The 126,619-nt window shown below is 37.9% G+C and overlaps 2 protein-coding genes across 2 annotated transcripts; one reads left to right on the forward strand and one right to left on the reverse strand.

Annotated features, from left to right (window-relative positions):
* Positions 1-51,230: 51,230 nt before the first annotated feature.
* Pgls (6-phosphogluconolactonase) lies at positions 51,231-57,156 on the forward strand. The gene is made up of 4 exons (XM_071588450.1): positions 51,231-51,475; positions 51,710-51,910; positions 52,321-52,604; positions 55,407-57,156. The coding sequence occupies exons 1-4, from the start codon at positions 51,349-51,351 to the stop codon at positions 55,509-55,511; spliced, it is 717 nt and encodes a 238-aa protein (XP_071444551.1). The 5' UTR covers positions 51,231-51,348; the 3' UTR covers positions 55,512-57,156.
* Positions 57,157-57,892: 736 nt separating this feature from the next.
* Positions 57,893-98,699, reverse strand: LOC139690397 (retinaldehyde-binding protein 1-like). Its single transcript, XM_071587832.1, has 8 exons — positions 98,537-98,699; positions 66,777-67,019; positions 64,601-64,760; positions 60,997-61,058; positions 60,273-60,466; positions 60,051-60,167; positions 59,604-59,697; positions 57,893-58,762 (listed from the first exon to the last, which is right to left on the reverse strand). The coding sequence occupies exons 2-8, from the start codon at positions 67,006-67,008 to the stop codon at positions 58,596-58,598; spliced, it is 1,026 nt and encodes a 341-aa protein (XP_071443933.1). The 5' UTR covers positions 67,009-67,019; positions 98,537-98,699; the 3' UTR covers positions 57,893-58,595.
* Positions 98,700-126,619: the final 27,920 nt, after the last annotated feature.

The raw sequence follows: 126,619 nt of genomic DNA on the forward strand, positions 1-126,619 counted from the left end.
CAGAAGACCACACTACTGCCTGATCTTTAAAAGAACTAAGAATATTTGAAGCACCTCGCCGCGAAAATGTCTTTGTCCGTGCAGTAAATCATTTTGCAGATCCGTATAATTCCGACCTCATTTCATGTCGTATGTCTTTTGGTACCTTAATAAACCTTTGGGTTACAATAATTTGCCCGTAGCATGGAAAATTCAAATATAGATCCCCGTATGCTATCCGTCAAACTTTCCCTGAACCGTAGTCGAGTTTATACCTTCACTTCGTCATCACTTTACTTATGAATTGTATGGAGACATATGGTGGAACGTATACAAATTTCATTCATAAAATCGCGACGACCTTATTGTGAAATAACTATTCATGTCATGACGGCAAAAGAAATTCCAAAGTTTCCCTTTCTTTTCTCCGTTTTCCGAACGTTTTTTTAGTTTCTATTATAGTACTTATTCTAAGGGGATATACTACCTTGATCAAAAAGTTCCCGGAATAACCACCGTGTGGCGCTCCCATCGTTCCGATTTGAGTTCTGTTTTTTTTGTTAAATTGGTACATCTGTTGTTGATATTCCCTTTAAATCTTAGTGTCATAACTTGACATTTGCAAAAGTTACGTAGCCAAGAGTACATCTATCTCTGTGTGTGTTGGCGATTTTTTACAATTTTAGAAATGGATTTAAATTTGCAACAACGAACTTGTATTAAATTTTGCGTAAAAAACGGATTTAGTGGCGCACGGACGTTGGAAATGTTGGAAAAGTGTTTCGGCAACGATTCTCTAAAAAAAACGGTCGTTTACCAGTGGCACGAGCGGTTCAGAAGTGGTCGTGAGTCAATCGAAGATGATGAACGCAGTGGCAGACCATCGACATCGAAAGTCGGTGAAAAAATTGATAAAGTAAAAGAAATGTTGGTCAATAACCGCAAATTAACCATCAGAGAAATAGCGGAGGACTTGAACATTGTCTATGGATCCGCCCAAGACATTGTGGTTAATGATTTGGGTTTCCGTCGTGTAGCAGCAAAGTTGTGCCAAAAGACCTCAATTTCATGCAAAAAAGAGACCGTGTTGACGTCGCAAAAGACATGATTTGCGAGGCTGAATCCGATCCCACATTCATCAAAAGGATCATTACTGGAGACGAGACGTGGGTTTATGAGTACGACACGCAATCCAGACATCAGGCAAGTGAATGGCGTTCACCAAATGAGCCGAGACCAAAAAAACCACGTCGTTTTCAGTCAAAAAAGAAGGCAATGCTGACGGTTTTCATGGATTACAACGGTGTAGTGCATCATGAATTTTTGCCAGAAGGCCAGACAGTAAACAAAGAGTATTATTTGGGCGTTATGAGACGTTTGCGTGAAGCAATTCGCCGAAAGAGACCAGAAATGTGGGCAGAAAACTCGTGGATTTTGCACCATGATAACGCACCGTCGCACAGTGCTATCATTATTCGTAATTTTTTGACGAAAAATGCAACAAATACCATCCAACAGCCACCGAATTCACCTGATTTGGCTCCCTGTGACTTCTTTCTGTTCAATCGAGTTAAAAAACCATTACGGGGAACGCGTTTTAGCAGCCGAGAGGAAGTAATGGAAAAATCGCAGGAAGCACTGATGGACATACCGAAAACCGAATATAAAAAATGTTTCGAGGATTGGATCAAGCGCTGGCATAAGTGTGTTGCAGTCGATGGGGATTACTTTGAAGGGGACAATATAGATTTAGATGAATAAACTTGTATTTTTAATTTTCTGAATAAATTCCGGGAAATTTTTGATCAAGGTAGTACATCGAAATAAAGTGTATATAGATATTTGGTGGATTTTTTGCCTCTTCAATAACTCTTCGACTCTCTCATCAGAAGTTCAAAACGATCTTCCCGCATAAATTTTGCTCAACTACGTAGGTGTGCCTGTCGTCCACGAGAGCCCTCCGGGCGAGTGCTCGATCGTTAAAACTCAAGAGCGACTTCCTTGATCCTTCGAATCGGCGCAATGATTCCATTCGCAGTGGTGGAATTTCCTCCGTCGTAAATGCCACGGGCGAAGAAACCTCCAGGAACCCTTAATCATGCCCCGGCGTAAATATCCGTCTCTGTCCCATATTCACGCAAACGGCCTCGCCCAAAAACCATTGAGAGCTCGCAGAATCACGATATCGGGAAAGGAGCATTTATTTCTCTCGCTCCAAAGTAAACACAAATATTTTTTAGTCATAACGATCAATCTCATAAATTATTGTTTATATTTTACAATATTTACAGACGTAAGAAAATGCAACAACGAAATGCTCTTTTTTTCCCTTTCCAGTTCCCTTGGTGTTCTTTGCGAAGATTTTCTGCCTCTTGGTATTCCGATAAACTTTTGACTTATCAGCCGGTGTCCCACGGACAGTATCATCAGAGTTGACAATGCATTCATCCCCGAGGAGTGACTTGAAATTAATTCGGCCTTTAATAATTATTCAACATAAGTCTTAGGAATTGAGTGTGCCACAGCCACGGGAGACACACGAGAGATGGAGATATTCGTGACCAAAATGATATGATTACAAGAACTCAGAAGTTTTACCCTCTATACCTCTGACAATTTATCTGTCGGGTGATCGACGGTGTTGATCTGTCACTCCAATCAGCTCTCGATGTTAGATCAGGCAATGTTAATGTGTTACTTTTTATGGAGCGTTTAATGTGATCAACTATGAACCCGCACATAGCGTAATTACCAAATATCAAATCATTAATTAATATCAATCGAGGAATAAAAAGGTGCATTACTCTCTTGATCTTTTTAAGAGCATCCGCTTCAACTATCCCATACAGCAATAGTGTGCATTTTTGTTGTATTATCGTTTAGGCGTCCTTATCGCTGTGAAAAATAATTGTTAAAATTTACATGTATATTTCCTCTAATTCATAGGGATTTCGCAGGTTTTTCAAGCCCCCTTCTCTTCGTGAGTGTTTTTCTGCGTGGGTTTTAACTAGATGAGCAATGCCACGCTCTCCCTAGCTTTTCCTACAAACATTCTTTGCTTAAACTGCCCCAATTTTATTGTTCTATTTCTTCACTGTCATTTAATGTGAGTATGTGGTTATTTTCAGGTGTATACTCAATGTATATATGCATATGTATGTATGCATATATTTTTTTCGATGCACAAATCTGGGCATAATATATGTCTGTCTGTCTATATGTATATATGCATATAATTACAAATTTTATGCCTAACATAGAATGTTTACGACGATGGTTTAAATGGAAGAAGGGACCATTTGGTCTCAATTCCGCCCAAATGAAGACCTCTATCTATCTCTCAGTGTAATTTAAATATATTCCCATGAGAAGAGAGGAGAGTCTTACCAGCCCACACGTAATTTTCAGCCGTCATAGCCTCTACCTGCCACAAAGTGTCTCTGGTGCTTTCTATACACCAAAAAGCTTTTTGAGAGAGCTAATTAGAGAATTAAAGGGACAGGTTTCACGCGCGCATGTGTGTCTATACACGTTTTTTAATACATATTGGCCAATTCCACTCAGAATAGCCCTTACTGCGTCTTTCCTTTTAGATCTTTACAGGTTTCCACGGACTTCTTGCAATAGTTTTATATGTTCATCCGCTTCCCAAATACTCAATCCATAAATCATTAAGTGACAAAAGAGAGGCATTTTGAAGTAATAGGATCATATATGCGTGCTTGCATGGTATTAAGGTGTAACCGTGCAAATTTAGAGCAAAATTATTTCACTGCAATAAATCTCTTTACGTTTTCAAAATTAATATTTACTTGATAATTTTTTACCGTGCTCAAAGATGTAACATTAAGGATATATAAATGAGGATTTGTAATCGATTTACTCTAGGCCAATAGACTTTTCCCTGCCTTAAACCTTCCTGACTGATTACCATGTACTGATCATAACAATATTTTTCACATCCATTGTTTCACAAATAAACGAATGTGAAAATGTGCCGGATTTTAAACATGATCCCATTACTTCTTATTCAAAAGACATGTACGAGCTAAATATTTCAGGAACTCAGTTTATCACAAGTTATGGTCTATGATAGACTGCAGGTGTCCCGTAAGGTGTGAACACCGTAGAGATTGTTCCCAAGTTCCTTGGGAAAGTCTTAGAGACCGCAATTTCACAAATATGAATCTTTGAATGCTTACGCATTCTTCAAAGTTGGGTCGAAACAAATAGACAAGGCGGAGGTACGCAGCTTGCTCATTCGATGGTTCGAATTTGAAGCTCAAATCGCTTCCAAATAGGTATTTTAAAATATAATTTGCCGCAAAAAATTAAAAATAAAAACATGAAGCCAACTAAATATATAGTTTTTCGCCATAAGTGTTGAACCTATGTAACTAACATATTAACTTTGAGCTTGCTATATCAGTAAAAGGCAAGGAGTAAAAGGAATTGGAAAATTTCCTTGAAAAAGTTTGCGTTTAATTTGATTTAATATAAGTAGAGAGTTAATGGTTTCAAAAAAATATCACACTATAAATAAACAAATTTTTACATGCATCATATTTGCGTCGTAATATTTACATGTAATAAATACTTTCCATTCTAAATTTGGTGTGATTTTTTTCAGCCCAAGTTCTTTCCCCCAAGAGGTTGTGAGATCACTTTCGACTAGATTGCAATGCTACGCAATTTCCATCGGAAAACCAACCAAACATATACACTGCATAATGGATTGATGTAGGGTAAAAAATAACTTCCTCCAATAAAATAATAAAGTCAGATTAACCGCATTATTTTATTCATAAAAAGACTTCGGGTAACAAATGAACAAATTAAGTGCATGTAAAGAAACATTACTTTTTATTCAACAGTGATGAATCTCATGCTACGAAGGCCCGAAAACCCGAGTTTTCTAATGTGCATGTATATAAACTTTTATTCCATGGTTCGGGCAGATTAACATTGCCGTATTTGGATTCAGAACATGTTGAGAATCTTAAAAGTTCAGGCTTTAGTTTAACATCATTGACGATGTTTTCCGTATGTCAAAGGAATAACTACTGCTCGTCACAGAGGTCGGATTCTTATCGCTCTCTCCAAACGAAACAGACTGGTGCCCTGCAGAGAAGCACAGGTGTACCGAAAATCAAAGGCCCCAGAAAAAGTCACGAATCTATATTGCGTCGTTCAAATTATAGACGTACGACTCTTTTGTTCTGCTTCGCCAAAGAGCACTGAAGTTGGTTCGGTTTTTATTATTTTCTCAATTGATTTTGATAGCTTTCGGAATTCATGTTGAGATACCGGCTCGTAGAAATGAAATTTGGTCACTTAATTGGCCGCAGAAAGAAAATAAAAGAAACAATTTCAGAGTGTAAAAATTATTCGCCTTGACCGGGATCTCTCTTGAAATTCTGTAATTGTTGCATTGGATTGCATATTAGCGGATGACTCCGTTAAAAGCTACTGTAGCGACATCTCCGGCAGTTTCTTAGAATTCCAAAATAAAAGCAATTCATTCCAGCAAAAAATACTAGAATTGAAGGCATAGTCAGTCATCGCTATCAGTAATTCATTCAAAAACTGTTCCACGGGAATAATAAAATTATAGTTTCCATTTTTATTGACATAAATTCCCACTGGCACCGCGAAATTTCAACAACTTAAAGACATTTCATCACTTTAGGTCATTTTAGCAAACATGCAAACGCAGTTTTTCAAGCAAGTCATCAAATCTTTAAAAGAATGCCGGGGATCACCATTGTGTTTCGCTCTTTTGGCAAAAGCTCCGACGACCTGTACTTTGTCGCTTTATAACAAATACCTTACAACAATTAGAAGTAATTTGTAATATTTTATTAAATAAATAAGATAATACATAGCTACAACAATACATAGAATACTTAGTCAACCGACATTATTTAGGTAAGCAGTGGTTCAATTTTAGTCATCTATGATTTATTATTCTTAATTACTGCCTACATTATTTAGTTACTACCTACACCATTTAGTTACAAGTTGGTGCATGACAATGTATGTCAAATTTTGCACTACACCTTTGGGATAAATTCAAAAATATTCGATTTAATGTTTTATACAGGAAAGATATCATGGGGAAAATAGTCCTTAAAAAATTATTTAATGAACTGAGCATTCACGAAAGGCCTTATCTGTGCCCTTAAAATCAAAGAAAGGATGTCTAAGATAGTAGAGTTCATCTAAGTGACACCTCGAAATGGCAATGAACCGCTTTCACGCAATCACTCATGAGAGCTAAAAAGCATATCCTCGCCATAAGAATACACCTTGGGTGTGACGTCCGTTTCCCTAATTTCGGGTGAAATATGCATGTGCTTTCTCGTGTGGAGAGGAGAATCCTCGTCCACATGCCAACGCCCAGTGCTGCTCATGTATGCTCCTGCAACCTCTGGTTTTTGCCGGGGAGATATTACTAGAAATTTATTTAGAAAATTAATACGAAATTCGAAATTAGCACATGACATGAATGAGTGTTACCCCCCGGGCAAGAAGGAACAATGAGAAGGGTTTTCGCGCCGGGGAAATAGAGAGGAACTGAGGGGATGAAAGCGAGAGATTTCAAAGCCGACGGTGGGAAGATAACCCATCCCCTCCTCACGTACAAGAGTGCGGGTGCGATGTAATAACAAGAGGAAAAGGGTGAAGTTAGCCAAAGGTATGAGACCTCGAAGGACGCGACCGCAAGCAACGAGCTTATTCAACTTTCAGCAGAGAGGACGGTCGAATGAAACTTATAGGCCACTCTCAGCTATAGCATGGGAGCGAATCGTTTGTTCGTCAAATTCTTGTCTGTTCACGCAGCTGAAGTCATTTCAGTATTCGCTCAATGGTCCATTGAATATGTATATTAAAAATAAAAGTTGAGTCGTAAAACGTAGTTTTTCGTTCCATGAGTCGTTCACACACAAAATTTTCATAAAAAGATATTTTTTGATTTCATTTTCAAATTTTCTATTTCAAAATGAAGTTAAATGTTACGCATGTTTTACATCATTAACATTTTCAAACATTAATGCCCAAAAATTAGTGTACAAACAGTTATATGTATAGTTTTTTCTACTCGGCGAACAAGCGTACGATAAATACGACAGATGATACATAATTTATTGCTATAAAATATGAACAACTAGCGGAAATAATTGTTGAAATGTGACTGGTGAAAAGAAACTCAGTTGATGGTCATGAATAGGTATTTTAAATGGTATAAAACTTTTTAATATTTATAAAAAAAATTATAAACATTTGCTGGCGTAATTCACTTCCTACTTGGCATATGCAAACAGAAATAGTGACTTTATTATATAATTATTCAACGTATTCTTCCCACCTTCACTTTACACCTATTTGATCCGTTAAACCATTCCAGAAGAATAATTTAACGGATCTTGAAACTCTATCAGTTGGTTCCAAATACCTAATACAACGTCGTAAAATCATCGCTACGCTCCAAATTTGCCCAACAGCAGAGCTGGGGCATTAAATTGTTATAACGTTACTTATCATTAATGACTACCTTTAAACCAATAACGCTTTTATTTCACCATCTTAGTGTAACTTAGAAGAAAAATAGAGGTGACAGTAAAACTTTCTGAGTTGTGTGTATTATCCTCATTATGATGATGTTTATTTCGAGGGCCAAGAATTTGCAGATTGAGTTGAGCTCTGATCTTTCCTTAATCACATGACTTGACACTATCTGTTCTTTCGTGCACACATCTCACCTCGCCTTTGCGGGTAGTTCTCGTGTCCGTCGGGATCTCTCTCTCTCTCTCTCTTCCCCGTTCTCCTCTTTTCTTCACGGGTAAACCTTCAGCCGATTCAACCCCTTCTCTCTCATCACTAAGGTGCTATTCGTTTGAGAGAAATGATATATAAATCTCTCGTAACAAAAAAGGATAAGAATTTAAAAGATACCGTAATGCAATTCTGACGAATTTTTCTGCATGGTAAGAGAAAACTATAGGTTTTTATATAATATAATTATTTTTCGAAAATATCATTTAAAGCACTTGCTTTAATGGTTTACTATGAATTCAATCAAAAAATATAAGATTGTTTTATAGCATGTCTTATTTTAGTGGCAAGTGGTAGCCCAGGTGAAGAGCGTTGGGCTATTAACTGGGGGGCTACTGACATGATGAGGTGACATGGTTACTCTCAGTTTCACACGAGCTGGGTGATTTTTTGGGCACCAGGTGAAACTTGAAAAACATAACTGGCACAAGGAAAGGATCCGCCCCCCCCCCTACTCTGATGTTTGAATTTCACATGCCGTATAGGGCTTCGTATTTGGATGAACTCCACCATCACCTACCTAATCGACCCTCGGGGAGATCACTGATTTTTGTAATGATCTTATGTAACGGCTTCTCCGAAATAGTTTTAAAAATAAATGTATACAAAAATAAAAATTTAATTATAGATAATTTTTTCAGTTCATACATTCCAGTAAACTATTTGTAGCCGACTTTTTGTTTCTTATTGGTCTCGCTTCACTAAATAGAAGCAAAAGAAATCATTGCTCTCATGGTAATGGCCGGGGATATACCTTGATAAACGAATACCAAAGAGATCGAGATGGTGTGGGGGCTGACGTACTGGCTTCCCACCCTGAGGGCTCGGGTTCAAATCCCGGCGATGTTGAATATTTTTAGAGGTATCTCGATCCCTACTTGAGGTGCTTTGTGGAGGGCACTTAGAGTGAGTACGCCGCCCGTCGGATGCGATGTTAAGCTGCGGACCCCTTGGCGCCTTTCGCTAAGAGTAGGCTAATGCCGACGCCGGGTTTCTCTCCACCCTTTATCCTTTCCTGTCCATCCCCTATGGCGCAAATGACCTCATCTGTCGGTCACCTACCCTAAATACTACGAATACAAAGATAATGCTCTGTTTTTTGAATTGACAGAATGGATGTTTTAAATGGTTTTCTAGATATTAATAATGGTAGAATCAGAATATCCCTAGGTGTGAATAATTTAATTCTTTATTTCTACGAAAATATAAAACCGTTTTCTTTGTTCCCAATTAACAAAAATGTGAGAAAAACTAAAAATATTCCTTATATTTATATTAAGATAATAGTAGTAGCATTCTTCTGTCTTTTTCAATCAATCAATAACATTGACAACAAATCAAGGAATTGAAAAAACCAACATTAGCCTCAATTACGATCTTCCCAACAAGAACAACCCCGGAGATACTACAATGAATCGATATCCTGGAACAAAAACACGTATTATCGATGGCCAGTCCTTCCTGTGCTTTCCTTCTCTTGGCAATCCCTAAATCTACAGGGGACGTACGGATAATACAAGATTTGTCTTCTTGGACAAGGTTTTTTCATAAACCTACTTCCTCCTTAAAAGACGTGGCCAAGGCTTTGGAAATCGATTCCTCCTCATTCCCTTCTATAGATAGACTTAAGGGATGCGTTTTGGCAGATCCCCATCCATATGACCGAAAGGCATTTTTATGGCATATATGTTAATGGTTTATATTATTGTTGGAACCGACAGGGCCATGGGTCACGCGCTGACCCCGGCTATTATGCAGCGCTGGGCACGCGCAGTCGACAAGCAAGAGGTCTACAGCCGCTTTAACGTCCAGATGATAACGTCATGATGTTCCATCTTGAAAATTTGTATCAAATCTTTAGTTTTTTCCCATGTCTATGAACCATAATACTTAGAAGAAATATTGACTTACATTTAAGTGAGGATTACATCCTTTTCAGGAATATACCATACCATTGAAAAATCTTTTCTCAGAACTCCCCTACGCTACTAAAGGGACCTTCCCTCCCAATTTTAAATTTCTTTTACCGGGGGAGTTTCATTTACATATATATATTTATTAGCTATGTGATTTTTCGGGTGACAGATCTTTCTGGAAAACCATAACCGGCACAGGGAAAGGAACTGCCCCCCCAACCCTGATGTGTGAATTTCACACGCCGTCGGGCTTAGTACTGGGTGACCTCTGCCATCACCTACCAAACCGAATTACGGGTTGATTATTGTGTTTATGGTTTTATGTATATATATATATTGTATTTGATGGTCAATAATGGCATTTATATTTTACATTATTGTAATGTATTTCATCAAAAAATGTTACTGGAGCACTTAAAAACGAAAGTAAAGATCATTTCAGGGATAAAGGAAATAAGTTTCATGTGAACAGTTGCTTTTCAAAAATTGTAACACATGAACTTTAAATTGAATCTGAACTTTTTCTTTTTCAAATGAAATGCTCTCCACCACATCTACACAGCCACATACAAGGTAATATTATATGCTGCTCAATGCGATAAGGATTATGAAACCTTATCTGGAAGATATCCACTTCAAATCTACCATGCTAACAACTTTAAGTTACTGGATCAAATGAGCAGCAACACATACCTGTAGGATAAGTTTTCCGTATTATTCACTGAATAAAGCTTTTTTGCACGCCCCTCGTCCAAACGCCGGGAATGTGTATACATACTCGTATATTAAGAATTTCGTGGGCTTTTTCATGAAACATCCTAATTGGCAAGAGTCTACTAGAGAATATATGTATGACGCATTTATATTTTGTGAAACATTTTCCTTGCGTATAATATAAGTTATAAATAACTCATGAAATCCATCCGCAGTCGTTTTGTTGCTTCCAAAGGCTACGGAATCGATCTCTAAACCGCTGATAAAGGTTTTGAAAGCAACTGAGAAAAGTTTGATTAGCTCTCTATCCCCTCCTGTATTATAAAAAGTTACTCTCTGTAAAAAAATTGAAGGGCAGTCACTATATTAGGTAACTGGTTTCTTAATATCTGGAAATAACCCCAGCCCCTTCCGAAATCTTTCTTGTTCACACTTTTGTCTTGGGACCGGTTATTTAGCGACGGTTTTTCAGACTTGCAATTTTATTTTTTTCAAGTTCATAAGATTCAATTCTAATCACCAAAACCACTCGTGAAAGCTTGTAGTTGGTTATTATGGAAGGTGACATCGGAGAACAACATTTTCCCCCTCGCAAATGCCCATTACCGCGGATTCACAACTAAAGTTCTTTCAACTCAACTGCAATTTAGCTGCACACCTTTTCATCGAATATTTTTCTAGTGATTTTTAACTCCACCAAAACCTCTCGCCCTTCGATGTGAATCTTATTTAGATCATTTTTTTCTAGTTTAACTTAGATTACATAAACTTCCTCCTGAATGACTTCCTCTAATCTTTTTGGAATAAAAGCGTGATAGACCTACAGTATTTCGTTCCAGAATTTTTTTTAATTTTGCCATGCAAATAATTTGTAAGTAATAATTTGTTCCCCATAGCTGCTACAAAGGTAATTAATATTATACACAGAAGCAATTGAAAAGAAAAACAAAAAGGAATCGTTATTTCTTGTTAGCGCTTTGTTCCAAGGCACCAGTGGCTACCAAATCGTCCTGAAACTTGGCTTTCACCCAGTTTCCTCTGATTCCCCTATTAGCATGTGCCAACGAAACTCCTTTCCTCTCTCCTCCTCTTTTATCTGTGCGTTAAGTGTAAATTTTCACCATAATTTATATTTCAATCCCACCCATTCTCAATGTCACCGTTAAAAGTAATTTTCTCCCATTTAGACCCATCCAAACATTTATTAAAACAATGTTTTTACTCCTTGCCTAATCTTTAAATACATGTGTCGGATGCATTCGAATATATGATTTGTAAATATCATTTTTACTAGTTGCATTTTTTGTAAATCATATATTGGAGCAATATTTAAGGTATACGAGTATGCCTTAAATATGGCTCAAATTGCTCAACTCGTATTTGCGTTTAAATTGCCCCGCAGGCAGAATTATAGTTGATATTTCCAGACTTCCTAATTGAGTTTTACTTTCATTTCCCTTCCCCCCGTCCCCTAAGTTCAATTTGTAAATTCTTCACCCACCATTAATAACTAACTAACTAACTACCATTTGTCATGCTAGTTAGTTATTTATACTATATGCCACACTATAATACGTTACGACACTTCATTTTCTGATTTTATCATCATCATGTATCATGTACCCGAATATTGATTTGTATAATCTTTCCAAAGTATTCTGTTCACTATCAATCTCTATCTTCCCTCGCTGCTTCTCGCACGGGCGTTTTATGTTGATTGCTTCTCATGGCTTATCCTTGGTCATGTTCTTTGATTCTTCTCCTCCTGCGTCTCATTCAATTATGGTCTTCAGTAAGCTATCATGCCTCAGGATGTGTCCATTTAGTATGCTTTATCTTCTTGTGAGTGCCATCCATAAGCTTCTCTCTTCTCCCACTCTTCGAAACATTTCTTCTTATGTCACTCTTATCTGTTCATTTTATCATCATCATTTCTAAAAGGTGATAATATTTTCTGAATTTTTCGTTTGGCTAAGCGATCTCTCTCGCCTGTATCATTCGACCATTTGTGCCGAGCAGGGTGGATCCGAAATTTCCGACTGGGTTGCGTGTGATTGAATTGCATTTTAATGCATCTGCGTTTACATTTCCTTCTAGCTAACTATCAATTTTATACACTCTAGCAAGATGGGTGTATATGCTTAATACACAATTATCACGGCTATTTACGGCGTTATATTCATGGTACGTTAAGCTTGTTAAAGAATTGTCACTAAATTGTAAATGGATTTTTTTCATAAATGTGAACACAACAGCTATGCATTTTAAACAAATTATTTTTGGAATTTTTTATTTTAAACCTTAAAATGAAAGGCATACCTTGATGCGAAACATCAAAGGGTAAAATGTAATGCAATTTCAAATGTGAAACTCGAAATTTCAATTGCTGATGAGCGCAAAATCGTCAGCAACGAGAAGTTGAGCAGTGACCGGGCGGACAGTGAATATTGGGCATGTTCCAAATCATTTTTTTCCAGCCACCAAGAAAAGATCGGGTGTGGTTTAAGATTTCACAGACATAGCAGTTCGGTCAAAATAAATTGAATATTTTCTGACTTAACTGAAGATCAATCCTCCTTTTTTTCTGTCTCTACACTGTATTCAGGTGGGTTTATGGTGGAACAGGGAATTAATTAACAACAGAGGGAGATATATGGTGGAGGTGGGATCGTACGTCACTGTCTCGGCTAAAGGCGACGGGGGGTTACGTGGCGCAATATCCAATCCATTAGGCAAGGCATTGTGCATAAAGAGTCCACAGTGCAAACCGGAAACGACATATCACTGCTTGCAGCCACGGAGAATCCAGCGTGAGTAATCGAAGTGATTGGGGGTGGGGACAGATTGGGCGGCAACGCCTAATGCGGAATGAATCAATAATGATAGTCCCTTCGGCTTTCTTTTTTCAGCTTCCCATGGCTCCATACGGTTGCAAATTATATCTTATAATAATCATAACGCAATAATCGGAATCTGAAAATTATAAGTTGATCCTGAAGAGTTTAAAGTCTTAGAAGACCTGGATCAACAACTCTATGCTCAGATATTCGGAATCTAAGCACCGCACTAGGATTACTCTCCTATTCAACAAGTAGACGAGCATCCTTGATGAAAAGATTTTCCCGAGCGAACATCACTCCAGGGATGTTTCCGAATATCCGACGGGTATTAAAGGACTCCAAGAAAACCTTTTGACAAAATGTTTTGAAAATGTTTCGCTCTTTTCGACATGCTGTTTTCGGAGTGTGAAGACGAGACCCAATGCGGAAAGTGGGAAAACCCCCCACTTTGACAACTGTGTTTTGCACTGAGTTTTCCAAAGCATGAGTTGGGCCTAGAGTGAAACGCAGAGGGGCATAAGACCAGTCCGAGCGATGACGACCTAACATTTGTATGGATCCCTGTCACGGCACACACGACGCTACCGAACCGCTATGCTGTCGTCCCTCCTGTCCTATTTACTCTCTCCACAGGTCCGCTCGCAATTCCAGCGGCTCGTGTCTCTCACCAACACTAAACTCACAAACCCCCAAACCCCCTAATGAGCAGGGAACGAGCATCAAATAAACACGGCCATGACTACCAAAGACTAGGTACACGGCGAAAAACTCGTTTTTTGCATTTTGTGTCAAAAAAAGTTTTTCGAAGAACTATGTGACCTCGGGGTAAAGGTCACCCTGCATCCCCATAAAATGAACGATACTTTTATTTTTGTAATTTTCCACCAGCGCCCATCACAAGGCGTTTTGAGTGAAGATAGATGGGGAGGAATAACCGATGGACGTGGACGAACTAGAAAGGGACGGAATAGGTAGGGATGAAGGGAGATAAGAAGAACGGAAGGGACTTTTCAAAAGATCCAGCTTCAATTTCGTGACCAATACCCTTTTCTTCCTTCCTCCGTGGAAATGGGCAATAGGGAGTAATAGGTTCATGCAAATGGTTCAGAATGATTGGCAAAAGTTTGCGAGGAAGGCTGGTTGGCGACGGAGTGTATATTACTTGAGACCACGCCTCCACGGTGTTTACTCTCAAGCCTACACACACGAGCGAGCAGAAGCAATAAAAACGTATAGTCATCTACTACGCTAGATGCAGGCGAAGGTGGATACAGGCTCGACAGTCGGGTCATTCTGGCCGCAATATTGACCGGAGAGGGGAGAAAATATTAAGTTGGTGAGGAGAGTAATGTAGCTTTTTTAATTGAAATATATATACGATGTTATGACGCTCGTTGGCTGGAAAATAAAATTAAAAATCTACTAAAATAAATGTATCATATATGGCGTCACAAAGTGACTTTTATCGTACCGTTCCTTCCCCAACGGGTCCTCCAACTGTGGGCAAGAAGTCATTATCAAGTAATTATGTAATATTTCACCAAATCAAAGTGCCAGTTCCATCAAAATAGTGAACCAATGGTCAAATATTATATTTTACATAATATTTATTATATTTCACATAGTGGTAATAACTTGTATCGATACGGCAGTAGTTGGCCTGATAATGACCGTTTTTAGTTTGCTGCAATTTTTATTTACCCCCATCTAAAGCCAATTGATTCAACATGACAGTGCATTTTACGACTACATATCCTATACTCATCCTTTCTACGTCACTTTTACATTAAAATTAATCATGCTTTAATTTCCACAATGTGTTAGATGATTTTGTTTTCCTTTTAAGTTATTCCTTTTTAGTGTAGTATTTAATTGAATGAATTCCCTTTTTAGGAATCGACTTTTTTCTGGTGAACTGGCATGTACCATCATGAACGATCACATAAACACTGGCTCAATTCAAAGTATCAGGCTCAACCTTGTGAGATTTTATCATGAAGAATCAGAAAAAAATGTAGATACCACCAAACTTCAGTGGCGTATAGCCGTTTTCATTATAGTTGTGACGCATTCACGAGCAATCCAGATCTCCACATTCACCCACTCACCTGACCATTCCTACGAAACAAATTCCAACGCCGAACGTCTGCTTCCATCAACTATCTCTCCAATCATATGCATATGTATATGCATTAGCGTGTATGTATATATATATATATATATATATATATATATATGTAATTATGCAGAAATATATATATATATATATATACACACACACACACACACACACACATATATATATATATATATATATATATATATATATATATATATATATATATATATATATATATATATATATATATATAAAAGTAACGTAAATGTGATGAAAACTGGCGCATTACATTTCATATTGGTAAAATCTACAATTTTTGTTGTAATTCCTCAACGCTGCTTCATTTTATCAGGTACTGACATCAAGCAAATTAGCTGTTTATATTTCATCCACAACATCAAATCATTTTTAGACACGAAATTTTTCCTTAAAAAAGCCAAAGAGGTCACAAATCTCCTATTTATGAAAAATTAAAGTTCATTAGATGAAAAAACGAAGCGTGTCACGTACTTCCCTCGCTTCTTACTCCATGCAATCCAGTTCAGTTTCCAGAGGCTGAAGGATAATTTAACAGCAATGGGATCGCGTGAGAAATACTTTATGGGAAGTCAATTGGCGTGTCACTAAGTGTGACCCAACGTTCGTTTCGATATTATCCTCAACCTAATGTTGCAGTTCTTCAAAAATTTTATCTGTCTGAAATCATTTATCTGCCTATAAAACTGTCGTCAAAATAAGTTCGGTTACCACAATTACTGCCATCATTTGGTAAGCATTTATTGTCTCCATCACGGACGGATACAGTGAGTAATATTGGGAAGAAAGCCATTTTTATTTTTTATCTTCTTTATACGTATGTTTTTATATTCCCTTTTTTACATAAAAAATAAATAATTTCCACAATTGAAATAACGAGTCAACGAGCGTCAGCAATAATAGGTAAGCAGGAAACGGAGAATAAATTATGTATTTTAAAACGGAGATAATAGGCCACATATTATTTAGAAAGTGAAATCTCTAATATTTATTGAAACAGTGCGAAATCGAAATTTTAAATAATTTCGACGACTTGTTCGATGATCCCTCGGGGAGAAAAATACCCCCCCCTGGACTCCCCAGTGGACAGGAAATGACCATCGAGGGAAGTTCATTATTTCAGAGCGACACTCAATACTTACGCCCAGGAGTAGTTGGTGAAAGGGAGGAGCATAGGGGGAAAGAGGGTGAGAAGGAAGGATACTACTGACCCATTCGAGAGGGAGCGAAGAGAGAGAGAGAGAGACAGGCGGGATGTGGTGTGAGGAAGAGGAGGAGAAATCGCTGAAATATTAATCGATCTGGTCAGCCACTTGGGTTGAAGGGTCGCCATGGCTGCGTCGCGGGGAGATGGGGGGGGGCCATGGCACGAGCGGAACAAAAGGGTGGAGCAGACGGCGTGGTCGATGGTGGGAGAGTCCGGGAGGGGACAAGGGCGGGGTGAGACGCATGGGAGGTGGGCGTCGACGAAAAATCCTATCTCACGGACAAAAAAGGGCAGATGCCGTGGGGAAGAAAAAAGAAAATTCTTTGCGTTCCGTGTTTTACCACCGCCACCGTGGTGACCGCGATGGGGAAGAGACCAACTACACGCATTCCGGGCTTCAGCCCTTCAACCCACCCCATTTCCTTCGGTGTCCACGTCGGACAGAGTGTATTCTGTAATGTATGTATATACATACAAACACACTCTTAACCACATACGGAGACGCATTATCATGGTAAAAACTTTCCCATTTCTGACACATACCTTAAATGATAGAGAGATAGATAAAGGATAAAAATAAAAGAATGAGGACGCTTCGGGTCCTGATTACGGTCACTTTGTCAGTGTAAGAACGCGTGCCCAATGTCGAATGCTTTAAGGAAAAAGTATAAAGTATGGAATATTGCCAAGAGTTGAAGGGGAAATATTGGTGCGAAGGGAAGCAGGTGAGGGTGGCAGATTGAATTTAGGGGAGGGAGAGTAATATTTATTTGTGCTATGCTGTCCGATAAATTGTGCTTCCATTTCAGAGCAGTCAGTTTTCAGTATTTTCCATGAATAAATATGATAGAAACATAATTAACAAATACAACAGTAAATCATGCATGGGATATCACACATCCAAATGCATTGTTAAGTTTTCTATCTTAAACTATATATTTAATGCACTTTTGTAGGAATTCCGTCAATATCAATGATGAACTGCTTATTTTCCGTATTTTCTGTATTTTTACTTTGAAAAATGAATAAAATTGGGTCAGTATATACAAGTATGAGTCTAGGCAATGCTCGCATCATGATCAATAACTAATAGCATTAAAGATTTCTAAGTTCGTACAACACATTAAAATACGAATTAATGACACCGTAATAAAATAAACTGTTTGTGGTGATAGGGCTAAATAGGGAATAATTAGTATTTCGCTTAAAAAACACGTTTCGGGGCACTTTATTGCCATTTCTATCATAAAAGAAGAAAAATACGCATTTGAACTTTCTGCAATAATTTTAAATTAGGTATCAGAGTCCTGCGTCAATTTTATCTTATTTATAAATAAATGAAAGGACTAACCATATTATTGCTTCTCCGTTGATTTAAGTGTCATTATAATGAATAAAAAATATTTTTGTGTTCGAATTTGAATTGCCTATTGTGTATGCACAGTATTTTTCGGGTGGTTGCACCGAAGCCTTTTATGAGGGCTGCTCCATAAAAAGTAGACCATATATATATAGATATATATATATATATATATATATATATATATATATATTTATTTATTTATTTATTTATTTATTTATTTATTTATATATATATGTATATATATATATATGTATATATATGCTTTCGTAGACGTAACACGGAAGTGCAGAATAGTACATTACACAGTAACAAACAATATAGAAACACAAAAAAAGGAACAATCACACGTTATTTCTTAATATTTTCGACGGAATTCTACTCCGTCTTCATCGGAAGATAGAGAAGTAATGGATTACTTCACATTACTTCTCTATCTTCCGATGAAGACGGAGTAGAATTCTGTCGAAAGTATCAAGAAATAACGTGTAAGTGTTCCTTTTTTTGTGTTTCTATATTGTTTGTTACTGTGTAATGTACTATCTATATATAAAATACACAAAATACACGCTACAACGGAATCATAATGGCTTACGCAACCGATATATGGATGCTGTAACGAATCAGTTGTAACGAATCAAATTTCAATATTAAGTTTGATATTTTATGGAAAACATACAGTTATCAAATGAATTCTCACGTCAAAACAGAATTTGTAGGAAATTATGCCTAGTATTTTGCTATTTTACTTAAAGGTTATCGAGAAAAATACGATTTCATACATATTTCATAAAAAAATTGTAACAGTGATCCTCACTCTTCCCCAAAATAATTTGAAAATATTTGCTCCAGCATAAATAGTCAAATCTTTCTAAAGCGATTTTAACGACAACCCAGAGAAAAAAAAACAATTTTTTTGCTCTCCATAGATCTATGTTGCGATTCCGATGAGTCACTCTCGGCTCAGCATATAATTTCCCGAAGACCAAACCACTAGAGTTTTTACACAACATCCACCTCTGATTGGGGAATCGAATCGAACCGGTGACTAACTAATAACCTACGCTACGTCAGTACGTTACCAACCTAACTATATATATGATATATGGAAAACACGTAAAATAAACTCATAAGATTGTTTGATCTTTCGGCCTTCTCTTAGGCCTCCGTTAGGTATATTAGGATATATATCTATATGTGTGTGTGTGTGTGTATAAAAAATATTCGTGTATTTTATTTGGAAAAATATTATTTTATTTTATTAACTCCATAAATGATGCAAATTGGTGCAAGTTTCATTGATCTTACTCAAGTATTACGTCAGTGGCAGTCGTAACATGTTCAGTTCGCCGACGGAATAGATGGAGGTAACATGTGAAGAGGAAATGGCTGCATCATATATTTGCTCTCAACAGAATAAATCTTCATCCGGCGTCCATGTAATGCTACAGAATCCTTATGCAGACTCTGTTTTCCCTTAGCCAGGCTAAAATTTGATTCAAAATATTTAAAGAGAGTAAAAAGAGAGACAACAAATTTCAAATGAATTCCAAATGTGACACCGAGATAGGGTCACTACATATACGGAAATAAAAGTTTTTGCTGAACATCTCGCAAAAATAAATGTGAAGCGTTCGCCTCATCTTTTATATAGCTCCTATTTAGTCCCTTGTGACTTTTACATGAGTCCCGATGTTAAGAAACGTGGTCACGGAAAGTAGTTTTCATAAATATAGTACAAAGTTAATGTTTGCGAAATAAATTACGTGCATAAAAAATTTATGATTACTCTTAATTTATAACATATCGCATTTCTCGTACCGAATTTCGCACTTGCTAGCCGCTTGGGAGTCCTCAAGCCATTGCGCACATCGGTGAATAATGGTTGTTGCGTCAGGTGTAGCTATAGATAAATCTATACAAAATGACGCTGATCTTCCAATGGGAGAGAATTTGCTTCCCTCAAGAGTTCTCTCACGGGTGAATACCCACGAGTTCTTTCGAGTACCCATGCAAATAAATATTCATGTTCAAGCCCCGACGTCTTTGAGCGGAGAATGGTACTTCACAGAGAGAGCGTGGAAATAATAAAACGGGTTGGATTGTATATTTACACAGGTATTCAAAGCACTCGCAGGTATTCAGGCGTGAAAAATTCTAGGAAATGTTCTCAGAGTTGAAATTTCCCTAAACTTTGGAAAAATGCCGAGTGAGTTACCGAAATTTCGCATACTTACGGACGCTTACTCGTAGTCCTCTTCTTAGCAAAAATAGTGATGCACCAAAAAAAAACACATTGAAACTTTTATGAATTCCCGAGTAATAAGAAGTTCTGTGTCAATGTAAATGAAAATATATTAGCACGACGGACGCAGCCTTATTTCTTTCTTCTCGATCAGTCGTATTACATAGTAACAGCAATACCAAATTTTTCATTTTTCCAGCAAAATTCTCAATTGTGCCATCAGTACCACCACTATCATTAATAAAATATCATTTCCACCATGTACTAAAGTTATTTAAATAACAATTTTATTACAAGTTTAAGAAATTTACAGTCAAACTGGGGAGAGGGTAGTCAAGTGGGTAGAGCGCGGGGCTATTTACCGGAGGTCTTCGGTTTGATCACGGGTGACGCCTCTGAGCACCTTCAGCTTTACCCATGCTGTGCCATTTTTGGGCTACTAGAATTTTCTGAGAAGCCATAGACGGCAGAGGGAAAGGAACTGCCCCCGCTAACCTGTTGTGTGAATTTCAGACATCATTGGGCTTAATATTAAATGCTCCTTTCTCTCTCCTATCAAACCAACCTTCGAGTTGAATAATGTGGATTGCTGGTAAGGTTAAACTGATCCAAGTGACATTATTTCCGACTGTCAAAGGCGCAGGCCAGTGCGACACTTCGATACATCCAGTGGGCTTCGATGTTAGCTTTGATGTCGACCTGTCGACACTGGCTTAGAATGTCATCGAAGTATGGCGTGCGATATTGATGTCGACGGCGATATTGATGTTGATGGCGATATTGATGTTGAGGGCGTTATAAGTGTCGACGTTGGTAATGACATCGAGGTTGATGTAGGCATCGATGTAGGGATGGGCAGATCTGTGACGAAACCATTCATCAATGCGGGAATGAAACAAACGGCTCGGTATATTTTCGGGATATACGGCACATTTGAAACGCATTCATCCATTACGCCAAGGGTTCGAGGGATTCCACAAGCGTCAATAATGAGTCTTTATAACTAACAACCATCGTAAAGGACATCTGACAGAAACAATAGTATTTCATAGGTCTTAAAGAGTACTCTTCCCATAGCCAATTAATTTACCCAATACGAATAATTTTTGGGTAAGGTATATGATATTCGAAGTTGTTCAAAGTTAATTTTTCAAAGTTCAAAAGTTACCCCGCCGGCCTCGGTGGCGTAACGAGGAAGTTACCCCGCCACCGAGGCCGGCGGGGTAACTTCCTCGTCTGCCAATTCAAGGGTAGCGGGTTCGATTCCCGCACGGGTGGCCTTTCCTCCTCCTAGGGATAAGGTGTTTGTAATTGTCTCCAGAAGGAGTCGATTCGTGGAAAAACCGCTGGCAAAAGTGTGTCTAGACTCAAAGGACGTTCTTTGAAGAAATTTTATCTACATGCAAATAATACCTCGTAAGCCGCCGCAAGGGCATGTGGTGGGGGGTGTTAGGTCACCACCCGAAAAATAGAACAAAACCACGTACAATATCAACAATTTATGCAAAACTACGCCCATAGTGGCGTATAAATTTAACTATTTAACTTACACACATCCAAATATATATACAATCAACTAACCCACACATGCACCCTAGAATGAAGTAAAATTTATCCAATAATATGCAAACTAGAATTGGAAAGTAAAAAGGCGGAATTCCACTTCCACATGGACATGCAACATACAATGGTCTCCGCCCCCAAGGACGCAAGAAGTGAATTTTTTACAACGCTGCAGGCAGGGGAAAGATCCCCCCCCCACATAAAGAGAAACGAGGGATGGAAGGAGAAGCTTAAAAACAAACAATGCAGAGCAAGCAATACTGTAGCGAGCGATACATTCTTTAATGGCAGTCCCTTTCGGTTTCCGGGAATGGTGTTGACAACAAAACACACGATATTAGTGAAATTGAGGCATTATAGCAATATCTTAAATTAATCTATTTTTTCCGAAACCTCTCCCGATACTTTTTCTGCAAACAATGTATATTTAGGAAGAGGTTCAAGAGCCTACGTCAGGATTTTGAAAGCTTCTGTTTGAAGCTCTTACTTTATCTTCAATCGAATTAATATATAATTCCAACAAAATCTGAACATGTAAACAGAAACGATCGTATCAATTCCCCCCAGTAAATGTTTCTATTGCACTTATAACTTTATGCAGGACTATTTTATCGTCAAAATCAAGTATCAACAGTATTTGAGCGTTTGCAATTTCCATTGACTTTACCTGAGCAAATATCAATATTAATTACCAAAAACAGAGACGTTTTAGCTATTCAATTGAGGTAGCTATTTTTTATGGAAATTTTCAGCAGGGATACTCATAAAAAAACAAATCATTCGCTCTCATTGAAAATTAGTGAAAATGGTTCCATCTCCGAGTTTCCTTAAATTCCGACATCATTAGCAATAAGGTTATAACAGTCCAACATTCGAGAAGTTGAATTTAATTTTTATTTCTATGGAATGATCACTTTACGATCCCTCAATTCCTCATCGAAATAAACAAAATGGAATGATCATTCAGCCTAAATCGTCTCATAACCAACCATACTCGAAAAGACTTACGGATATATTCTTCAAGGACTTCTCGGGGTGGTTCCAAGCTCTTTTGTGTAACTTATTCTAAACTTCACTCGATTTTCCCTTCATTCAAAAAAACACAAAATGTATCATTTTTCAAGCTGATGCTCTTTTCAACCGTATCATTAAAACTTCCAGGTTTTAATCTCTTCAATGTTTCTCCTTTTCATTTAATTTTTGAAGTATCCGGGAGCTCCTGATCCAACGGAAATGACCCACCATTTTTAATAGAAATTAATTAATTAATTAAATTTTAAAAACTAATCAATTAATTTATCCGAGTTTGCTCATTTGCCGTAGTTTGACAATTTCTCTCACTCTTGTAAGAACATATGCTTTGGAGCTGGAACTGCGCCAAACTCATAATCTCTGCTGTGTTAAACACCTACAGACTTATTCTTGAGTTCTCTATGGCTGAATTCCTTAGAAGCATGAATAGGGCCGGAGCTTCAGTTAACATCCATAGGATTTTAAGGATTTACATTTCCTACCTGGAGGACAGTAATTTGGCAAAATAACTCGCAAACTATGAAGTATTTAATTCTAAAAGTCAAGAAGTCAAAGACCCCCACAAGTTTTACATGAATGGGCTTACTCCATACATAAATAATAGTTAAAAGTCATAATAGTTTTTCATGTTCCTTGGTTTATGAAACTGAAATAAAAGAAAAATTAAAGGGAATGGTGTTTATTAGTGGTAATTTCATTTCAGTTTAAACACGTGCATTCATCTATCAATCAGACATTTTTAAGTACCTAAGTTACAGAAAAAAATTATTTGAAGAGTTATAAGGGCAATCTGTCAGATGAAGCGTAAGTCTGATGGTAAATAGAAATGAAAGATAACATATTGCGAAAAATAGTGCCTGATCATAAATAGATATATGGTCCAAATCCAAGTTCTCCCACCTGAATATTCACGCTACGTATATAATGCACGCCTCCAGCACAGGGTGACGAAGATTCCAATTATTTCCTGGTCTAATTTCATAGCGTTCCATGTCTCTGATCCATCAAATTTCACAAATTCCTGTTATCCGTTCGTAATAAATACGCGCCACATCTCCATCTAGAGACTAACTAATCATTCTCTCATTCTCCCACGCTCAGGGTTCCGCAATATTGACTTCACAAATGCTATATTAGTGAGAGAGCATTAAAAATAGAGCATAACATGTCCTTTATATGTGTTCATATTGCTGATATGATGTGCATTATTTAAACTAAATAAATTTTGCAAGGTAATTATAACACACGTGATCTACAACATAGAAGAACCATGAAACTCTTGTGTGCAAGAAAGCGGCGTTACTGACGAGTACATATTCATGAAACGTGTTCCCCCTGTTCTTCATGCTGGAGAAACACATTTAGGCCCAAACTGAAATCCTTTTTAATTGCTAATTTTTCCACTACAATATAATTCTCTCACAAATAATTTTTCCGGGTCCAAATTTTTTCCCAATTTCACAATAGAATTTTTCACCCCGACCTGAATAAGGGTCGTGAACAATACTTTTTAACCAAGGGTTCAAAATACGAGACAGATAGATCCGGCTTGACCAAAAATGGGAATTATCCTTTGAATAAAAATGGTTTAATAAGACGTCACCTTCAAATCACTGCTTGAGAACATTCACCTTCCGCGTCACGATCAATCACATCGGCCGTCATCGTACGCAATGGATATCACTTCCGCGTATATCCATTCTCTATTGCGTGATTGCGTTCAAAATTGATGCCTTGACGTGCCTATCCCATTCACCGTTTTGATTCAATTCCGATCTACCCATGCATATGGGTAGCTTCCTGCGAACGTCCGTCATACTGCTATATTAAAAAAAATCGTTTCTGCCTCGATACCCACTTCAGAAATAGTTTGCTCAGATGCCATTTTTCATCCAAGGCATTTTCAAATCTGAGAGGGTAACAATTATTCATCCATTGATGTTCCAATTTGAAGATCGGATGGCCACAACCCTCCATATAGCAAAGACTCATGCCCCATGCGTACCATTTCTTTCTAATATTCCTCAAAATTTAGCCTTTCTCATTTGCTACCTTGTCCTTTTCGTCAGACGTTTACATCTATTAAGGAGATTGTATTGAGACTGCACGAGTTAACGGTTCACCTTCATTGCTAGTAATGAAAAGTTATGCAAAACACATTCATGCGTAGTTCGTAAACAGATATCATGCGAAGATGCTTTTTAAATCTCATCGAGAGTATTATTAATTTTTTAAACGTGCTGTAAAAACTTATTTTGGACTAGCTCTGAAGTTTCAAATTTTGAAAATATGCGAATTTGACAGTTTTTTTCCAAAACTCAATTGATACCATTTAAACAAAAGTGGTTAAATGCTGCTCTGTTAGAATCGTTGCAACTCAAATAATTTCGAACATTATATCAGTTTTTTGTAACTACTATATGTTTCAGCGCCTAGTCCTCCACTGCTTTAAGAGTATGGATAAAATCTTGGAATTTCAGTATAATGTTTCATAAAAATTAACACAAGAAAATTATGTATTATCATCGTTAATTTTATGTAGTGAATATGAGACTATATTTTCAAAAATGTTAACAAAGTGGTATGTAAAACATGTGCATGTTAATGGCCTGTAAATATGATATGATATCGTGATTAAACCGCCTTATGTCCCTAATAAATCCTACGTGTCTCCAAGATTGTCCGATCCATTTGGTTTTTCGTTACCGTTTAGTGCTTTACCGAGTATTTTCCAAATCTACGTGTACTTTTACGCATATTTTCTCTTGACCTTCCTTCTTATGCCTCCTGCAAACGCCACCAGCACAGGGTGAACACGTTTCCAATTATGTCCAAATCTGATTTTACGATAACGATCGTATTTCGTATAATGATCTTTGTATATCCGTGATCCACCGAATGCCACATTAAATATTCACACGTGTATTGATTCCTTGTTTTTAAAGGTATACTTTTACAGAAACATAGTTGTGTTTGATTTTTTTGTTTTGATTTCCGTCCAATTCAATTCCCTCTATGTTTGGTTACGTGCCGAGATAAGAAAAATACTTCACTTGCTTCTACACATTTCTATCCTCCTTAAGCAGAATCTTCCTTCTGTTTGATCCAAACTCACCCTATATTTTAAGTCGTCTTGCTATCGATTTTCATGCTTTTACCTCTTTAGCTACTGCACACTTTGTGCTCCAATACACCATTTAATCTCGATTATCTTCCACTTTGGCAGTGATGTTATCCGAAAAAGGGTGTATGTTAATTTCTATCTCCATTCAAATTAATTCCCTAGAAGCCCTTTCCTTGTGATAATCTCTTTCAGCTATGGACTAAACAGCGTTGGGGAAAACAATACCCTCGTCAAGCATCCCTTAATCCATTTGATATTCTATTTCCCTTTTGTCTTGCATACTATATGTACTCATTGTAGCTACTTGGTTCTTGAAGTGCTGAGACATTATTCTTGTGTTTGCAATTAATTCCAAAGTTTTCCAGTAAAAAGAACATTTTGCACCACTCGGTGATTTCAATATAAAAACCGTTTCTCATTTACGAACATTACATGACATTAACAATGGCTCACCGGAATCGTATCTCTTTTTCTTCACGCTGATAGGTTACAGCTATTAAAAATGAGCGCATGAGTAAATTTCAACATACTCTACGTGTCTGCTATGGTTGTGAAGGCATTTTTAGAATTATTAGATAATTTCATCCCTCCTCTTCATGACTAAAAAACTCGAGTAACACTGGGAGTTTTATGAATCAATCGCGATGCAAATGAATCTGAAAGTCATCAAAACTCAAATGAATTCCGCGGGAATGAAAGAAATTATATGGAATTTCCTTCGAAAACAATGTTACGTTCTTTTAAATATTCTAATTTTTTTCATAGATATGAGCTTCTAAAGTCGACAAATGTTATGATTAATTTACTGTTTCGTAATTCATAGGATAATTCGCTTAAAAGCATAATTGGTGAAATGTAAAACACCATAATAAATAAATTTACTTATCAAGCAGCATGACGGGAAGCCAACGGGATGTGTGTTCATAGTGGTACTTTGTTTTTTAATAATATAGCATTCCAATTAATATCCTTAACAGTACAAATAACTTCTCTAATTACTGAAGAAAAAAATTGTGACACATGGGCATCAGGTACGTAGCTGAAGGGTTAAAATAGTCCCAAAGTCCGGTAAAATGTAAATTTTAAAGGTTGAAACATCTTTAGTATCATTTATTTTTTTAAATTCCTTTTTATTTTAGCTTTAAAATATATTTTGAAATTGTACAGAAATTGAGCTTATTTGAAGACTACGTTCCTCGATTTTCATCCACGGGCAATTCCACTTGTCGCACGAGGAAACATAACATAAACATCAAGTATTGCCCCGCAGAAATAATTGTAGACTCGCAGTTTCGAGTAGAATTATCATGCATATTTTAGGCAAAAATATAGCATAATTAAAATTTTCGAAACCCGTATCACATATTTGGACATGATTATTCATCATTTTATTAAAGTGAACTCTTTGATTAAAGAATACTTTAACCACTAGAGCCTTTTTCAAGGACCTGACACTCAACTCCATACATCCCAATGCGCTTGAAGATAAATCAACCACAAAGGATAACAGTCGGTCCCAGTGGCAGTGGGGTAACGTCCCCGCCTGCCAGTCTAAAAGTCGCGGGTTCGATTCCCGCCTGAAGGGGTTTCCCTCCACCTAGGGCTTGGGTGTTGGTGATTGTGTCCGTTGTTGTACACTTATATGTCATTGTTAATAGTCCAATGTAAAGGCTAAAAAGTGCTCCTTTCGGAATTATGCTGAATAAGGGATAAGTAAGTGTCCGTCTTTGGCGTTCGTAGCAATGGTCGTTACTGTGGAGGGGATAAATGAGCTTTTGGCATCGCAAAAGGTTTGTAATAGTAGAGTGATTACTTTAGAGTGTTAAAATTTAAGGAGAAAAGGAGGTGCGGAAATAAACTCGTAGTGGGCATTATTAGGTAGTCTACCGTTTAAATCAGGTTTTGAATAGAAATCAACTTAACAAGAATGCCTCATTCATTGCCTCACCTAACAAAACACAACCTGACGCTCAAAATTAAAATAAACCCTTCTTCAATTTCATTCTATCGCATTCATTCTATCTACCTTTATTTCGTCGAATGTACTTATCCTTTTTCAATTCCCATCCCATCAGAGTGTTCAACAGTCTATCCCCTATTTCAGTGCTCTGCAACCCCCTCTCCTGCATCTTTTGGATTTCCCCCAGCATTCTTCTCTACTCCACCACCATGCCTAGCACTTCCTCGTTTATTTCCTTTCCCTCCATTTTATCTCTTCCTTCTTTCTCCACACATGCATTTCAAAAGCCTCTAATCGACGCTTATCGCCTTGTTTCAACGATCATGTTTCCGCGCCGTAAAATCAACCCTCTGCATTAGTGTTTTCACTCATCTTTTCTTAATATCCTTATTTAACGTGTCTGTCATGATTCTCATCCTCCCTGTGAAAGCTCCTTTTGTCTAGAACATTTCTTCTTCCCATATCCGTGCTACTTTAAATATATTGGTCAAAAACTCTTCATTAATAGGCCTAATACATTCGGCAAATATGTTAACACCTTGGCTGTCTGATTTTATGAATTACCCACCGACTTTCTCCAAGTATTCCAAGGCTTCTTTTACCATAGTCTCCACGTATACGTTGAAAAGCACAGGTTATAATGAGCGCCCCTGTCTTAATCCTCTTCCTAACACTGCCCACTCCAACTCTCCATCCTCCACACCCACCTGAGCCATATCTGAGATATGTAGGGGTAGTGACTAAGTCCCCTGTCTCTCTAATCTGTTCCTGTTTTCTTAAATGCATACATTGATTCTACCCCATTTCTTCTTTCGAACGCCCTCTCAAAAGCTACGAAAAAAAAACAAATAAAAACTTAGCTTTACTCTATACTCCTCTACATTAATGGTCTTATTACTACTTTGGCATCACGCGTGTCTATACCCTTCCTGAACCCAAGTTGATCGTCCCTTGAGAAATCATTTGACCTCCTCTCTATATTATCTTATTGATGATCCTGAGAACCCCTTAAGCTCCTTGCGAAATCAAACTTATTGTTCCGTATACCACATTAAAGCCTGACTTTCGCTCTTTTGAGATGGGAACTAACACTGAATGCTACGAATCAGCCCATAAAAACTCTTCCACTCACACTTTCCTAAACCCTTCGATAACACCGCGGGTATTTTATCTATCCCCATGGTCTTATTTTATGTCAATTCCCTAAACGCTCCTTCTTCTCGCAGTGTAAGGAGACGCCATCAATCATTTCTAAAGAATACAGCTTTGTAGTTAATGTAATTCCCGTCCACTTGTGAGGGCACTTACGAGTAGATATATTACCCATAGCAATTCTTCTTTAAATTCAAATTTTTTCCACTTTTGGGGAAGGAAAATCATGTATATATCTTTTTTGTAATGAAATACTTCACAACATAACCACTGCAATTGTTAACCGAAACACTGGTGGCATCGCAATGAACTTGATATATTCATATCACAGAATGAGTGCCAAGTAATAAATTTTTTTAATCAGGTGCCATCTATGTTTTTACGCACCTTATTTGAGATTGAAGAACATATAAGTTTCCACATTAATCTAATTGCAACTGAACACCAAGCGCCATTCTCTTTATCTTACATTCATTAAAATGTTACTCAATATCAGAGATATGGTCGGTTTGCAATTAAAGCTTTGTTTCAAAATTAATCCATGATTTCAGAGCGTATACCGGTAATGCATTTAAATTCTTTATCAATTCAGAAATAATGACCATGGAATAAAATGTTCAAATCTCTCAAAGGTCCTTTGACATGTGTAATAACTCCTCTGCCAATCACTCCTTTTTCCACAATCCCAGCAGTTTTCGCTTATCTTTGTTGGAGAGTTGGGTACGCATATGCCTTCCTTATATCCTTTCAAAAATCATGAAAACTCTCCAGGAAACCTAATCTATCAAATTTGACATTTGATGCCATTTCGAGACTCTGATAACAAATAATCAATAAATAAATAGAATAAGTATTTTAAACCAAAATAAATAAATTTTTTATTAGGTAAACTACGGTTAACGTAGATTTTGGATGGACAAAATTACCAAATAAATATTTTGTCTCTCTTAAGCCAACCCAGCATCCTACTCTACAACAAGTCCCACTTCATCTCTATGTACTTATTTCCTCCCTTCATCCCGTCCAACATCCCTATCATATTCCTACCACTTCCACGTTTGCCTAACATTCTCCCTTCTATTACAGTCGTCAACATCCCCCTGCCAATTAATACGCCCTTCAACCATTTTTCCTGCTTCCTTAGGATTTCTCCCAAAAAACCCCTCTCCTCACCCACCATACCTAGCACTTCCTCATTTGTTTATATTATATATATATAAATGTTATTGTTAAAAAAACGACTTAATTGCTCCTTTTTCATATAAGGAAATGGCTATTTTCAACATCCCATAACTCTGTATCCGCTAAAAGGACTTCAATTTTAATTACATTCGGCGCATCAGCGCGCAAGAAGATCCCCTCGCAAGTTTACTGTGAACACAAGTTGGGAGAAAACCATTAAAATCAAAGAAAATATCTTTTCCCAATAATAATTGGACCAATTCCTGCGGTATCGTCGAATTTCGAATTACCGTAGTGACGCAAATAACTCTTGTTTCCGTTCATTTTCTGCCAGTTGACTGTGATTGGCCGCCGCGGGAAACTCTCACACATGTTACTTATCACGAAATGAAATATCAATCGTTTTGAAAAGGATAATTATTCGAGTCATTTATTTTCTCCCTCATTGGCACTTGGTATTTTATCTTACTTCGTCACGTGATGCCGCACCACCAGAAAAGTTGCGGGATTGATTGGTTGGTTACTTCAATTTTATTTTTCCCAAAACTTAGAACGAATGAAATTGACGCACTATTGATTGACCTTTGCGGTGAACAACACGCAATCCTTTAAAGTTCCCCAAAAGGGAGAAGCACGAAATGCACGGCCACCGAATGGAAATGATACGGGCGACTGCTCGGAGACAAAAAGGTAACGTCGTGTGAATGAACGAATCTCTCGAAAAATATGTACGGGTTGTGATACGCAAAGTACATTTTCTAAACGGTTATCCGTTACGAAGGGAAGCGGGCTATGCCGCGGCTGGTTGTTGAGTGCATTAAAAGTTTACACTCACCGCGGTCCACAACTTGAGGTCATCACCGTAAAAAAGAAAACCTTTGTTAATTAATTAATATTTAGTGCGAAGCATTATATCTATCCGCGAGTTTTGCTTCAAATATCTCCAAGGAAGCTAAAACGTAACATAGTAAAGTCCTCATACCACAAAGAATAATCTCTAGAATTAAAATCATTCTCTATTGATGTGAACTCCTGGATCAAAAATGTACCCCTCTGCAGCTCATTTTCCTCTATTTTCCTCTTTTTTGTGTCCGGTTTTCAACGGTAGGGAACTTGCCGAGTGGCAAACACTCCGCTCGGTATGTTACTTACCTAGTCGTGAAACATCATTTGTAGGATCCATTAGCATTCCATAATTATGTTAGTCTTATCATTATCCCAATCAAAGTCCATTTCCTCTCATGCAGAAATCATTAGTGATATTACCGGCGAAATAACCATTCTATGCAATTCTAATGTTAAATCAACGCAATGACTAATTAGCATGTCAATATCGTCCTTTTTTATATGCTCTGTCCGAATTTGATTAACATAGCAGGTGAATTCGCTGTGGCAATGTAAAAATGAAGGTTTATGTCGGGTAAAGGGTAAAGTTTATGTCAGGTGATATTTTCTCACGCTCGTGACCCTCGATATTAGGCCGTTTGCGTCCATAGTAGTGCACACAAAGAGGACAATCTCTTGCAAGCGCTGGATTTTATGGGATTTAGACGAAGCGAGAGAGAGGGTGACGTCACATTGCGTTTCTTTACCGACGATGGTGTTCGATCCCAGCCTTGCGGGTAACGCATCGGTGAGCGGTAAACACGAGACCTCGACGCCCGGGAGTGGTTGGAGAATTTTTTCGTTTTTTTTCGGTGCCGCGGGGATGAAAAATTCAAGTGCATGTATTGGAGAGGGAAAGGTAGAACTGGAAAATTCACTCAGTTGAGTTGGGACCATTTCGGGCGGGCGGACCGCCCTCGCCCGCGACCAGCTTGACCATTCGCAGGCCGATCGGTCCGTATTTCTCTCGGCGTAATGCTGAACGCTCCAACGCAACGCCGCGAATTCTGGGCGCAGGAACGGGATGCGCGACTTGTGAATCTCCAACGGATATGCCTCAACTCCAAAGCGATGCAAATGAGACGAAGTTCCCTCCGTGAGACTTCGAGGTATGTGCCTTGCGGGGCGGGACCACACCTCATCACGACGCGGGTGCAAAGTCTTTTCCTCCTTCTGGGACCGGAGCTCGTGGGGATTCCATCTCGACCACTTTCGACTGAAGCACCGCCCGACAACGTCCTGTTTTTTTATCTATTCTATACATTCGCCCAACCGTTATGGGGCTTTGGAGAGATGGGATGAATGATTTGTGTTCATACAGGTATATTAACACAATTTTATCGAACTAACCGAATTAAGAAAGGTCTATACGAAAAGCACGTGTGATAAAGACTTACTAAAACTAAATGAAAGAAGTGTTGATTTTGCGAAATCAGACTAAAAGAAATGAAAGATTCAGTTTTGTCGTATAAGCCGATTTAGATACAAGATAATGAGACACTGCACCCCGCAGCAAATGGCGATTAACGTTAACGTTTTCATACGGCGTCGACGATAAATAATTTGAATGCCTACTGCCAATTGGGGCTTCGTGGGAAAAAACGTTCTCCCTTTAATAAGTCCGAAAATTTGCACCGCTTATGTGCTCTGCCCGCTCATTAGCCATTCCTAATTGAGAGGAGTATCCATTTTCCGTACGTCAGGTATCGATTTCAACGCCCTGGGGAACGGTTTATAAGGAGTTTTAATTGCTGCCAATTATGGACTGTGCTCCCCCACCCCTAATCGATTAAAATTTTTCGCGATCCATCAGCAAGTGATCCGAGGCCGAGCGTACGCTCGATTGCAAGGTCGGAGTCATGTATGGCAAGGGACGATGAGAGATATTGTCGAAGGATTCCCTGCGGCCGGGAATCCTCACGGCAAGGTAGTTGCATAACTGAATCAAGAGGGCAACAGTCGCGCTCACAGCAGAACGCCATGAATTCTCGAGTGCGTATTTATTTGGCCCAAGAAACGGGTATGGTGGACAGCATCGCTTGAATCTGTTACCGTTCCGTCTGCACATATTCATATTTTTCCTACCAAGATTCCTGAAAATATTGGGGTACAGGCGTAAGAAAAAGAGCAACGAAAATGGGATAGTGATTTTTTTCTCTTCCCCATACGCCTTCCCCCCTCTCTTATTTTTCATATGACTGTTTTTATGCCACCAAGGCGTCCCTAAAAAGAAAATATAATCAATCATAATTTTACATGCCCTCCAAAAATAACCTTCTTCCAATTAAATTATACGGACCAATTAACCTAACTGGTTAATTTTAATCAGGTCCACTGCTTCACATAGAAAAGATATTTTATTTTGCCTGGGAGTTAACTAAATATATTTTTCAAAACGATATTTAACTCCGGAAGCTCGGATGCCATTTTGAAGTTGTCCATACCATCAAATTATCATGGAACAATTAATAATAAATTCACTTGCTTAAAATTTAGCAGGTCAAAGTGGTAAATGGTACACAAATGGCCATTTTGATAATTCAGAAATCTCACGGTAATATAAATAGACGGAAATTTTGGTAGCACTAAGAACTCTTCTGAGGCATAAATAATTTATCCATTATTGAAATAGAAAGAAAGACTCGTATTTATCGAAAATAATTTAAATGTTTCTCATTTTAAACCTGGTAAAGATAACCCGAATGGTGAAAATTTTGATACAACTGAATCCTCGTAATATGTGTATCTCTTGAGACACGGTTACCTGTCACTTTCCCACCAAACTCCCCTGAATCTTTTCCTCGACAATCGAATGATAAAACGGAAAATCAAGAGACATTTGACATACTCTATTCTCAGTGAATCGACAGAGGGGGTGGTTCCTCTAAATCAAATGCTTCTTCCTCCTAAGAGGGAAAATCTTTACTTCCAAACAAACAACTTTAGTGCTTGCTCTTAATCTCATCATCCAAATCACTTGCAAGGATCAAAAATGAGCTGCGAAGAATCAAGATGGAATGAATTGAACTCCACACTGGCGCCTCCTCTCCTATGTGTATTTTATCGCCTCTCTTACACGTCGGCATACAATCACGTTCACGTGATCACACGCCAACCTAAATATTTTGCTACGCTACATTAATCCACCAAGCAATCGTAATCAACGTCTTTCTTTGTTTCGGCAATAAATTACGTCCCCGATGCAGAATTCTTTCCCGAAATAAACCGAGCATGGTCAGGGAGTTTTCACAGAATGGCCGCGAGCATTTAATCAATGAACACCCTGTTCTGTTACCCCTTTGTAATCAGCCCCCAGGTCCACTCAGTTTTAGACAATGAAAACTATGTAATGCCTCTCGCGCATTTACGGTCGAAAACTCTAATTTGTCTCAATAATCAAAACTCTTCACGTTTAAAGATATGCTACCCAAGTTTTCAAACGACACAATAAGAGAGAGAGAGCAAAGGAAAACCCAGGAATGGGCTCCGGAACAGTAGTTGGGGGAGGGAGGAGAGCAGGCAGGAGTAGCGAAAATAGCCGCTCTCAAAATTACGCAAAGTGCCAACAAACAAGTTCGGAATTGGGGGGTGGGGGTTGGGAGGGGGTTGATGGTTAATGACTACACTTCTGGTATGCACCTCTTTCCGCGAAATTTTCCGCATCCCGTATCCATTCGAGTGGCACATGACACACGGAGACGGGCACCTGAGGAATGCCTCTGAGCGGGTACATGCAAAGAGAGGGGGTGGTCCCACCCACTCGATTCGATCCCGGGCACCGGGAGGAAAAACCCTGGAGTCAACGGATGAATCGGGCCGCACTGAAGCCAAAATTCACGACCCTGCAAGTCCCTCGACCCTGCCCAGGAAGATACTGTCAGAGAAGCTTTAGGACGAGATTTCATTGTTTTCAGATGGAGCGATGCTATTTTAAACGGCACAAAAGGAAGGGTTGGTGTGCGTGCGTGCGTGCGTTTAATATTTTCACCATAAATAAATGTCCTTGGTGAAGGTGGCACCATAATTTTGGTGAGCCGCTGCAACGATACCTATGGAGTAAGCACTTGGACGGCAAGGCGCCACTGGGACTGGAAAGATGAGGGGGGAGGGGAGCAAAACGATGGTGAGAACAAAACGAAATTCACGTCCAAATCGGTCAGTAACTACCGCATCGATATGATTTACTATCCTTCCACGTCTCACGGGATACCGCGTACCATTTTTGAGGGTAGCAGGTTAGAAATGTGATGATGATGCGAAGTCATCGCGTGTGTCATTATGGTTTTTCTAGTTTTCTTTTTCCCTACCTTTCCCCGTCGTCGTTGAAGGCGTAGTCTCCCATGATGAGGTCCCGGAACCGGTATCTCGGTGGCAGCGGCGGCACCACCGAGTCCTTGTCGCGGGGGCCCGCCTCATCGGGGGCCGCCATGTCCCCGTGTGGGCCCCCGAAGATCTCCAGAGTCTCCGTCGCGGCCCCGTCAGTCTATGATACCCGAGGAGGCCATGCTCCTCACTGGTGGGGCGAAGGATAGTGTGGGGGAGAAAAGAGGGGGGGGGAGGTTTGTGCGACACCGGAGGGACGAAGAAACCCTGGCCCCTGACCCTACTGGGAGGTCAAACTCCTCGCCCACCCACCCGCGCTCCCGATGCAGTTGGAGGATGTCCAACAGAGGATCTGATTTGAACTCTCCAATGCCCTTTTCCGAATGGGTTCGTTTGTGACCCCTGGAACACCAACCGGTCGTGGGTGTCCTCCGCCCCCGCAAGTAGCTGCCCAAAAACCCACGCAACCTCCGTCCGATCCCTCCCCCACTCCGAAGTAACCGAAGGTTCTCCCCCCAGCCCCTTACCACCACGAGTCACGCACGTTTTCAAAAGTGGCGCAGATCTCTCCACTTATTTTTTTCTCTTTTCGAATCCCTCCCGCTCTAAAACTCCACCCAAGAGGAAACTCGCGCGTGGCGGAGAGCGTCGTCGTACCTCGGGGCTCGCCCGCGCTCCTTCGCTCCCTGCCTCATCAGCCAGCCCTCTGTGCCGCTCCCGCCTCGGAGTCGGCACGTTCCACGGCGGGCGACTCTTCTCTCGCCTCGGCCTTCCCCCCCTTTCCTCCCCCCCGCCTCCACACACTCCCCTTCACCCATCTAAGCAGCGCAGGTGGCGCCGCCCGCATGAAGGTGCGGCGGGAGGACGAACGAGGACGATGCGAAGGGTGGAAACACGGGGAGAAGGGTACTGTAAACTTTCGGATTAGCCTGTTGACGATTAGGGAAGTGCATTTGAGGTGGGTTGTGCTGTGTGTGGCAAAAGGCTCCGATTCGGTGACCTCGCCGACTAACCGAAATTATCAACATGGAGCGGACGCGAGTATTGGAAACTTCCGACGACCACTCCAGGTTCCTACTTCCCTCGTTCCAGGAAGGGCATCCGTCAGCCAAACTTCGAGGGAAAGGCGATTTAATTGTCCTTCAGGATAGAATCTCCTCGAGCAGTGTTAACATTAGCCAACGGGCGATGCACCCTGTTCACGTGACACGCAAGTTTAACGTGGCAGGGGAGAGCTAACGATCCGCTCGACCACTCGCATCTTCGTATATATGGCGTCATTGCGTTGCGATGTACTATACCGAAGAAATTGTGAAGCAGACAGTTATGAGAAAATAACTCCTCGCTCCACGCCAGATATAAATTTTTCCTGGTCAACGCGAAAGTAATTTACTAGGTTACGTAAAACAATAGAATAATTTATGAAATGCAATCAATGAAAATTGAAAATTTTCACACAGGATTTTCATTTTTTAACTACCGTTACAGAACTTTGTATGCGAGAGACTCTACCCAATTAAAATTAATGTCTAACCATTTTCAAGGCGATTCCAAGGCATATGAGTTTTTGCTTGATCCATGTGGAAAACTAGATACAAAGTTTCATACAAAATAACTTGATCATTCGATTACATACTTTTACATTTACATATCTTTTTGTACCTGGGGCCAAGTAAAAAGGAAATCCACCAGCATGTTGTGGACATGCTGGTAACATTTCACACTCAAAAAACCCTGACACTAAATTTCCTCAAATTTAATGCCCTAGGAGTCTCACAAAATGGAATTAGTGGAACCTACCAAGTCATCCTAAATATTGTGGACAAGCCTGCTTTTCACAAATGTGCTCTGTAAGTATGGGTTGCGTTTGTTTTTCGTGTCTTTATTTTTCCATATATCAACGTCCATGTGTTTTTTAACCAATAAACACAGATCCTTGTGTACAAGTGCGTGTTTATATATATATATATATATATATATATATATATATATATATATATATATATATATATATATATATATATATATATATATATATATATATATATATTTATATTTATATTTATATATATATATAATATTTATATATATATATAATTAATTATTTTATACTTATTTATATTATTATTCAGTAATCTACTAGTTAAGGTAGGTTTTGGATGGACACAACCACCAAACAACTATCACTTAATAAAACACAATATAGCATCCCACTCTACGACTAGACCCTCTTCATCTCTGAGTGCTTCCTTCCTCTCTTCATCCCGTCCAACATCCCTATTCTATTCCTGCCCTTACCTTGTTTGCCTTACATTTCCCCCTCTATTACAGTCTTCAACATCCCGCTGCCGACCAATACGCCCATCATCTATTTTTCCTGCTTGCATAGGATTTCTCTCAACAAACCCCTGTCTTCGTCCACCATACCTAGTACTTCCTAGTTTGAGTTCCTTTCGGTCCATTTCACCTTCTCCGTTCTCCCTTTTCGCCCAGCGCAATTCTTCTCCTTACGTCCCTGATACTTTGACCGTGTTGGTCCAAAACACTTCCGGGATACGTTAACTGTTCTACCTGCTCTAGTTTTTGCCCTCATATTTTAATGTTTAGCTTAGCCTTTATCTTTTTGGAAAATCGCTTAACCTTTGTTTATTTATATTGATTCTCATACCATATCTATCGCATTGAATTTCCAATTCACTCAGCAATGCTTGTGACCCCTTGGCTGACTGACAAACAGGAGTTTTCCATCGATTCCCCTCCGAATTTCATTCCTACCTCCAGTTCTTCCCATGCATCTTTAATCATTTCCTCCAAATGCAAGGTTTGTCCAATAAATACGCGAACTGAGGCCATTAAAACCTTAGTTTTGCAAAATTTCGTCTACATCGATTTTGTCCCCTTCCAAGTAGCACCCTCCATTCGTTGCTATGCACTTATTCCACCTGCTTTTTCACAGTTGAAAGCACCCATGGAAGACCTCGGCAGTTAGGCTTCTTAGTTATCTTTTCTTACTTCGCTTCTTGCTTCATTGTTTCCACATCTTCCCAGTGATGTCCCCTCATCAAATTGTTGCATTTTGGGAAGAGGAAAATGTCGCAGGGAGCGAGAACTGGCGAATAAGGAGGATGATCAAGGATTGTAATTGAATTTTTTGCGAGAACCTGGCGAACAATCAATCCTGAATGTGCAGATGTATTATCATGTTCCAAGATCCATCCATCGCCTTGAGTCAAATTTGGTCGCACACGTAGCACGCGATCTCTCAAACGCTTGAGAACTAAAAAGTAAAACTCAGCATTAACTGTTTGTCCTTCGGGAAGAAATTCATGATGAATAGCACCTTTGAAATCTAAGAAAACCAGGAGCATGACTTTCATTTTCGATCGGCTTTTTCTTCATTTATTAGTTTGATTTAATCCACTTGAAAACGGATGTTTTCTTCGGAGAAATATCACCGCAAACTGCTGTCAACATTTCAGTCATTTCTAGATAATTTTCACCACACTTCATCAAAAAACTTGATGTTGATTCGTCGCTCTATGATTTCGTCAATTTCAATTTTCGACAAACAGTAAAAACAAGGGCAACAGAAACTATAATAACTGGCACCATACGCACAGCTCGACGATCTGCCAAGCATAGACGCCACATTGGGTCTCAGGCAACTAGCGCCGCCAGTGGGCGGGGCTAAAGTCCGCGTCATGGCTGTCAGATTGCACCGATTCGCGTATTTATTGGGTAGACCTCGTATTCGTTGAACAGCACCGGTGATAATGGACAACCCTGCCTTACCCTTCGTCCTAACCCTGCCCAGTCGGACTTTCCGTCCCCCACTCGCATCTGAGCAGTCTGAGACATTTACACGTTGCGGATTAGCCTCCTGTCTCCCCAATCTATTCCTATTTTCTGCAATATATTACAGTTTTTCCCAATTCACTCTATCAAATGCCTTTTCGGATTCTACGAAACAAACAAATACGATAAAATAGGCAAGCAGAATATAATCTAACTGATACCTTTCTGAGTCACCTGGCATTTTCCATGTACAACTACGCCTTTGTGGCGTTTAAACCAAGCGTTGGTGATGACTAACCCCTTTCTCCTACATAACTAAATCGCTTTCTCCCCGCGGTCATTCCACGTACCTAAACCGTAGTCCCCTACCTCATCACCATCTCTTCCTTCGCTATCAAATGTTTCTTGATGTGAGGTGGTTTCCCGTTGCCTTCATCAATAGTGTTTTTAATTTAACACCATCACTCAATGGCCACCCCACTGAGATCTGACGCCTTTGGAGCCGCCTCACTGAGGAACAGACGCTGTGTGGGCCACCCTTCCACCACGTTAAGGTTGTAGTCCATAGGAGGGATATGTGTATATACATATATATACGTGTATATATATATATATATATATATATATATATATATATATATATAATATGTGCATATATATAATATTATATATGTGTATATATATTTATTTATTTATATATAAAGAAAGGGGATGGGAACACACAGGAAGCGGAACATAGGTATAGGCAAGTCGAAGATCCGTAGTTCAAGTCTCGGTCAAAAAATTTCTTTGCGCTTGTGATCTGCACGATTCCACCTTCCCCACCATTCCTATGTTTTGTGTTTTATGTATGTTCCTATTTCTTTTCCCTATATATTTATCCGTGTGAATGAATACAAGTTCACAATTTGGCGGGTTTGCATGTTTGAATACATAGAATGTAAACCGACTCATCATTATGTCACAGCTTTTGAATGAATGAAATGACAAAACTGAATCTTTGGAATTTTATAACATCAGCCTTGAAATACCTCATTACTATCGTGGAATATAATTAAAAAGCTCATCCATTTTTATGATACGATAACATGAGCTCTTATTGAGGATTTAACGCCCGTCTGACCAATTACAAGAGGCTTTTAATGGAAGGAGAAAGAATAAATGTAAAAATAATTCAATAAAATTTCAATAAAAATAACAGCTTGTTTCTCCGTGAGAAGTCAAAGGAGGTGGGTCCCCCTGAGCATCGATTTTTTCCTTGAATTAAGTAGGCCTCACCCCCAACTCGTACCGCTCAATAAATTTATATTCTCCCACTCTATCATCAACGAGGTCCCTCCGAAACGAGCTCCGTCTTAAAATCCTTCATATAAAGTAGGAGCTTCCTTCCCGAGCCAAAACCCGTTTTTACCCTTTAAAACCAGTTCAAAGATCCTCCTCTTATGTAGAATTATTTTCATTGCTTATTTTTATCATTTATCTTTTTTTAAGTTTTATCACTAATTCGTATTATGAATTGGAATTAAAGAAACCGGTTTTTTTAAGCGTCTCAAATCCAGTGAAATCTAAACTATCATAACGTCATTTAAATCACAAAGCCATTGATTCCTTCTTATCATTAATTGCGGATATTTTGGCCCTTATTGTTTCAATTAATCAACCCCTACGCATTGAATCTCTACCAAAATTATGATAAAAACGATTGATTCGCTGTTCGCCCCACCTAACAATTTCATCCTGCGTTATAATGGACAGTTGAGCAGTAATAATAAAATAATGCATTGTCATTTAACACAAAAATAAAGCTTATTTTGCGCCACAGTAAATCAATGCGAGGTGACAGGTAAGCTACCAAGCGTCTCGTATTTTCACACCCTTCCTCAAACATACGCGGAAACATCCAGAGAAGCGATAAAATACTGCGCTGAGGCTCATAAGAACAGGTAGATACTCTTTACCATCCGGTATTAAATAACACCGCTGGCGCGTATACTTTGATGCATGACCGCTTTCAAGGGAAGTCAAAGGAAGCATGCATATGAAGTCTTAAGAGTTTATGGCGAGTTGAGGCTATGTAGCTCCCCTAGTAATTTTAATGCGACGGCTTGGGAGCAATTCCTGTGCTTAAATGCATGCTACTTTCATAGTCAAGATAGTTTTTTTAGTTGATAAGTTCAGAGCTTCACCTTATTGCAATGAATATCGCGGAAGAAGAGTAACATTTTATTCTTATATGTTCTTATCATTGCTGGGCCATTGCAGCCTCGTGAATAGTTTCCTTAATTTGTTCCACCATTTTTCCGGATTTTTACTGTCATTTTTTTGGCAATTTCATTTTTTATTTTTGATAAACTTGATATTTTCAGACACCACCTTCTGCTAATTCGCTTGGCGTATGAAAACAAAATTATTGAAGAGTAGAAAAACTTTCATTTTCCGACAAAGGCTTCCATTAATTCAACGTTGAATTAGCTTTTACATGAGTCGAAATATTGTCGAAAACTATTGTTTTTTGTGGAATTTACAAAGTTTATTTCATTCGTAGTTATATTTGATGTGGTCTGTCTGTCTCTTGGTCATCCTGAGGAATCATCTCCGTTTTTAGATGTCCCATATAAATGTCTGCAACAAGTTACACCCAATTTAGCACTTGTGACTCATGAGAATAATTAGCGTCCCCCCTCTTCTCCTCATTCTGCCCCCTTTCCTGGTCTTCAGGCTACTCTCTTTACTTTGGTAACTCATCCAAACTTAACAGATCACTCTCACTTGTCAAATTGAACTTCATTATGCATATTGCAAAGGAAACACTTGGTTTTTCCACATAAAATATTTATTCACTTTATGTGGAAAAACCAAGTGTTTCCTTTGCAATATGTATCGTTTCCACAAAGTGACGCCTGAAGCTATCTCCTTCATTATGCATAATTTTTCTAAAATTATATCTTTTTACGATTATTTTATAATTACCAAGATAGTAAATACGCACGAAATCTATGGTTTAACGATCCTAGTTCGAATTTCCCTCAATCGTCAATCCTCCGTAGAATCTAAAAGATTTATCGTTAAACTGTTATCTGATTACATGAATATTAGTAAGTATTTCCATTACGCCACCAACAGTATAAGCCATAGGGAGTTCTCTTTAAAAGAATTAACTCCTTTTCTCATGTTGAACTTGGAAACTTAAGGGTATCCATTGGGCTGGAATCAACAATATCTTATGTTGACACTCTAATAATGAGCCTTTCCTTAAACATGATTTCTAGATTAAGGAAAGGCTAGTAGAGCCCAAAGTTCCCAGTGATCGGAAATCGGTTACTGCACAACGCCTATATTTAAAAACGGAGACAGGGAGGAACCTAACAATTACACACCTATTTTCCTCACATCCATGTCATGCAAGGTCATAAAAAGTAAAGTTCCAAGTTTGACCTTGAGACACCTCGATAATCAGGTGTTATTGATAAAAAATCAGCACGGTTTCTAAAGGGTTGATCCTGCGAGACACAACTTGCGCTTTTTATTCATGATATTCTTATTTCGGGGGAGATCAATTTTGCAGTGGACGAGGTTTTCCTAGATTTTTAAAAAGCTTTCGACCAAGTACCTCATAGTAAACTGCTGACAAAGCTAGAGGCTTATGGCATCGATAAAATATCTGGGGTTGGAATAAATACTTTTTGGTTGGGTACAAAGAGTAGTTGCAGATGACTTTAGCTCTAATGCGGAAGTAGTCACTTCAGTTGTACCACAGGGAAGTATTATCGGACCTCTTTGATTCCTTATTTACGTTAACGAAAGTAAGTCCATGTTCAGCACTGAGATACGTCTATTTGTTGACGATGCAGTAATTTATTGAGATATGGGTAGTTCTGAGGATAAAGTAGCTTTAACTGATGACCTCATTGCTATACAATGCTGGCGTGTCACTAGAAAATTAGAGATAAACTTAAAAAAGTGCGTAGTGGTGAATTAATGGAACAAGAGCACTTCCTTCCCTAACACCTGCTGCATCAGGAATAAGCATTACCCTCAATCGCGACCACTCCTTGATGGAACATATACCGGGAATATGTGGACAAACGAAAAAGCGTACGGAACATACCAGAACGTTAATGTGGCCGTGCTTCACGACTGTAGGTATGTTTTTTTTACGTTTACTTATGTGGACAAGCTAACAAAAATTAGGATTCATTAGAAATGTTTTGGGGAAATATGACGAAAAGGTTAAAGAGCAATGCTATATTTCGCTAGTTAAGCTTCATTTATAATATGCCTTTAAATTGGAAGAATATCCCTTTAGCGATTATTTTGACAATGTATTATTGACCCCATCGTACTCCGGTTGGATAGGTCACGTAAATAAAATTTGAGAGCTTAAGTGTAGTTCAGACAGGTGCTAGATGTCATTTTTCGCACGAGCGATAAGAGATCAGAATAACGTTGCCCGGCTAAGCCAAGGGGGAAAATTCTTTCGAAACAAATGTAGTCTGGTGTGTAATCACCCCCTGTCATACACGTACACCCTAGAGGTGGCTTCTAGGGTACTGTGTTAAGTAAAAAAATCGTATTGCACCCAATGAAGCCAATATAGAGTCCAAAGCTGATCAGCTTGCAACGTGATTGTTAGCTTAAAATCCTCTAAATTTCTTGCAGATAAACGCGTGTATTTCTGGAAGGCTTCCATCTCACCTTTAATAGTAAATAACAGGCATAATTCACTTGGTCTCTACGGTGCCCAAGGAGGCAGGAAGCGTCCCCGCTACTATGAGTGCTTAAAAACTTCCCAAAGGCAGATTTATAAAGCTCTTCCGTTCGCATTTTGTTGGCAGACAAACGTCTAGAAAATGTTTTTCAAGCTGAAGTGATGGCTAATGCACCATGGCCAAGGGCTTGACTTATCACGTGACTATAAATTATGGGAAAGTTCATTTTCATCCGAAAGTGCTATGTGGAGTATGAGTACGGAGGAGTATGCCTTGTCTTGTTTCATGCTGTAGATCTTAAATATTTAGATCCGCTGCGATTTCCTTCGTTAATCTGGTCATTTGAGTCTTCCTCGAAAATCCAGCGGAAGGAATTTATATTCCAGAAAACGAGCGCAGGAGGGAAAGAAAAGCAATAATCGTATATAGGCTAGGTGGACATTATGCAAAGGAGAGGGATAGCAGAGGGAAAGGTGAGCACTGCGCCGTTGTATGATACATTGTCTCAAATGGAGGGCATTTATGAGGAAGTTTCGCTGAACTTTCTCTCCCCTCCCCCATCCTCCCCTGCTGTCTGAGGGGTTTCATTAACTTAAAGCGATATTGGCCCCTTACAACCCAGGGTTTTTGCGCACATGTGTTGCCACTCACATTAGTAGCATACTTCCTCCAAATCCAATGCAGCTGAGCGTGCATGCGTCAGACGAAGTTTTGATGTCAACCGTGACACTCTTTCTCTTTAAAATGTTGCCATGACATAATTTATCTTAGAATAATGTGGCGAGTCTAGATGTTTTCAAAACAATTTTTTCATCCATCTTTCCCAGTTGTCCTTCGGCATCAATTTACGTTGAAGTATGGAGAAATATGGATTGAATCACATACTGAGGAAAAAGTATGTTATTAGAATAGTTTTGAATTCTCAAAGGAAAGTTAATTATTCATAATATTGCTCATGTGACATGTAAGTCAACCTAAGTGTACATTATTTTTTTCTAATTTTTCTTTTTTCTTTAAATTTACTCTTTCTTCGTTTACCTAGTGATTTATTTGTTGCATTTTTCTTGCTTCCTTCCCAATGACTAGGCTGACTTCTTCCTGGGGTACCAAGTCAGTAGCTGACATGCTTCCAATACCTTATCTTTTACTCTAATTTTCTATAAATTTCGAACCTGCTTCATTATTTAGCACCAATCAGGCATTGAAAAAACCGCTGAGTTGATCTTCGAACTCCATCTCCAACCACGCCTCATTTCGACCCTAAGGCCGCGTGCGATGTATCTTTCTCAGCTGCATGGCTAAGTTGTCAGATAAAAAATAATTTAGGTCCCCTTCGTAATATTTTGGACCATCCTGGGGCTCTCTGAAAGGGCAACTCCGAAAACAAGATTGTTAAATGATTCTCATTTACCATAGAAAAAACTTAAATTAACTGCATACAAGGTCGTAGGTATAATAAACGTGCTGAAAAAATAGGTGTGCTCCCTGGGTCTAGGCCGCCCTAACTCATGGCCCCCTGGAATGTGGAGCACTACCCCCACTGAATACTGATCTTCCTCCACTCATTGTTAGCACGATCAAAGAAACTCGATTCCTGGTATATTTTTGTGGAATTGTGGAAAAATTGGAGTTCCTTTCCTACCTTTTTTGGGTTAAGGGACCATTTGAACTCAATTTCGCCCAAATAAAAACCTTTATCAATGTATCTATCTTTTGATAAGTAGCATCGGTAGTCATTCCATGTGCTCATAATATGTTACCAATCCTTCTTCCGCAAGGCTAGATGCTGGTAGAGAGGCATACACTCTCATTTAACAAGAGAGCCTCCCTTAGAAATAGATCATCAGTATCTTGACTTAATATTGTGAAGGGGTCTTTACTCTTCTTAACCCCTTTCCTCAATATAATGAAAGTCTTTGCCCTGGTCATCTACTGACTCTCCAACCTTTGCAAAAGCTGACTCCAGGGATACCTAACCGTCTTACTTAGTCATCTAAATCTTTGTATTTTACAGCATTTCACTCACTCCTTAAGGCTCTCACGCTCCTCTCAAATAATAATCCCCCTTCCAGTAGTCCCCACCCTAAGATTTTATTGATTTATCGGAAGATTCTCTTGCCTTAGAAAAATATTATCGGGGAAAATGTTTTGAATACAAGGCTGCATCTTCTGAGGAAGTAATTTGGTGATTTTCTGTTTCCTTGCATGTCACATCAATGTAATGCGACCGATAGAGTGAACTTTGTCCTTCAGTGGCAGTAGATGCGGGACTGATCTTGTTTTGCTCTTCGGAGCCTTATCGTGAAGCCGTTACTTCTAGTTGGGGCAAATAGATGGGAAGGGACATTTCCTTCTTGTTTTCTTCGACGAACTCATTTCGGCATCAAAAATTATTTGGCATCACCGGGGACACACTTTCGTAGTCGGACTCACTACTCCCGGGTTGCCCTCGGTGACTAGGAGAGCCGCCGTATGGCTACTAAAACAAATATTAAACTCCAATAATATATCATTATGGGAAAGCCCAACTATTAACTAATCCTGTGTAAGTGAACGTATTTGTTTATGACGTGCTTGCATCGTTATAAAAGTTTCACGCTTTAATATTCTGCCCAAGATATTACAACATACGAATAGCCAAGAGAAACAACAGTATTGATAAGTTCAGGATCCAATTGCTTGCTGGGATCCTCCTATGAGGTTGTGTTAGTGAAGGGAAGTTCACATTTGAACAGTATCTGTAAACAGTTCCGTACCTCCACGCTTCTAACCGTTCATTATAATACATTAGTATTTCATTAGCCTACGAGCGAGGCGGAGTGGAATCAGTGACAGAATTCGATCTGCTTTACAGCGACCAGGACTCTGAGAAGTGAAGTAACTGAATCGGATACTGTAACATTGCTCCTCTTCTCCCTCCTGCTCTCACTCTCTCTGCACTCCCCCTCACAATCAATGCCTTTACACCAATTGGGTTAGTATCGCTTGTTATCAGAAAAGCTGAAGGGAAATCTTTCGTTGTCGTCATACTACCCTTGATGACGGAAGGGCCATGAGGTGTCCACGGTATTACTCCACGATCGACGGACGGCTCAGTGAGTTTGTGTCCTCCGCACTGCACTAAAAGACAACGGCCGGAAAACTAACGATCAATTCCGCCACCTTCGAAATTGCAACCGCGGGAATGGCTTATTTTAATCCAGCTTGCGGCCTGTCGACCGGAAGATCCCCGGTTCAAAACCGACCTCTGAACGCTCCCCAGCTATTCTATTACTAATAAAGCCTCGTAAGCCTCCGCTGACGTAGCAATCCATGCACGGAAACGGCCCTCTTTCCCTCCCCTAACCCCAACCCTGAATGCGTGATTTCACGCACCGCGGGCCTTAGCCCGAGGTGACCTTTAACCTCACCCATCAAGTCGATCTCATATTTGGGAACCACGGTTGGTCGAAAATAACGGAGTCCCACCCAAATGACTGCGGAATCAAACCTTGGCGTGGGAGTGGTTCATTATTTAAAAGAATAAAAATACGAGGCGATCCCTTGATCCCTTCCTGCGTTATACTGCCGAACTCTTAAAATCACGTCACTTCTATAATACGATCTTGACTGTATGAGACGAATATAAAGATTTTTTTACACATCAACTTTTATTTTTATCATCCAATTTCCACTCCAAATGGGAAATTTAAAAATGGTATTATTTTATTCCATCACGCCACGATCGTTTTACATCCATCCAGCAAAAGAGGGCATTTTTTTAAGACAAACGAGCAATCATTAGAGAAAATGAACTTTTGGAAAAAATTTCGTCTCGGGAATTGAGACCGTGATTACACGAGGTTCTTACCCTGGATCTTCGAGGTTAGGTCGACGGACCGCATTTTTTGATTTCCCATTTCAATTGGGTCGTGAGGTCAGGGAAGGCAATATTCCCCAGTCGACGTTGCGTCAAGTTGCAGCAACTAGGTGTGCAGTGGCAGGAACTTCTCGCTGTGAATCACATGAGTCGGTGGGGATGTCGCCTGAAGGATTTACAGAAAACGTAAGCAGAGAGTGATGACACAATCAGTATTTTCTCTGGTTTGAATCCCCATCGCAACGTATATCGTACCATCGTTCTTCTTCAGGTTTCCTTTCAAAGTGAAACGAAAGATAGTTCGGCAACTGAGACTCTCCGCGATCTCTTTTCAATCAGAGCTAAGCCGTGCTCTTTTAACAAACTCCTCCACATTTCTTTTAATCATGGTCACCGGAATTAAAACATCCATTCGGGCATGGTGTGAATCGCGATTCTGGCAAATAAAATTCCAGGATAAATCCATATGTTCTAAGGAAGCAAGGAATTCCTAATTCCGCAGTAGTGTATTTGCAAAAGTGCGGTTCATCGAGCGAGTTCAAGACCCAATAAGAATGCCAAAATTAAAATATAATTTCTCATTCGGAGATTGGATGAATGTGATGATTTAATTTCCTTTATGATGTAATAAATATTGTGGATTTTATGACTACTCTTGAAAATACGCGTGACAAAAATATTTCCTAATTCAGAAAGGGAGTCATTGTCAATTAGGGATCTAAATATTTCCAAATCGTTGATTGGTTGTTTGGATAGGTCATCAAAGTTTTGTATTCCCACACTAGAGGACCTTGAAGGATGAGCTTCGGTTCCGATTTTTATTGGTGGTCAAATATTAATTGGATTTTCTACGATTTCGGCAATAAAGGGATGGTATCCCGCTTAAATTTGAACCGTTAACAGTGCACAATTTTTCTTTGAGCAGTAAAAATACAGTGGATTTTCAATGAAAAATGCTGCCTCCCCCTTCCTCCATTACGCCATTAAACCCTGAAGCTCGGTGTTTATTTTTGTTATCTTACCAATGGCCAATGAAACGCTTTACCAATTGAAGTTCATGGAAGCAAGCGTTTCTGGTGGAGAGGGATCGTCATTCCCCTCTCTCACCAAACATTCCTTGAGAGAAAATATCCCCCAAAATATACCAAACATAGCTTATCCTATTGTTGAAGGGTGGCCCTACTCTCAAGGAACGGAGCAATCTTCCCGCGTCATAGAGAACTTGGTTGAAGCTCTACCTTCACCTACGAAAACCAACAATTTAACTAATTTGTTTGACACTTGATTTTATACTTGTGGTCACCCTGAGAATTTTAACACCAGGTGCCCCTGAAGTGCACCGTTTCCTACCTCTCGTCTGCCTTTTTCCCATCTACCTTCATCACTAATCATCTACTCATCTTTTGTGATCAAATGTTCATAAAACACTATATCATTTTAAACATATCTTTAGGCTGAGAAAAAAATGGAAAGTTCAATCGTAAATTAATTTATCTTCAAAGCATTTCCAATTTGGTGAGGATGATAGGAGCCAAATACCAAAATAATTGCTCGACTTTAGTTTTAAAATTTTTTATGGCAAACGACAATGCAAAACTTATTTGATTAAAACAATGGGATATGCCAACATTTTTTTGATGGATCATTTGTGAACATTAATGCACAGCGAACTTTATTGCATTGTTCACATGGTATGATGGAAATTCGAAGGTAATATTTCAAACATTAAAAATATATTATGATTGTAATTAATTGCCTGCACCCTGGTGTAATTCGTGAAATAAATCATATAAATAAGCGACAAACAGGGAAATTGAAAAACCAAAAACAATTGCGCTGATAAAAACCAATCCAGTAATGGGATACTGTGGCTTGAAATTTGATGCTTCAGCAGCTAGATCCCACCACATAAAACAAGATTGGGACAGAAAAATATAAAAGTAATATTAATAAATTATCCAGATGCTCCCTCTTAAAATGATCTGTATGAATTTCTCAAACTTCAACACCTCATATGACCCACAAGTTGGTCAATATTTTTTTCTTGAAACATAATGAGTGTATCAATTGTTGAAAATTGGTATCTTGCTACATCCCGGGTAAATTGGTTAAGACAATGAAAATTAAGGTCACAACGTTATCAGAATATGTTATTCTCAAAAAAAATATACATGTGGGTGGTTGGAAAATTTTCCGATCTAACATGGATACATTTTTTCTGGAATTTTCTGAAGTCGGAAACTTTTCAGTCCACCCTCGTGTACATAAACTTGGACAGCAACACCCAATATAAGAATACATAAAAAGAACACACGTAATTTCTTCATAATTTCGACGGAATTCAGCTCCGTCTTCCTCAGAAGAAATGGTATTACTTAGTTCAGGAAACAGTAAAGGAAGACGGAGCTAAATTCCGTCGAAATTATTAAGAAATAACGTGTGCTTGTTCTTAATATATATATATATATATATATATATATATATATATATATTTATATATATATACATTGGATTATATTTATAATATATGTTTTATATATGAAAAATATTTATATATATTATTTATATTTAATGTATATTATTTATAATTTATTTTTTATTTATATATATTTATATATGTATTTGTCGTGTAATAGCAATAGTAGCATCTGAAGGACCTGTAGCCTTCGTAAGATGAAATAAACTATTAAGTAAAATATTGTAAAATGCTATGGACTTAATACAGAAATCATGCTAGTAAAATTAGAGAGATAAAGTGTAGAACAAACAGATTTAAGATGTCATTTTTTCCACGAACGATATGAGATCATATTAAAATTGTTCGACCACGGTAGGCATGTTCAAGTACAATTATTCTGATGTGTATTTATTCCCTTTCAAACACCCTAGCAGTGGCTTTCAGGGTGTATAAATAAATAAATTAATTAGTCAGACTTTCACTGTATCCCATTGCTTTAATGGTGTATTTATCCGAGATCTGATCAATTATTAGCATCCAAGTTTTTCTTCATGGTTCCCTCCTTTGCTTCATGTTTCATATTTTACAGTTATTGCCGTTCAATCAAAAACTTTTCATTATTGTCTTCCGAAGGCCATCTTTCATAAAACTACGTTCGACGAATTTCCGTTAGATGATGCAATAAAAATGTGAATTGATCCTTTGGAAAGTTTATTTGTCATAATATTTGAAAATGTTTAAACATCAGCAAAAAATAAAAAAACTACAAACGGCATCAACTCCATACGTAACAATTTTGAAATCCCCGGGTATCCAACCTTACAAAACATGCCATTTTTTAGTGTAGTTCACAAAATAGTCACATTGACGCTAACATCACGTGTTATTCGATTACACGTCAATATATCGAAAACTCGAATTCTAGCAAATCTTACTTGCATGGATGATCTGTGACTTAGGGCAAAGGAGGAGTTCGCCGGTATTCTGAGACAAGTATTTCATAGAAAGCTCGTCTTTGCAATACCTGTAAGTTGGATTTGTGGTAAGAGCTGAAATGGCAACGAATGAGATAAAAATCGTTAAATCAGAGGCTGACGTTATTCTCGAGCTGTGTTCTGTCATTGAAAGTCTGTCCAAGATTGCAATAGATCGTGAGGATGTATTTAAAGTTGGATTATCAGGTAAATTTGTAATAATTTATACATTGTTCATTTTGGACTACTATGTGTGTGTATCTATCGTATACGATGTGTTTCTTGGTCTGATTGGAATAGCTTGGATGATTGATTCCGGTTTTTTCCGGTATCCTCCCGTAGTTTCTTCTTGGTTAAATCAATTAGTCAAACTTCTCCCCTACGTATACAGCTGTCATACTTTTCATTAGCTGTCATTAAGTTGTAACGTTATTTCTACAGGTGGATCCTTGGTTAAATTTCTGTCTGAAGGACTTACGAATATAGACACCGACTGGTCCAAATGGAGACTCTTTTTCTGTGACGAAAGAGTGGTTCCTACGGATAGTGCCGATTCGACTTATGGCGAATACAAAAATAAATTAATAGGAACAGTACCGTTGACGGAAGACCAATTCATTAAAATAGATCCTGATTTATCTGGTAAGCAATGGTCCAAGCTCTTAAATTTATTGTGCTCAACTAAGTTGAAACTCGACGTGTCTTGGCCTTGACTTGTCATGTCTCCTGCAGGAAATCTAGGGGCGTGTATGATAATTAATTCAAGTTATTATGGCATTTGACATTTTTTCGGAAAAGGTGCTATTACTTGTTTAATAGTGAAATTAAAAAGAATCAGTGCGCGAGTTGCCTGACTGAAAACGGATTATCGACTTTTGGTGTAATATTTTTTCTTATTTCAGAAGTATTTACTGCTCATTTATTTAATGTGAACTTGCAACTGCCTTCGGTATACAAAGCCTTTTACTTGGTTACTTCGAATATTTTAAAACATTTTTGTGTCAAATACGGTATGATTATCGGAAAAGCTGATGTGTGTCTGGTACTTACAGCTGAAGCAGCTGCGAAAGATTACATCCAGAAGATGGCAGTTTGGTTTCCACCTGACTCTCTACCGAGGTTCCACTTACTGCTCTTAGGCATGGGACCCGATGGTCATACGTGTTCCCTTTTTCCCAGTCATCGCCTTTTGGATGAAACATCCGTATGGGTTGCACCAGTCACTGATTCACCGAAGCCTCCACCAAGTCGTATCACATTAACTTTCCCTGTTGTTAATAATGCAGAATGCTGCGTATTTGCTGTAGCAGGTGCTGCTAAAGCAGACATGGTGAAGGTAAGGGCTTGATGCTAGTTTTGTCCTTGATCCATGCTTTCATTGAATATGTTTTTACTTTTCACAACTTGAGCCAAAATATGGAATTCTTAAGGTATTTACCATTTTTACATGGTGCATATGATTGTGACCTTCATGTGGTCATTTTTACACTGATAATACTGCGAATCATATACTTTAAGGTGTTTGTGTACAAGTAAAATTGTTTCAATTTGAATCACTCAAAGAACTTGATTCGATCACTGTACCTAAAATAACCCTAGGTTTTTCAGGAGTTTGAATTTAATTAGGGTAAGTGCTTTCAGTTGTTAACTTCCAATGTTTTATGTTCAGGTAGCAATTTGAAAGCATGCTGTTTCTTCTAATGAGGAAGTTTGGTGGAGTAATAGGAGCACAGTGCGAGAAAGTATTGCACTTCTCCTATTAGTGGTTTTGATATTTGTGAAAGTATGCACTGTGAAAATATTGAATGGCTGTTATATCATGCGTTTGAGGGGTGACTTAGATGATTTATTCTTGCAAAATGGTAAACATCATAACCCAAGAAGGCTAATTGTAATCAACATACTTACATTAATTTTTTTGTCAACGAAAATGTCAAAGTAACTTTCTCTTGCGCATTGTAACTTATAATAATGATCAATAGTAATCATTAATTGGATTGGTGTGAGGCTTAGCATAGCCACTCTCCCGTTCATTCCCTGTTCCTTATTTTTTACTTGTCTTTCTAGCTCTTCCCTTTCAATATCCAGAATAGTCTTCAATAGTGTCCAATGAGTTTCTTATTTTCAATTCTTACCTTAGACTTATCTTTTGGATAAATCTTTGGAAAACCCTTCATTAATAATTTCACGTGCATCTCCCATTGTTGGATTTATATTTTCATTTCTAGCTTTCCATGCATTAGCTGTTGTCATTTTCCACGTCTTGGGTAGATTAAAAATTACAAAATTAAATGATTTAGCTCTTGCATAAAAGTTCATCAAGATAGAGTTATTTTACCATGTTATCAGGCAAAGTGATTAATAAAATAAAATAGAAAATGTAATTTAAATAATTCATATATAAAATTATTGGTTGGTTAAATGAGTCATGAAAGTGGTTAAGGAGAGCACCCCTCATGGTATTCTGATATTACGCTACAGTTCTAAATGCTGTTGCATATTCAAGGGCTACTGACAAACTATACAATGCAAGTTTCTCTGGCTGAAAAGAAAAAGAAATTGAAAATTTGGGGCATGGTTGTTCACTGGTATCCATCATAAAATTTTGACATAATTTCCTAACGCATAATTCTTTCATGCATGTTTTCTACTATTTGTCTTATGGAATTTTCTGAAATACAAGGGTGGGATACTAGACTGACTTAGTCAAGTAGTTATGATAAACACAGAACATAAATAGCACAGTCCTCATGACCCATAGTTTAGCATTGTTCTTTTGAAGAATCCTTGTGTTGAATGAGAAAACTTAAGTGTTATTTTTTTAGATACTAGAATTCTTAATACTTCTCTGATTTTAGCTGAATAGAAGATGAAAGGCAATGGCAAATGCTTCATGTTGGCACTGGCAAAAGGCACTGCTGACTATTTGATCCTAGGATCATTCAGAAGATATTTGCACTTAGTAATAATCTGCCCTATGTATATTATCCAATTTTGCTTCATCTTAAGTAGTAAAACTTAATTAAGAGTGTTCATACCAAAAGTATTGTTCAGGTAAATATTGTGGTTAAGCAATGGAATTTTTTTCTTGCTTTTTAGGTCATCCTTGGAAAAAAAATATTTTGCACATGCATATTTGAGGGAACATATGAGGCGTTATAAAGCCAGCCATTTATACCGTGAATACATGTATTTAATCTATTAAATATGTAAGCGGGAACTAGTTGACTGTTTTAATAGCATTGTATTCATGTTTTATTACTAGCATTACTGGTGACGACTAGCTAACCATTAAGCATAAATGCTAATAATGAGAGAAGAATTGAGAACGTAATAATGCTATATAATTTCACAAAATTAAGAATGCTTGGATATTAAATTCTTTGAAATTAAATAGGATAATTTCTTACAACTTGAGCTCTTTACAAGTTTAGCTTTGCTTTTTGTGTAAAAAAAATTTGTTACTTGGGTGTCTATGGTTAATAAATATAAGGTTATAGTTAGATATGTAGTAGTTGTGTGCACGATAAACTCATAAAATTTGTTTCCTCTAATATGCTTTATTCAATCCTAGCCTTCTACTGAATTCATGTATTGAAATAAAATTATTGACTTTGTAATTCCATACACTTTGTGTGGAATCACAAAGTCAATAATTTCATTTCATATCAATATGTTTTGTAAATTCCATAAATTAATGCCAGAGACAACCAATTTTAAGTCAATTAGCTTGAATTTGGGGTTTGTTTTTGCGTGCCTTTAGGTTTACCGTGAGAGATTTACATTTTCTAAAGAATGAGATTAGTGGTTATCATTTGTAACTTACTATGGACAAAAATTGTTCAACTTTCCACGTCACTATTCCTTGCATGGTTATGTAACTATGATGAGTAAATTACAACAACACTGTGATTGTTCCTCTTGGCAACCACTCTTTCTTTTACACCTCAATGTTACCTTCAAGCAAGTGAATACTGACATTTTGAAAATTCTCTTTTTCATCCTATCTTCATAGTTTTCTAGAGTTATTTTATGCAATGGGAATTTGATCAGATATTCCTAATGGTCAGTCAAAGGCCTTGCATCAATTGGTGTCATAATTACCAAATTGGACTGATGCCAAGTTGTTGCATTCCAGAGGATTTTAAAGGACCGAGAAGATTCTCTCCCAGCCAGTCGTGTGCAGCCCTCAAATGGAAAGCTCATCTGGATTGTGGACAAGGCTGCTGCTTCAAAGATGTAGGACATGAGAGAGGACCTCGGACTGAATCTATGATATCCATCCGCTCATGCCATACGTAATTGATATCAGTTTTCTCACTGTTTTGGTGGTGACACTCAAAGAATAGCTTTTGACCCGGTGACAAGTGATTATTTGGAAGAGGTGAAAACAAGTTTTTGATCTCCAAACAAAGAAGACCTTTTTTTGTCTGAAAACACATCACTAACCATTTCACTTTTGGAGAGGTACTTAGATCCCAATGTAAATAAGAGAAACTCCACTTATGGCTCTGAGTCAATCAACTCTATTCTGTTCTTTACTGCCCAATTATACGGAAACTATGTCAAAAAAAAGTGCAAGGTATCCTCTCCTGGAATTGGAAGTTGTTCAGGTGCACAATTGATTCACCTTTGTTCTGTGATTTTTTTATTGCTGAGAATTGAAGATTTGTCGACCTTATTGGCATGTAAAAAAATGTTGTAAACTTATATATCATTGACATTGTGATTGTAATCTATATTTGATCCACTATAACGTGTGTGACCCACCTGATAATTGATGTTATAGTGATCAAATTATATTTGTGATTCATTATCAAAAAATTGGAGCCACGGCTTCAACATGCATACACTGTGATAGGGATTTTTGTGTATGCTATCATAAAGGGTGGGATAAATGAGGTGGATGGGTGGTTCCAAGATTTTATTGCGTGTTGCAGGTGCTATTGAGTTATGAAATGGCTGTTTCTGCACCACTATTACTAGAAGTTCAGCTATCAACGTTTGCATGCAGTTGGAATTGGGGGTGTGATCTGAATTGGTTTCTTTTTAAGTCATTTAAGGTGGTGATGCATTCCAATGGTTATTCTCAATTAGGAACAACTATTTTGCTATCTCTTTTGTCAACATTAAAGTTGATCACAAGACTGGAGTTTAATAGACAGTTAGATAATTTAAGGATATTGGATGAATCAAAAAATTCCTATTTGATGAATTTTGTTGCAGATGCTATTGTTTAAAGGCAAGGAAAGTGCTCATGAGGTTTTTTGCATTTGTAACTCCACATTTTTTTATTGGTTCATCATGGTTTTAGATTAAAAGGCCAGACAGGTGGAAATACCAGCCATGCCATTGAGCATGGTGCATTTCAGGTGACTGCAGTGGGTGATGTGTGATGTGAAAGTTCACTGCACTCCAAATAGCAAACCATCACAGCGCATAGTTAGCCAATTTTTTCTATTGCAGCCAATGGGGCTTTAAAGGTATTTTATGTTATGCTGATGTTTTTATTTTTGCCTGCTGTATAGCAAGTGAATAAGACAACAAATGTTCCTATCTTTATTATTGACTTAAAATATTTGTTTGTCTAAGGTTATTTAAAAGAATATCAATACCGTGGAATTCATTAAAAATATGGTGCACCATTTGATATTGACAATTTAAATTTGATCTGATCAAATAGTTGCTTGACCTTCTAGTTGCCTGAGCTATTATTAAACCACTTGCTTTAAAGAAATTACAAATAATACTTTGTGGAATGTAATGTGATTTTGTATGAATATTTTGAATGAAATACATTATATGTATAAATTCTGTGTGTGCTTTCAGGTGCTCAGAAGTTTTTATATGAAGTAATTAACATTCTTTTATAGCCCTTGATGATATATAATAGTAGTTGGTAAATGGTTTAATGGGCTTGTGGGAGAATTTTGAATTTAGGCTCTAATAACAATACAATTTTTTTAGTGATGATATGCTTTTATCCTCTTTCCCTTTCTGTCATGAATGATAATGGCATCTCACCCAGTCAATTGTCAGTTCTGTACACAAATCATAGTTTTTATTCAAGCACTCCATTTAAGGCAGATCAGGTCAAGTGAAGACATCTTAAATTAGGATTTTAATTGTAGCATGCTATCAGTTAACATGTACATCCACCTTTTTAAATGTAGAAATGATTAAATGAATTAATTTGAAAACTTTAGCTCCAAAATTTGTATCCTTATCAAAGCAGAAGTTATTATTAATGACCAGGGGGAGTTTAAAATGTTTTGAATGTCTTTTAAGAAATCTTCTGTGATGCTCTTCTTAAACATAGTTGTTACGTAATGTGGAAGTGCTGATTTATGCCGTACTAACTTATCAAGGTCTCAGTTCTAAAATTAACAGCTTTTTTGTTCTACATAATCTGAGTGCAATGCATCTCTGATGGACATAATAAATTAAGATTGGTTTAGCTCTTTATTTATTACCAGATTTTACTGAAAAGGCAGCAATGACCCTTAAGGTCTTAAATAAGCAAATTCGCATATCCAGTGCCTAAATAACTGAGAGCACTCAATCCATCAACTCACTCAAGGTTATGTATTTGTAAGTAGGTAGCAATAAAAGAAAATTCATGGATTAGTTGTAAGGAACATTTACTAAAATATAGATAACATCAATTGAAAGTACACAATTCCTAGAGAGAGAACCACAGTGAATCCAAAATCAGTCGTATTTGAGTAATAGCAAACATTACACAACAAAAAAATGGTAGTCATGTGTTTAACTCTCTGTGCAATTAAATATTTTCTGCACTTACAAGGGTAGTAATCGCAGAAGAATGCAGGGTCAACCAATACATGAAATGGCTCACTTTTTTTCCTTGGTCAACCACTATGAATTTATTTTTACTCTTTATGCTTCACTTCACAGGTGAAGGTGGGTGATGAACAGTCATTGATGTTGAAATGCATAAATATTTGTACATCCTGTGGTCAGAGTACAACAAATATAACCTTGTAGTTGCATGTGTGAACAGTAATAAAAGATATGCTACAATGATAGCAGTTCCAGGGCAGACTGAAATCGAGCACCAGCAAAAGATATAGTTGTGTTTTCATTTGGCTTGTGAGTAAATATGCAGTTCAGACATTGTGAGCACCTTTATGTAGGCTTCTCGATTGTCTGCTAGTCTCACTGCAGATCGCCATTTGACATAAGTACATAATTATGATATGTTGCAACCTTCTAAGAATCACAAATGTGCATAGTGATGGAAATTCAATGATTTGGTGGTATGGATGAGGTACTTGTTACCAATATGCAATAACCACAGTTTAAGTCAATCTACTTCAAGTCTTCTGAAGCTCCCTGGTAGGCTAGTAATGCCGTTGCTGGCTTTGGGTGTACTACTGCGTGGCTTGTACCCATGCATCACCTTATGTGGCTCCATGTTATCTAAAGACAGTAATGACTCTCTTTTCCTGGAAACCTCTTTCATCCATAAGTCTAAAAAAAAAGTTTAAGAAATGTATTAATCCATATGCAAACATTTCAAAGGGAATTAATGAGAAAATTGTAGGAATAGTCATCTTTTTCACATTATAAATCCTAGTACTATTTAAAACCATAAAGAACTCTTGTGACAAGTTTTCAATAAGGGAAAATTCAAACATTTCCGTGATTTAAGTTCATAAATGCTTAATGTAGGAAAGTGATTGTACTTCTATCCCAGAAAGACAGAACTTTGATGAATAGCAACTGCACTGTAATAGATGAAAGGATATTACTAATGGACTACTGCACATGGTGACATTTGTGCTTTTTAAAGAATTTTGAAAAACTTCATTCGCTTTCAAATCAGATATAGCCCTCATTTTCTTATGTTGGATTTCTTTGAGTCGGGTGGATTTCAGGAAATGTGAATTTTAGCCAAGGTATTAATTAAATGCTGATGTCACTGATATGGCACTGGATTGTTTTTACTTAAAATATTAACTTACATTAATGATAGCTTTTAAATATAAATAACCCTCTAGGGTTATGATAAGTAAACCTAGATAAATGGTAGTTCCAGGCATAACATGGTGGAAATCCAACACGATGAAAGAAGACGCTTTGCATTTCTAGGTACAATTTTTTTATCACGACCTAGGCTTTGTTACAGGGAAACATTTTCAGGTCACAGTGCTACAATTAATAATATATATATATAACATGTAATTAAAATATTGTACGTGGAAAACCAATGTTTCTTCTTCCATCATAAGTATACCTAGGTATTTATTATATGGACTATAGGTAGCATAAAGGATTATCTTTGTTTTGAGGCAAATTTGTTACCACCTACCAATCATTTCAGACATTGGAATGCTTCCTCCATATTCTTTGGGAAGGATCTTGGGATCAACAGTCTGATGCAAATCTTGTAGTGAAAAATGCATCTGTTGAAAGAAACATGATATATGAAAGGCAATTACACTGCATGAAGGTAGGTATGAAAATTTACTATAACTACTCCCATAGAGTTATTAATCTTTTTGCTAATAGATAACTATTCCCCACCGATTATAAATAGCTGCAACATAAATATTTTACATTAAAAATGGAAGCGAATATTTTTTAATATTCTTAAAAACTTTTCCAGTAACCCCAAAACCATGACACTTATCTCATTTTTCAATGTTTTTGTCCTAATGGTATATATTTATTCATTTATACATATGTAGTTTTTATGCATTTGTTATTGCAAGTGTCCAGCATGAGTAACTGATATTAAGTAGCTTAATGTACTCACATGAAACCTGTTCCTCATCTTTTCAGTAAACAGGGACTTGCAAAAGTCATACACCATTCTAAATGCTGATGGTACATGAAGGAAATGGATTTCTTTGTGGCGCATAGGTACAGCTTGCTGGATGAGAGAAAAATAATGGTTATCATTTTAATTGTACTATTTACAATAATTGCTTGAAGTTAACATCAAGAGCTCACTCTGAGAGTATATATAGATACAAACCTCCCCGAGTTTTATGATGGCACCTAGCTCTGAGGGTGACCAAAGAGTCATTTGTGCAGCTGAAACACCTTTAAGGTCAGCAACATGGGTGAATCCCAACACTTGATTCTCTTCATCTTCCAGTAATGTTTCATATGTAACCAAGTGTGCCTTTGTCATGTCTGAGTTGTTATACTTGTATGGATCTAGCTTGCCTGTGAAATTGAAACACACTTGATTGCACTGTCTTTTTGTGGATAATATGCTCTTCCAAATTTATGTTTGTTTTCATGATTTAGCATTGTGTTATGTAATGCCTCCTTCGTGTTTTGGTAGGTATCTCATAAACAAAAGCTATGATTCACATTATAACTTTGGGAGATTTTCTCTGAGAGAGAAGAGCTGATTGTACCTTTGGATGTATGCAAATAACACAAACTTGAAATATTTGCATATGGGTAATATTTCAGTTGTCACAAAATCTCATAAAATCTATAATTTGTATCCATCTTGCAGCCTAGTTCATTAGACTTCTTCAATCTAGTCAATAATAGGAATTATCTCAGAATCTGTTTTTAATTTTGTCTATATAGAGAGGATGAGTCTTTAAGCCAGGTGCAAGATCAGGGTAATAAATTCATGAATTGTACTCATTGTAAATTTTTAATGTAATTCACTATGGCAGTTTTCAAAATATTAATTAAGTAATCACTATTTTTAATTATAGCACAAAGACATAGCTCACCAGCATTTGCAAAAATCACCCGTCGACCAAGTTTATCCCTTTGAGGCAAGGCGAAAAGGTATCTGAAAAAAAAGTTTTCTTTATTAATTTTATTGTTTCCCAGTAAGTTATTTATGCTTGTTCAAAATTACTATTGTCCCGCATAATTATCATCATTACATCAGTCTGAATATCTGGTTTGCGGTAGCTCCCCAAGCTATCATCATGCATTATTACAACTCTCTCATACCAGATGATAAATGGAACTAAAAATTTGTTCACACTAGAATGGCTCTGGGATCATTTTATTACAATTTAGATTTATTTAATTAGACAGTGGGAATTTTCATGGTAATTTACCACAAAAAATTGTCATTTTAGTTTGTAATTAGCAAACTTATGTCCTGAAGAGCAAGAATTCTACAATTCACTCAAAATAATAAGGTGGATTCAAAATATTATGAACTGCAGGAGTTCCCATAGTGTTGGTTTCACTTTTACCTATTCAGCACTTATCATATGGAGACAATTTTCACAGGTGTAGATTGTTTGAATTTCATCAATTTCCTTAAATTAAGACATTCTCAAATGGGCCAAATATGCTTACTGCAAATTCTAGATGCAAAAAGTAGCCTATCTAACATGAATAACTATGTGCAGTACTCTTGCAATAACCCGGCTAATGACAACATGCAAGAGAGGAGAAAAGTCCAGGAAGGGGGGAAGTTAGAGGGATACATGTAAGCCAGATTTGATGCACTGCAACTTATTTTGCTTTGGGCAAGTCCCAAGTTTAGAATGCTACTCATCAGGGGGAGTGCATTTCATAGATATGCAAGCGAAGGTAAACAAGCATGCCTGCTCTAGTGGATAGATGTAACTTGGCTCCCTCCCTCACTGTCCCTTCCATTAAAACTTTTCTCCCTTGAAATTACAGCTCATTCATGTCTTTCCTCCAAATGTATTATATTACCTATTATTGGAGTTTAACCAGACCCAATAGTTTGGTGCATTACTGAGTGTCAGTAATCAAGAATAGGCTGAACATATACTGGTGTAGCAACAATTACTCAGGTTATGTCAAAAGTTCAATGGTAACTTCAGATGATTTAATTCAAATGTCACTGACTTTTTCAATATCTAGTCTAATTGTCCGATTAATAACTAATGATGATATGCATAGAGATGTGTGCTTATGAAATCTTACTGTCTTTTCACATGTAAATTATTATGTTCAGATTAAGTAGTCTTGCTAATATATTCCTTCTAAAATTTCTGAAACTACCAACATCCCTCTGACAAGGATGGTATATAAAGCTGTTTAATTCATTCAAAGGCATTCAATACTCTTTCCTGAAGTTCAACGTTTTCAAAAGATGAACTTCTGCGTTCATGCATGTTCATGCCTCATAGCTATTTTGGTCATCTTTTATAAAACATGAATGAGGAATCCTGTCTTTCATCCTATACTTTCATTCTACTTCTATTCATTTTCATATTACCTACCCTATTTTAATATTGTTCTATTCCTTCCAAAATATGGGGGAAATTCTCCTTGCTGTTTTCAGATTTACACGTAATTCAATTCATTTACTACATGTTTCAATTTGCTGCATCAACTTTTAAGTTTCAGATACATAAATATTTAATGTGTGGAAATCTAGAAATGAATTTCCTTTATCTTATTGTCTATGATCATCTACTACTCCACTTATGCTCTCTAAGCCACATGAGGGTGTATGGTGGAGGATGTTGGCACTAATTAGAGTGGATGGAAATGGGAAATGATTTTCAGGGATTGCATTAGTTAAGGACCTTGCAGTTATAATATATTTCTAAAGGAAAATGGAAGTTCCTTAATATATTTCTTTTCTAATAAAACTTAGACTAAAAACTGTACTCTTCAAACCTGAACATAGTGGGTCTTAATACTTTTAAGAAGATACAGATACCTGTAAATATAACATTAAATCTCTGATTACTCCGAACCAAGCTTCATCATATGCTTTTAGCATGTCTCACTAAGGTGATCAGGGCATTTGGGTTTAGGAAGAATTGTAGGCAGGCCATCACATAATATTAATGTTAACTTTAATTGACAAAGGTGCGTACTCAAAATATATCCTGGCAAGAATGAGACAGCAGCATCTAAAGGATATATTATCATGTAAGCTAGCTTTTATTTCCATAGGCTTGAGTATGTTCTGTCATTTTCCCTAGTTTTGAGAGATTGATGAAGCCAATGCTTTGTGTAATCCCATTATAACAATGAACAAGGAAGAATCAAATAACTTTGCATTTCCACAGGATGATGAGGGTAAAAGATAAGAGAAACTTTACACTTCCACACATTTTTAATGTTCTACGACCATGGTTTCGATGTTGTGCATCATCATCAGATGATGATGATGTGCAGCATTGAAATCAAAATCAAAAAGTGTGTGGTATTGTGAAGTTTCTCTTATTTTTTACCCTCATCATGAAGGAATTCCACAAAGTTATATATATATATATATGTATATGTATACATATTTATTTATTTATATATATTGTTTATTCGTTGGAAATGCGAAGTTATCTCATTTCTATCTTGTTCATCAAGCTTCCTGGTGTTAGTAGCCCTAATGTGTTGAGAGTTTGTTTTGTGAAATACAATAGTAAAGCCAAGATCTTTCCTAGGATCAAAATTATGTGTAAAAAATTTGACTATAATTTTTTATAGCATGCCTAATCAGAGAGGATTCCTTATTAGAGCTGTGCTGCACAGGATAAAGGGGGGTTAAGAAGGTATCTAAACTTATGATGGTTGATAAATCAAACAAGGAAATTCTCTCTCACTGAAAGCAAGACTTATCAAGATCAGTTGTTTTTATTTAAATGCACCTAATTGTTTATAAGTTGATTTTTTTTGTTTACCTCTGACATATTAAGTGAGCACAGCATACAATATGTTTTGAAAAGCATTTAGGAATTTAAAAAAACTATGTGATTTCCCAATCAATACTTCCTGTTGTGACTGGCAATCAATTTTAATGGCACCTGATGATTGTCATTCCTTTCTACTGGACTAATTTTTAAAACCTCAGAGTTCTATAGCAACTGGTAAAATTCATATTATACTTGTAGGTAATATTCATTCTATGGCATTGCAATCAATTTTCATTCTATTTGTCTAATTGAATTTTAGGCAGAAGTGTACATCTAGAACACTTTCTTGTTCATCTAATTTTTTCAACTGCTGGAAACCATGCAATGCAGTAGACCATCAGAGGAATTCATCTTCCCCGTGGAAGATGACTCCAGAAAGCAATTTTTGAATCGCAACTTGACTGCCATAGACCTTTCATGTCATAGTTTGATTAAGTATGCATATCCAATTCATTAGTTTTCCCATTTCACTAGTCCCTTGTGACTCCTGAGAAAACCTCATGAATGTATGCTGTAATTGTACTCATTCAAATTTAATTGTTCCTCATGACACCTCTCTCTCTCTCTCTCATGCATATATTCTCAAATGCTCCAAATGCCACATTGGCAGGCAAATCTAAATATATTTTGCTGATGACCAAAAGTTAATATTTGTTTTCCATTCCATCAACCAAACCTTAATGATAGTAATACATACCCACTTTTAAGGAGCTCATACACTGATGGTTCAAGGTAGTCCAATTGTCTACAGTAATGTGAGAATACATTTCTGAAATGAAGGTACTTAAGCATCGTCTGTTGAGCCAATGGGACACTAAACTTCTTGACTCTGAGGAACCTCAGGATAAAGGTGTCATCTGAAAGAGATTATTAAATGATTTAGAATCCATTTAAAATGAAATTAAGTGAACCAATATGTCAATTTGAGATTTTCAATGTGATGCATATTGCATTTCCAATGTTTATACTTAACACAACCAGGTACTATATCAGAGTTAACTTGAGATTATTTTGTTTTCATTTTCATACTAAAGAAAAAGGGAGTCACTGTTTTCAAGTGCCTTTATAACATCAGAAATATGTAGCATAGTTTAAACCTACCCTAAATGAACACAACAACTCAGTATGGTTACTGGCTTACATTTTTTCCATCCAATTTCAAGCTCAGTGAATTTTAATGATCATGATATGGCATTTAAGATATGTCATCTTTTGGTAATAATTGTGGAGTAAGTTTTTAATTTCATGTTCAGCATACATAAATTACCTCACTTGTCTTACTGATGGTATTTCCTCACATTGTAATAGAGTGGGTCATCCATTGTAGTTTTTTGAGGTAACTAATTGAAGGGAGACAATTGTTTATCTGAGGAATGACAAAGTAAATCTTTTTGGCATACACACTTGAGACACATATTTATGGCTTATATTAAAGCTTGAGATGAGAAGTGAAATTTAATTAAATGAATATGGTTTGAAAAAATTAGCAATCAGCATTTAAAATGACATCAGTCAAAAGTTCATTACATCAGCCAGTCAGTCTGTCCTGTATGCGAAGTTTCGTATGGATACTGAGACCCTCAAAATGAATTGAATTTACTCCTCACTGGAGGTGAGGAGTTTCTAAGATAACAGCATGTCACTTTATGAGATTGATAGAGAGTGTTTATGCATAATTGCATATAATTTCAAATTGGGTAAAGTGCTTGCCAAATTCTAAGTAACTATGAGAGATGCCGCAATAGTACATTTTAACAGAGTCCTGCACTAAATGTGAACAATAATGCAGCAATTTTGAATAGTTGCATTAGAAGTGTACATAATTAACTGCATCCCTTAATGTTATACTACAGTTCTTTATTTTGTACCTTCTTGGAAAATATTCTGCAGGCATGGGTGCATGCCATTTGGTAAGAATTTCATAATAGATAATAATTAAATAGTTAATAGAGCATATATAATATGGGTAATGTTTTAATGAAAGTGTTTTTCTGAAATCCTTATATGAAAACCCCGCAATATGGGCCTGAAAAAAATGCACTACTAAGAAACATGTAAAACAATTTTTCAGTTTTACTGTCATATGCTATGTAGATGCATGATATCTAATTCAGGAGCAATTGATTTTATTTATAGTTTAGGGTGTAGAACATAATGACTTGCCTTTTTTGGATTTTTTTTGTAAATCTAACTAAACCTTTTTGGGCACAATAGAATATTTGTACACCTGGTAATAATGCTTGACAGAGAAACTTGAAATAAAAGTGTTTTTGGGATTTGTGAGAAATACATAATAATAATGTTGCAAATGCATATAAATGTATGTATACATGTAAAATATTCACTATGCTAGGCAAAAATCCAAAGGTCTCTAGTCTTGGGCTGTTTTCATGACAAATAATATTTTTCCATGTTCAGAACCCAGCCAGAAAATATTGCATTCAGAGAAAAATAAAAATATTCCACGAGAGGTCTGTGAATCATGTGGCTTATATTGTAGGCCAAAGGTAGTTATGTCACCAACATGAATATTTTCAAGATTTTATTTTACCAATTTTTGTTCAATTTCTTATATTTCAGGTGTGCCACAGACCTTATTAACCCTTAGCTGGAGCTAATAAGTTTATTTAAAAGTATCCTGAGAATTTTTTAGAATCAATCCATTATGCAGCACTTAATTGAAATATTTGACGTTCAAGAATTCCAGCCATTGAGTTTGCTACATGTTTGGTGAAGGCATTCAAGTATAAAATATGTATGTGAATTTGGTTTTTCACAGTGTTGAAAGAATGCTATCACCTCATTGGCTGATTAAGAATGAAAAAAAGGTAGGCATCATCTCTCTAGAAGTAGTTCAGTTGTTCAATCTTTACCAAGCCTTCCATTTTTAATGTCTTGACTCTTCTGAAGCCATTCCTTCATCAGTTCCAGAGCTTGCTCTCTTGAAGCACGATCCTCCCTCAACTCCTTCTTAGCAACTGCATGGACTGCCTCTTTTAGGGAAGGGTAACCAGCAACCATCATGGTGCAGCCATCGCCACCACCTCCCTCTTGGCCATCACCAGCCACCCAAGGGCGGGCAGAGATCATGCCTCGCACTGCCATTGCGTGATCACCTGCGGGGGTAGGAAGGAAGGAAGGATTTATGAGGACTTCTCTTTTTAGTAATGTGTAGAAGAACTGAATTTCATCAGCACTGCTATTCATCTCAGGCATTCCTAGCAGAAGGGATCATATTTTCCAAGGTTCGTTGAACTCTTTGACCTCATATTTTATTCATTAAAAATTATTATTGACTGGTCCATATGGTATCTTGGATATTGTGGTATCTATGAAATCTTGGAAATCACAACATTAATGGTGTAAAGACATTTTAGTCATTCACTGCTGCACATACTCTGACCATATAATGTTACCAAGCCAATATTATAAAAGCCTAATATAATAAAAAATATTAAAAAGCAGTTAGGATACAGTACCATTTACATCATTAAAACCACATCCACTCTTTATGGGGTGAACCCTTCTGAGAAGTAGTTCCAAATCTTTGACTAGACATTTCATTTGGCTTTGAAGTCTTTTTAGAAATGAAATCATGAAATTACGTTAATATTTCAGATGAATTATCTCTCATGGTTTCCATTGTCATAGCTTATAAATTCCAATATTTTTTTACTAAGTAAAACCCCAACATTTATGCACATGGTTATAGTTCACAATATCTGTTGCTTAAGTTGTGTAAAATATGTCTAAGAATACCTTAGAATCTGCAACAGCCAAAAGTTTTTGGTATTAAAATTTCATGGCAGCACTTAGTGTTTGCAATCAATATTTGACTGAATAGTATTACATCTGACTCCAGGAAAGTAAAGTATATTTGAATTTTCAAATACCCAATCCAATTTATTTGACCATAAGATAGAAAAATGATAAAGTATAATTTATTGAGGACAACATAACTTATGCTAAATTGCAATTAAATTTTAAAATGCCTCCTTATTATGATTCAAACTGAAATATTATGCAGATTCTATTCGATACCTATTTGCCCTGTTGGTTTCCAACCAACTAATCAGTTCCCAAGTGATTGTAGGAGGCCTAGCTCAAGAATATATTAACTTCCCAAACGTGTAGTGATACATCAATGTAGCTGGCTGATGATACAGTGTGTTTCAGAAAGGAATGTTATAGGTGCCTCACAAACTATTATAGCTCAGCATATGAGCTTTTCCTATACTATACGGTTTTTCTGTTTTTGGGTGTATATTTACAGAATAAATCTAACGGTGAATGAGTGACGTTAGCGTGCGTATTTTTAATTAAATTTCCCTGCACGTTGGATTCATCCCAAATGACGAGAAATTTTAGGGTGATTTTGAAATGCTACGGAGATTGCCCTGTATTTCGCTTTAATTTCCCTTTTTATTTCCCATGAATAGTAAGCCTTGTCGTTAGGGGCAGAATCGTAAGGGCGAGAAGTCCGTCGACCCTCCCGGTTGAGCCTCCAGCAACCTTAGCTAGTGAATCTTTTTGCGCTTGCGCACGCTGATTTAACTCTAGAACCTATGGCCGCGTTAGTAATGCGCATGGATGTCTCAAACAAAAGGGTCGTAAGGAGTTTGACTAACTCGACATTCGGATGAGCAAACAATAAGAGCAGAGGAGGAAAGATAAATATACCCGGTGCGACGGAGTTTCCGCGAAAATTGTAAGCTTTGTAAGTGATGCAATGTCTCCGTTTCGCAAAAAGAGGAGGGAAAAAAAAGAAAGTGAGTTTGCGACGCATGAGGCGAGGTTTGCGGTGGGATGGCGTTTCGCTCCTCAAGTGGAGGGTACTTGGTTAATGTGGTCGAATGAAGTGGTGCGCATCGTTCGACGGAACTATCCCTGGATCATTCTCTTAGGTCCCTTTATCGAGTCGTCCGCTTGCAGTCGTTGAGCAATGTCGCGTGAAAGATGTAGCAAAATCGATTTAAGTGTGACTGTTTTGCACGTGAATGAAATATGGCACGAAATTCCGTTGGGAATTACCAGGGCCTTGGGAAAGAGCTTTTCTTACTCTGGAATCAACAAGATTGAGAGAGACATGCGATTTGTATCCCGAATCGATAAAATATTTCCCAACTTAGTCTTGATTGGGACACTTAATGTATGTTGGCTGACTTCTTCGTAAGTATGAGTAAACACGTCCCGCGCAGATTCAGATCATTTTTTTACGTCACTTCGCTTCGAAAAGCGAGTTTTGTTTTCTGTTTCCAATTGCAACCATTCCCAACGAGGCACCAGGGCTACAAATTCCTTTGCTGAAAAAAATTTACACGAAAGTAAGGCAGTGAAAACATGGCGTCCTTACGAATTGATATCATGTTTGCAGCTAGGTATCCTGCGGTGACAATAAATCGTATGAAATTAGTTTTTATAAACACGTACAAAAAACTCGTGGTTCCAGCGTTAAATATCTAGAAACATTCAATAGAGGCATAGATTAAGCCAAGTTTTTTGCAAATTGCATTTTATAAATTTCATTTCGTATATTAGTCGACCTAATTCAATTTCCTTAAAATATGGCCTCCGCAGCGAGTGTCATGGTATCCAGGTAATCAATTTTTTTAATTTACGAATTTGCACACTATTTTCTGGTGAGAATATCATCCGATAATAAAGCCGCATGTTTTCGATTTAGTTCACTCTCTCCCCAAAGTGGGTTTAGCGATACAGAAAACACCTACGCATATGAGTTCAGGAATGCAATTAACGGAAGTGAAATTGATTAAATATGCCGTTTAGTACAAACTGTACAAACACCTGTACAAACTGTATTTCTTGCAGAATGTAATGACTTACAGGTTGTGATTACTTGTCACCAAATGCATTCCTATTTATTATTAATGATGTATTAATCACAAAGAAACCAAAAGTTAGGGGGGACATTATGTTTTATTTACGACAGTACTTGGTGTAAAAAGATAAAAAGATCTCTCAACGTGGGGGAACGTAAATAACCATGGTTGTTATACGACCTGTAGCTAGCTTGGTAAAGGTTTTGCTGTCATTTTTGTTTAGGCATCTTTTTCGGATTTATGTTATTTTGTAAAAATAATGTCTCTTAAGTAGCAAATTAATTGACGTAATTAATGCTGTTGAAAATTGCGAATTTACTCCCCCAATTTTCTTTCAATTAAAATTATAGGTTAAATGTCACCTGGTGTATTAGAGAAATTTGTAGACTTGTATTTTGTAAAATATATATGCATTAATTTCCAGTGTTTATCACACCTTGAATCATTTAAAATATACCGCAACATGATCGATGCCTACCCTCGATAAGTAAAATAATTATATTTCCTCTGTCGTCATAGGATGCGGTGTGGTTTCATAACTCGGTAAAACCCTCAGAAGAGCCAATAGATTTATTTATGTAGTATATTAGAACTTCGTGCTTGATGCCCATTTCCTTTGAAGACGTCACCTCACAACTTGACGCACGCCCCGCGACGTGCTGGCGCGAAATGTGGTTAGGTTTCGCAAGGCAAACAGTGCCAATCACTTATCCTCTGAGAGAAGCAATTTTTTTCAAACAAGGCTCATGACCAAAGCATGCACTGGGTAGAGGCACTTGCTTCCGCGTGAGGTCGCCGAAGGTCGCGGTGCGGCCAAGGGTCTTGACTGCGACCTCTCGATGGGTGTGCCTTGCCTCTCTCTTCGACTCCAATCCCGTTGTCGAGGTTAGGGGGAGCGACATGCATGTTACAAATAGGATTTGCTTGCAGCGAAAATAGTTCATGCATCCTTGTAGATCCAGGGACGCGTTTTTCCAAGTGGTTAAATGTACAAGAGTCTTCCGCTGGGCAGGGAAATGGTGATCATTCCCGCGTGAAAGGGTGAGGATCGTTCGCCAAGGAGTGAATTTCATTTTAATTTCGAATCTAATCTGCTGAGAAGCACTTAAGTCTTCCCAGAGATGTCTCCCCGTAAACTGAGCGGGGAAAAGGATTCGGCGTGAGACTGAGGAATAAAAGTTCGCAAGAACACCTAAGTCATAAAATCTTTCGAGCGAGATCGCGTGTGTTCTTGTGTGGGAATTAATATTTTTTGGATGTAACGATGCCATGCATTAAAAAAATCCTCTGTGGGATCCATAGATGGTGCATTTTATTTCAACGTTTCAATTCTAAGTAAACATTAAACTCGAAGCATTCCGTGTTTAAACGCAGCAATTTTTTGTAAGAATATCTTCTCGGCGTCATGTTTTATTTCGCGAATGAAGAACTATGTATCTGAATCATTGATTTACACTTGATATGCGCGCAGGTACAAATACAATTTATTACCTCCCAAGCACCAATTCATCCTCTTCAAATAATTCATTTCGAAAATCCTATTTTCCGTGACAGCTACTCGCGCACGAACTCGACGTCGCATTTACGTCGCACGAATGCACGTCCAAAAATAAGATTGCCTGTGGATGATTATATACCAGAATATGTAGACCTGGTTATTTTACCGAGCCTGCTGCCTTTTAGGACCATAAACACTATTGGGCCATCGATAGTATATCTATGTAAATTGTTCCCTAGTAAATTTTAGCAGATAGGACATGGAAATAATGGAAAAACCAATACGACATTTACTTATTCATAAAGAACAACCCACCAGAGTTGTGACGTTACGAGTATTAAGAAAGTATCCTTCCTCATCAGAAGATTGTGACCAGTGTTGGACAAGAAAGCATGCGGGTCGACAAATGAAGTAGCGAGAGTGAGCGTGCAGGTTTACAGCACTTTTACTTTCAAGTCGAATGACAAAAAAGACTTGAGAGAAACCAATAGTACTTTTCAATTTTTCAAATCCTATGAAAGATCCTTTTTCAAATCCTCTTTGCACAATGTGAGGGAAGTTAGGCGTTTTTAATTGGTTCACCGCTTCTAGAATGTATTGGACTTCGTTCATAAAATCAGACTTTATGTTACTGCCTTACCTGAATTGTTTTCCATGAGAATTTTTTAGTTTTGGTAACTAGGTCAAAAATGCGTCATTTATTTAACGCCATTCGTTAAAAGTTTTGAAATAAAAACACCTGCACGCTATCTCTTTTTCAGATGCTCAGGAGAGAAATAAACATTCTCAAAGTACAAAACAAACGTTCGTGAAGCAGGTGATGGAATACTACCTATATTTTTGGGTTATGGTCAGTTTGAGTTTCTGGCAAGGGAATCACAAACATAGGCGAGATACAGGGGTGAACGCTCCAAGTTCGTCAATACCTCTCTTTCGAGGGCTAGCCACATAATCTTATGTTAGTTTCCAACTAGTCCATCCACCCATCTTAGTTTCACTTTCCTATGCCCTTTCCTATGCTTTGGCTGTTGTCGCTGATGTGCGTCGACATGAAATGATAAAGGAAATGCCAGCAGCGAGCCTACTTTTCTGAAAACATCGCGAAAACATTAACCCGTGAGTGGAAAACAGAAATTTGATATAAACAGGTGTCGGTATAAATAGTTTTCTCGGTCTCTTCTACATTACATGAAAAACATTTCGATATTTTAAAGGGCTAGAAGAGGGCTGTTTAATAGAGCACCGAACCAGAAAATGAGGGGACAAGAAGGGTGAAGTGCAAGTCATAATTTCAACGAATTAGCAATATTATTCAAAATTACACGTATTCTTTTTATTCCCATTTTCTAAATTTAGTTTCATAAAAGATCATTTTTGCGTAATGTTGAGATCTAGGAAGGTCCTATAAACTTCCCCTGTTCAAAGGATCTTAAACTTATACGAATATGCAATGTTTTATCATTAACAAAAAATGTCAAAACGGTAGTCTTTCCTTAACTATTTAAACACATATTTCACTGCATGTGGGCATTCACCGCATATTGTTTTAGACGTTGGTGGTCGGTTGATTGTTTACGGCAGGATGATTTATTCTTGCAGAGGTTGGTTGTACTAATGATGATACACGTGGTCAGTTTGATGTTAGCATTGCGGCTTGCTCAGAGTTAGTTTCAAATGGTACTCAAGCAGAGACGGAAGATGGCGATTATTTCCCTAATCGATGGATATGGTGAATCCACTTCGATGTTTACCAATAACGAAAACGCATTGCCAACTATCCCATTACAATTTCATATAAAACGAAAATTTATTAAGTTCATTCACACAAACATGTAATTCGCTCAATGCATTGCTAGTTCGTTGGCTGAGACTCGTCCCAATGCCGCACCCAGTTACGACCGTCCCCAGACCCATAGTATTGATTGATTAGGCTACTACTTTCAGTTCAATAGTTTCTACATTAGAGGTGAGTGTGGCCATTCCAAGACTCTTAATTTCGGTCATGTCTGCCGCCTATTTCCCCTTATATACCATTGTTATTTCCCTACGGACGCGTAGCGCGTGCAATGCTACGTACCGTAAAAAATAATTCCAAACGCAGCAATCCGAAATGGGTCACATGTGTGTCCACCTTTTACGTGTGTGCTGTGTAATTACGAAAGTATTCAGCGGTGCATTATGCAACTAGTGAGTGAAGAAAATGCTAAGGCGACGTAAAATACGGTGACGACCGAGGATTGCGAAGTCAATGAAACAAATAGAAACGGTCGACGGAAGACAGAGGAGCATTTGAAAACATTGGATGCCTGAAGATAGTGTAGACTTGTCGGTGTTTATATTGATTTTCAAGCCCAAGTTTTTTTTCTGAAATGCCCTGCGGAATGCACTCTTAGTTAAAATTAAACATTGGTGATGTAATTTCTTGGAGTCCTCTATCATGCGACAGTGACGGGTAGATGCCGTTGTTAGTGTCAGGTGATTGGGATAATTACGAATATCTTCCTAGTGGTTTCTCTTCAAGGAAAAATAGTGTTAACAGAATCAGCAAAACTACCACACGAAAAATAACACAGTTATTTTTCCACCATGTCACGCCAAGGAAAATAACTGTGTTATTTCTATTGGCAAGACATGGTGGAAATCCTTCATGATGAAAGAAGACACTTTACTTTTCGTCATTAAAATATCCACTAGCAAAGAAAAGCAGTGTCTTCTTTCATTTATCTGAAGAAAATTATCTTTGGCGAGGAAAGAGGCGGAGCCGGCGAAATTATTGACAGTTACAGTAGATTTTGTATCATGACAAGAAAAATATCCAGACAGTTCCACTTTTGTTTGATTTTAAAGCACTTTGTCAAATTATTGATAGAGAACTTAACGCCACCGTAACAGGAAAAAATACCGAAGGATACCTAACTCAATGATGACGCCATGCAGCATAACCGTGTATCCCCTTCCGTCAACGATTCCTGCTAAATGAGAGTAAGTGTGACGGGTATGTTGGAGAAAGTGTGAATCTCCTCGATTAGTAGAGTAGGCACGGCTTAAACTAAAAGTAGAGGGCACATTAATTCTCTGGTGGCACCGAGGCAATTATTATGACACTAAATTATACTGTTAGATTCAGCCACCGAGAGACAGACACCGTCACGGGCAGTTTCAAGCTATCCGTGTTGTTCCTGGTCTTCACATGCAAGATGCACAATCATTACAAAATCGAATCCAAGCACCTGAATGCATTTGCTTAAAGACAAGAATTTAAAGATTATATCGATAATTGCATGAAATATATGTGTGTATGTGTTTTCGTGTTTTGTTATTAGAGTGAATATATGTATATTCAACTGCATGTACTCGTATGAACCAAATTGGGAACACAGTATTGGTGATTAGGCACACCCATAGGCACACGTACTTTGTAGATGATGTAGGTTTGCATCCAACCACTCAATAAATCCCTCTGCTGTAGGAACACGAACATACAATTTTGACCATTGAAAAATATCAGTATTTCAAATGAAAAGATTCCACATGGTCTGGACTGTCTGTGTCAATCATTCATGAAACGTGCTGCCGAATTGGAAGGAGTGCTTCCTCAGTGACAAAAAACTGTATCTGCTTTTTTAGAGAGATCAAGGGCCAGAGAATTTTTTGATTCTTAATATTTCTCAGGAATGATGAAACTTTTTCAAGGACATCCTCACCAAGTTGCCAAAAGGTAGTTGTTATCTTAGCGCAATTTTTCAACGTGTCAGGTTTTAGATTTTTTGTTGATATTAGTTATAATATATGAGAAGATCTTGCGACTCGAAATAATTTTTATAAATCATATCATATAATTATATTGGCATCTACTATTAAACAGGATAGAAGGTTCAAGTTGCGTTGGGAATGCAGCTTTCGTAGAATAATGATTCTCACCGTTTCTCGTGCTGGCTGATGAGCACTCTGTTTTTTTCCTTCTTAATAAATATTTTTTTTGAATCACTTACATAATTTTTTCAATGCTTTTATTTGACCACTTATAATTAGAAACTCATATCCAGTTCTGTTCAGCTACCTACTTTGTAGTATCAAAATTGATCGAATATTGAAAGAGTTTCTCGATTTTGAGCTGTTTCTTACCAACCTAAGATCGTAGCGTGTACATTCATCGCAAGTAAAGTTATGACTGCAGCCGCAATGGCTCATCAGAAAAAAGATAAAAAAATTAATGCTGATCGAGCCTATCTTTTCAAAACACAAATTATTTTTACTCCACATCTGAGTCTGCGAAAATCCGATGTGTACGGTACAGGGCTACATTTTTAAAACTTGGCCAGAGCACGCACCCTTTAAAAATTTAATGCACACTCCTTCCCTTTCAGGCTGATGTGTTAATGGCCTCCAATGCGAACGAACACTCTACCTTGATAAAGACTTCTTGACGAGTTTATTACGCTGACCTTGAAAAGTTTCGAGTGTAAATGCGCTCGGTCATATTTAAATTGCCTCAGGAAGCATAAAGCATAAAGAAAGAGTCAAGGACGTTCACGAAATCCACTCGTGTCCTGACTTGCTGGGTAATTGTCTTTTCTGCTTGGTCACGAGAGAAAGCCTTGCCCCTGTAATTGATTGTACGTATACCACTACTTTCGGTATTTGAAGTTCAATGAATTTAAAAATACTGTCATGCTATCGCCTTCTTCCTCCTTTTAGCGTTAGAGAAATCGTTTCGAGAATGTGTCGAATAAGTAGGCATTTTTCTTAGTTTTCAAGAAACTCCAATGTCGTATGCTAGAAATATAAGCTAGAAGAAGAAATAGGCGCGTGAATAGAGGACAGTTATTTCTAATTACTGAAATAAAATATATAGTTGGATGGATATGTAAAGATCAGATGGTATAATTTAATCCGGATATGGGGGAGAGGGGGATCAAAGGAAAATCATAAATACGAGATGGATCCGAAAGATATCCGACCTGCGTCCATATCTCCGCATTGGTGCTATCCTTCGAAAAAGTCCCCATTTGAACCTTACGCTCCCAGCGGTGCTTCCAGATCTTAAAGCAGTCCTCAAACGCAGATTTTTGAATTGCCTTCAGCTCACGCGTCGCATTACTCGAACCGCTTTCCTTTGAGCGCCATTTTCAATTTTAGGAGCATCCAAAAGTCGCAGGGAGCTATTTCGGGGCTGTGCGGAGGCTGGCAAAGCTGTACAATCTTGTGTTTTGCCAAAAAATTGCTGCAAAAGGTTCGATTAATGCACTGGTGCGTTAACGAGGTGAAGAAGCCAGTCGCCGCTTGACCTGAGACGCGGTCATTTTCTCTCACGGCATCACGCAATCTTTTCAGAACTTCAACGTAATATTCTTTGTTGATCGCATGACCTCATGTGGCAAATTCATACAGCACAACACCCTTGCAATAAAAAAATAATAACGCAGGTCGGATACTTTTTGGACATACGCTTTTCGGAGAATATGGTGGTTGTGCAGTACATTTTTCCAAATAAAAATATTTGCATTGAATGGACATAAAATTGAATCAATACAATCACCCTCTTAAATTGTACATTTTTGGATTCGAACAATGAATAACGCGAAGTGAAACAGCGATAGAGCAAGAGCACATTATTTTAATTCAAATCGGACTTTCACTTCCGAAACCTTATATTGACTCTGTGGCAATGACTAGTCACTGTATCTGATTGGATATGGTGGCAATACGTAAATGGTAAAGCCCACGGTTAGAGTTGTCAGTGAACTCAGAAATGTAAAAAAAACCAGTTTTGTCGTCGCAATACGCTTGGCGGTGCTATATTAACCCAATAGATCCCGCTGCTCCAATAAACTTCCCTGGCAGTTTGGACTTGTACGGTCCTTCTGAGGAGTTGAGCTACTCTCATTAACCCTCTTGACGCTGCGATGGGAGAAAACAGTAAATGCGCTGCGGAAAAGGTAAGGAGTATCGTCTTTTTCATCTCGAGTGAGTCATAAATAGTTGATCTGATGACACATATTTCAGTGTCATCTAATCTAGTGACATTCGGGGGTTGGGAGGGGTTACAAAGAATCATCTGCGTTCTCGATACTTTTTTTCGTCTCCGCTGCAACATCTCTTTGCCTTCTCATTCAAATAATGCAATTCCGAGAGCTTGACAACGAGGAATAAAAAAGTTATTTCGCCGGCATCATCATTAGGTTTCAGTACGAATATACTTAACTACAATATTGCATTATTCCCTTATTCTTCTTTGATTGTTCTCTGTTTACAATTTGTTGCTGTCGATTTTTCCTTAAATTCTATGACGATTAACATAAACAAAGGAGAGCTGCGAAGCGTTGCATACATGTGCCATTTTAATTATAGTTTCCAGCGCCACGGACGCCATTTCTATCTCTGAGGGTCAGTACGTGTTATGACTTTCTGTTGGTGTCACTGTCAATTTTTAGCCACCAGATATGCATATAAAGTGTATGATGACTCTCTGTTAGTGCTTAAGGGACAGATAAGCACCCATAGCATATACTCGTAGTTTCACGGCGAATCCTTAGTTATGATGGGATTGGCAAGTTACTATTGTTTACCAATTGAAGCACCGTTTAAGTTCAATAATAATTCAGCTTCATAATCTTATCGGTTGAGGGAAGAATAATTTTGCTCTTTTCCGGACTGAATTCGTGTTCGAGTCAGGATTACTATAATGATTTTAAAACAATTCTTCAAATACGAATCAGCTTCACTTCCTGACACCCCCTGCCACGGGATCTTGCGTTTTTCATGGTGAATTGTATATATAGGTAAAATGAGCCCAAGTGTTGAGGATGTTGTCGTAAAATGTCAGTGTAGTGATAATATTAATGCTTCTACCGTGAAAAAAACTCCGATGTAGAGACACTCTAAATACTTCCTTTAGTTGAAAATAAACCAAATATGCAAGAAAATTACTGGGAGTTTAAACTGACATCACATCTGCAATTAAATTACAGAGAAATAGAATCTAAATTGATTTCCAGCATTCGCACTCCTTCGCGGCGTTTTTGTATACATAACGGCATCATTTTAATAAATTCCTTAGCCATTTACAGATCAGAGTGATTTATGAGTCTCGACGATTGAATCACCCTGATATAATCCTAGCTATCGAGCTGGTTTTTTCATCCCATTTTTAGCGCTTGAAAATTATTCCTTATTTCGACACGGCCGCAGCAGAATCGTTAAATACGACTGACGTCGTGGTAAACAAGCCACGCCATTCCTTTCTTCTTTATTTTAAATGGAGAATTGCTGAGGGGTTCACGTGGACAAAAAACGAGACATTCCCCGCCAACTAAATACGGGACGGCACATGGGGTAACAGCGGTGGGATACTTACACAGACTGATCTCTTTAAAACTCCTAAACGAACGGATAGCGAAGCGTAAGGGAAAGCGATCGCCGACATTTCGGATTCGTTGGGTATTTCCAATTCTGAATCTCAAGTCGTTAGTCGTTTCCGATCGTGAAAATACGAAAAATCCGGATCCAGGTCGAGACGGACGTGTGCGCTCAATTCGTCCAAACAGGAGAACTTCAGAAGTTTGTGGTGTGTAGCAGATAGTCTCATTAGTTCCATTTCAATCGTTGTCGCTTTTTTTCGCGGAACACTATTAAGAACATCTATTAGCAAAGTATGCTTCATTGGTCAATTGTTCACAAATTTCGGGTCGCAACATAATTAAAGAGACGAGGGGTTATTTGTTCTAATAAATCCAAGGTTCAAGATATAAATTTCCACGAGCAAGTCATCGAAGATAGGTCGAGCGTAAACTTACATCCATATCGGAGGTTACCATATCATTGGTTAGGCCTGCTACGTTTGAGTGTTCTGTGGCCAGTCGATTCAAGCTGTATTATGTTTGAAGCTTTGGCATTTTTATGTTTTACCTTCGGGTCAGGAAGTAATTTAAAGTTTGGAGATTGAAAATTGAAATGTTCGAGTAAAGCGAAAGTACAGGTGATGTATCCAATAACTTCAAGCAGTCGAATTCTCAACCAGCCCGATGGTGAGGGGGGAAACGTCCAGAAGTGCTTTATTTAGATATAGTATGTTAAAGATTTTTCGCCATGCCTCCGGTCAGTAATTCGGGGATCTATGAATTCATCCGAATAACTTTAACCTCGACGTGTGATTGGGCAAAATGCAAACAACGATTCCACCAATTAAGAAATATATATATATATATTTGTTGGTTTGTCGTTTAATGTAGGTTTTCGATGGACACAGCCTAAACCACGCTATATTTCTTAGCCTCATCTTACAAGAATCGACCTTACACCACACGCTACAATAAAGTGTTCTTCAATTCCGCATGAATTCTATCTCTTCACATTTCGTTCAATATTCCTGTCATTTGCCTACTCCTACATCGCTTCCTTCATGATATTCCCTCCATCACAGTCTTCAACGGTATATCCCCGATAAATGCCATGCACCCCTTGCTCTTGTGGATTTCCACTAACAGCCTTCTAAACTCCCACACCAGGCCTAGCGCGTTTTCGTTTGTTTTCCTTACGTCCATTTTCACCTCTTCCTTCTCCACGCCCATGTCTCAAAAGCCTCCGCTCTACGTCAATAACCCTTTTCAGCGTCCATATTTCTGCGCCTTATAAAACTATGCTCCATATAGAAAGATTCCCTAGTATTTTTATAGCTTTCTTACTCAGCATCCCAGTCATCAACTCCCTCCACCTTGCGAAAGCTTCTTTGCCTAAGGAAATTCTTCTAATTAAGATATATTATACGAAATGAAAATGATCAACTCTTTATTTCTTCTACTTTCTTGTTATTTGATGGCATAGCTTTCTTTATCACCAAAATATAATATTGTGAAATGCGTAATGACCAATTAAAAAAAAAATAACTCTCTTAAAAAGCTCTACTTAAAAAAATCCTCTCACTCGGGTCAAGGAACTCTGGCATCCGGAAAGGGAGCTCATGGTGCACCTACCTATTCAGGGGCATTGATCTTTCACGTATCCCAGTGGCACCAGTTGGCAAAGGATTGGGTGCGTTATGGAACTTGAGTAAATACTCAAAGACTCACGAAAAGGTTGAGAAGCACTATAAATATACATTAAGCACTTCGGTTACCATTCAGAACACTCTAAGCTCTTGTCGTCCTAACGCCTTAAAAATTACATATCATGTAATTTTTTGCTCTTCCACTGCGTCTTTCTTAAAATTGGTAATGGTGGAATTCCCATGCAACATATATCTTATGTGAAACTCAATACAACTGAAAATTGCAAGAATTGGTCATATGGATCTGCTATAGTAGTCATCCCGAAGGTTGGTTTGATAGGTGGAGGTCTTGCTCAAGTAGTGCAAAGCTAAACGGCGTGTGAAATTCACACATCAGAGCAGAGGGGGCAGTTCCTTTCCCTCTGTCGTCCGTGGTTTCCCAAGCTAATCTGGTACGTGGATTATTACACAACTTGGTGGATGCTGAGGATTCTCAGAGAAGCCATCTGGATTCGAACCCAGGCCGTACAGTGATTAGACCAGCGTTCTACCCACTGTACCACTATTCCCATTGCAAATGATAATTAATACATCCGTAAAAAAATGGTAGTTATCTTTCGCTAGCATAAGACTTTCATCCTTTGCCCATCTCGTCCGCCCTCATAGAGTGCGAAACTTCGATTTGAATTCCTGAGCTGCGGGCTCTGTTCTCATAGCTGTCGGGCTGAGTTGACCTTAATTCGGAATTTTGAACCGTAATGAGTGGTATTCTAACGTACGGTTACCACCGCAGGAAGGGAAAGTTGAAAAGAACGGAATTTCCAAGTGTCCATTTCTTTTCACTAATATCACTGCTTAGCCTGAGAGGGGCGAAGGAAGAAGGAATTTTAGAAACCCTGCATGTGGCTTTTACATGGCTCATATTTGACAAAATTAAATGGTTAAATTTATTATTCAGCACCCCATGGGAATTAGCTCCAAGGTTTGGTCAACATCCACGAAAAAATGTAGGTATAAGTCTGTAATTAGAGGATATTAGGATGGAATTTTAATTGGAGGGTATTAGGAAGTTCAAAATTTTAAACGCCCAATTAATTGATAGTTTAATATAATTTAATATTACCTTAATATAAACTATAAATTAAAATAATTATAGTAAGACCGAAATTGGCATACCAAGTGAAAACCTAATTAAACTTATAGAGAGCCATGAAAGAAAATGGGTGTCACACAGATAGTCATTAGAAAACTAGGAATTATCAGCCCCTTGAGGCTTGGAGACTCGGTGCTAGATTAAACATAAAAATGCATTAATCGTCGGATATTACTCACATTGTCGATATAATAATCTAACCCCCGCATTTAATAGACGATACGATATTTATACGATAAGAGAAAGATATTCATACAAGCGAAATGGTAGATGCCAATATACGTTTTCTCCCCTGCATAAATCACAAAAACGTAGAGAAAGAAACACTAACAAATTACTGCATATTGCAAAGTCCTTCTGTATTTCCATGGCTCATGGGTCACCCTCTGCCGCACATCGTGGAAGTGACTCGTGGGATATTGTGTAGTTGCAGATCCGAGATGACCGAATCAAGATTAGTCCGGACTAAGAGGAAAATAAGTGGAGAAACTTGGATATGACTATGCCTGATACAAACATTCGACGAAGTTAATTTCTAATTAAATATCTGAATGAAGGTGTATTTTTTACTCTTTTGGAGAATTGGAGGTTGGAATCGATACATTTTTTTAAATATGTTTAATATAACATTGCCGGGAAAGGTAAAGGCATGGTATAACTGTATACGATCCTCGCAAAATCTCGGTATGAATGAAGCAAGTGTTGATGTCGTTTTTCAGAATGCATCCGTGAAACTTTTTGTGAGCGGTGTTTGTGGTTTTTTTTGTGAACATTTAAACCCGTTTATCAACCCTACCTCATGGGTGTACTCTCTTCCGCTCCAAATTATAAGTAAGATACGAGATCTCCTGCATCCATTTAATTATTCTCAGCGTCGGCTGGATCAACATGACCCATTCTGAGAGCCGTGGAACACTAATCCATCGACATGCTTTGGTACATTGAAAATAATAAGAATGGTTATTCCCATCCGCCTACGTGATCGCGGTCAAGGGCTTTATCGACCAGTACGTCATTCACACGGCCCGATTTGCTCAAATTTTCGTCCCGAGGGAATCGAAGTCTAATGGCAAGAGATAAGCGAACATGACAGGGACAGGCGGGATTAGATTACTGTTTCACAGGAATGTTGCGACATTTGTTTCTCTTCTGCTTCACACGTTAATATCTCAGGTAAGGCTCCCAATGGCGGTCGGCTTTTTCATCTCGGTGTCGATTTCGCTGCTCGAATGTGTTCCAGGATCAATTCTACAAAGGAACCCGTCCGATTTGTGGTTGCCAACCCATCGCTCAAGCGGACTTAACGGTAGTGATCCGTATCTCGCCAGCAATTTACAAACAAGTGTGAAATAAAGGAAGGAAATAAATAATTAGGATCTAAAAGTATTGTGGCAGCGCAGCAGTTCTAGGCGATGTCGCCCAGAAGAAATAAAACTGGAAAAAATACAAGCAAATCATTCCACAGGAGTAACGCCCATGCGTCTTGAGGAGGAGCTGCCTATTCGTTACCCCTCTGGTTTATTTTCCTACCTCTTTTCGCGAAGAATATCTTATTTGAAGCGATACGCTACTATTTAGGAGTTAAAATATTCCTTAGAATGGCAGTGGTAATGAGTCATCCGCTTTTTTCCGAGGCTTCACGCAAAAAATATGCATTGAAGTTTTGATCTTTTATGACCGATCTTTCGGAAGGAACTGAGAGAACGATAATTTACGAGTCCATTTTACTTTAAGTAATATACCGAGTGGGCGTCTTTCAATATCTTAAATTGACAATATATTTCACTTCACGTAGAAGCCGAAGCGATCATTAAAAACGAGAGTTAATCACTATAGCATAAGGTATTGACGCACCTATAAAGCCGCAGTCATTCAATCCTCAAATGACACCGCCATGGCAATCTCTTTTGACGCCGGGTTTCATTCCATCTCCCATAACTGTCTTTCCTACTCCCAATGATTGAGCAATGCCTGATGCCCTAAGTGGTCCAGCTTTCGATCACCTCCCTTGACATCGAGAGTTTGATGAAATTAGGTATTTAGGCTGCGTCGACGGCTATGGTCGTTGGCACCACCCCTAATATCTAGGCGTTGCAAGACTAAGAGCACTTTGATGCTCCAGAATAACTTTCAAAAATCACCTCCTGCTAGAACGAACTAGTTAAATATAAAGGGAATTGTGTAGCTTCGAGATAATTTGATGATTACTCGAGTCTCCAGAAAATTGATAGCGTTGACAAACGTGCCCATCCAACAGGATCCTCCGAACATCTAATTAAGTCCTGTTTATCTAGCCCTCGCCTCAGGGTTTGAGGGAGATTAGCCAACGAGGGCACTTGACGAGATAAGGCTCGCGCCGGTGATTGTTTAACTACGTCATGGTGTCGGGGAATCGATCCTAGAAAACCGAAGCCAAATTATTTTGTTCTCGCAGATAACATACATATTAATTTATATAGACGAGACATGTGTGTATATATGTATATATATATATATATATATATATATATATAAATGTATATTTATATTAATTTCATATAAGATATATATATATATATATATATATATATATATATATATATGAATGCAGTTGGGAATGAATGAATCCGTATGGATCCACTTTTAAAGCTGGCGTGATCGTGGGCCGCGATTGAGGGAGAGTGGCTTCTCATCCGCGGAAATTGGCACTGTGCCTATCGTCCCACAAGTTTCGCGCTGATGTCCTTGACAAAGAAATTTGTGGTCTTTGAGAAAATATCACTTTTCTGCAGCAAAGTCTGCGACCGAATTAAAGGTATGTGTTTACTTTGCTTCCCTCGCAATATCCGGCGGCATTAGACATAAATGACAGTAAATAATCTTATTTCATCTCGTTTTTTATGCCTCAAAATTACTTTTTAAAATATATTTCTGACAGCTGGTACTCTGCCTTACATATAATCCCAATTAGAATAAAATCTGGACAAAATGCACATCTATTAACGTTAGTTACGTGCGTACTTACCTATCGGTTAGCTCAAATTTGGCCAGCGATTGCGCTGTACTTTGAAAACTCGAGTGGGCAGCAGCTACTGATAAATTTAATTGATTATGAAATAATTGCACTGTACTACTCAAGAACGTCATTGCAATTAGATATTAGCCTAAGATGAACTCACGCTATAATAAGGGATAAGTCTTGCACACCTTTGAGACAAAGTGTTTGACTCAAGACGCATTTAATGACATGACCAAGAAAGTCAACCTCATAAGTGGAACAAACTTTAACGCCCGGAAAACGGAGTAATTAAAGACAAAATTTGATGAGACCATTATCCCCTAATAATTATTTCATAGAGGTAAAATGGACTGATTTCGCTGATCCAGTCCATCGAATTGAAGTTTCCTTGTACAAAGTATACTCAAGGCTGAGGGAAAACATATTAAAGGGGTATTATTTTAGTCAGTGGAAACTTAAACGATTAAATGCCCTGATGAAACTTTCAACGTGTTTCAACTTCCGCTGGGAGCATTCAAATAGGCCAAATATAGAAGAAAGGACCTGAAGAGACCTTAAAAACTCTGATAAAAGACACTATTTTTATTTATTTATTTAGTAAAAATTGTGCACATACAGCAGGATTGCCAATTTATAGTGACACGTATAACAGCAACATATAAGGACACAAACATACAAACATCAACAAGACTATAGTATTGAGGGAGGTGTGAGAGATGTGTCAGAGAAAGGTTTATAAATGTGTTGGCTGGGAGTGAGAGGGGGTCAATACTTTCGGGAAGGGAATTCAGTAAAGCGGGGAGACGGAAGAAAAGGGACCGTTTGGTGAGGGACAATCTGGGAACGGGTTGGTGGAATAAAGAGTGATCGCGGGTAACTCGGGGGGGAACTCTGAAATTGATAAGGGAAATTAGTTCAGGACAGTCGTTAATGGAGTTAAGGGTGTTATGCATGAGTTTTAAACCGGATTTTAGACGTAGAGTGGAGAGATTACAAATCGAGAGCGAGGAAAGAAGTGATTCAGTGGGCGAGTCCCGAAGATGGGGGATTCTGTACTAGCTGGATCTTTAAATGATCAGGGAAGTTAACAAAGATTACGATTTTATTTTTTTATGTACAATTACGGAACCATATCCAAGAGTTAACTCCTTCATAAAAGAAATTCTATCATCCGAATTTGAGGAGGAATGGCCAAAGTAAACTCAAAGACAAGTTACGGACGGAATGAACTAAAAATATTTATATCTGGAAATTTGAAAAGAGAAAGAAATAATTCTGGTTATAATTTTCCTCTGAGGTCAAAATTATATCTTAGTTTTATATCCTAGTTTTGAGTACTAATGCTTACCGAGGAGTGTCAATTTTATCTCATTATCTTATCGAAAAATTAATTAAAAATGCACAGATGGTAAAATAATATGTCTCTATTCAGCTTTTTCGATAAAAAAACCGCACTCCTACGGGAAAAAATCAGTTATGCTGTTATAGTCGCAGTTGGGGAAGATCTCATCTGTGAAATTAGCATCGTATAACTGCCTAGCTTTGCGGATTCTCAGTTCTGTGAAGCCGGTATTTAAAGCAAATTTCACTGTCTGTTTACACTGTTTTCAAACTTGCAAACTCATGTGTCATAATGTATTATGCACTCATGAGAACGTTTGTTGTGCCGTCGTGTATGAGTTATGAAAGGCTCAGGTGTGGGGAGGAAGTTCCTTCATTTAATACTTTTATACTCCTCCAAAAGTTCCCTGCGAGTTAATTGTTAATTTATATTAAATTTATTATTTTTTTATTTTTCATCAAAATAATCTAATCCATTGCGGCTACATACGCAGTTTTGTCGCAATTGTAGGATAAGGAAATGCTTTAAAACAAGTGGACAATTCAAAAACTTCTCTGTTAGGTAATTCTGTTAATTACTTCTAAAGGTAATAAGAGAATGCAAAACCGTAAAGTGCGTAGTTTCAGGCGTGAACTTGTGAAATTGGAGCGTATAAATGACGAAATAATTGCACTTTTCCCCTAATTAACAAGTGTATTACCAACCAGATTTCGGTTTACAAAACCATCTTCACCAAGTGAGGATGAAGTTGATTTAATACATCGAACCTGGTCCTTAATAAATTTACCAAGCAGTAGAAAAAAGTTATTATTTGGTCATTAAAACCTAGACCAAGTAATGTGCTGCTTAATAAATTCTAAGGTATTGATCCGAAATATTGCTGACCATGCGATCAAGCACCAGCAGTTACTATCGTCAATCCAGCAAATTATTTCGTGCAAATAAGATCGCTTCTGGTTCGCAATAGATACTCAAAATGTGTTTATGCGAAAGTCCCATCGGCCTTCGCCGGTCTTTGTCTCGTCCCTGGCTTTTCATCTTCCACAGCGCCCAGATTTTCAATGAGTGACCTCCCCTCAACCTTCGAACAAACCCGTTCTGAAGTTGATTTCGATTTTTCCTTGATCTCACGGCTAGTGGCTGCTGGCGGTGACGCGATGCTATCGAAACCGGTCTAGTTGAACTCGATATTAAGTTCAAACCGTGGGATTTCTCTTTGATTTGCTCTTTTCAGAACACGAATGTTGCACCAGAAGGGGCCGTATTATCTTTTCCATTGTTTAGTAAAAAGTGAAGAGAGAAAGTTGTTATGAGATAATGCAGGATGTAGATACAAGAAACTCAGTGGTACCGAAATACGTTCGAAGCAGTCGTATCTTGTTTGGCAATGGATGTGTTTTTGTTGCAGTCTTATGATTATTCTTGGAAAGGTCAGGGCATTGTATTATTTCATAATGCGCGCATCCTGTAAAATAGCATATGTGGGACCATGGATCTAAGGGCAAAGGCCCGACGGCCTGCGACACAAGATTCCACGAAGTTAAGCACCACAAACTTACATTAGAAGCAGTCTTGCCCTACCTATTCTTTCGGAGTTTATTTGTTTGACGAGGAAATTTGAATTTAAGGAAAGGAAAGGTCCTGTTTGCTTAGACCATCACTATAACAGCAAACCTGATTCACTGAATTGCTTGTAAAAAATTGATTCATATGCAACGCTCTAATGAAAACACATTTTATTTAATTAATTGAATAAATGTGCAAAAGGGTATTATTCTTATTTTTCTAATATTTAATATGTTTACTAAGCATTGAGATCGGGGCCATTATGTTAAATTTGGGTGATAGAGAATGGATTACATGTTTTTAACAGTGATTGTACGTACGGTATATTGAAACCGATAAAAAACTGAAGCCGATTCAGCGAGTCGGTCATTCCGCTAAAGCTTACTGTTTGCGGAGAAAACTGAGATTCTGGCGTCTATCCGATTGGAACAAAGGTTTTGCATAAAGGAACGTGAATGGAATAGGTCGACTGGAACCCGTGTTATTCATCTAAGAAAAATAAATGGCTCTGTTGGATAATATAATATATATATAAATATATGTATATAAATATATATATATGTACATATATATACATATATATATATATATATATATATATATATATATATATATATATATATATGTACATGTATATATGTACATATATATACATATATATATATATATATATATATATATATATATATATATATATATGTACATGTATATATGTACATATATGTACGCGAGTATGCATATGAGTCTGACCTAACGAAGGCTTATGAGAAGGCCGAAAGATCAAACCATCTTATGAGTTAATTTTACGTGTTTTCCATACATCATATATATATATATATAGTTAGGTTGGTAGCGTATGAGCGTAGCGTAGGTTATTAGTTAGTCACCGGTTCGATTCGATTCCCCAATCAGGGGTGGATGTTGTGTAAAAACTCTGGTGGTTTGGTCTTCGGGAAATTATATGCTGAGCCGAGAGTGACTCATCGGAATCGCAGCATAGATCCATGGAGAGCAAAAAAATCGTTTTCTTTCTCTGGGTTGTCGGTAAAATCACATTTGAAAGATTTGACTCTTTATGCTGGAGCAAATATTTTTAAATCATTATGGAGAAGAGTGAGGATCACTGTTACAATTTTTTTATTGTATGAAATCATATTTTTCTCGATAAATTTTATGTAAAATAGCAAAATATTAGGCATAATTTCCTACAAATTCTGTTTTGACGTTAGAATTAATTTTATAACTGTATGTTTTCCATAAACTATCGAACTTAATATTGAAATTTGATTCGTTACAACTGTCGGCATCCATAGATCGGTTGCGTACGCCATTATGATTCCGTTGTAGCGTTTATTTTGTTCGGTTGAAAATTATAATTATAATAGTAACGTGATTCCTATCATTTTGTAGTCTCTATTGCTATTGGCACCAATACGCGAAGGACAGTTGACTGAAATACAAACAAAGCGTACGAACTAAGCATTACCGTCATTTATTCCTCCTAGTTATTTATGTAAACTTACTCAATGTAATCCCAACATATATTTTTCATAGGCTTAAATGTTTCGGCCAACGAAGAAATTGTGCTTAAAAGATATCTGAAATGTATAAGAGGGGAAAGTCCTTCCCTGCTGGAACCCAAGCCAATGTACCGAAATAGATCAAATAGATGACAGCTTTGGTTTCTTAAAGTTCATGACCGTAGACTGATTCACAAAAATAATACCAAAGCATTAACTCTTTTCTGGCACTGAAATTTACATTTTATGGCGAATTTCATGTAATATTTTAGTCATCCAAGCCGACATTGAAAGCCTCAGATGTTTAATATTTACGTCAGGTTACTCGAGAGGCATCCACGATGCCCCGTGAAGGCTGTAGCTATGAACATATACCTCTAACGTCTATCCTGATACAAAGTGTAATTTTTTCTCGCAGCGCACTCTTTTAGTAAAACAATGTTTTCAGTATCAAATCGAATGCATCGATTCTTCCTCGACATCGCGCGTTTCTGAGAACACCGGGTTTGCGGAACTGAAGCAAGGCGTCTTGTGCGCTTCGATTGAAACATCGCATAAGTATATGAGCTCGGGGCCCTACCAGATAAGAGATACGGAGACGGTTGATTCCCGCTCGTTTCCTTGGTCACCAGGTAAACACATTTCCAACTGACGAGGCCCATGCGGACGAGGATAGCTCGCACTGCGATATTTCGCGCGCTGCTTTCTCCCTCACTTTCACTGGGAACCGGCGGGGGTGAAGCCAGTTTCCGGATTCGACGGCTGTTGAGAGAGGTCGGGAGAGAGGCAATAGCGAGAATATCCCACACATTTATCTCACAGAATGATGTCGCAATCATTTAGTTGCAGTCAAAGTCCTTGCCCAATGCAACTTGCCGGATGCTATGGTAACGAAGCGGGGACTGATGGTATAAATATGAGTTTAAGGGCCGTCTACATATTATGTCACATCCATATGGGATAAGGAGTCCGGAAAAATTTTTAAAGCGTGAAATATAGATGTGGATCACAAATAGAGTGGCATCACCTAATTTTTCGCGAGCTAATGTGATATTTCCTCTTAAAACCCTTAATAAAACATCGACCCTTTGAATGGCGGATAGTTAGCCGTGCATTCGATATATATACTATATATATATATATATATATATATATATATATATATATATATATATATATATATATATATATAGACCCTTTGAATGGCGGATAGTTAGCCGTGCATTCGATACATTTTCAATAAATGAACGTTAAGGAGATGCTGTGACATTGTTATGGAACGTTGAAAGTTTGGGGAAGAGAGTGAGAGGGTATCAAAATTGAACTATAAAAATTTTGACATAGTGTTTGGCATATCTCAAAGTAATTATTTGACAATTTGAGGTTTTACAGCAACCGAGTTGTCAGCTCTGTTAAAACTCATTTCATTTATTCGCACATATTTATCTCAACCTGGCCAGTATCAAAAAATAATAATTCGATTGAACCTCCTTAGCTTCATTCAAGTCAGTTCAACCGTAACTTTTCAGCACTTAACACTGAAGGTTTTTAAAAAAGGCGTCCGCGTTCTTCAAGCCTTCTGTTGGTTCAGATCCTTATTATTTCATACTCCCGCATAATAATAGTTACCCACTTAATCAAGATAAACTACTGAAACAATAGCATATGTCTTAACATATTTAGATGTGTACTATCGAAACTTGAGCATAATCATGATTACCGATTAATCCCCAGACCCTTAATATGTTTCCCACACATTGAGAATTTTATCAGATCTCATTTGGATGTCATAAAAAATGAGTATAATTTGACCTATCAGAATTCAAGAGATCATAATTTTATGCTGAATTATTTCCATATTTGTTTTACTCGTTCTGGATTACTATTATTGGCTCGATTTTCGTTTTGAATTATGTCATACGAGGACGTGAATCAAATATACCTTGTTACACTTAAACATAAAAATATTGAAGTCTCGCAAATGTTAATTTTAAGATCATTGGTACATAGTATTTGTAGACAAAAGTCAACAAGATAAAAAGTTATTGCCAGTAATTGAATTTTCTCCTATCGTTCAATTCATGGGCAACGAAACTTGGCGGAGTTCTTTGAGGGTTTTTGGAGCACCCTTCAGATTTCAACCGTAGAAAGAATGATTTCTTCTAATCGTGTCCTACATTTAAATAGGAATCAAGGGATTCTTCCTAATCAAACATGGATGTAGATATGTAGTAATATAAAAAAATCATCTAATTCATATTGTTTGAACTGCTATTCCTGAAGGGTAATTTGCTAGACTAATGTTTTATGAAAATTATTCTTTCCCGACTATCGGGAAATTTAAGATAACATTAGTTTAAAAAATTAGCTTTCCTAAAGGAGTACCATAATTGCATCGCTGATTTATTATTTTGCTTCTGAGCGCAAGGAGATTGAATTACAGGTTCGGGACAACATAAACCATTTCCTATATCTATATCAGAGTTAGAAATATTTACACGCCTTTTCTGTCAGAAGAGCATTTATAAATTAAATAAAAATGCAAGTTTAAGAGGTCAAAAAACCGGGATCTTTGACGAATTAAATGGACATTAAATGATATCCGGGGATGTAGGTTTCAAAAGTATTTAGTACTTTCTAGAAACGTGACACAGAAAAATGAAAAAATTCTTCGCAAAGAATATATTTTCCTGTTTTTACTTCACGGCTTATTATTTTTAATTGCTGTGGGGTACGATGTAAACTAATTTCATGGAATATACGTATAAGTTCATCAATTTTATATGCTCGCTTGTCTATCGCCGGCTTCTCTTCGATTCATTATCCTTTGATGGAGTTTCTTGTCATCGGGTGACCACCATCGCTAAGGTTTAGCGTGACTTGTGGATCGTTTCATATTAGAAGTCGAGGGAGTTTTTTTAATGAAAAATCTCACCATGTTACCAAGCTCGCATAGTTTGGGTGCTCGGAGCCGTGAGACGTTGAAGAGTGGCGGTACATTTTTACCCTTTCGCTCATAGAAAGACGAAAGAAATAGGATGTTGTGGGGTAAGAGAGGTTCCGGCGCAGCTTTCGCCTAGCTCTTGTGACACGAGGCAACCCTCCACGGCTCTCGACGCACGCCGCCGCGGATGCCGACGGACGCCAACTCGAAAAGTGCGGGTAAAAACGTACGCGGCCTTTCGCGATGCATTACTGAACTTTCCCCAGAAATATGAGGCGGGTTGGACAGTAATCGGTTTTGTGTCGCGGTCACCTTTCATGCGGATGTGGAGTGAGAGATCCCACAAATACCCCAGTCGAAATCACCGCGGTATAACCCAGGAAAGGAAAGGATTTGTGCCGATCGGTCGAGAGAACATTTTTGGTTCAGGGTTGTCGGCCACCGTATCACGGATTCAAGTTGAAATCCACGAAACTGAAGTGAATCCAAATTGAGAGATCGGACAGTGAATCCATACGCGACTTTGAGAGTGAATTCATGTATCAGCCACTCCAACATCGTTTTTTAATGCGATTGCATCCGCGTGATTTATCCGAATGGCTCGCTCAAATCATGGAAAATCCGACCTCACTCCCTTCGAGTGAATATCTATTTTTTCCACTCCAAAATAAATGTAATTTGTATACACACACGTCTCGCAAACCCCTCTGAGTTCTTCCTCCAAACATACAAGCAGTGCCGCCGCGATTCAATCTCTCATGAATAATATCGATTTCAATCTGGGAATGCGACTCTCAATTCATTCGCAACGAGCGGATTTTACGAATAGGATATATTTCTAGCAGATCGATTCATCCGACGTCGTCCCAATCAGTACGTTCCTACTAATGACTACTCGATTCATTTCGTTGCAACGCTGCCGAGGAGTGGAGTCGAGACCACCTGTCCCACGTAAGTGCACGTAGAAATTCATCGGTTCTCGCGACCGGTGACTGCATGGTCTCTTGAGCATAAAGGTGATGATGCCTCGAATGTGTGTTGCAAGGACAATTTGCTTCACTCTCTGAGTGAATTATCATTCACTTCCTCCATCTCAAAAGTGTCCCGGGTGTTTTCCCAACATTTGCGTTCCTGATCCGTTTGAGGATTGAGATCATGAACTATGGAGCCAGGCTTTCAGCCGACGTGAGGAGTCAGAGGCGGAGGAAATGAGGAGTCAGAGTCAGGACGGAAAGTCGACCCCATAAATCTGCTAGTTTAGCGACATGCGGCTTCACATCAATCAGGGATAGATAAAATGCTTCCCAGTTTTGGCTAGAATATCCGGAAAAATTGCGCAAACTCTATTCTCTGTTGCAATGGGCAAGCAAATGCATTTATTGTTTGGTTCATTTAAGCAAGAGAAAAATATTCGAACATAAATGGCAGAGTAAGTTAACTTTTTAGAATTAAGGGATAGAGAATATTTTTAAAAAATGAGTTTTTCAGAAGAAGGCTATACTCCATGATTTTGACTCACTTGTTTCGGAGTAATACGTCATTCATCATAATGAAACATGTCAGTGAAGTTTAAATTTCATCCTTTGAGCAGCCATCATTTGGCTATTTTTTTCTTCATTATCTAAAATAATCATATCATACTTCATGCATCTTGGACATTCAACGCTCCAAAAACCATCCCTACTGCAAAGCGTTGTCACTGGGCGTGATTCCGTTTAGCCTTTTCCAAATAAGATAAACTAAATATCTAACTCTAGGTGGGATAAGTGTTAGTAGATTGTCATCGCGAGCCTTTATCATCCTTTTACATGTACAGTTTACCCGAAGGTCTTCAAAATTCACTTATCAGGGAAGGGGACAGTTTCTTTCCCTGTGCCGCCAACTGTCATCCATCAAGAGCTGGTATCTCCTGGAAAACTTACACAGCTTGAGTAAAGGCGGACTGTCTGGGAAGAGAACTCAAGGCATCCGGTAAGGAGACAAATGCTCTGTCTAATAGAGTACCACGCTAATTTTCCCTATCGACGGCCAAAATAAATGAAAAGTTATAGTTGTATTGTTATCACAGATTAAAACAAAAGTAATAATGAGAAAAATAAAGGGCTGCTATAGCCTTACTTTCCTTCTCGGCAAGCCAAACAATGAACTCCATAATGATGATAAACATATTTCAGTTTTCCACTTAATTATGATTAGTTTCGAGGCACATCTTGCATCATTTTCAGCCATTCAGCCCTTTTCAGACATGACTCCTTGTCAGAATGAAGCAATTGCACCACATCAGACCTGATACCGTGACGTGCACCCGATTCTATTTCATTTGCTCCTCCCACCCTATCACGCTGCAAACGCAACTCATCGATGAAGAAAATAATGGGAGCGCGAATGATCTGCACAATGGCTTACCCCAGAATTATATCCGATCGGAAGAGAGGAACGGCAGCCACGCAATCGACCGTTCTTATTTTCACCCCAACCCCCAACGCTCGTCGCAGCGAAACGAAAAAATAAAATAAAGGCAACCACTCCACCGAATGAAAAATCACTTACGTCAAGAACTGGAGTTACGGAAGAGACCCTCAAGAAAGGTGAAAGCAGCGCGCGCGTCCTCAGTCATGAAGACAAGTGCGGTGAGAGGAGTGAGGGAGGATTTAGTTGCGTAAGACTGGCAATCCACCGGACTACACCTAGTCGCACGGCGAAACAAAAACCAACGGTTCTTTGAGGGGGGGAACGTAACGCGAAGGCTTTCTGTAGCACTATTTTGAAATTAATCCGCGGTGGGAAAACTTCAAGAATGAGGAATCAGCTCCAGATGACGAGGAAATTGGGAGTGACTGCAGGGTAGCGAACGAGATGAAAGTATGCGTTAAAATCTCCAGTTTGGTGTGTAGCAAAGAGGACGTGTCAGTGTTAAACGCTCCGATGAATATTATCGGAAACTTTTTAATTAGTTGAAAAAAATATTATTTGACTCCGATAGAATGATTTTCACCAGTAATCTGTCGAAATACTGGGGGGATAACGCTTGAAAAGTACATTTTCTGACTTAAAAATTGAAAACCTAGTTCTGTTTTACTCAAAAAGCTCTCTCGACAAAATCGAGGCTGCCAAAAAATACGTCACCAGAACCTTTGATCACTTAATTTTGGTGAGTGAAAACTCATAACTCCCTTAATAATTTTAAAATTATTCTTTCTTTTTGGAGGGCTAACCGTGGGCGTTTATGGTTTTAAATACATTTTATATAATACTTGTCTCAATTTTGTTAAGTAGTGCGTTGAAGTTACCATTAAATTTGTAAATGTTTATATTTTATCGAAGATTAATAGTTAATAATGGTTAATTTATTTTGAGCGTATTCAAATATGAACTAAAAATTTTAATTTCCGTCGACCAGTTTAACTTATTTTACGGATTAAATAAACAAAATATGGTCACATAGATATGTAATTTTATTTCACGGGCGAAAGGCTTTATTTTGAACAGGAAGCCCTAACGTATTCTTGAGTTAGTAAGTAGTGAAGATAGAAGGAATACTGTATCAAAAAATTGAATGGTTTATCACGCTACAAAAAAAATCTTGTCATAATTCAAAATTAATTACTGAGTTGTTTTTATGAAGCTATATGAAATAATTTCTTCTCTAAATACAAAAATGTAATATATGTGGAATAACTGAAATATTCTTCAATATTGAATTTGGACGAATGAAAGGAATGAATTTTGGTGGAACAACACTGCTTATCCTATCTCACGAGATGTCATGTAAACAAACTTTTGGCGCAAGATCACAACATGTATGTTTCCTAAATGCTCTTGAAATTGTCATTTCCAAAGTAAAGAACTTCAGAATAATTTTCAGCCCTCGAAGCGTTTATTTATTTATGTATATACAGGGGTAAAACATACAAGAACGATAATTTTACAATCTTTCTTGTTTCTCAAATTACGGAATACTATACAAGGCTCTTTGAAGGCATGATAAAATTGACAATTGCGTTACGTTAGAGGAGAAGTGTTAGACAATATTTTCTCAACGTTCACCTCGTGTTATTATACGTTTAGATAATAGATCATTTAATGGTAGGGCATTTCACTTCTAAGGGCATAACTGGCGTTATTACGGAATTAATTGAGTACGATGAAAGTGCGGAGAAAGTAGACGTAGGGGCAGTGGGTTGGGTGATTTGCTAACAAGAGCGAATTAGGAACGGAGTGTCCCCGGGAAAGTAGGAAAGGTGAATACTTTTGCACGCAATGGCCGCAACCCGGGTAGTTTATGACAACGGCCAGTTCGCCGTCAACCTCTCTCCCTATTGGCTGTAGCGGGAAGTTGGGAGGAAGTTGGTGAAATGCGGAGAGTGTGCGAATGCGAAAGAGAATGAAATGATGCGTTGGAAATGAGAACAGAATCGAGTGCGTGGAAGGAAGTGCGCGCGCTTAGAGGAAGTGATTTCAACGCTCGAGTACGAAGGCACTATATACTAAAGGCGTTGAGGCCTGGGACCGATTGGCCAGCAACGCAGGACAACTTCAATGTCATAGATTTACGTGCAACAGGAAGTGACGAGATGTCGACTGGTGGAGAGCTACGTTGCATATACTAGGCAACATTTGTAATGTTATATCCCAGGCAAATAATGCTAAGGGATATTTGACGGATGTTACAATGCCAACCCAGGACAAAAAAACTTGATTGATTTTTTATCAAGTAATCATGTATTCTCGCGCGTTTTTAGAACTCCGAATGCTGTCAGTGACTTACGAAAATCGCTTGAAGGCAGGCAATCACTTGGTATCAAAAATCAAATCGTGATGTGGTATAGATTTGTGTTCCCCCACAGATTTTGTGATTATTAAGCTGCAAAAAGTAAGCGGTTTGCCAACGTAGTTTTGTAAAATTTCCTGGTGGCTTACGGTTTTTGCTGAAAGCTTCTGCAGCTATGTAGAATTAGTTGATGCGACCACTGCTTAATTGGTAAATTGTCTGCCTGTTGACTACGTACGGTTGTCTGCTTCCAGGTCCATATATGTACGTCATTTTTGATAATGTGTAGTGTAGTTAAGTCAAGTAAATGAATAAGTGTTGCAAAAACAATTATTCTCTTCATACACTATAGTTTTGTAATCCTAAAGTAAACTCACCCTAAATAAATTCACCTCTTAATATTTTTTCACCAAAGCAATAGTAATCATAAAATTCATCAGCTTTAATAATTAACGCCAAAAATCGGTTTAAATATCATATATTTGATTTTCTAAGTAAAATGCCTACGCAATTGATTGCATTGGTAAATTTCATTAGGTATGATTATTTATAAAAAATGTGAAATTCAATATTTAATGATTTGCTGGAACCACCATTTCCGCGGTGGTTCCAGCAAATAACATATTTGGATAACATTTTTATAGTAATAAATTATAAAATAATACCTTGAAGTAAGTAAAAAAAATCAAAGAAAAAAATAATACATGTAGATAAAGGAAAAGAATACGTTCAAAAATGTCAACAAGAAAACGATTGGTTTTGTTTAGATTTGAAGACTGTAGCTCGATTAATTGCGGAATATTATAAAAGTTAATTATTTAAATGACTGTGATCTGACCAAAAGCCTTTAATTTTCATTACTAAAAATTCCTCCTCATTAAAATACCAATAATGTATGGGATAAGACGACTTGAATATTAAAATAACATTGGTTTCAATGTTAATTAGATAAAAGCAGAAAAAAAGATTCGCCAAATCTTGTGCTGATCAAAACCCGATGCCATGAACTGTGTTAGAACACTGATGTATATATAACTCAGTTTGTAGCATTTCGTGTATCTTCCCTGCTACCTATCCTTTATATTCAAGAATATTCTCCCCAGCGTACACCATTCGACGGCCGAAAGAAAATGATAAGGAGGGTAGGTTACATGAAGGTCAAAGTTTCTTCAGGTTGGCGTATCTACTTAAGGAAAACACGCTTTACCCATCTGCATTCCCTCGGAATCACTTAAAGTGATGTCTTTACTAAGACCCGGCCGACCTTGGCCAAAATCTCAAAAATAGGATGCGAAGCAAAGATTTCGGATGTTGCAACAACAGTGGAGTGAGGAAGTTACCTGCTGTACCCTGTTCAGAAATAATAGTTTCGACTCGACCACGGTGTGGAAGTCTAAGGGATGTGTAATCAGGTATCTCTGACTCAAAAACCTTTCAACGCATTTATTCACATGGAAATTAGTTTCCGATGTACGAAGCGATATAGTACCTTTTTTTGACGATGGAAAGTGAGTATAGTAAGATATCTTCAGGTTTCATAAATCTTAATTTCAAAAAACATTATTTCTACCAGTCTCAAAAATAATTATTGTTTACTCATTGCCATTGCCATTGGCTTATGTAAGCACTCGAAAAGCATTACGCTCCACCAGTTGGCTGTATAATGTTCGTAATATTCTCGACGGTACTCATTGAAAATTAATCGTCGATCAATAATATTGGGTTGATCTGTCTGTTAATTTCTAATCACTTGCCAATAATAGTACACGCTCGAGAATGTACGATGAAACATACACTTCACTCGTGCTGAAATTAGTTTCTCAATCCACCACATACGTTTCATATTGCACACAAGAGTAAGAACAATCCACGGAAACTCAAATATCCACCACCTGCCGCATGCGTAGGTACACATAAATCCCAAACGTGAGCACGAATAAGGGCAATGAGGGTTTTACTCCACCAAAAATGAAAATAGCGAAAGATCCTCGCCCCAAGAAGACGATATCGCTTACCGAAGCAGCTGAACAGAGGCAGGTCTGAAGCGATGCGGTCTCCAACTCCGCAACTAATCTCCGCGATTGAGCTCCTAATGCAGGGAGGGACCGACCGTGTCTCCCTACCTCCTACGCGAGACGTGTGACGTAGCAGACTGATACCCCCATTGGCTCTCTCACGGGGACGGGACGGCGTCGCTTACGAGTGGGTGAAGGGGTGGATAGGTCGAGAGAGTGTGAGAGAGGAAGGGTGGAAGGCGGGAGAGAACGAGGGGAGGCGATAGAAGGGGCAAGAAGTATGTATAGCAGCGGTTGAGGCGGATGGGGTCGGCAGAATTTGGGGGGGGGGAGTGTTGGGATGAGGGTGGGCGGGGAAGTGAGCGGAGGGGATAGAGGTACGATTTGCTTACGCGCTTTTATGTTTTGATTGTTTGTGCACTGGTAGGTCAAGGTTTCTCCCCCCCCCCCCCCGATTCTAGCATGGAACTGTACACCCTCCCCTCCTTCACATGTTTTGGCGTGAAAGTCCTGAGGGGGTGAGAGGGGATGTGTCCGAAGTCCGAGCTTCGAACTCTCTTACGTCGCGTGGCCCTCCACGGAAGACGATTTCACGAGGGGCGGGTGGGCCCACCTGCGCGGGTGCCCCGCACTGCATGGGAGAAGTACGTCCGAAAAGAGTTGACTTCAGCAGCGTTAGTCCTCAGACCGGTACCGCTTGCTCAGCAATTCTTCCCCCAGCGGCGATCTTGCTCAACCTTCTCTCTCTCTCACGCACAAACACACGCACATATTCTCCCTTCCCTGTCCTTTTCCCCGTGAGAACCCGAAGGGAAAAGACGGTACGAAGGAAGGGTAGGATCCATTTCCCAGTAGGACAGTCATAGGCCTAATCGATTTCGGAACTAAAGCGAGTCGATTTAGAGATTGAAATGGCTCATCACCCTCCATCGACATTCGTTTATGACGTCGTATCCGTTTCCCACGCCATTTGCGCTTTTCGTGGAGACGCTGTGGGAGCAATATGCGAGAGTGATTTTCCCAATTTTTCGGAAACGAAGCACGGTGGAATGTCCGTGATCGTCGCTCCCTCGCTCCTTTCGTCAATCTCCTCCCAATCAACTCACACACGCTCAGCTGTTGCCCAACCGCGCTCCCGAATAAAGTGCGCGTGTGACTGGGAGGGCGGCCGGTGCGGCAGGGAACAATAATAACATGAGAGTTTCGTCACGCGCCTACCTCCTTGCGGTCGGACTACTTAAAACAATCCAATATCGACGACACTCGGGCGCCGTAAGCGAATTGGTCCTTTGCTTGATTCACGTGGGACGGACCCTCTGTCGTCTACTCGATTAGTCGATTTAAGCAACAATAATGGCGCTCAGATTGGCCGAATAAAAGATAAGTAATGTGACGTTGCCTCATCTACTAGAGTTGCGAAGTTTCGAATGTGTTTCGTGGGATCACTCCAAAGACATAACAAGGTCGTTAAAATGAATTCAATGACTGACCACACTTGGACGGGGGAAAGACACTTGCATTTTTTAATGCGTCTATTATTATTTCAGAATTTAATACTCACATGTAAATATTAGCCATACCTGGAGCACCTAGCTAAAAAATTCATGGAAGCAAGTTAATTTGTGCCAAATTTGCGTGCTGGTTGATAGTTAAAGCAACCACTGAAGGTGTTTAAATACTCAAGAAAACTAAGAGAGGAAATTTATTCCTCTAATTCTTCCAAAGCTCTCTAGACTATTATTTTTAAATTTAAAACTCCTCTTTTTGGCGTTTGATGTTGTTTGATATTTTTTCCTTTTAGTATCCTGGTTATATTTCTACTCATTTAACATTAATAAACTTGGTAATGTAACCATCGCGTGAAGTAAATGATTTATTCCATTCCAGGATTTTTTTTCCTTTCCAATTGCTTCCCAAGAAACAATAGAAAACAAAGTCCCATACTCAATTATGTCCGATCCCTTAATTATAGATAAATTTCAGAATTTCTTAAAGTTCATTATTCTACTAAAATGTTTGTTTCACTATGGGAGTCTTACATATCGGAAATCATGATTATAGATAAGTGTAAGTGAATCTTGAGTCACCAATTGGATGCTACCCACAGGCGACTACGGACCACCGAGTGCAGCATCTACCATTTCACCTTCTTCGACTTCACTCGTTCAATTTCTGTCCTTCTTTATTATTTCCCAACTGCCCTTCTGTCTGTCCCCATTCCGAAGGAATATGTGCTTCGGAGGAGTTTGTGCTCACTAATTTAGAATATATCACCGGCAATCGAAACCCTCGTCCAGGCTAAGCAAGCTGCTTTTTCAAAGGATAATTCCATAAAAGGAAAGCAGAAGTATGAAGATTCGCTACATTTCTATCGAAGAACAAACATAGCATGAAATTAATGGAAAACTACCAGTTACCACCGAAGTAACTGTATTTTTTTCGGTTGTGTATATATATATATATATATATATATATATATATATATATATATATATATATATATATATGTATATATATATATACAACCGAAAAAAATACAGCTCTTTTATATATATATATAAAACCGAAAAAATAAAGTTACTACTATATATATATATCCAAAAACCTACCTTAACCGGTAGATTACCTAATAATAATTTTATTTATATATGTTTATATATAATTATTATTAGGTAATCTACCGGTTAAGGTAGGTTTTTGGATAGACGTAATTTCTAATTAAATAATTTGTGGCCCCTAGCAAAACACAACATCCTACTCTACATCAAGTCCCTCTTCAGCTCTGAGTACTTTCTTCCTCCCTTCATCCCGTCCAACATCCCTATCCTGTTCCTTCCCTTTCCTCGTTTTCCTAACATTCTCCCCTCAATTACAGTCTTCAACATCCCGCTGCCGGTCAATACCCCCTTCAGCCACTTATATATATATATATATATATATATATATATATATATATATATATATATATATATATATATATATATGTAATTACCATATTTTTCCTTCCTCATGAACTAGATTTTCCTGATTATTTCCAAAATGATACATTCTTGAACATTTTGGGGTGAACTTGGCTGACAAAAGGTATAAATTCAGGCAAAACACCTTTTAGTAGAAACTCCCATTATTGTATGATCTCGACCTCTAATAGTTTCGTTTTGACCTGTGCATCAATGCCTACTTCCGTGTCTCCAATCACTGTAGTTGAGTAGAGGTGATTTAAGTAAGCCGAGGTCTAGAGTCATTCTAGCCATCTTCAATTAGGGCGAAGTGAGTTGAAAGTATGAGTCGGAAGAAATGTTCGACATTTTTAATCGGCATTAGTTAGTGTGCTCACAAAGAAATGCCCCCGTGGATTCACAGTTCAACGTCTCATTCGAAGGGAAGTTCATTGAACCCTTTGAAGTTTTCACACAACACCCAAACCTGTCCGTGTTATTCTTTAAAAATTCTGCCTACCCGCCACGAATTAAAGTCTAACCATTAGCGAAGAGCTCTCTCCAGTTGAAGGAATGCGATATATCGTAGGTCGGTTGATCTTTCTGCATTCTCTTCTCTACGAGTTAGAGGGCGAGAATATATTCTCTTATTCCTCTGCTTTTTCTAAATTCATATTGGTCCTCGCTTCCCTCTTTATTCCTTGGAAAAGTATTCCTGCCAGAACGTCCGCCGCATAAAACTTCAGACTGATTTGTCTGAAGTTTACTCTTTTTTACGTTTATTTCCTTTTTAGAATAAGTACAATTACATTCTTGTTAATATCCATCGAAATAATTCCTTAAATGCACATATTACATATTATATTTTATATCTGCGTCGGATATTTATTTCCCGGATGTTTTACTAGTTGCGGGGGCATATCAGTTATCCCTGGTGCCTTGTTTGCCCTTAAGTCCTTTGCCGCAGGGTCAAATTCAGATCTAAGAATATATTTTTCTTTCTCATCATGGTCAACAGTATCCTCTTACTCTTCTTCCTTATTGTCCGTTATAATATTTTCCAAATACTCTATCCATCTGTCCATCTTCAGTAACAATGTTACTATTGTGAATCCCGAATGGCAATAAAAATAAATAAGTAATGAAAAGCCATTTCTCATTCCTTACTACATTTCTTCAATCCATCCTATCTTGCCACATTTCCCCATATCCTTTACAATTTTTGCTTGAATAAAGCCAGCTCCGTTTCACTCAATCTAACTCCATTGTGTCTTCATTATTTTTTTCCTTGTTGAATTTCAGAGGAAATTTCATTTGCACTCAATTTTGATATGTTATCTGACCGCTTTCGGTATCTGCCACCGAGTAGTTTTTGCAGTCCTTTATTTGATACTTAAATCTCTACTACACGAATATGTAGTCAATCCCGTATCTTCTTACACCTCTTGTCATCTTCTTTGTGTATTGTATCCATAGGTTATTCTGGAAAGGTGAGTTTTCCATCACTTATTTAATATTCGCAGAATTACAAAAGTCTTTATACTCCTCCATTTATCTTTCTAGATCAAATTTTCATCATTTTTTCCTCCCTCTTCTTGGCGTTTGATTTCCAGTCTCCAAGTATGATTAGATTTTCTTCTGAAAGGGAATAAGTTTCCTAAAACAATCTCAAGTTTAGATTTCTTACTTTGGCAAACCCGAATGGAATGGGGTGAAGAATATGCACTTAACTGAGCAACGTTATTAGGAGGATATATAGAAGGTGTGTCCGAAAGCTATCAGACCTGTGTTTATATCTCCGCATTGGTGCTAATCTTCGGCATCTGGGCCGTGGCATCCTTCGAAGTAGTCCGCATTTGATTGGACCACACGCTCCCAGCGGTGCTTCCACATCTTAAAGTAGTCCTTGAACGCAGGATTTGGAATGGCCTTCAGCTATTGCGTCGCATTACTCTTAATCGTCTCGATTTCGTCGAACCGCTTTCCTTTAAGCGCCATTTTCAATTTTGGGAACATCCAAAAGTCGCTGGGAGCTATTTTGGGGCTTAACGGAGGCTGGAATAGCTGTACAATCTTATGTTTCACCAAAAATTACTGCACAAGGTTCGATGAATGCGCTAGTGTAGTATCGTGGTGAACAAGCCAGTCGCCGCTTGACCTGAGACGTGGTCCTTTTCTTCTCACGGCATCACGCAATCTTTTCAGAACTGCAATGTATATTATAATAATAATCTAATATAATATTCTTTAATAATATCTATTCTATAATAATAATCTAATATAATATTCTTTTCAATAATATTCTTTGTTGATCGTCTGACCTCTTGGAGCAAATTCGTAGTTCACAACACCCTCACCATCAAAATTAATAAAAAAAATGCAGGTCGGATACTTTTCGGACATACCTCGTATATTCGCTGTCTTGGAAGCGGAAGCACGTAATTATTCTTGGCAGTAAGTTCAGAGAAAAATTGTGAATTTTTCCCCTATTTTTTAAATTATATACCATTATCATTTACGAGGATTTAATTAAGATTGTTTTTTCAGTAGCATAATATTTGTTTTTAACATTATCTATTGACTATTGTTTCAAGTCATTTTCATTGCGTTTAAATAAATTATTCTCAAAAAAGATAATTATAATAGTAATAATGATTGAGGTAGGTGAACCAATATTCCTTGGCCTTTGATTTGATCTCATAATGAGCTTCATCGTAAAATAACTTTGGATGTGAAGAATAATTTGCCTTTAAAAATTAGCTACAATAACCTCAATGCTATTCCTCAGCGTTGCTAAGTTGGCGAAATTTTATAGTATATAATGCGCAGAGAAAGCGCTAGTCTTATCAGATTAATTCTTATGTAAACTTTTACTCAAATATATCGAGATGGAGTTATTGTACGTGTATTTTAGAGCACCTATTAGATAGATAGATAGATAGTGGTCTTTATTTGGGCGAAATTGAGACCAAATGGTCCCTTCTTCCATTTAACCAAATTATATTACCCAATTATTATAGTAATGAATAACAGAATGTCGATGGTGGACATAAAATAATTTCAAGAAATATAGTTTCGATAACGTTTACATTTATAAGAAAAGTTACAGAGAGGTATATGATGTACCAGAAGATATGATTGAGAATGTACACACATGAAGAAAGCAATTGCTATTGGTTAGTGATTAGGGCTCGGGGGAGATCGAGAAGAGGTATGGAAATGGGAAAAAGGTTTAGTGCTAACACACTCTATTAGTAACGAATAGAAAGTTCTGAAGGCATTAGAATATATCGAGTAGAATTTATTTGACCCACATATAGCTTCAGGGTCATCGTCGCTTATCCGCACAGCTGCCTTGTTATTGGTGAGCATTCGAATTGGATTGTAAATTAATTAATGATTCAAGCGACGTCATGAAAACAAGAAGATACAAAGTCAAATACAGAAAATCTGATTGTAATAAAAATTGAAGAATAATCAACTCCAAGGTCATACAATTCAAACAATTAATCGCAAATATTTGATTTCCTAATCTCTTCGTTACCAGATCACCTTGCCTCCAACTAGCTTCAAACGGAAATTATGCGGAAGTGTTGTTTGTCCTCAAGCAAATAAAAATAACAAGATCCAACACAGAAACTGGTTTTGAAGACCGCATTCTCGGGAAAAATATATGGGAGGGTATCCATCCTATCCCTGATCAGTTATTATATAATTTAATGCGATTATAGATGGAGAGTTATATTAGTTTTTTTCAACCATGTAAATATTACTTTCGTTTGAAGCCCATGAACTGATGGCGTGCATCTTTTATTTAGTAGAAAATACTAGTTGACAAGTAGAATCCTTAGATTATGCTATGATGTTGTTGAGGGACTAATAATATCGCTGAAATGAACCCCACAATTCACGTTTTACAAATAAGTCCCAAAACAACCCAGATATCTGGGTACCGATGAAAAATTAAACGCGAACAACGCTATTTGTATTTAAATAGTGTACTTGTATTTAATTAATACAATTCTCTATATCGCAGAATGCACAGGAATTGACTAGAGAATAAAATCCCAAACGGGTATCTAATATCCATGACATTTTTATTTTCAATTTTAAACAGTTGATTTTTATAAAATTCGATGTGTCTGAACGTCTTTTCGGAATGTTGTTCTCCCCCTCCCTCCCTTGTGATTTTGTAAATTGGATTGGAACCAAAGGTGAACTATCCTGAGACCATAATAAGTTTTGATTTAGTTCCAATATATGTCAACCTTCTTTCCAAGGTTGGACATTGATGGGTTTCTAGAGAAACCGATCCAGATAACACGGAAACAATTTTCAATTTAATTGTACGAGAATGAACGAGACGCATATCAGTGCATGAGTGTAGTGCTAATAAAATAATAATGTGTGACCTCATTTCAGAGATTAATGAGGACGTATGGGGATAGTATGTGTGGTGGCTAAATTCTGTAAATAATACTCTGCACATGGAAAACCTAAAACATACATTCAACCGATATCCCAAATATTTATTTGCAGAACACTTTTCCCTTTCTTCTGAAGAAAATCATGAGTGCAATTTATACGTAAATTGGAGTCCCACAAAACCAAAGACGGTATTAAAGCCTCCCAGCGTCTCAATTCCCGTTTTTGTTCCTGAAACTCAACTGAACTCGAAGTGGACGAAATTTTCGGATTCCCTTGGTGCTTTGGCGTTAGCAAATATTGGATTCTATTTTTCACGTATCTCTGGACGTGTAAATTTGGGTTAGAGGCCAAAATATTTCTTCAACCTAATCAGTTTAAATTCTATGCACATTAATTAAATACCATTGATCTGGCCCAAGGTTCCCCGAGTACTTTGTTGCGGCCGTTTGGTGATTCCATTTCCAGGAGAGATGAAAAAACGTTCACATATAACCCAAACTTCTAAAAAGGTCAAAATTCAACTAAATTTCCTACGACGCGAGGTCAAAGGTAATTAGATTTGTGTCTTCACCTCTAATTCCCAGTAGAAGAGGACGACTTTGGGGTGAAAAAACCACGAAATTGGTCCCTTCCAATCGAGAACAACCTTCACAACCCTTCACCTAAACCCAACCGATCCAAATGATCATAAGAGAAGAGCCACTTCTCTTTTTGCCTGTTGCATTTCGAACCCATGACAGAAATATCTATTCCCTGATCCAAGTAAAATGCAAAGGTAAATTGACATAAAGAAACAAGAAGCATCACACTATTACTGGAAAGTATGTGAGTATTTTTTTCAAATTTTCATATCACCAAAAAAAGTCGTTTCTACGGAAGAGACTGACTGGGAAAATGTTGTTCCCTTACTTCGCGATAGCCTGAATAATATAAAGATGACTATCCACTGGAAAAATTAAAAATTGTATTTTAATACTGAAACAGCCCCTTCATTACGTTGGTAGGCGACCCCTTAATGATACGTTTAGGACTATTGACTCTCGTGTATGCACGCATTCCGATATAACGACAGTAATAAGCCCAGAGTTCAGTTTGATCAATGAAATCATTTGTAATCCTCGTGTTCCATGCAAAATTAGTGATCGCAGCAGTGGCAAAGAGTTAGAAAAGTCAATCAAACTACTTGAGGCTAAATTAAACCTAGGTTTGTTCTAAATTTTATTTGAAATTCGCAAGTTAGTATGATAGCCAGCGATCTAAATCCTCTCCGCTATCCTCCCGAGTGTCAGCTTCCGGATTAGATAGTATTATGTAAATATAACCTCGTTCGGACGGGAATAAGTGCGGTTTAAAGTAAAGAAGGTTTCCACGCGTTGTCATAAGGGGCAAAGTATCGCGGTTGGAACATTCGAACTCTCTTTACGCTTGGTCTCTCTGATTGCCCGTCACTTGTGCCCCAATTCCGCTCGTCTCGTCGCATGCGCGCCGCGCCGTGTGACCAGATTCGCAACCGAAAACGCCTTCACGGGGATACCACGCCTAAAATGTCTTCATTCGGTGATCACTCGACGTTCGCGTGCACCAGTGATTCTGTCGTGCGTTATGCTGGGACTCCTCATTTTCGAAGCTGATGTTACTCACTCCTCTGTGTCCATACTTTGTATTGCAACTGGCAGAAGGGGCGGGCGGATTTTGGCTGATGCCAATGGAAAGCTCTTAATTTGGCTCATTTTGTTTTGCTGCCACACCTAGAACTATGAGGGTGATTCTTCGCTATTGATAGCGATAGATGTTCGGGAAACAATTAATTTTTACTGATTCAAGAGACCCTTTTTCTAGAAAAAATCTCCGAAAAATTGACCGAAAGGGAGGCCTAAGTAGTGAAGATGCAAGTTAAATCAACGTTTACATTTCACTTAAGCGACCCATAATAATATTTTTAGATAACAAAATTCGATTTCAAGAATATATTCGATAAATATTCGATATTCACGACTTTAATAATTGTATCTCCTCAGTAGTCTAGCTGGAGTGCAAACAGTCGTACCGTTTTCCCGAGTAGGTTCAGCAAATAATCCAAACGAATATTTAAAATTTGGAAGCCAAACACTGATCTCATCTGCATCAAGATAATACTCCGCAGGCCACCGCAAAGGTGTGTGGAGGGGGGTGTTAGGTCACTTAGTCATCCATGCACAATCCCAATCATCACATCTCTCCACAAATATTAGTTTCATCATGCACTGGTTATTTATATCCACGCTTCTTTCATCGAACTCTGATAACTCACGTGATCAAATTGTCTATTTACGCTTCAGGATATTAGTTCTACTAAATTATTGGAACGATTTCATAATAGTACCCGTTTAGGAGGGGGAAGGAGAAAGTTTTAAGTATGTAAGATTAATAATGCAATTAGTCTGTTGGGCAAACAAATGAAAGTGTTCCGTAAAGTGTTTGCTCGGAAGGAAACATTGGACTGAATCGGAGGAGTCCAGTATGCTTACATTGGTATTTTCCATCTTTTCAGTCACTCAAAGCGCTCTCATGTTGCGCTTTCCTAACCATACATTATCCACTTCAAATCTTTCTTACCTGACTTCACACTTTCCACCCACACATTCGATTTGGGGCTATTTAGTTCCGGAATTATTGATTTTGCATGTGGTTTTGTTCTATTTTGCGAGTGGTTACCCACAACGCCCCTCGCCACACGCCCTTGCGGTGGCTTGCGGGGTATTATGTAGATGCAGATGAATAGTCATTTAATGATCGAAAAATTGTAGATATTTTTAAAAATTACACACTTCTCGAATAGAAAACGGAAACGCAGCAATTCCACAAGAAATATTTATTGACGAGCAGGATTTCGCCCTCGTGTGGCATCATCAGGACTATAAATCCATATGGATTATAAATCATATGGAAATAAATATGATTAATAAATCCATATGGATATCAGGACTATGGATCCATATGAGGTGGGACATATCAAAAAGAGGGAAAAAGTTCAAAGGAAGGCAGCAAGATATGTGCTCGGAAGGTACAAAAGAAGAGACAGTGTCACAGAAATGTTAGATATACTGAAATGGGAGAGTTTGAAAAATAGAAGAAAAAGGAGTGGGTTAGGCGCGATGTATAGAATTGTTAAAAAGGACGAAGCGTGGGAAGATTTATGGCAAGGGATAGAAAACCCTAACTTTAAGAGAAAAAACGACCATAGTGTTAAAATAAAAATAAGGACGCAAAAAACAAATAAGAAAAAATACCTTTTTTTCAATAGAACTATTATTCATTGGAACCAGCTGCCTGGAGGTTTGTTTGAGCCCTTTCCATCCAATTTTAGAAGTTTTAAGTATATATATAATGCAGCCACTGGGTAATAAACTTCATTGTAGATATTAAAATATTGTTTGTATGTGATGTGGAAGTTTGTTTCTAAGTGATGTGGAAGTGTCCTTGTATGTAAGAATATTTTGTCTCTTATCTGTTTTTATAGTGCGTGTATGTATGTAATTTTCGTTGTAAGAGTTATCTTTGATCAAACTTGACCGTTGGCACCAGGAAAATCGCCTAATTGCAATGAAAAAAAAATCATAAATATTTATTAGTGGTGGAATTACCATGTTTCTTTTATCTGTACAATAGAGAAATTCCACCAACTAACGGCGAAAAGAGTGTCATACACGCACCTCTCGTTATTTATTTTATTGAAGAGAAACAAATTAAGTTGAGAATTCCTAATTTCATTTTTCTCCTCTCAGTGTTTTCCTCCTCGTTATTTCCGCATATTTTACAGCTTCATTTTCAGGTTTATGCATATGTTCAAGCACCGTTCTGTCATTAGCAATCCATGAAGGCATGACCCAAGTATTTATTTCAGTGCAGTTTCTCCACTCATAGAAATATCTATCTTATCTGAATCAGCACCACCTCACTTAATTCCTTCCCAAGCCTTTCGCTTTGAGTCTTTAACATTTTCCGTCACCTTGCCAAACCTCCTACGATCCGCGGCGGCCATTGGTCGATTTCAACTTGTTTTTCTCCTTTAGCACCACACATTTACCTGTTTACGACATTCGACCATTCAAAATGTCCATGAAGTCAATCAGTTGGAGTGGTATTGGTTTTGGTTCAATCGGGACGAACACGAACGCATTAGTATGATAAACGTATTATCCATCGATTCCTTAAAAACTAAGAATAATGTATTTTTCCACGCGATTCATGGGGCTCTCTCATAAGCTACAGACGCTCAAATCACCCAAGCCCTTAGCCACAGTTTCCGCTGTGACACAAGGTGAACCACTCATTGGCGCACATGAAAGTGATCCCACTTCTAAAAATGAACGACGAAGACATTTTCTGTATCTTCATTCATAACTCGAATCCGCAGCCTGTGGCTTGACGGGTGAGGGTATAGCATGCATCAGACTAACCCGGCTGCCTTTCTGAATAATATATATATATATATATATATATATATATATATATATGTACATACACAACACACAACTTCCAACATCACACTCCTTCCAAAATGCATATATATATATATATATATATATATATATATATATATATATATATATATATATATATATATATATATACACATATATATATATGTATATATGCATTTTGGAAGGAGTGTGATGTTATATAAATATATATATATATATATATATATATATATATATATATATATATATATATATAATATGTATATATATTTCGTGTATGTTTTTCTTTTTGAGCATTATGAGTCAGTTTTGAGCATCACTACACGGTTGCCAGTGGGCCATTTGCGTGATTTTAACGAAATGTAAATAATAATAATAAGGAAAAGTGGATCCCGAGTGTTTTCATTGACGATAAAATGTTGAAGCTGTGATAGAAGGAAAAGCATACAAAATTGGTGAACGAGGCAGGGTGAGGAAATAATTAAGCATGTTGGACGGAATGAAGGAAGGTATAAAGTATGCTATGCGGAAATTAAGAAGAGTCTATTTTTAGTCTAAGGAGTCAGGTTGTCTTATGTTTTGTGAGACTTGCAAATATAGTGGTGGGTAATCTCTGTGTCCAACCAAAACATATCTTAAAAATATTAGTGTCCTGAGTTTCATTTTTTTTAACTCAATTTTTTAAATGTATGTAGAATTAGAAATGAACATTTAGTTATTAGTTATATAAAATAATCGAAATTAATTCAAATTATATGTTGGTCTAATTGAGAAGTATTAGCCGCAATCGGTTATTGTTGAATATCTTTCGTTGTAATAAAGATGCATTGCTGGTTTGAAAAAAATGCGTACTTAGAATGTAAATCATTTAATTATGGTGGTAATGTTTTAGTTGCATGTAGTCTCTCATAGTTGATTTCCTTTCCCACTTTTATTTTCAGGAATTTCGGAAAGGCGGTTAAGATTAAGCTTAGAATAAGATGAAGAGACATGGTGACAACATCGACACTGAGAAGAGAGTAGAATCAGAGGAAATAAATAAAGATAGACGATGGTGTACTTCATCAGGGCTTCGAACACCGAACATAGAAGGAACGGAGAGGGGAACAAGTAAGTACTGAAACGTGATATCACCATAGCCTTATTCTTTATAAAAGTTCCACTAATATTAATTAAGTGCTAAATTTGTGATACAGAGTCCACGACTTTGAGGCCAACTGTCAAGTAATTTAGCCCAGAAAAATATCTGATGCTCCCCGAAGAAGAATGTTGGGTAGAGAAACAAGTGATACTCAACCACCGAAAGATTCAAGATATCTCCATTTTCAGTTGAATGGACAAACCTTCGCAATGATAGCATTCGCTTCGCAAAGATGCTCAAAGATGCAAAGGCATACTACCCGTCTGAATTTTATTAAATGATAATATAATTTTTTTATTGAAATGAAGATGCAGTGCCTTTTTTTACGAGATTCGGCTGCTTTTGAATCAATAAATAACTACTTTTGGACCAAACATGATGGCTCATTTTGCAACGACCAGTTACGTCTTAAAATATTACATTAGCTTACCTATCTGCCACCTTAGAGAACAAAATGGCGAATACTACTTTATTACTAGGATCAGATAACTTGCAGATATGGTGGATTTCCCAAAAAATATTATTCTTATTAATAATTCAACTTTTTATTTGTTATTTGGAGACAGGGTGACAGATACGCACGCGTGAATGCCCTTCTGAGTCATTCGTCTCCGACATAGCAGACGATCGATGCTAACGGCTGTAGGCAAAGTAGAAGCTAGTTTTGTCCACCTGGTGGAGAAAACTCTTCCCTCCCCCGAGTGATATCTGCGACTGGAAGAGAGATTTTCAATATCCGACAGCTGTGAGGTGAAATATATTTGTCACCAGAGTGCTTTCAAAGAAACCTAAAGATGTTGACGCCTAAATAAACGTAATGTATTTCCTTTCATTTCACGCTCAAGTTTTGTAACCAGACAACTACCTGTGTAAATGGTTAATCCGGTATAAATAGCTTAAGAGAATATTTTTATTGATGGTCATGTTTTTCTCTAATTCCCTTACACGCAAAACATACGCATGGGCACTTGGTGTAGCATTAGTGTTATGCGGACGATCGGGATTAAATTTTGAGTGCTTTCACCGTTAAGTTGATTTCTTTACGTCGACCAGATTCAAGAAAACCGTGACTTATTTTCGGAAAAACTGATACGGTTAATGGAATAACCTTTCAAGGGAGCAGATGGATTGAACATTGTAAAATGAAATACAATGAAAAACGTGTTACCATTTGTAAAAGTATTGCGTGTAGAAATGTCTTTATTTATTCCAAATATCATTTTCAGTCTGGAAACTTTTAAATCTATCGCCGGATAAGATAATTCGAGTTATCCGCTTAACTTTTCTGAATTTCCTAAGGCTCTTAATTGTGGACATCACCATGCAGCAAACCCTGAATGGACTATTGTTGCCTGGGTTTGGCTGGCATGATCAGAGAACTGAAATGTGTACATGCGGCGATATTGCTTAGTCAAGGCTTTGGGATCCAATTCTAAAATTTTTGCTTTAGTTAGTCAGATTTAGTTTCAGATTAAGGATGACCATAAGATGAGGTTATATATATATATATATATATATATATATATATATTTATTTATTTATTTATTTATTTATTTATACACACATATACATGTATATATATAAAGTCCCTATCAAGGAAACGTTTTCTTCTTGGAATCCATACCTTTTCACCTTCCCCGTTACGATCTTCTTATATATTTGTGATTATCTATTTTTCCTGTATCGATATCCGTACTTATATGTCTTCGCCGTTTGGCGGATTTTTGTGCTTGAATTTGTACATATCTTGTGCTACTCGGGTTAATAGATAAAATTCGAACGATACCTCTTCCATTAAAATCAGTTCACCCGTTTGGCTGCTGCATGGAATTTAACAACTAACATACATTAACCGTTAAAATATTACACTTCTTAAAGGGCAGTCTTGCAAAAATGAAATCCCAGCTTTTTTCTTTGAAATATTTGCGTCAAACCTTTGCTACAAATGAATTTCTATTCACCTATATCCTATGTTCGCCATACACCGTTCCGTAGCTAATCTACTAGTACCACTTTTTATCAATCAAATTTTGGTGAAAAATGATACGATCTATTTGTTTCTAGCAACTTGATTGTTATTTTGTAACTACGATGGAAAATTATTACTCGGCACTAGAGAATAGATAGCCCTCTATATTTATATGTAATCTTTGAAAGAAATACTTAGTATATGATATTCCTTTTTTCCCCGTGCATTAATTGAAAAGGAGAACACTGTGAAGGTATATACGAATGAAATTAGTATATTATCGAATTCTGTTTCTAAATAATAGCCCTTACATTACCCATTACCCATAGCCCATACATACATCTCAATTTTTGTGAGAAATGTCGGAAACAAACTATTTCCAATTTGTATGCAATGAAAATCATGCAATCAAGTGGCGGCATGTATTTCAACAACTCAAATATCCAAAAAACTACTTTCGGGTATAAAGAAACTTTTCCAGGAAACTGACGCGAAACTATCCATGAAAGCCCACACGGAAGAGGTTTCAATTGTAATGGGTAATGAATGGTTGACGATTGTGAATCGCTATCCACTAATGCCCTTCTATTCAATGGCCACATCCCTGGTCGAACAGTAATAGTATAAGTGAATTATTTCGTATTAAAACGTCTTATTAATTTTAGAAAGACATTTCTTCTCTATACGCAATAAAGCTATTGTCGTTCTCTCCATTTTAATGATAGAGGTGAAATTATTTATGGCACCATTATGTATCTTACTGATTTTTTCAGTCTCACTAGAGCGTCTAATGTTTTCAAGATGATATGAGGCGCTGAAATAACGTAATACGGTCTAATTAAAAGGGCTACAAAAATGAACTCCCGATGGGTTCAAAGAATCTTACTCTCCCTCTAATGAACTCACTCCTACACATAGCAAAGAAATCTACGCTTTCTACTTCCCAAGGAAAGCGTAGCAACTAGAAAACGGAGTAAGTAAGCAATGAGAGTACGCAACGGCAAGTTTACGAAATTCTTTACTACTGCAAAGGTGTTCCCTTACGGCCCCTCCAAAAGAAACTGACTCTTGCTTGGATTCTATCAAGGGAGCAACGTACTACTACTCGATATCCTTATTTGTTCGTTCCGTAGCATTCCAAAAAATACTCATAATCTCAAATTCCGTGCCAATTGAACAAGTATCAGACGATGAACATCGGATTCTGCTACGCCTATTGGAATATACTCTAATATATCTTCTCCAGCCGCTCATTTGCAATTTTATACTGGTCTCCAATCATCTCACTGTCAAGTCTGTCGTTCCCGTCTTCCTAAAAATGAACACAAAATCGAACGTTCTAATTCGCACATTTAGGTCTTCGCTGCCAATTGAAAATTCTATCTCACGTCATCATGTATAATAATATGAGTATTTCCTTTCTTCTATGACAAGGGGGTCAACTTAAAAGTTTTTTGTAACTAATGAATCATAAATATGAGGGTTGCCCAGAATGTAACCTCCGTTATGTTTTAGAGAAATACCCTGGAATAAATTCAGAAAATGTATTATATTCATCTATTCATCTCAAACTACATATCTCTACTATTTTTGTAGACATTCGCCTGACAGATTTAAACAATTGTCATAGCTCTAAACTAGTTTTCAAATTCTTTCAGCATAAAATTCTGCCGCATGAGATCGCTACCAACCGATGACGGCATCTTGAAGTTCCTTGTCGAGACGAGTAGAAAACATTTAGTAGCCTAACTTTTCAGTCGTGTTTCCATGCAACAGAGTCGTCGTATATATCAGTGGAAAACTTTCTAAGGATTTCAGATATCGTGAAACGCCCGATTTACACGAACTTTCAATTTTCAGTTGCAGTTCATTGTTCATTACCGACAGGCGGCCACTTCTGTCATCATCATGGACATTAATATTCACTCTTAAACGAATGACAACGCAGACGCACAACTCATCACATTTGGTCCGTACAGAGCACAAATTTCCCGATGAATGTCAGATACTTTGAATTTCTTTGTCGGTAAAAACCTTATCACTGAACGGACTTCACATTTGGTGGGAATTTTAATTTTGACTCGCTATTATAACCAAACGACAATCGGCGCGAGCTTCCAACTACTGTTGTTCGAGGCGTACTGACCTGTGTGCGTCATTACAGCGACCATTCGGCTCCCTCCACTAATTCTCTCGTTGCACAAAAACAGAGGTTACTTTCTGGACAGCCCTCGTATAATTTAAATTATGCATTCGTGGATTAAGATCCTAAAGTAGGTGAGAGCAGTCAGTCAAAAACGAAAAATCATTTGAAGCAGGTTATTTTAGCGGAATGGAACTGGAGATGCTAGCACTGACCTTTACCGACATCAAACCCCTTTCTGGAAATGTTATGCCATTTTCTTCTATACCTACTAGACTTATCTTTCCTGTTGACCCTAGTGAAAGTTTACAATCCGAAAATTATTCCTTCTCTGGGCAGCTCGAATCTCAAAACTCTACCGCAGTCTTCTATCGTAGCCGAGGCGGAAAGGAAATAACTCCACCTAATTAATTCTTTGAATTACATATGCGCTTCTTTTTATTTTGAAGTAAAATAAAGATGTTAGCTGAATACTGCATGTGACGTGCCTCCCGTCAAACATTCGAACTGCAATTTTTTATTTTTTTCGTCATCTTATTATATCACCCTTAGCATATTCAATGCGAGTGGCTAAATCATCGTGTCGTACGTGTACATGACCGTAGGACGTGCTCGGCGATCGCTTGCATTTATCGAATACCGATGTAAAACCACATTTATCAGCCCAAAGGTCGGTTTCATAGGTGAGGTGGTAGACCTCACCCAATATGAAGCTTTACACGGCGTTTGGAAATTGGCACATTTAGGGTAAGGGGGTCAGATCCTTTCCCTGTGCCGCTTATGGTTTCCCAGAAAGTTCTGGCACCCGAAAAAATTTTGGATGAAGCTGAGGGTTCCCGAGGGGGATCGAACCCGGGTCCTACGATCATTAGTCCAGCGTCCTAACCATTGGACTTCCACGTCCCCCCCGAATACCAGTGTAAATATTTTTTAAAGGGATTCAATGGATTTTAGCCCTGGCATTTCCTCCTCCGTGCATCTAACAGTAAGTTCGTGCACAGAAAAAACGTATTTTGTTCTCTAATTGTATTATTACAGATATTTAAAGAAAAACAATTTCCATGAGCGGCATTAATACCCTTGTCTAAGGGTACCGACGTCACGTGACCTACGGGCATTGGTACTATCCAGGTGTCTGTAACTCCACCGATTTAGGATCCAATAGTTTACGTATACAAGTATACATACATACTTGTATAATGGTAGGTGATCTTGTTCACGTTAGCTCTCATTACCAGGTTTTAAGTGATTGGAGGGATGGACAATTATTCACTTACTCAATACTAGAACCAAAGGGGTCAGTACACAAAAAAATAAAACAACCGCTAAGTGGAACGTAAATTTTAGTTGTTAAAGTTCTATTCTTATTACCTGGCCTAATCTCAGAAAATTTATTTCGGGAACCCTTTACTATAATAAATATTTAATGTTGTTCACTGCCATTCAGTTTAACTGATAATCGTATTTTTGGCGTAAAGATACATATAGTATAGTAGTTTTTTAACCACTCCCGTGTATGTGTTGGTTCTGCTTTCTCTCTCTTTCTCTGACTAAGTTATCAACCATCTTTTTATAAATTGTGGCATTGCAAAATGATGTAAACAGCCTTGGAATTTTCTTGGATTTGAGTATAAGGTCTCAAATATGACTTCCGTCATTTCTCATATTAGAAGCTTCTTTCATAGTTTTCACTAGAATGTGGATTGTCAACATTATCCTCAGAGCCTTATGTGGAGAAGTTACGGTCGAATCAGCGAGTGTGAGGGTATCGATCACATACAGGTAGAGTTAGAAAAGACATGGTGCACACCCAGTTCTCGGTCAAACTTAGGAGAAGAAAATTCGATCTTAGGAGTTCTCAAACGCCCTCGCTCAATCACCGAGGATAATCTTGTACTCGGACCAAAAATGTTTTTCTCTGTAAAGCGGCTGATTATCTGAGGTCGCTGCTTCGTAGTTTGAAGTTATTCCATAACCCCTCCGTTGCTCTTTCCTGCAATACAATTACCCAGCAGAGACGTGCAATGAGTGTGATTGAGAACTCTTTCCTTCACTGGTTCCGTACCCCTCCCACTTCCTCCGCGTTTGTTCAATTTTCAAATGGCACCCGTAAACCAAGTGAAACCCTATATTCTCCAGACCTGCCCGCGATTCCAATGAGAAAACGAGTCTACTCCGGTGGGCCCGAAGTTCCCAAAGACTCGGTGGAGTATTGACTCGCCAAATTTCATGGTCATGGTAAAAACAGCGTGGGTTGACTAAATTTGAGATTCTTCGATCGAATGATGCATTTATAACGAAAAACTATTTCTTCGACATTTGTAAACTTCTGTCTTGAAAAAATTTGATTAGAGACTGAATGGTGACTAGAATTTGGTTGCGACACATATCAATAAGTGGCATATAGTACGAGTACATAATAGGAAAGATTACATGATTAATTATTTATACACTCTTCCGTAGTCTTCAGTCTTTGTCGATTCACATTAACTGAATGAGAGTGAACATAGTAAGTCGCCTCTTTGCCGCGCAATCGCGTCCATCTGCCGCGGTCTGTATGGCGTCGTTTTGGCAACTACTGGGTTTCCGCACGATACGACCCCATATCGGACGTTTAATGCGAGTCAAGAGGCGAGGGAAATGGATGATTCACAACTTACAAAAGAGTTTGGACGCTCATGGAGACCGATTTGCACGCATCTAGGCGCTCTGTCTTGATGCATTTTGAGGTACATTCCAACGTTCGAGGCTCGTATATGAATACATTACTTACGTGGGGCATCCGGGCCAGGGACGCCGGGAATCCGCGCCTCCAATCACACCGCACGAAGGTGGCATGGCATGCAAAATTAGAAGGGAACTCTATGCACATTCTCGTGTATACCGATGGCTTGCGACCAAAGGACAAGTTAAACCAACCCTGCCAACGCGAAGGATATTTCATCAATGAACAAGTGACAGCAATAAACAAGAAACAGCTCGAGAATCCGAGAGCAAGTTTTCCTGAGTAAATCTTGAATAATAAGAAGTACTATTACGTGAAAGGCATAGGCACCTTAATTTATTTTTATGCTCTTCTGACTACCCTGGTTGTCCGTGTGCTCCTTTAGATCCTGATAAGCCTCTCTCGGCTTGTCATCAGCTGCCTAGCCGCCCATGTCCGAGGCGGGACTCGAAGCCGCAACCTTTGGGTTATCAGTCACCTGACTAACCCGGCGGCATAAAATGACGATTGAGGAAACCGCGGTTCATGGTGAAGCACACCTCCGACAGGCATTCGTAAAGACCATTAATCATTCGCGCGTGGATAAACGTTGTCTTTTTCATTTCCGTTTAGTTATAAAGACCAGAAAAACTTATTTGCTACAAGGAAAATACAAGAATCCAAGAAATGAGAGTGAAGAAGACCTCTACATATAAACAGTTGCGGAACCAAGTCACACGAGAGTGCAAGGAGGCAAAGAAAGAATGGATAGATAGCTGCTGTGAGGAAATTAATGACAACATGAAAAAAAGGAAAGAGCGAGATGGCTTATAAACTTGTGAAGAGGTAATCCGGGGAAAGAAAAACAGAATCGCAAAACATCCGAGCTGCTAATGGAAAAATACTAATAGATGATTACGGCATTGGGAATAGATGGAAAGAATACAATGTAGTACTTAATAAAGCTCCCAAACCACTAGAAGATGGCTTTATTAAAGATGAAAGCGTGACGATCGGGGCCCGCAGAAATTAAGAAGCGAATTCGACAGAACCGTGAGAGACTTGAGAAACATGAAGGCACCAGGAGTTGACAAAATAAACGGATAAATGATCTAAGCAATTGGGGTCAAAGCGAAGGATGCCCTCTGTGGAATGATCAAAGATACCTACAGCAGCGGAAAGATACCAAAAGGCTTCGAGAAAAGTATAATGATTGCAATACCGAAGAAACCGAAAACTGAAAAATGCGAAGAATATAGAACATTGAGCCCGGTGACTGAAGCGTCAAAAATCCTTACTCGGATGATTCGCTGAACAATAGAAGGATACCTCTCCGACAACCATTTCGGGTTCAGGAAAAAACGAGGAGCAAGAGAGGCCATTCTCACCTTGAGAGTGCTGGGCGAAAAAAAATGATACACGTAAATAAGCCATTAAATGTGGCAATCGTGGACTCGGAGAAGGCCTTCAACAACATCGAATGGAACAAGATGTTCAAGATACTAGAAGCGCTTGGATTGGACCACAACGAGAGAAGAATTATCCGTAACCTCTGCAAGAATCAGGTTACAACAATGCAAACAAAAAAAGGAAGAAAAATAGAAGCCAAAGTAAACAAAGGAGTAAGACAAGAACGCAACCTCTTACCAGAAATATTCAATGTATACCTGGAAGAGGCAATAAAAGAAACAAAAGAATTGGGTATCAAAGGAGTCAAGGTAAATGGAGAAGAAATCAACATGCTCCGGTTTGCAGATGATATTGCAGTAGTGGCGGAAACGCGAGAGGACCTGCAAGCAACTCTAAGTGCTATGGATCAAGTACTGAGGGAATTTAATATGAACATCAACAAGAATAAAACTAAAACCCTTGTGAGTGGAAGAGAGAATCTGAATACAGATATCACAATTCGAGGGATTAAACTAGAGCAAGTGGAATCCTTCATCTACCTGGGCAGCAGTATATCATGGAATGGAAGAATTTCGACCGACATCAAGCGAAGAATAGCTCAAGCTAAGAACGCATTCATGAAGAAGAGGCGATTCCTATGCTCAAAGAACCTAAGGCTGGAAACAAGCAAGCAAATCGTTAAGACTTTCGTTTGGAGCACTGCGCTCTATAGTTCCGAGACTGGACTGAATGGACAGACAAAGTAAGGAACGAGGAAGTATATAGAAAAGCAGAAGAGGATAGGACTGTATGGAGAACTCTACGGCAAAGAAGAAATAGATGGATTGGACACACATTGAGGCACAATGGATTGACTAGGAATATACATAATAGAAGGAAAATAGAAGGGATGGTTCCACGAGGAAGACCAAGAGACATGTACATAGGACAAATTAAGAAGGACGTATAACAGAGAAGGTATCAAGGAGTGAGGGAATTGACATTAAATAAAGTAGAATGGGGGGCTGCAGTAAACCAATCCCAGGATTGAAATACAGATGTGTCGAGAGGTTGTATTTGGTATATTTTATCTTAAGAATAAAATGCACAATGGGTTACTGAGACGCTTATTTCTTGGTGAAGGCGATGCATGTGCTTAGTCGCATTTCGCTTGCTATGTAAATTATGTGTGTCAAGGTCTTTAGCGTATAGTAAAAAGCGGAAGTTTTCTGAGAGATGAAGGAAGACATCGTATACTTTATTATAATTTATAACACAAAAATATAAAATATTGAATTTTTCCTATAAAAATGTAGGGTGTGTAATCCTCGCGCCTGTTTTTCATAAATTTACACCTTATTCTGCTAAAATTCTCTTTCTCATCTTCCTGAATCCTTCAACTCCGAGGGTGTGGTAGTCTAGTCGGTAGAGCGTAAGGCTGCTAAATAGAGGGTACCCGGGTCTTATAAAACCTAATGATGCCTCATAATTCCCGTCTACGCTTCATATGGTGTAATTTTGGGGTATCAGAACTCAGTTGGAAAACACAGATGGCAAGGAAAGGAAGAATGTGGATTTCAAACGCTTTAGGGCTTAGCTAGAAGTCAACCTTCGCCTGCCAACACCGATTCAAAAGGATTGATTACTTCGGAGGAGGCCACTTCAAGGCCATAGGCCCCAGCTCTGAAGGAGTCAATCCGGTATTTGTCGAAATGCGAAGGTTAACCCTGTGGCTGGCCATTGCCATTGGGACCGGGGTGATTTTCGTGAATGGCTGGTCATCTTAAAAAATATTTTCGTTGGTGATGCCACATGGTGCTGAAGCTGATCAAAGCATGACTTCAAAACACCTCTCAAGCTGGGATGCAACGCTGTCAGACCGGTTTAGTGCCACAAAGGATGGGCCCAAGAAGCTAATTATATAACTCCATTCATTTGGTGCATCCATATTTAAAAATCTTATGAGAGTTATTTCGTTGGTCGTATAGCTGAATATCCTAATATTTCGATTGCAGCTTTTATTTGTTTATTTTATTTATTTAGTATAACACCAAAAAACAGCAACAAGGTCTTTTACATTGGCTGATATGATACATAAATAACAAAAAGATGTCACAAAAACAAAGTGACAAAACTTTACCAGGCACAGTTTACATTAAAACGACATTTAAGGAGTATGTTTTGGGGAGGAGGTCTAGCGAGGAATATTTCGCTGCAAGGGAATGAAAGAAGGCAGTGATTCTGTAGAAGAGGGAACGTTGGGATACGGAAAGGCGGAATTACAGGATGTGCACAGGGTTTGTTGAACGGGTGTAAAGAGGGTAGCTATTGTATAGCGGGTGTAGAGAGGCTAGATATGAACTTGTTCACGGGATAAATTTCTGAGATGGCGATGGACAACAGCAAAGAAGGAAACTGACAGGAGTTCCAATGCCATGGGGTAGGCCGCTAGATGGTGACTAAACTCTCAAGGGTACTTTTGAAAATCTCAGTTCAACCGCACTGATCCGCACCCTCATGGACGATAGAGCGGAACTGATCGCGTAAGTGAATCAATTACAAGACTAGCACTGTCTTCGCGATTAGGAAATTAGGAGTGATTTCTCATAGTTCGTGCACACTATTTACGTTAACCCCACTCCTCGCCTTAGTCCAATCGCCGATTATTACTCCGTGACCTCGAACATGTGTTTCGAACCCCCGCTAACTATCTTTCGAACCCATTCATTTACAGTCGAAGGAAAAATTATAAATCGACACAAATTGCATTCACAGATCGGAGAATGGACGTAATTTTCACATACATTTAGACTTAGGTAATAACAACTTGAAGCAATACTTGAAGAAATAATCCCAGCTATTGTTGACATTCGACTGCGAATGGTGAAAGAGAAGGAATTCCCAGATTTTCCCTGAGATCGTGAAATGTTCGGTAGAATATTTCAGAACAACAGTCATGGGAAACCAAATATTTTCACATGCCTCATATTTTCGCGGGAGTTTTTATAAATAAGATATGAAATGCATTCTACGAATTTCATAGTCCCGCAAAAGTAAGACTGAATTTCAAATTATTAATTATTTGTGATCGAAGTGATGATTTTGTTCCATAATATGTAGTGGGGCAACAATAGAAGCTTTTAAGACAAAAAACAGTGCCCTGCCCGTGGATCAGTTAGTTAGGTGAGGGATGATCTCGCATGGAATAAGGCGTACGGCGTGTGAAATTTGCACATTCACGGCGTTAGCTAACTTTACCTGAGCTTTACAAGAACTTCTGATGCACAAAATATTACATATATTGAGCCTAGAAGTGTTACTTATTACGCAATCAGTGAGCAACTTCAGTGATGATTCTCTATCAGCCTTTGTATTGCTTTGAACCTCTTATCTTATCGGCACGCCTTAATAAATAGTAATTAGCTTTTTCAGTCCACCCCCTCCCATTAGCTTCCAAGGATTAAGAGGTGCTCGGGAGACTGATGCCCTACCGAAATAGCGCTTTGAATTTACCCAAGCACAATTGTCATTTATGAAAACACATATATTACACACACGTTTGGAATTAAATTAGAAAGCAAATCAATTTAAATCATGACGTTTGTTTGCTCATAATACTCTCATGCTAACTATTGACACTTTTTGAATAAATGTGTTTAAAGTTCTTTAAAGGAACAACATTGAATATATAATCAAACTAAAGGGGTTGGGGTGGATTATATTTTCCGAGAAATTTAGAAAGTCATCATTCAATAATTGAATCATTTTGCGGCACTCACTTTTGGTCACTCTAATAGTCGGGGAACCGTGGTAATTTCCCCCAATGTGATTGATGGCAATGAAAAAGCTCGGGGGAGACGACAATCTCGTAGTTTGGGGAGGGCAAACTCCTTAGTCTACGAGATTGTCTACCCTCTAGCCACACCTCTGCATTTTCGTCTTTCTGCATCTCAATTGCAGTTTTTGTCCAGGATTCATGCGATGCGACAAGTAGCAGTTTTTCTACGCTCTAAATTTGCATATCCAATAGGATTGTCGAGGTCCCAGCAATCACTCCGTACCCTTTGCCTCACTCACTTCATACAATCCCGAAGTATGCGGCAGAGGCAAAGCGAAACCCTGACTGGTTCGAATATCTTCATGAAATAAGGCACGATAATATCGTACTGACTTGATTGCCATTACCGAATGGCCAACCACAGGTCCATTCAAATCAAACAGTAGCTTCAAAACTTCCGATCCAGGTATTCCAGTTGGATTTTGTACAAAAATAATTTTACTAAAGGGTGAACCAACTCAGGCTATTCACAGCAATTTGTGAACTTACAATACAATATTTTCAAGTAAATACCGATGGACATGGAAGTATTTTACATTTCATGATACTATCGTATGTCGGAGCCGTTTATAAAAAATGTTATCAATTATAGAATGAAATAAGTTACCCTGTATTTTTTAAATACAGTGCCGGTAAAACACTAAACGGTTATTCACAGTTTGATTTCTACCTCAAGGATGGTAATATATGCAGAGAAAGTTAGCACATCTTAAAACTAAGTTATCAGATACAAAGATTACTTTAACTGAAAGCGAAAAAAAAAATAATGTAGGAGGGCAGGAAGGAATCAATCAGTTAATACAATTCGCAGTTGATTGCCGTCGTTTCGTATGTTTTATCACACTTGAAAATTAAAAGATGGCATAAATTGTGATCATGGTACCTATAAATGCCCTTATAGATCGCTGTTCTCGGCCCTTCGACTGTTTTAATTTTCAAGAAAGTGTATTTTGCAACTTAAAATGCAGAATTATGTTTTTAAATGAACTCTTTCAATACTTTTCAACTATTTGTTAGATCAAAATAATAATTTTTGCTCTCCCGCATTCTGTATTTATTTGTTAACTTTAAATTAATCGAAACTTTTTCACTGATGGCCCAGTTTTTGGATTGTTTTATTAGCCATATTTACTTTCCCCGTAAAATTTAGTGAAATTAATGTGGCGATAAAAGGTGACTCAACGTTTCCTTGTACATATATCTAAAGTGCGTACTTCATTTGCATTAATTGTTAATTTTTGGAGAGAAGTTTACATTTACTCGCATAGCACACATTTTCTTGAAATTAAAAGCCATTGAAAGACCGAGTAATTCACTTCCGCATTTATAACATGGTCACAGTCCAAACCAATAGTTTACTCTGTGCCAAGGTTTTTAATGTACTTTCTAGCTGCGATTTAAACGCACGACTTGACGGCGATCAGCTGAGCCATAGCACAGATAGTAGCGCCTAGCGTGTTTAGAGACTGAAACACGTCATTCTTGATCCATATCCGTTGGATCGGTTGGAAATTCAAAGTTTCTACCAGAGAACCTGCGATAATGAAGTAAGAACACGGTTTGTGATGCGGGGGGACGACTCATTACGACTTATACTTTCTTAAAAAGGTATTATCTCTAATGTCGTGCATTACTAGGATTTAAAGTTTTGCAAAGGGAAAACCAGTATGTGTCGTTTATGTTTTTGGTATGGTGTTCACCGTGTTTACAATGAGGGAATTTAAACTAATAATCATATGAACAAAATTGGCATTAATGTGTAGATTGTTTTATATTTCACTTATTGACAAAGAAAGTAGAGCTTTTTTCGGTAACGTGGTTGAAGTGAGCATACTTTCTGGTCTCCATTTAAAGCACTAATAGCAATCTCAAGAGGGGCATTAGAATTCGATTTTTCTCTCGAACACTTTTAAACTTTCAGCAGAATGTGAGTGATTGTGGCTTGTTTTTAATTTCTTTTGAGATTATATTTAAAAAATAGAACATATTATCCACACGAATATCTGAATCAGGAACTAACTTTAAAAATCATTGAGGTGTCCGATTGAGGTCTTAAAAGCATTGTTAGCATTGGTCCAGCTCTATGAAAGTTGTAAATGATTGCTCTTAATGTTTAGGATAGTCTGTCACATTTTTAAGCATGGCCGCGTATGGAATATTGGTGTTAAAAATCATGCCCTTAGGTAAAGCGGTTATTGCTGTAGCCAATGCATATTAAAACACATAGCTAACACTTTAATCCAGTAACAGGGTTTTTTTTCAATTTCTGGTAGTTTTACTTTAATTACCCGTGTAAAACTTAGTTCAATTTCTTTTGGCTAGTATTTTAAAATGTTTTTCTATTAAAATTCAAGACACCTGTATTTTGAGGAACAGTATTGACTAAGGTCATGTGTTATCAGCCTACAGAGGTAGGTAGGATCTCCATTGAAATAGTCATTTAACTGCAAGCAAAGTATGCATTTGTGTTTAAGGGCTGTGATGGCCCAGAGATAGCAGAACGAATAGTGGCATGTTGGAAGGAATAAATTTGTGGCTTTTGCATGCAGTTATATTTTCTTTCTTAATTATGGATGGTGTCCTAATACTTCCACCACACGCCCTTGTGGCGGCTTGCGGTGTATAAAGGGTTGATGTAGATGAATAAGAGACAGAGAAAACACGACAAAGAGGGCTTGAGATTCCTGTGTTTATTTAATTTTCAAGCTATTTGTTTTATTTTAGATTGATATTTGCTTGTGCTATATTCATGATTGCAATGTGATATTCATTTTCAAAAGATTTGCTACACTTCCTCCAGCTGACCCAATAATCATGATGAAGCAGTGTTTTGTCCTTTTGTAGTTTCTCTTTAATGCTCACTTTATTAATCTGACACTTGTGTGTCCAGTTTGTTTTATTTAGTGGAAAGTTTAGTTTTTCTCCTAACCTCCTACTTGGAAATAGCTCTTATCATTTTTATCCTTTCTGTTGCATGATGTATTACAGAACATTTTTTGTAGGTCCACTGGTACCTTTAGTCCTTGGATGATGATGAAGCGCTCTTTAATACTGGAATAAAATATCATA

The sequence above is a fragment of the Hetaerina americana genome, unplaced genomic scaffold (genome assembly GCF_022747635.1).
Source record: "Hetaerina americana unplaced genomic scaffold, ioHetAmer1.1.p SCAF_3, whole genome shotgun sequence".
NCBI lineage: Eukaryota > Metazoa > Arthropoda > Insecta > Odonata > Calopterygidae > Hetaerina > Hetaerina americana.

Bases quoted from the DNA above. Each gene is read 5' to 3' on its own strand.
- Pgls (XM_071588450.1), top strand. From the start codon at position 51,349: ATGGCAACGAATGAGATAAAAATCGTTAAATCAGAGGCTGACGTTATT. The intron at 51,911-52,320 runs GTAAGCAATGGT...TGGTACTTACAG, and splicing joins AATAGATCCTGATTTATCTG to CTGAAGCAGCTGCGAAAGAT. The intron at 52,605-55,406 runs GTAAGGGCTTGA...GTTGCATTCCAG, and splicing joins CTAAAGCAGACATGGTGAAG to AGGATTTTAAAGGACCGAGA.
- LOC139690397 (XM_071587832.1), bottom strand. From the start codon at position 67,008: ATGGCAGTGCGAGGCATGATCTCTGCCCGCCCTTGGGTGGCTGGTGAT. The intron at 64,761-66,776 runs GTAAAGATTGAA...AATCTCTTTCAG, and splicing joins CATTAAAAATGGAAGGCTTG to ATGACACCTTTATCCTGAGG. The intron at 59,698-60,050 runs GTGAGTACATTA...TTCTTTCAACAG, and splicing joins AGATGAGGAACAGGTTTCAT to ATGCATTTTTCACTACAAGA.